This window comes from Podarcis melisellensis, assembly GCF_964234715.1.
Source record: "Podarcis melisellensis genome assembly, chromosome: 13".
Lineage (NCBI taxonomy): Eukaryota > Metazoa > Chordata > Lepidosauria > Squamata > Lacertidae > Podarcis > Podarcis melisellensis.
Window position 1 is genome coordinate 21,075,329 of NC_138545.1, and position 121,056 is coordinate 21,196,384.

Genomic DNA, 121,056 nt, shown 5'->3' on the forward strand with positions numbered 1-121,056 from the left:
CTGCGCCTGCCCCTGCTCAAAAACGGACTCCATTTCCTCCATGTAGCGTGGGCTGCAGCGATCGAGCTCTTGCAGGGCCTTCTCATAGCGCTCGCGCACCTGTTGTAAGGGGTCAAGGGTCAAAAAGAGGCATGTGCCTAACAGTCCCTCCCCCCCCCTCTGGGATATGAGCTGCCTCCCCCCTCCCCCCGCTTCCAAGAAGCATGGAGGCAGAAAATACATGCTAAAGGCCTGTCCTTCAAAGACAAATGCCCATCTAATGCAACATCTGCTTCTCAGAGAAGCCAGTATAGGATGCTGGGTGTAACACGCTCCCCACTTGGGCATACCAACAATCAGAGTCCCACACTGGCTCCAACAGTGAAAGTAGAGCATAGCTTTTGTGGTTAGTAGTATACAGACATAGATAATCACCATGCTCAAGGAAAACAGTGAGGCAAAAAGGTGGTGGACTTTCATCAGAGCTAATGGAGGGGCCTGGCAGCCCCATCTCTCCCTCTGTTATAGCCTAGTGGACTGGCTCTTAGCATCCCTTCCCAAATAATCCCTCTGTGGCTGATGGCAGTCCCGTGCTAGGTGACACATTTTTCAAAGGCACTACTCATGTCAATAAAAAGCATCATCTAAGAAAAACACAACACAAAGAATCACATTCCTGTGGGTGTTGACACACTGGCTTCTATGTGCTTTCCTTTTTTCTTTTTGAAAAATGCAAGTACACAGTAGTATCATAAGGAAATAAGGTTGCCAACTTCTTCCCTTTTTTACCAGCTTCTGTGTGTCTTACAGCAGCTTGTTCTGCAGATATTAGCATGCGATCATGATCACCTCCGTACACTGAAAAACATTCACCTAATAGTTTATGCAGAGTTTCTTCTATCAAAGGCAGAAGAACAGGGTAGGCTGATTATTATTTTTTCTGGTCAAATGGCAATTGTATGAGATAATAAGATGGCTAGACCCAGGGAAACAGGAGCTGCTAGGACTAACAGGTAGATACAACACGGGGGGGGGGGGGATGCAGCAACCATGGGTGCCAGTGTGCCAGCCAGCACCTCTTATGGCACCCACAAACAGGTCTCAGTAAATAGCCCCTCAAAAATTCACAATGCATGACAGAACCTTTGCTCTTCCTGCTCAGTTCCTGTTTGCACTGACCAATCCTACGTTGAACACATAAAGATGCACCCATTTCATTAGATGTCAGGACTGGACACTCACCATCCTTTCTGTTCTGAATAGAGGAGAGGGGCAAAGAGAAGGCAGGTCTGTATCATTTTGTGGTCCCGTCTCTCTTTCTGTTCTTTTAGATATGGCCACCATTTTGTGCTATGCCACGGCAGCCATTTTGTGACTGATGCCTACAAACACTCCAAACGTCAGAAAGACTCACGACTCTGCTTATAACCAAGCCCCAGGCAACGTATCAGCAAGTGTGTCCAGTGTGCCTGGCAGTTCCACTGACCCATATTTATTAGCCTTTGGGCCCATAAAGAAAGTGGTGAAGATTCCCACCTTGTTGGCCTCTTGGCTGCAACGCTGGTGTTCCTCCCTCAAGGCCCGCTGTCGTTCTTGGGGCACCTCAGAACCCGGTGTGGCTTTGACTGCATTCTCCCGTAGGGCTGCAATGTGTTCTTTGCGACAGGCCTTGTGGTATAAAGACTTGGTCTTCTCGACCTGGATGGGCCAGTCAAGGGTAGGCAGGAGAGAGGAGAGAAAAATAATAGTGAGTGGACTGTCAAAGTGTGTCAAGATATATCAGCATTCCCCAAGCTGGTGCTCTTTCCACATGTTGTTGGACTACAACTCTCATCAGTCCTAACCAGCATGGCCTATATATAGTCAGGCATGATGGGAGTTGTAGTCCAACAACTTGTGGAAAGCACTGGGTGGGGAAGGCCAGGGCACCCCATTCCTTCCCTAGAAAACCCAATTGCCTTGGTTCCCAATCCCCCTATACCCTAGGTTCTCAAAATATGGGCTGGGCACCCTAGGTAGGGGATATGACCCAAATATGCCCCAAACTCTCCATGTAAGCAGGTGGTGCTAATCTCTCATCTTCTATATTTGGTACTCCCGGGGCCTCTTCTCCTTTTGGGGAACCCAGAAGCCCCAGCTCCTTTCCCTTAACTCCTTCACCCCATTAGGGTCCTCTTTTTCTCCTCTTTTTCCATGTCACAGAGTGAGCCAGCCAGTAAATAACACAGTTAAAGTTAGAGTGAACTCTTTTTTATCAAAATACTCTCTTCACAGACTTGGCTGAGCATCAGGCCTAATGAGCAAAGCAGCTCATTCCCTGTAGGTCTTACTCCATGAAATCAGTTGTCGAGACAAAAGCTGTCTATGTCTCCTCCTCCCCAGCACAACGCAATCAGAGACTGCATCTGCATGCGGCCAATTTCTCTTCCACCCCCTTCATGCCTCTTCTGGTTCTGGGAGACAAGCGGGGAAGGGAGCTGGTCACAGCAGGAGGGGGAGACACCTTGGCTTCTTCACCAGCCTTCACTCATCTCTGCCTTTTGGTCACCCTCCTCCTACTCGCCAACTTCAGCTTCCACCTCTAATTTGGGGCTTCTCTCTGCCACAGACTCTCCCAGCTCACTAAGTCCTGTTCCTCTTCAGCTTCCAACACCTCCTCTTCCCCCTCATCATCTCACCACCACTCCCTGGGCTCTGAGCCTTCTTCTCTTGGTGGTTCCCCAACTGGTTCCTCCCACCATTCCTCTGCGCCCAACCAGTCCATGACATCCAGGGGGCCAAGTCTCCCCTACCTTCTTGAGCTTCTTGGTCCAGGGTTTCTGTGCCCGCTGGAAGCCGCTTTCCAGCTCACAGGCCTCCTTGAAGCCCCCAAAAAGCTTGCGGTGATAGGAGTCGTGTTGCCAACCCCGGATGCGCCCGGCATCCTCAGAGACCAGAGCCCTTTGCATATCCATGTGCAAGCGGCTCAGCCGCTCCGAAGCCCCCAGGAAGGCTTGCCAGGCCCGGAGCAAGGAGCCGTACACTGGACCTGCAGGGAGGGAGAGGTGATGCCCAGATGTCATAGTTTGCCCCTGAGGATAGCCAGCCCACAAAACCAGCAGATCCCTATCAATCCTGAGCATCTAAAAATCATGCAACTGTCCTGTTTCTTTTGGGAGTGCAAGTAGAACCATAGAATTGTAGAATTGGAAGGGATTCTGAAGGTCATCTGATGCAGGAACCTCAAACTAGAAATTTGGTATGGTTTGCATTAATTCTTGTTGCCCAAAACAATACACAAAGAAAAACACAGCTGTCCTTTGAAAGTTGCACTGCTTTGAATTTTGCAACACAGTTCTCCTCTTAAATAATGTGTAATGCCTAACAACTCACTTGCATCCACAAGGGGGCGCCACTTGCGAGTCCACTCCTCCATCTGCAAGGCATAGCTGCGCTCAATCTTTGCCCGATCCTGGAAACAGGCCACAATCTGGTCGCAGACGCGATAGCCATCATCCAAGCGCTTTACTGTGCTGTGATAGTGATTGGGCTGCAGGAGAGCAGAAGGGAGAGAGACTGATAGGGAGGGAGCAATCACAGCATGAATTGGGTATGGTGCATCCTCAAACCTACACATTTATCAGAGTCACAAGGACTTCTGTACCTAAGGACTTGGGGAAGGGCCATGATTCAGTGACACTTTCCATGCCAAAAATCCCATGTTCAATCCCAGCAGCGGTTAGGTCTGGGAAAAGCTCTTGCTTGAATTCCTAAAGAACTGCTGCCAGTCAATGTATCAGTGTAGACAATACTGAATTGTTGTTGTTTATTAAATTTGTATACTGCCCTATAACTGTAGATCTCAGGGCAGTTCGCAACATAAAATTACAATATAAAAAACAAAAAATAGATACTAACATAAAAACAAAGACAACCCAATAATCCCCAGATGGACCAAAGGCTTGGCACTGTCTAAGGCAGCTTCTTACTTTCCTAATTTAGCTAACCAAACCTTATCTCTTGTCCTTAAAAAAAAAGTGAGCCTTAATTCTGCTCTAGACCACTAGACTAGGAATAGACAGACAGTGGCCCACCCAGTCTAAGGTAGAGCTGGTTTCGGGTAACAGAAAATCCTTGGGCCAAGCAAGTATATATAAATGAAACCAATGAATCATACAACCCATACAATCTTGACTCTGTTGACTTAGTCCAAATGAACCTCTTTGAGAAATCTGCCTCCATTATGCCCATGAGATCTCCTTCCTCTCCCAACTATGTGACCCTACCCCCTGTTTTCATCCACTCACCATCCAGAAGCTGCTAGTTGTAGGCTCATCAGCAGCCACCTCACTGTATATCACAGACATGGTGTCACCTGTAGAGGATAAAGGAGTCATAGGTCAAGGTGTACAGCCAAAAGCATCAAATAAATAACATCATATGGATGAAACCCCACTTCCTGGCTTCTGTCTCTTTGTCACATTTGAGTGTGACCAAGAACAGCAATCAGGGTGGGACATGCTCAGTTTTCAGTATCTGTCAGGGAATTTTATGGAACAGGCTGCAACTATGACATAGGCTGTGTACATACTGTACATACCATACATTTAAAGCGCATTCCCCCAAGAATCCTGGGAACTGTAATTGGTTAAGGGTGCTGAGAACTGTAGCACTGTGAGGGGTAAACTACACTTCCCAGAATTCTTGGGGTGGGTGGGCTTTAAATGTATGGTGCATATGCAACCATAGTTGGGGGAGATCCTTAGACTATGGATCCCACTGACTGAAATATGATCCTTTCCACTGGTGATTCTGAGGATTGAGGCACTGAGGTAGCTGGGAAATATTAGACCCTGGACTTAATACCCTGCTTTAGACAGCCATCTGTGTTACTTCATTTGCAAAGCACTCAATTAACACCACCATCACATGCTTTATGACTGCTTATGTATTACTGATAAGCACTTTGCCCACCTTGGTTTTTTTTACTCTGTGCATGTGCAGTTTCACATTTTAAATCACAGCAGCATCATAACTACAGGAATAAAATGGAGTTTGCACCTGCTGCCCTGAGGCTAGGCACATTTACTTGGGAATTTCTAAACTGCACCCTGCTTCCTTCACTTCATTCAGGTATAAAACAAGGTGGAAGTACCAGCAATAAGGAAAACTATTGCGAATGGAACATAATCCTTTCCCTGAGGAGGACAGCTACACCCATTTTTGCCAAGGGCAGGTGTGGTTAACCTGTGACCCCACAATGTTTTTGGAATCCCAACTTCCATCAACTCCAGCCAACATGGACAATGATCAGGGATGGTGAGAGTTGCAGTCCTAGAAACATCTGCAGGGGCCACTGGTTCCCCACTCTTTACCTCGGTCAATGATACACCGTAGGACTTGTAGCCAGGGTGTTGCCAGTGGGGTGCAGTAACTCACTCGAAGAGGGTTCTGTGAATCATATTTATGGGTCTGGACAATTTTTATTCCAAGAGAAGTCAATTTTTATTCACCCTATTGCTTCAAGCTGTGCAGTATTGGTACCTGTAATAGAAGAGCACAGCATAAGCGCCGCTTGCAGCAGGTCCCAGGTTCAATCTCCAGGTAAAAAGAACAGGTGGCAGGAAAAGGCAACTATCTGTGATCCTGGGCAGCCAGTGGCCTGACTCAGTATAAGGCAGCTTCATGTGATGTGTTAAAAACACATTTAAATCAGCAGCAGATGGTTGCCACCACCTCCACCCTGCCAGTGGTAATAGTCCAAATTCCACCCACATGACCTGCCCACCTATGATTCCCTGTCCTGACTCAGGATGTGTTATTCCAGAAGATCACAACCATCATTTCCAAGCTTTTGCCATGGGGGGTGGGGTGGAGATTCCCTTTAGCTATTATGACTGTGCTCGTGGCAGGGGATATGGGATCCCTTAAGGAAAATACTATTAAGGAAAGCACAGCGTTCATCATAAAGGCTTTGGGACGTAAACATTACCCTCCCCCTTCTTTTTTGCAGTTTAGCTGATGCTAAGAATTTGACGATGTTAAGAAGCAGGCAAACTCTACAGCTTGGCACGGGGATTGTAGAAGTTCATGTTGCTTAGGAAGGAATTACTGATTGATTTTCCATTCATGTCTTTGAGGCCCCTTCCAAGAAATGTGGCAGCCCCACCTAGCGGGGAAGGGTGACTACAGCCTTGCCTTAAATAAGAACGGCTGATTTGGTTTCTTCCAAAACCAAACTAGTTCTAATCCAAGCAATGAAAATCACATACATGGCCACAACAAAAAACAACTCCTCAGTCTTCTGTAACCCCTTTTCAACATCATCCCTCCGCAAGAATTTGCCCGTTAAATATATTAGCATCCTAATCCCAGTATTTGTGTATAGGCATAGCAGAGCACCTCCAGTTTCTGCCTTTCTGAGCAGTATTGAGTTGCTGAATTAGCATGTATCAAATAGGAAATTAACAATGCAGTGAACTTAAGTCATGGCCAGCACACTGCCCTCTTCCCACTTTGTTGCTCACAGGGCAGATGAGCCTACAGCAAAGCACAGGACTGTCAGCTTACCTCCATCTTTCGGTTGCGTGCACACAATATGGTTATTCAAGAATCACAATATTTTTTTCTAGAATCAGTGGGAAACAAGTACTTGTTTTTTTCTGCACAGTAAATGCACAGTCAAGATCTATTGTGGGGGGTTTTGTTTTGGTCCTGAAAAGTAGCACTTTTTGAGGAACCGGCTTCATTCTGAAAACAAATGCTCACAGCAGCTTGATTCTGCATTGCCCTGCAGTGTGTCCATATGAAAACAGATGTAAGTGGTCCTGGCAATGAGACCCAATGATGTTGTGGGTGGAATTATACAGAGATTGCATCCACCACATCCTTCACCATTCGCCTGAGGCATGTGCAGGGAGGAAAAGGCATGGGTAACCTAATCAAGAAAAGGAATTTCAAATGTGGGTCAAGCAAGCAGACTCACCCTTGTAGACAACAAGTTCTAGAATCAATCTAGACTGAAAGCAGCATGTTGAGGATGAGCATGCATGATTCAAGATAGTTTGTTGTTGTTTTAAAAGACGTTTTCTTGCTTCAGATGGGTTACTGTGTATGCAGCCTTAATGAGCGAATCTGCACTTATACATACATAAATATACACTTATACATATAGAGCATGTTCAAATCTGATGCAAATTTGTGTAATTTGCCTGTGCCAAGTCTTTTAAGTGCCATCTATTTGGGGGGGGGAGAGGAAACAGACCTTCTTGACTTATTGGTAGAGGGGAGGAAGCTGTTTGCACAGAAAGCTCCTTTGGGCTCTCTTGATCTGTTTGAATACGGTGGCAGTGTGCACAGGCGCCTGACTCAAATTTGCATCACATTTGCACATGCTAATGTAGAAGGGCAGATTCGCTGGTGGGTGGCGAGTGGCCTTGTGCTTTGCTGCATGCACAGCTGCCCGGTAAGCAACAAAGTGGGAAGGGGCAGCAGATCTACGGGTTGAGTGTGAGGGGAGCTCAGCACAAAAAGCTCCTAACTGCACCCTTTTGGACAATTTAAAGGGAAAACCAAGGGCCTTCATTTTCTCTCTGTAAAATGAGAGGCAAAATGCTAGCTGAGGAGTAGCAGCTAACCTTGCTGCTACAATTCCCATTTCCCTATTGTTCCCAAAGGACACTGTTGGGTTTTGTGTGTGTGGCTTTGCTTGGCTGCCTGTTGTGTGTCCCTCCCTCCCTCTACACACACACACACAGTTCCCAAATAGCCTGCCAAGGGATTTTGGAATGCATCCCTTGAAGAAGAAGGGGGGAAGGACTGATTCGCTGACGGCACTTTTGTCTTTAACTGCGAATGGAAAAGCAATTTCAAAGGAGGGGGGTGTAGGATGGAGAGGCTGCAGATGGTTGAGGGGGGAACGGACAGACATGTGTTTGCAGTTAGCTGGGACCGCAGGCAGGAGAATAAATGGCAGATTGCAGAGGAAGGCAGCCCGGGCGCCACATTGTTTGAGGCATAGATTTGTAAGGGAGAGGCGGCCTCAGAGGAGCAAATCCATGAGGTGCTATGTTTAGAGAACTGCACCCTCCCCCAAAAAGTTTGAAAGTGATCTTGCCTGCCCTCCAATCACAAACATTGGCTTTTAATATTGAGGCTTATCACAAATACTAATCAGGGGTGCAAGACCTGGCAAAACTTAGGAGCTGCTGAGATTTTCTAGGAGACAGATGGGAGTACTGAAACCTGCTCTCTGACCCAAGGCGCCATCTCATTTTTTGACACTAGACACAACTAGGTGTGTCACACAATACCAGAGGGCAGATCTGGAGCAATGTTCTGCTAATTTTTTTGTGCTCTCCACTGCCGCCTTTAGCTGCTTTGAAGAAGAAGAAAACGAGTACTTTGCTGAAACAGCCCATCTCTAAAACACACATGGGAACTTAAGCCCATGGCAAGCATCGCCCTGCCTAGAAACCAAGCAGGTACCTGTCACATGGGACATCAGCTGACCTCTCTGTGGGGCTCTAAGGAGCTGGACAGGGAACTTGCTGGACTTCTGACCCTCCACTCTTGGCTCACTTGGGCTCCTTGGCCACGGTGGGGCAGGCCTCTCAGGGTGCACAAGTGGGATAGGTGTATGAGGCCATCAGTCGACAGCAAGGGAGGCCCAGTGATGAGGGAAGGATGAGGAGTCCAACTCAGATGCTCCCCAGCAGGGTTGGGCTAACAGTAGCAGGGTGGGTTGGTGGGTGGTTTGTTCACATGAGTTGTTGGGAGAAGGGGTGGGCCAAAAGAGCTGGTAGGCCCGTTCAAGAACCGAGCAATAGGTCTGAGCTATGCTCTTCTTGACTTGTTCAGTTGTACCTTGGGTTCAAACTGGGGACCCAGTGCTTGTAAAGTGTGAGTTGCTCCACCCAGCTAAAGCTCCTCTTGCAGCCCTCCTAGTATCTATGATCCTGAGGTTGACATGTCTGATTCCTGTGCTGCTGTAGCTGAGTGGTCTAAAGAACTGCTCTGTGGCAACTGCAGCATTGGTTTCAACCAGAAGGCTCTTTTTCCCCCAATATGACTTTAAAAAAAGAGGTATGGAAAAGTTGAGAGAGGCTATCATAGACTGCCTCCTTTCCCCCTCACTCCAAGTGCAGCTGAACCTGCTTCCCAGTCCCCTGCACTGTGCATAAGGGCGTAAGAGCCCTGCTGGATTGGACCCACAGGCAGATCTCACTCCCACAAGCAGGCCAGGAGCACAGCAGCACTGTCCTGTTGTTGTTCTCCAGCAACTGGCATTCATTCAGAGATCCACTGTATATTCATTCAGAGGCACATGCTCTGCCTCCACAGTCATAGGCAGTAATGCTTCTGAATCTCAGTTGCTGGAAACGACAGGAGGAGGGGAGAGGGCTCTTGTGGTCGGGTCCTGTTTGATGTTTTCCCACAGGCATCTGGGTGGGCACTGTGAGAACAGGATGCTGGACTAGATGGGCCACTGGCCTGATCCCACAGGCTCTAATGTTCTTATGGCCATTATGTTGAGTAGCCATTAATAGTCTAATCCTCCACGAGCTTCTCTAATTGCTTTAAAAAGGTGGTCATCACCAAATCTTGTAATAACAAATCCCTCCGTCCAGCCTTGCACTGGGTGTGAATAAATCCTTCATTTTGTCTCTCCTGAATCTCCCACCATTCAGCCATTGGATGATCCTGCGTTATAGTATTACAAAAGAAAAACTTATACGCAATTTTATAACTCAGTAACGTCTACCATGCTCCTCTTTACTTGCCTATTTTGTAAACTAAAGAAGAGCAAATGTTCTCACCCCTCCTAACAGGGGAGTTTTGCTGGCCTCTTTGCGACGCTTTCTAAATTGCTCAATATCCTTTTCAATGGGCAGCAATCGGAACTGTATGCAGTGGGCACTTACGGACTGCTGCAATTTTCAAGTGGGATTTCAATCACATACTGGCAAATTCAGATTGCGTAATTATAGTTGACTGGTGGGAAGCCTTGTGCAAGAAACATGCTTCCCCGGCCCCACACAAAGGGTGGGGTGATGCTTGCTTCGACACAACGTTGTCTAGCCTCCCTGCAAACAAATCTGAGTGAATTCTCAACAAACAGGTTGATGTGGAAGCACCCAGTATTTAAAGTGTGGCTGTTCTATAGACTTGTATAGAGGCATTACGATATAGGCAGTATTCAATCCCTTTTTAATTATTTCCCAGCATGAAAGATGCCTTTTTCACAGCTGCCTGCTGCACCTTGGTACAAGCTGTTTTCAGATTATGTTTACTGGACATTCATCCTAATTTTGGCTATTTATTGAACATTCATTCTGATTGGTTTGGAGGGAGCTGGTGTCAAGCAACTGTTGTCCCCGCCCCCCATTCTCAATAAATTTTCTCATCACTTTCCATATTGCAAAAAGTCCATTGTTCTTGGGAAGCAGGTTTGTTGCACGAGGTCCCCCAACTAAGTTGTTGTTGTTACACAACCTGAATTTGGCAGTATTGGACCAACTCATACCGAAAAAAAGTGACAATCTGGAAGCACCCAACATTTTTTCATTGAATTATTCTCTATGACCCTAAGAAACTTGTCCTGATCCATGACTTCCAACTCTGATCCCAGCAGTGTATATATGGATTCCCAGCCCCCAGCCCAGTGCACCTCACTTTACACTTACTGAACTGCACATGCCACTGAATTTCCCATTCATCCATTTTAGAGACATCCTTTCTGTTTTTACCACCCTAAATGATTGAGTGTTGTCAGCAGGTGCAGGCTTCCCCCATCAATGCATTTCCATGCCAAGAAAGTCTGCATCTGTTGAACTGCTACCATGCTGCAATGCAGCTGTTCAAGGTGCAGGGTGGAATTGGCATATTTGTAAGTACTAGACACTACTGGATATTCTCCATCTTAAGCACAACAGCTCTGAAGAATCCTTTCTCTTCAGAGTTTTGTCTTGCTGAACCTATTCCTACCTCAGGCCCCCTTATCGAGCTTGTGGGACGGCAGGTGGGGGGGGGAATACACTTCCTCCGTCCTCCCTTCCCCATGGCCTCTAATACACTAAAGTTTTCTTCCCCTCCCAGCACTGGGATCCAGCTCTGCGATTTCATTTCATCTTGGCTCCAGCTGGTTTTTCCACATGCCGAAAGAAAGCCCAGGAAAAATATAGAGGATAGGAGGAAGGCCCAGCTGGAGTTGGCGGGAGCGGGCCTGAGGAGGATGGCTTGGGGTATGTTGTAAGGAAACAGGCCCTCCTCCGCTGGCTTCGCTGGCTTGTGTTTCCATCCAAGAAAGAGAAGAATGGGAAAGAAAGACGAAAAATGGGCAAAATTGCCAGATTGTGGCTGTCTCGTTCCTTCCCCACAGGAGGGTTGGGGTGGGCGGGCAGTCTGCAGGGGCCGCCATATCAGTCCAGGCCAGGTTTCCTAAATCAGTGTCCACCCACCCATTTTCCCCCAGATTGTTCCGAACGCCTGAATGATCAAACTGGGGGATAGCTGGCATCCCAACAGGGACGACCGAACGGTCCAGGATGCTTTTCATGTGCCTGATCCAGTCCAGCTCAAGTTAGTCACAGCTAACTCGTTCCATTGGTTTTGATGGGCCTGAGTCACATAACTAATGTTCAGTTGTTCCCCTTGCAAACCCCCTGCCAAAAAAATTAACAGCTTTCCAAATAGCTGCCTTCCAGGCACCTGCTACATCTCAAACGTTCTCCACAGCCACTGTCCCCGCCCCCCGCCCCCCAAAAAACAAGCATCCAGCTCCTCCAATGTTATACTCTCTGTGTTGTGAACATCCCTGTGATCTTTGGATAAAGGGCAGTATACAGATTTAATAAATAGTAAATAAATAAATAAGCCCCCACTAAGCCAAACTGCATAGGGCTATTAAACAATGACCAACACTCCACAGATTTGAGTTTCTCCAAACCACCACAAACATTTTATAGCTGTCTTCTTGAAAACTACACATTTTGTGCAAAGAAGTCCCAAACACCTTTTTAGTTCTTTTTTTTTTTGTACCTTACATGGTCCTTGAGAACCCCAGAGATTATCTCTCGTGGCTCCCTCACACTTGGCCCCACCAGGACCTCCCTCCACAAATGGATCCAACAAATTATCTAGGCCTCATTTATATCCCCAAATGTCAACTTTTGCAAAAGGACCGAGGTGTATGTGTGTGTTAATGAAATCCACAAGCCTCACCCTGCTACCAGAACTATAGCTCATAGTATCACAAGCGCCAGATCCCACCTGCACAATATCCGCCACAAGCATCTATGCTGTGCTATCTCTCGGCCTAACCTACCTCACGGGGTGCTGTGAGGATGAAATGGGGAGGGGAGAGAACCATGTACCTGAGCTCCCTGGAAGAAAGGGCTGGAGATAAAACGTTCAATAAATACAATGTAATAAATGCTATAATCCTACAGCTGCCCATTGGGTCTGCAGCTGCAGATACTCAGTTTTTATATACTCTTTAAACGAGGTCTACTGTCCCGTCCCCCCCCAAAAACCCCAGTTGGTTCTCTCCTGCAAAACAGGCCTGTTTTTGACAGACTGGGAACAATTCCTAGGGAGCTGATTGCATACGTATCTTAGGGATGTATATGAATTCTCATGGGACCCTCACCTATGGCATTCCCATAACGCCATTTCTCTCCCGCTTGGAATAATCTCTAGAACACCCGCTGCCTTTCCTTGCAGTTCTGCTCACCCTATGGCACCCGCCAACTTAATTTTTATGTCCCCTCCCCTCTTCATTTTTCCTCCCCAAACACCCACGGAGCAATCCTGCTTCCTATTGGGAATAAAGGGAACTTACCCTGGGGAGGGGCCCCCATCCTGCCTCTCTCCCTGTCCACTCTCTCTGTCCCAAAGCAACAGATGGTGTCCAGGCAGCTCGGCAGCGAGTGGGATGGTGGAGGGGAGAGGAGAGTAAATTGGGGAGTGTGCCAGGGGAGGACTTAGCTGTGCCACTCTCCCCTCTGTTGCTGTCTCTCTCACATTCCCTTGCTTACTAGTTCTCCATCCGTGCCTGCCACACTCACTAATTCATAGCACCTCCCTCTAGCTAACACTCTCTGTCTCAGCCACCTCATCTTACTGTTTATTCATCCATCTCCAAACACTCTTATTCCCTACTAATATCTAACCTAATCTCCATTCTTCTTCCTTCCTTTTGATCTATCCATCCTCCCATGCCCAAAGACATATTTTCTTATTTCCTTATCATCCCCATGCCTCAGTTCTGTGTGCGCTTACTCAGAAGTAAGTGCAACCGAGTTCAGTGGGAATGTACCACCAAATAAGTACAAACAAAATACCCTCGTGGTGCCTTACAGGCTAACCAATTTAATTGCGGCTTATGCCGCAATAATAAATCTGTCAGTCTTCAAAGTGCCACGAGGCTCTTTTTTTGTTTCAACTGCAGCAGTGCTCACATAGCTACCGCTCTGGGATTTGTCTCAAAAAGTATGCATGAACCAGTAAAGACACACGTCCACAATTGCTCCAGATAAACTAGCGTGTGCCACGTTCTCCCAGCTTGTGAAAATATGATTTAAATCATAAACAATTGTATAATGCCTATTAACTCTTCATCCAGTGTTTTAATCCTGCATAAGGTTAGCCATTCCTTTCTTTCAAACACTCAGGGGATCTTCCTAAGTATCAGTCACAGCTGCTGTACCTTTCAAAACCAAATTTATTCTTTTTCTCATAGTATATTATGGCTGCACGGTCAAATGGTTGTGCTCATGGTAGATCTGAGGTCCAAGCAAGCTTGCCTTCTTTACCTCATTAATCCTAACAAAAAAATGCCATGAGGCTGATTTGTGACTATTCCTATATTTCCCAGTGACAAAAACGGACACTGAGAACTAGTGCCTTGGTGACAAGGAAGGATTTGAACCCAGTGCACTATCTAGCAGCCTGCATCAGTTCTCTTCACGTAACACACATATCATTTTACGCTCATTCACTCCTTCCAGATTCCCCTCAGCCTTTCTCCCACTTTCTTCTCTCCATCAAGTTAATTCCCCATTTTCCCATTTCGCACTCGGTTCTTTCTTTCACTTGCATCCATCCCACCTCAATGGCTGCTCCCTTGCCATTCGCACACACCAGTTTGATTAACTCACCCTTTCCCCCTTTCTCCTTCTCTCCTGCTTTTTCTTTCATGCCGCCGTCTCCAGTCCGCCAGAACCCAGATCTGGAAAGGGGGTCGTTGCTGGTGGAAGATGGATTTAGGCCTGGAAAAATTCCTGGCTGGGGAATGTCAAACTTCAGAGGGGAAGAGGGGGAGAACCTCTGAGGCACATGTTCAGGTTAACCCTTTGCTGCTAAGCCATCGCTTCTAACTCAAACGTATCTCATAGTCCCACAGCGTTGGGGGTACTGCCGTAGGTAAGCTCATAGAGCAGTCTTCCCCGCACAGTAGTGTCCCGGGCAGGCAGAAAGTTGTTTCCTACGTGCTGTCCCAGCACATTCCTGGCAACTCCACGCCCCGACAGCTGCCACAGCTGCACCCCTGGGTCTTTTCCAAAACCTAAGGGGAGAGTGGCATTCTAATCCAGGAGGACGACATAGCATACATATGGGCAGCAGATTCTAAATGTTTTACTAAGGTGGTGGTTGTGGGGGGATGTTTCTCATCAACAGACCTTTGCCAAAGGATCTCAGAAGTTAAGATCTTTGTACGGTACATGCTACATTTTCAGGTAGCAAATGAATCAAAAGTTCTATGGCCCCAAATACTGTAAGGCAGGAAAAACCTACAAATTCTACAACTAGGAATGGCAGGGGGGTTTGTCTAGGTTTGCTGAATTCACAAAATGCAAACCATCCTTCAAAATCTGCACTTCTCCAAATTTTGCAATGTAGTTCTCCAGTCATTTGCACAAAAATGTATATACCTGGGTATAAATACACACATTAGTGAAAATAATGTGCAAGGGCACATTATCTGAGGGGAAACTGCTGTGCAAAAGTGTCTATATCAGAGGAAAATTGCATACAAGCATGTGTATATTAAGATAAAACTTGTACTAACATGCTGATGAATTTTCCATAGGACTTTTCACCCAGAAAAGAATCACAGAGAGTTGTGGAAATGTAGAGAACTGAATTTAAGATTGGAAGAATGAGAAACAGAGAGAAACCAAAATGGGCATGTTCACCCATCCCTGCCTACAATCCAAATCACTGATTGGTGCAACGGGAATAAATTAAGGCGGTAAGCAAAAGTAGCAAAAAAATATTTTCTTTGCAAACATAATCCCGGTTGTAGTATCTGAAGTGTGTGTGTGCATGTGTGTGTTGGACTTCAGAATGTTTTCTCTCTGTGGGGGGGGGGGTGGGGTACACTCAGGGCTTTTGGGTAGAAGCCCCACTTAGCAGAACGATTAGCAGACCTGGCTTACTCATTTTGAAGTAATACCCACCACCAGCTTAAGTGGGGGAAGGGGAGGGGGAGGGCATAGCACCATGCCAAGTCTGGAACCTAAAATTACCTAACTGCAACTGAAGGAGGAAAATGGGGACATCTGGAACATTAGGAGCAGAGAGCAAGAGGTGTATAAAAAACACGGGGGAACAGGAGCAGCCAGTTCCAATGTCTTTGGGTGTTTCATCAACTTACCACAGGCTGTCATTAATATAAAACAACTTACCCTTTTTTTCTCCACAGTCATAAGGACTAGGCACTTACTGTTTTTGTACAAATGAAAGCTTAGCTTCCCGAGATTCCAAATGCTGTATAAGTTGTTGTATTCTGTGCATTGGCAAGATAGCCTCACAGAAGTCTAGCCCTCCCTGTGCATTGTTGTCACCTGACCGCTGTAGATAAAACAGTGTGACTATCACAAGAACCCACTCCGGCTGTTGGAGGTCACTACAACGAATCAAACAGAAGTGAGGGGGGTAGCCCCACTCTGTCCTTCCGGAGAAAAACTGGGGAAGAGTAGGATGCCACTTTGCCTTCGTTCTGCTTCTTCTCTTAGACGCATCCTATAAATATCGCCCCCCATCCGACTCCCACACCCATCTCTTGGCTCAGCCTCTGAGGGCAGGAATTAACAAACTGTCTATTTCGGGGCCATATCTGGTTTCAGCTGCGATTTTGAGGGCATGAACCACCCAGAGGATGGGCTTGCTCAAAGACTACGAAGAAAATGACTGGAACTTTCTTTTTTTGGATGCTATACCAGAAATTCTCAGGAAGTGGACAACATTAAAAGGGCCATGAGTTTTCCAGTGACCCAGATATAGCAGAGAGAAGGGAGTCAAAGGGTTGTGACAGGTAAAACACATTTGTTTTACTTCCAGCTAAGATAAAATGGGGTCATACAGACCTCATGGCACTAGACGTTCTGGAACCTGGATATATCTGGTGGAAGGGGTCACGTTGTGGTTGTTATCCTCCAAGATTTATAGAAAGCAGTATCATTTTCCCGTACACGGCTCTATGATGAGCTGGCAGTCTGCGGCTGGGCACGTTCTACTTGGTACTGTGGTTGGCATTCAAGATGGAAACTGAGAGTTTCTCTCAAGCCACCTGCCAAATGTTTGCAGCCGCAATGGGAAGCCTCCTCCAACACATTGCTAAAGATGTGCAAATTCATACATTCCTCCCTGGAACAAAAGAGGAACCAGCACCATTACACCTCAGCAATTCCTACAAGAAGTGCTAAATGCTAGTAACATTTGGTTGTAGTAGAGTTGCCACATGTCCGGACATATCTGGAAAATTAGCAAAAAAAAAAAAAATGTCCTGGAAAATCCAGACGTATGGCAGCCCATGTCCTCAGAAATAGCTCAAAAATATATTTCACTTTTTGAAATATGGCAACCCTAGGTTGTAGTTAACACTAGTCCTACTCAGAGTAGACCCAGTGGCACGAATTAAGATGGTTTAGTTAAGTTTAGGGACGCGGGTGGTGCTGGGATCTAAACCACTGAGCCTAGGGCTTGCCGACTAGAATCCCCGCGACAGGGTGAGCTCCCGTTGTTCAGTCCCAGCTCCTGCCAACCTAGCAGTTCGAAAGCACGTCAAAGTGCAAGTAGATAAATAGGTACTGCGTCGGTGGGAAAGTAAACGGCGTCTCCGTGCGCTACTCTGGTTTTGCCAGAAGTGGCTTAGTCATGCTGGCCACATGACCTGTAAAACTGTCTGCGGACAAACGTCGGCTCCCTTGGCCAGTAAAGCGAGATGAGTGCCGCAACCCCAGAGTCGTTCGCGACTGGACTTAACTGTCAGGGGTCCTTTACCTTTTTTAGTTAAGTTTACTCACCTCATTGCATCTACTCTGAGTGGAACTAAGGCAGTGCTGGATTTATGTATAGGCTGAGTAGGCTGAAGCCTAGGGCCTCCCGCTCCCCACACAGTGGAGGGATTCCTTCTTGTGATCTGGACACTATGTTCATATTGCACTAGCTTAGTTTTCAGCGTCAAGCCAACTAAGTGAATAGTCATCTCCACTTTGTGCCATCAAATTCCATATATCACTGTTGTTACTGTAGTTTTAACTAATACAGTTATGTATCATCTTTCCAATACTGTAATTCCCATCTCGCCCCAGGGTGGTTCCATAGATAATAAAGAGCATTTCTATTTGCAAATTGAATGGTGTAAATAAAAGTTCTTTCTGTTGTTGCTTGTCTTGTTATACAGCTAATCCAAATCATACATCCCTCTCCCCTTAGCATGTGCCCAAGACAACTTATTTTGGGGTGCATAGATGTTCAGTTCCAACCCATTTACAATAATCTTGCCTGCATCTTCCAGAATTGCAAATATGGAACCGAAAGAAACCAGGAACCATCTTCACTTCCATTGTAGAAGATTAAGAAGACGTCAAAGATGCAGTAGTGGTGAGAGAGAATATGGCATAAATTTACAGGAAATAATGTTACATTCAGGAGGAAGGAGAGGGAGCAAAACCTGAAAAAAGGGCAAGGGAAGACCCAATTCTGGTACTGCAGATGGAGATTTCAACTTGGGTCTTGATTTGAGTCTCACCTCTTCCACAGGCTCCCCGTGTCACCAGGGCTCAATAAATCTGAACATAAGGAGAGCCTGCTGGGTGAGGTCAGTGGTCCATCTAGCCCCACATCCTGTTCTCAGAGTGGCCAGTGAGATGCATATGGAAAGCCCACCAGCAGGACCTGAGCACAAGAGCACTCTTCCCTCCTACCTTTCCAGGAACTGGTTTTCAGAATACTGTAGCAACAGAAGTGGCTATGGTAGTCAGGACAGTGCTATGCTTTAAGAAAAGGTACAGTCTGAAATTGCACATGTTCAGAGTATCACTTTTTAAAACTCTTTGTATTTTGCTATAACGTAGCAATGCAAAAGTCTTGCAAAACATGGAATGGTGGCAAGAGAGATCTTAGAATCAGAGTTGGGAGGGATCACGAAGGTCATCTAGTCCAACCCCCTGCAATGCAGGAATCTTTTGCCCAAGGTGTGGCTCAAACCCAGGATCCTGAGATTAAGAGTCTCACACTCTACAGACTGAGCTATCCCAAAATTGCATGCTTCGCAATGCATATGGCCATGTAAAAGGGTGGGGGTGTTCATATTAATACCATTAAATCCAGGGTTTAAAACTACTGAGATTACCCACTGCTCTTTCAGCAGCAGCAGCAGCACTTATTTATTTTCGCATTTTTATCTCACCTATTTTCTGGAGCTCAAGGTGGAGTGCACTGTTTTCATTTACTAAAACGTATATATACCGCTTGCATGGGCGTAGCCAGGATTGGTTTTTCTGGGGAGGGGGGAGCAGAATCGACGTGACTGATCAGTTAGATAAGTATTTCTATTGTTTTACATGATCTGGGGTGGGTAGGGCAGCTGCCCCACGCCCATGACCGCTTGGTTGTATTAAAGAAAATAAAACCTCAAAGCGGATCTCCTCCCCATTTTATAGTCACAACAACCCTGCGAGGAAGGTGAGACACTTTGACAGGCCGAAGGGAGCTCGCTGGGCTTCAGGGCCAAACAAACATTTGAACCCTCGACTCCTTGGCTACCAGCCAAAATTGCTTCTCTATGCAGAATCTCCCGCCACTAAACAATCCCGCAAATACCGCCAGCAGAACCCCACGCCGCCTTCCTCTGCCTCCCCTCCCTTGCGCACGCGCGCCCAGTTACGAGAGGGGAGGGGCAAGGCCTGCGTTCCATTTCATCAGCTATGCGCACGCGCAGGACGGCGGCCGCGCGCGAAAGTTGACGAGTTCGGACTCTGAAGGTGTGGGCGGGGCGAAGCGGGAGTATAAAAGGGCCACGTGCGGCCAACCTTCTTCCTGTTTCAAATGGCGGCGTGCAGGAGATCGCAGGTACTGTGCGATACAAAGGCGGGCGGGCCGGCCGAATAACTGGGTTGCTTATTCCTTATTGCTTTCTCTGTACCCCCGCCCGCTTCTGCTGCTAGGCTCTCTGTTGCGGGGGAGAGGAATAGGTTTAGAATCAGAGCTGGGTGGTGGAGTTGCAGAGGCGGCGTTAGGGTGCAGATAGGTAGAGAGAGACCCATAGCGGAAAGGGCATGTAGGGCTTGTGTGGGGAATAAACTGGAATGTAGCAGTAAAGAGGGAAGGGGTTGCGGTAATGCTAAAGACTTGTATAAAGATGCTGACTGTTTAAAGTCAAAGGAGGGTTGATGAGGCTCAGCAGCGTAAGGGAGAATAGCTTTGTAAAAGGGTTTAGCTAAGGGCCGTAGTGCAGTTGGCATGGGCGTAGCTGAGGGGGGCTGGAAGGGGCAGCTGCCTCCCCCAAATCAATAAAAATACATGGCTAACTGAGGTTCTGCCCCACCCCGACAAAAATCCTGGCTATACCTGTGGTAGTTAACGGGGGAATTTGTGGGGGGTAAAAAAGGGATTTTGACTGAAACTGGCAGACAAGGGTGTATATAGGGACTGGTATAAGAGGAATGTAGTGTGCTGTCAGGCAGGATTCTGGAAGAGTGCCTCTAGTGGCTTATTTTACTAACCAGCTTTCCCTTCCTACAGCAATACTTCTTTTTGTCTATCTCCTGCTTAAAATGGAGCATCCATCTTGGGCCTCCAGTGACCCGATGAACTTGTGGTGCTGGGTAAGTGTTGCCCTGCCGAATTTCAGACTGTTGCCCTGGGAAATCCTGAGCTACTGTAGAAGGTTTTCTGGGCACTTCAGTTAGATAGTAAAGAGTGAAACACCATCTTCGTTGGGGGTTCCATGCAAGGTCTGGCAAGTCCTATATTTATATGGGCCAAATTTCCTTCCATTGGAGAGTGGGGTGCATGGTAAACCAGGAGAGCATTTCTCTGTATAGGTGGGAGTGCTGTGGCCACAGGGTTCCTCCAATGATGTTAGCACTGGGCGCGGATTGCAATGACGATGACAGTGCCCCCCATGCCTTTGACATCATGGGGGACTGAGGAGCAGAATCCCTGTTGATCCCGAGAGGTTGAGGTTGTGGGGAGAAGGCTCTGGTGGGATTAGGTCTGTGTGTTGAACTTTGAGACACGTGTGTGCAGTTGTGGCAGCTGGGACTTCCTGCAGAAGAGACAATGGCAAAACACTGGGGAATGAAAGCCTCCCCTTGCCCTCGGCGGCACTAGTTGAATTTTGTGAAGATCTTTTGGAATGCTGTTTTTCTCTGCTCTCATCTTCTCATCCAGGTGTACAGCATAGCTTTGGGTAGGTGTGGGGTGGATTGATATAGGGAATAGTCCCATGCATTCCCAGCTCCTAACTATGATACCTTTATTGTTAGGTGAACCTGATGATGTACCCAAGATGAATATCTGCCTCGCAAGTTGAATCTAGGTGCTTCAGTGGCAGCCAAGGCTGGTGAGCATTCACTTAATGACAAGTCGAAAGAGGCGTATTGGAACAGAGTTAGTGCAGTTCCTAGAAGTGGGACATGAGATACCCCAATGATGTCAGCACTGGGCTCCGATTGCTGTGACGATTTGGGTGCCTTCTGGGGACTTGACACTCCAGAAGACTGAGGGGTTCTGGATCTGAGAGTCCCTACTTGGCTGTGCATTTAGTGTGTCTGCAGAGGAACAACGATGGTCTCCTAGTATTAATGCTCTCACTCCATCAGCTTGTAAAGCATGAATGGCTTAGGAATGACACAATGCAGCAGTTGAGCTTTGCCTATTGTTTAGAGCTAAAGTTTGTGCGTGTTACAGCTTTTTGAAGTATGGGACTATGTTTCTGTTAAGCTGGAGAAATTAAAAATTTTAATGGTAAGGGGCCAGTGTATCATGCTGTCCAGATTGCCCCACCACCACCACCCCGTTTTAAAGCTGCTTAGAGAATTGGGAATTTGGAGTGGAGAAGCAATACCCATGACTTGCCAAAACTTTTTAGATATTGAAGTTTGTGTTGGGGGTCACCAGCATGGTGTCCTCCAAATGTTGGGCTCCTGTTAGCCCTCACCAGCATAGCAAATGGCCAGGGAGGGTGGAAACTGCAGTCCCAGCAATAGTGTGGAGTATCATGTTGACTACTCCTGAAATTGTGATGCACCTAATTTCTTTACATATTCTCTCTTTTTAAAAAAAGAACTGAGTGGCAGGAAGGGAAAATGTGCTTGCAGGCATGAAATCCAATATGTGTAGTGAGTGATCTGTGAAACTGAAACTAGGCTACACCTTGTGGATAGTGTGCAAAAAAAGTCTTGCCAACATGGTTTGTTTGCTTGCTTTCTCCAGATATGGGAACACCTGAGTTCTGCTCTTGCAGGCAGGAAGATGCAACTGGTTCCGTGCCCTGATGGCTCACAGGTAGAACGGGGCAGGAAAGGCAGAGGAAAGATTATCTGGGCATTGAAAAACACAGTGGTTGATCCTTAAGGGTTATGCCAAGGTTGTGTTGAAGGGGGCCTCTTTTGCAAGACAGGGGTCAGTCCTCCCATTTCTTTTGAGAGGCAGGAAAGTTGTACTTCACTGTATGTGCTTTGTAGCGCTGAGGCATGTATCAGGGAGCGTCTTTTTAAAAATTAACAGCCTTTAAATTTGGAAGTAAATGCTCTCTTACTGGATTTGTATTCCATGGGGCCAAAAGGCTTAGTCTGCTGGGGCTGGGCTGAGGGAATAACTAAAGTTCCTGAATAAACTTGTACAGGGATAGTCCCATTATTCCAGAAGAACATTACACTATCTCTGACCGAGGTACAGGGCCCTTCAAGATTCAGTCAGCAGCCTTTTAAAAGCACCATCATATCCTGTTTGGGCTTTCCCTAGGCACTGCGTTGCTAATTCATGTAGCATATTTCTTCCCACCCAGCCTCAGCCAAGCTGGATGCCTGCAGCAAAAACCGAAATGGATGGGTTTCTTCCACAATATTGAAAGAATCTCCTGGACTATCAGCAAGTCACTAATACATTTTTTTTTAATCCACTGATCCCCCCCCCCCATTGCCTTCCAACATTTAAACAGCCTTTGCACACACACCTTTTCCCCCCAACTCTGCTTGATCACCAGCCTCCTACTCTTTCAAGCAAATTTCTTGGTTTCAGAACCAAGTAGCTTGGCTCTTTGCTGCAGCTTTCTATTAAGACAGTTGAGTTGAGCTTCCATCAGAAGCAGGGATTATTCCATCAGCTTTGCCAAAAGATTGGCAGTATCAGGCACCTTCTGCCCCTGAACTGTGCCAGTTGGTCATTAAAAGAAAAACTGTTTAAGGATTGGTACCCGAGTTTGATTTCTTTCCTCTTCCCTCCTTGTCCGTTTCCCCTTCTGTGTTGTGTTTTTAAGATTGTAAGCCTGCAGACAGGAACTGCCTTGCTTTTATTGATTGCATATAAGCCATGCTGGTAACCTCCTTGGTTAAAGAGCAGGGTACAAATGCTCTAAATAAATTGTTGATCATAAGCCATACACACCCTCCAAAGCAAGGCTGTTTGTTTCACCTTTGGATTCTGAAGCAGCATGAATATCTCTGGGGATATTTGCCAAGAATGCTGCATTTTGCACAACCTTGCCATGTACTCCTTTCAACTTGGGGAAAACAAAACTTGAATTGTATGCCTCCAGGGAGAGGCAGTGTTATTCTGTGCAGCATTTACTTTTTTCAATAAAATGTAGAAATGATAAGTGGTTTTGCATTGTTGTTGTTTAGTCGTGTCCGACTCTTCGTGACCCCATGGACCAGAGCACGCCAGGCACTTTTGTCTTCCACTGCCTCCCGCAGTTTGGTCAAACTCACGTTGGTAGCTTCAAGAACACTGTACAACCATCTCGTCCTCTGTCGTCCCCTTCTCCTTGTGCCCTCCATCTTTCCCAACATAAGGGTCTTTTCCAGGGAGTCTTCTCTTCTCATGAGGTGGCCAAAGTATTGGAGCCTCAGCTTCAGGATCTGTCCTTCCAGTGAGCACTCAGGGCTGATTTCCTTCAGAATGGATAGGTTTGATCTTTTATTCTTTGCATAGTTGTACTTAAATGTTTTTCACATGCAGGCATCTTTTTGGGAAGGTACAGAAAATCTGGCCATCCAGATGTTGATCTACCACAGAAGTCTTTTGTGGGGAACCCAAGGCATTAAGCATAGCTTAGGTGGTTAGAGCGTGGTGCTGATAACACCAAGGTCGCAGGTTCGATCCCCATATGGGACAGCTGCATATTCCTGCATTGCAGGGGGTTGGACTAAATGATCCTCAGGGTCCCTTCCAACTCTGATTTTAAAAATTCGTGGTTTATGTCTGTCAAGAGCAGATTACATACTAAAATGAAAAGCACGGGGCCCTCTATAAACAATGGAAGCATAAGAATTTCCTTGCCATGTCTGACAGAAAGGTACACACAGTGTAGTACTCACAAGCATTGCACCACTTGCTTTATTTTTAAGTCTCCTAATAATTCCCTACAGTAAATGTGCCTCTTGCCGGTGCTGCTTGGACCATCAGCTTCTGAGGATGGAGTCTGAGTTTGCCCCCCTTGGCTTCAGCCACTGGACCACACTTCACAGCATGTAGAGGCTGTTCTCTCTTCCCATGAGGGCGATTGGTGGTTGCCATGAGCCCATCTTCCCATCACCTCCTCCAATACATTATGCCTGCTCCTATTAATGCCGTGCTCAGCAGGCCTACTGCCACAGCCAGCGCTGTTACGGTGCGCCCTGCAAAAGGAATTGAGCGGGTGTGAGTGGGAGAGTCAGTGCGAACCTCTGCCCAGGGGGAGGGAAAAGACCTTGCATTACCTGTGCCTGCCTGAGGGTTTTGGCATTCGGCATCCCAGTCCAGCGGGATGACTGCCTTCGTAAGATGAATGAAGAGAGGCAGTGGGCAAGGTGTGGGGCAGTCAGGCAGGGCTAATGTGTGGGGCTGGTGGCTGCTTTCGTTCCGATAAAACATGGATACACTGAAGGAGCTGGAAAGATGGAAAACACAGGAGCCTAGTAAAGGTTGCACTCTTCACCTCTCCCCATAACCCCACACTCCCAAACGTTGGCTCTGATAATTTGGTGCTTTCCTTCCTGCAGTGTCTCTCAAAATGTTCCGGTACTGTCTTAGCCTCTTAACTATGCTGTGCTTTGTGTCAATGCGTCAGCAACTGCAAATGTGCTGACAAGTCGCTGGGAGGCAGCTGTTAATACTGCAAGGGATACTAGGAGCTGGCAAAGAGAGAGAGAGTCCCTCCGAATAGTGTACTCCTTGGTTTGGAGAGGACAACTTTTAAGAAAGGGTAGTAATAATAATGTTTCCTTATATCAAAGTCAGAACTAAAAATAAAATTAAAAAAACTGGACAGAGAAGACTTACCGTACTCCAAAAGGTGGCTTTTAATTTTAAAAAACAAGGGAAAACATGCCATGGTTTCAAACAGGGAGCCTTTCCCCAGCCCTGCCTGGAGAATACTGGGGATTGAATCTGTGTGATCCTTTGCATGTGAAGTGATGTGCCTACCATTGAGTTGTGGGAGGATAGCGGAGCCACAAAAGGAACGGGGGGGGGGGCATGTATAAGCTGCTTTTTCAACAAGTAAACATTTCAGTTCTTCATGCAAAAGCAATTGTACATAATTTGTTCTATTGGGCACAGAGTTACAGAGGAAGCTGAAAGCCTGAGCACATTCTGTTCCCTGGGATATTGCTGCAAGTTATAAGCCTTTTAAGCTCACCCTCACAAGCCTTGAAGGCTGGACATTTTTTTGCTTCTTAAAATACTGCCAGCGAGCGTTTTATTTCACTAGGATGATAAACCATCAGTAGTTCATCAGCACCTGTACAGTTTTTACATGCACAGCAAACCTTTCTCTGTGATGGAGAGCAAATTCAACACCCAGCAAAAGAAGAGAAACTTCCTGCCCCACAGATGGAACCAGACTTACTTATTGCTTTCCTGGTAGAACTCGAACCCATGACAGGCAGCATAGGGTGGAGGGGGACCTTCATAAACGCCCAGGGCTCCTTGAAGAGCGATTAAGGTGCTGTCATGCTAAAAAGTAGGTGAACAGGAAAAATGTAGCCAACATGTTTTTTTGCTTTGCATATCACAATATATTGCTATGCCCCCCACTCCCTAAAACATGCCATTTTTTCATGTGCAGACTAGAAGATATTACTTTGCTTCCCCCTCATCTTCATAGAGGGTGCTATCCAGGAACTTCCTGTTTCCCCTTCATGTGTTAAGTTTGTTCCATAGTTTGCAGGCTAAGTTTTATGGTTGTAGTTTTAGAGAGACTATTTTTAGTGCTTTCAAAAAGAACTGCTTGCAGTGAAGCCACTAAATAGCCCCGAGATACTTCTAAACAGACTGCTATACACACTTAAACCACACACCCCATCTTTCCACATGGTCCCTCTGAAGTCTTAAGATGGGGAAAGACTTACAGCAGAATACATGATCATCTTCAGGGGCAGATCTCGGCACACTACTTTGGAGAAGTTGCTCAGGATAGCGCCAAGTAATATCCCTGCAAGGTGGGAGAGAGACTGTTGACTGAGGGGTGTCCTATGGTATGTCAAAGAATAACTGACCAACAGGCACAAAACCAGCAGCTCTGCAAATAATTGGGGGTCAAGGGGGTGCCGTGTTGCATATGAAAATGAGTCACGCAAGCACACACATGTGCTGAGCACTGGGGCATGCGCCATCAATAACAGTTGAAGGGTTCAGTGGAAGAAAAACCATAGTAACAAAAAAAGAAAAGCACAGAAATGTCATTGCCCCCCCCCCCCACAAATTGGTTCGGTATGGATCTGTGGAGGACAACGGGGAACACATTGAACTGGAAAATAGTGAATTTTCAGGTGCCGTGTGAACGGATCCTCAATTTTTCCCCCAGTACTGTGTTTTGTCAAAGCAGCGTTAGAATGTTTATCCTCTAAAATTGATTAAAATTTACCTCCAGTGAATCGGGCCTTCTCCTGGCTTGCATGCATTCCCACATGGGCTTCGACATTGAATGCTTCCATCTCTGAAAGGGTGGCCAGGACCTGTGGCGTGGCCCAGCTGGGCAAGGTCAGGTTGTGTGTTTTCTGCAAGGAAAGAAAAAACACTAGAGAAAGTTATGTTTGGAGGCAAACTGGTAAGGCTGTTATGCGGTGCAGTATGCCTACCTGGCAGAAGAGGGAGTCGTGGACCCTCCAAAGGCCCCTCAGGGTCAGCTGTTCCTGTTTAAGCCCTGTATGGTTTGCCATCTCTCTCATAAAGCCCTGGGAAGGGAGGGAAGGGGGAAGAAGAATTAGCTAACGGATTGGAACTTCAATGGGCTTCGCCTGGAGGAAGCTAGTTCCACTATCCTACATGATCTTACTAACATCAGTCTATGTAAACCGACATAGGCCAGAATGTTGTAAGTGGTGTGGCTTCCGAAAACCCACTTCCATGTAGGGTTGCACCACAATTAGACCCATTATGGATGGTTTTCAGTGTTCATTTCACTCAAGACTAGACCCATCAGAGTTAATAAACATGACTAAGTTAGGCCTAAGGGCCCCTGCCTTTCTCAAATTTGTATATATTTTTAAACTGTATGTGTGCCTTTTTTGTTTATTTTGGGCTGTGTAGAGTTTTTTGGTCCCGAACATCAGTTTTTTCTTCTGTGAAATGGGTGGCTCCCATGACAGTTTCTTAGATTTCTTGAATGTGCCCTCAGGCCCAACAAGGTGCTATCTGGGGCTGGTGGGAGTTGTAGTCCGAACCAGCTGAAGGGCACTAGGGTTGGCAAAGGTTGTTACAAGTGCTTACCTAGGAGTAATTTATTTTTGAATAAACATGCTTGCTTTATATCACTGGGCACTTTTTTAAAGTATTGCTTTTTTACCTTGTATCTGTTGTTGTTACTAATGTTTTTTATTACATTCAAAAGCTTTAGCTTTAATTTTTGGGAAACTACCCTGGATTCTTGCCCCACAAAGTGGTATATGAATATTTTAAATGAATAATAAAAACACTCAGATTGGGTGCTAGACTGGCCATCACAGTTTTCCAAAAGTAAACAAAGGGCTGCCTTAAGCAAAAGAAGGCAGTCAGTTTTCTTGTCGATGGCAACACAAGACAAGATGAGAACTGGTTTAATGTAATTCACTATGCAGGGAATCCTGGGAATCGTGGTTCTCAGTTGTGTGTGTGCGCGCGCTTTGGAACCCTATAGTATCCCTGCTGAGCTACATTTCCCAAGATTTTTTTGGGTAAAAGCCAGGTCAATTAAAGTGGTATAAAACCTGCTTTAAGTTTGTAGTACATATATATCGTCTGAGTGATCAAGGCAGAGAACAAGACTCCCCCTCCAGATGGTGCATTCCTCTTACAATGGGTGCAAAGAGTTGGATTGATGAATTGGATGAAGAAGAAATCCTGGCTTTGGAATCCATTCCTCCCTCCCTCCCTCCTAGCCAACCCCACCTTTCCCTGATACCTTCCAGGTCTCCATTTTCGCCTGATAGCTTGGCAAATTAATTGTCTCTCCCATCAGCTGTTGGTATCGTAGGCAGTTCCGGGTTGGCGGCTTCAGCAGCTGTGAGGTGTGGAGTAGGAAAAGACAGACAAATCTGATTCTTGGGGAAAGCTGACCCCTCTTTTCTTTCCCATATGTAAACTATGGGGCTACACTTCAGAAGCAGGAACACTGATTGAATCTCACTTTCACATCCGTAAGCTCCTGCTTTGCTCAAAAAAGGCTGCCGTGTAGAGCTGCCTTCAGCAACCTGGAGTCAGGCAGATATTTTGGCCGACCATTCCCATCAGCCTCTGACAGCAGGTCCTTGATGGGAATTATAGGTCAAAATATCTGCCAGATTACCAGGCTGGTGTAGTGGATTGAATGCTAGACTTCACGACATCGGTCTAAATGGTAAATATACTTACTGAGTCTCTGTCCCAATTTTTAAGCTTGACCAGAATGAAAATGGAGGGCCTAGACGGAACTCATACAGAAATGTGGCAAGACATCAAAATAAAAGAGCCAGAAAGAAATTCATTCTTGGATTTCGTGAAGTGGCATTCCCCTTTTCAGGAAACACTTCCCTTAGCTTCTCTGTCAAAAAATACATTTGTTTCATGCATAGACCACCTTGCAATGGAAGACTCTTAGGATGGTGTTCAATAAAAGCAATATAAGAAAATGCCACGTAAACTCAATACAAAGCAGAGAAGCAGCTGATAAGAACCAGTAAAATCTGGGCAAGTTACGAAGGATTACCTTATCATACTTAGTAGGCACAGTGTGGATGGGAACAGGTCTCCAGCTGATCTCTGGATCTGAGCTTGGATAAAGCCCCATCAGGTTGGCTTGGGCGCTCATTAAGGTGCGGTCGTAATCTGTGCTGCGGATATAGATCTAGAAAAAGGCATAATGGTTGGTTGGCCTCAAGGCGGGTGAAAACCTTGGCTGTCCCCAAGTGCTGATGGGGCTATTTATCCTGTCCTTGGGACTCTCCAAGCCCACACATCTCACTGACCTCCACTACACCTTCTCGAGCTGCTCTGGCCTGGCTGGAATGTGTCTTTGACCTGTGAAGCTAATGTTGCTTGCTTGCCTGAAGGGACAATAGAGTTGTGTTGGTGGGAATATAGAAGCTTTGGGCATTTGTGTGGCTGGAACACAAGCCAGTGTTGTGTATTGGAGTAGGACATGGGAGACCAGGGTTCAAATTCCTACTCAGCCATGAAACTTACTGGGTGACCCTGGGCCAGTCACCATCTCTCAGTCTAAACTACTTTACAGGGTTGTTGTGAGAATAACATGGAGAGGGGAAGAGCTGTGTGTGCCTCATTGAGTTCCTTGGAGGAAAGGTGGGATGTAAAAATCAAACGCCTCCATTGTGCACTTGGGCCTCTAGAGCAACCCAGTTTCCCCTTCTTGCTTCACCCCCACCCATTAGCTTTTTAAAAGGTGGGTGGAGCTGGTGTTATGGGTTTGGATACATTTTGGGGGTGCTGCTGCTGCTTATTTTTGCATGTCAGCTAATACTTAAATTGTTGCATGCTTTAGATATATTTATTACTGTATTCATATTTGCTGCCTTGTGAATTCTTGGGTGCTGGTGTGGAATATATATATTGCCTTTATTAAATAAGCAAACGGATATTTACCTCCTGTGGTTTGTAGGATGCACTCAGGAAGCCAGCATATCTCTCTCTGAGGAATCGTCCCAGTGCCTTCTGTTGCAAAATACCTACCTGCAGCAGACAAAAGGAAAAAGGCAAGTTGGGGGGGGGGGGGAGAGAGATCTGAAGCGTCCTCCAAAACAGGGCTGTCCCATTGCTCCAGTGCAAAGCGAAGGCTGAGATCAATCGCCTTCACTCACACAAAAATTCCAGTCATGGAAATTCTGGCAAGTGCCTTTCTCCCCCTTCCCCAGGTTGTGGCTGGAGGTGACCATGGGGATCGGCAGGGCAGAAGACAGGTGGAGCTTGAGCCAATGGCAGGGAGAGCCAGCCCCTGACTGGTTGTAAAGCAAAAAGGCAGCCAGACAGGGGCAGGGCCCCATTTGCCTCCAGTGCTCATCCCACCCCTCTACACACACACACCCCAAACCCCCACCTCAGTGAGTTGCTGGAAGCCTTGTGGCCAGGGTGCCGCTTTGTGGGGATCCGTGGGGTAGGTGCCCAGAGGGGATCGGTCACCATGGCGATACACCTAAGAAGGAAGAAGAGGGTCAGAACAGCAACATACAGCAAACCGAGTGATAGTTTTGCCCTCAAATTTCTAACCTACAGGACCAGGAATCTTTTTGGACTTTTAAAATATCTTCAGGGCTGTCACATGGAAGAGGAAGCATCCTTTTTCTCTCTCCTGCTCTTGAGGGTAAGACTCGAACCAATGGCTTCAAGTTACAGGAAAGGAGATTCCGAGTAAACGTTCGGAAAAACTTTCTGACAGTAAGAGCTGTCGGCGGTGGAACAGTCTCCCACGAGAAGTGCTGGACTCTCCATCCATGGAGGTTTTCTAAGCAGAGGTTGGATGGGCGTCTGCAATGGATGCTTTCGCTGAGATTCCTGCATTGCAGAGGGTTGGTCTAGATGACCCTTTGGTCCCTTCCAACTCTTAAGATTCTATGATTCTGTGATCCTGGCCTGCAAAATGGGACCTACTGTGATTTACCTTTAATATTATTCCACCTCCCCACCCCCCTTTGCTATCTAGTTCTCTCACACACATGCACAGAAACAGACACATGTTTTCCCTTTCTTTAATAGATGGCATTGGTGGAGGGTCAGTCTGTAAACCAGAAACAAGATGCCTGCACCAATTCATTTATAGGTGAGGGGCAAAGAAAAGCGACCACAGCCACTTTAAAATTTTTACTTTTGAGTTTACGTGACATGCACCAAGTGTATTGCAAAATAAACAAATATGTACTTATACGGGTATTATTATAAATTATGCATCCCAAATATAAAACAACAACTCTGTTTTATAGCATCTAGTGCTATAAAAACTACCCCTTTAAAGAAATTAAAAATACAAATTTCTAATTTCTCCTCTTCAGATCTGATTCATTCAAGAGAACCATCCTATGTGTGTGAGTATATATATATTTCATAATAGGCCTAATACTTATTTTTCACACTATCCCTTTAAAAAGCTCCCCTCTCATCCCTTAAGGGTGTATTCCTAATACCAAGCCTGCAGTCTTTCGGGCACTTCTGTGGAATACATTTTCATTCACAGTGGCCAGGGATTGGGTGAGTCAGGGTAAAGTAATTAGTATGTTATTACCCTTCTTGAGGCTAAACAAGCTATTAGTCCGATCAGTTAAAAAAAAAAAAGGGTGTGTGTGCCAGCATCAGGTATTTGACAAAGTGGTCTTAAGTGCATGGAAACTTATGCCACAGTAAGTGTTAGTTTCTAAGGTGCTACAAGTCTCTGGGTGTGTGATGTGTCTCTGTGCCCAGCGCAGACCCAGATCTGTGGTGCCCTTCTGGTACAGAACTGTCCCACCCACCATAATAGGGTTGTAACCATGGTTAGACAGACTCTGACTGGATCCATTGACATGAATGGGCACGACTAACTTAGGGTCCATTAATTTCAGTAGCGTTTGACCAACACTGAAAAAAACACAAAGTTTTGGCGATTTTCAATAGCCAGTCTCCTTAATGTTTTTCTGTGTTTTTAGTGTTTAAAAACACAGTGTTTCCCCCCCGTTTTAACAATGTACACCACCTTGATATTTTATGATACCGGGTACTGACATACTTTTATAATTAATTAAATATCAAAGTCATTCATACACACACATACACACACACACACAGAGAGAGAGAGAGAGAGTGGTACCCTTGGGTTACAAACACTTTGGGTTACAGTACCTCAGGTTAAGAACTTTACCTCAGGATGAGAACAGAAATCACGCAGCAGCGGCACAGGGGCAGCGGGAGGCTAAAGTGGTACCTCAGGTTAAGAAGGGTTTTAGGTTAAGAATGGACCTCCAGACAAATTAAGTTCCTAACCCGAGATACCGCTGTGTGTGTGTGTGTGTGTGTGTGTGTGTGTGTGTAAGTAATTGAATGTCAGTTCTAAACCACCTCAGTAGGATTTATATCTTGAAAGTTGGGATATAGCAATATATGAAATGAAAGAGAGGCAACTCACTGCTTGGAGCAGAATGCACCCCCTTCATTCCCGACTCAAGGAATCCAGAAGCTCTGCTTCCCATCTCTGACCCCGTAGACCTCACACCATAGCTGTCAACCGTCCCTTATTTGGCGGGAAACTCCCTTATCCCAGCACCGTGTCCTGCTGCTGTCCCTTATTGATGATGCAAAAGCAGCATGGCTTCATCAGTGCCAGATTCATGCATAAGCGAAGCAAAATCCCTTATTTTGGCTGCTGATCCCTTATTTTCGAGGCTGCTGGTCCCTTATTTTCAAATCTGTAAGTTGACAGCTATGCCTCACACTCCTCCCAAAGTACTCTGGCTCCTTTCCCTCTTGCCGTGCAGCACTAGACCCCTGCTCCTTCCCGGAGAACCCAGGCACCCTAGTTCCTGCCACCCACCCTCCTGTGTACCAGCGTGACGAAGCGCAGAGTCCTCTCTTGGGCCGACGTGAGAGGCAGAATATCCTGGATGAGGAGGAAAATCCAAGGTGCCAGGGTTACAGAGAGCCTCATGGTCTCCGCCACCTGGAAAAAGAACTGTTGGAGGGAGGGAGGGCAAACTCTTCTGTTATATAGGCCCATCCTCAGACCCTGTAATTATCTCTCGTTTTCCTTTGCTGACAGGTCAGATCTAACAGGCGGCACCACAGAGCTTGTGTGTGTGTTAGTGTGTGAGAAGAGGGTCAGTTCCCCCTCCCCCTGTTTTACACTTGCCAGTCCCCTTAAAACTGCCTGTTTGTTAAATGGGGGGAGGAGATTCACTTGCCATGATGATTACAACTCCCAACCAAGACATTACGTCTTGCCTTCTCCACCTGCAGAGAAAACATCTGAGCCTGTGATAACCAGTTCCCGGGCTTGTTTCTGGCCGGGGTCCTGTGTGTTTAGCTGCTGGGTGTCTGGCAAAAATTCAGCAGGTAAACCCTTTTGCTCGCACAGAGATGTGCCGGAGGAGCTTCTCCTGATGGATTTCTGCCTGTCCCGCAAGCATTATAAGTTGAGGAGCTTCGCCCAGGGGGTCAGGAGTCAAATCATGTCAGGTCGTCGTTACCTGACAACAAGAATTCAGTTTGCGGACTCCAACCACCTGAAGGATGTGGGACCATATAGTCACCCCCAGACATTAATGAGTCCAGTTTTGCATGGCTGATGCCAGCCTCCCTGTTGGTAGATCAACAAACAAGTTCACCTTGACACCATCTCACCAGACAACTAGCCTAAGTGTCTTGTTGATTTACACCTGGTCTCCAGAATTTGACGTTTCGCAGGAGATGGCCTCAGCAGAGGTGGAGGTATATGTGACAGAAATCTGTCTGACTTCGGCTCGCAGTTCACAAGTAAAACCTCCAGTGACAAAACGTTCTAGTGGGGAGTTCTCCTGTTCCAGTCAGTCATCACAACATTGCCACAGTGTGTCAGCATTCTGGGCTGCATCCAACCAAATTAGAGTACAATCATGGACATTTATAGATATAAATTTGTCGTGTCCATCAATTTCAATGGGTATACTCTGATTAGAAGTTACTTGGCCGCAACCCAGAATGTGGACTGACTGGAGGTGAATGGAATGGAGTGTCCTTGTGGAGGGTGTTGCACACCGACCGGAGCAGTGAACAGGAGCACCTGTGCTACAAGATTTTGTTGCAGGTTTGACTTGTGAACTCTAGAGTTTCACCCTGTGTGGTCATTGAATGCAGTGTCTTTTTCTATAATTCTTGGCTGTGGACAGTTCTGTTTGGGCATCAGCACTGAACATCAGAATAGAGAGAATGTTTTGAAGCCTTTGGTGGCAAAGGAGGTGCCATTTCCCCTTGTTCTTCAGTTCAATAATGGCAGGACCAGGCATGAATTATTTGTATAATTTGTACCGGACCCAGGATTTGACTTTTGTAAATGCAGAATGTGGAATTAGGTGGGTGAAGGTTTGTTTGTTTTTGTAAGGTACATTTGATGCTAGCCGTTCACTGTGGTTGTTAGAAGAAGAGCCTTTGAAATACTGGATCTTTCTGCTTCCTTATTTCATCTTATAAAGGAACATCAAGGAAGGAACTCTGGGCCGCATCAAAATATTGGTTCCCCCACAGCTTGTAAAAGCTGCAGTCCAGATGGAGAAAGCTCTTGCCAAGGGAATGACGGGGCAGCCTTCCTGCATGGTGGCTGTTGCTACAAACTGAAAGAGAAGGGTTTGGGTATGAAAAAGAGCAGCATGGGGAAAGTGTGTTCCTACTTTTTAATTGCTAGTTTGGAATCCTGGTTGGGGAAAACTGAGTCATAAGTTGTTCTGCGTCCATAGCTGCTGCTTCAGTGCCAAGTGCTGAAAGCAAATGTTGGAAATGAGTACCAAAGCTACTAGTCCACAAGAATGTTCAGTAGCTGTTCCACACATATGTATATGAGAGGCTGCTACTAGCCATACTGTATACGGGTGTGTGGAGGAAGTATTCCAGAGCTTCCAGTACAGTGGTACCTTGGTTTGAGAACAGCTTAGTTTATGAACAACTTGGATTAAGAATGCTGCAAACCCAGAAGTAGGTGTTTTGGTTTGTGAACTTTGCCTTGGAATAAGAACATGTTCCGCTTCCTGTTGAGTGTGTTCCATTTGTAAATTGAGTCCCCCGCTGCTATGGGCAAGCACGCCTTGGTTTAAGAATGCTTTGGTTTAAGAACGGACTTCCGGAACGGATTACGTTCGTAAACCAAGGCACCACTGTAATTAGGCTCCAACCCCTCCTGCACCACCAGCACTTTAAAAACTCGGTAGGCCAGGAGGAGAAAGCTAAACCCTGAAAAATCTCAGTGCTGCAAACCCTAACAAACCCTACAGCAATAGGGTCAGTTATTTTTACCAGGGAAAGGTAAGAAAGAGAGAGAGAGAAAGAAAGAAAGAAAGAAAGAAAGAAAGAAAGAAAGAAAGAAAGAAAGAAAGAAAGAAAGAAAGAAACTTCCTGGCAAATCAGTTGGAGTGTATGATTATGATGATGCCAGAAAATATTTCAATCTGTGTTCATTTAATTTTATAAACAAACATACATAATGGAGCAATAGCAAAATATAGGTCAATTAACAACAGAGTTGGTGCAAGGCCAAAAACCTAATACAAAACCACCATTGGAAACAGCAACTGAACAAAGGAGAAATGCAGCCCCATGGAAGGAATACCATTATCCAAGTTCAGTTACCGTGAGTTTGAGCTGGGATAACATTGTCTTCTCTTTTTATTTATTAAATACAGCAATTCCACATTTCTTTAAATTTGTCAGGCCCCTTTGTTTTCCTTAATGCTTTCATCTTGTGTGTTATTTTTTCTGCTGAAGCGATTGACCACGTTTCTGGATACCAAACTTCCAATGAATTCAGCCTTTTGCTGCTTTCGCAGTGGTTGGCTGTAAGATTACCAAGTTTTTCAGCATAACTTTCCTCTTTGAGTCATCAAACGTATATTTTCGTTATGGTGCTACAGGGACACTTGCTATTTTCACTAAAACCAACTAACTTGGCTACCACTCAGGAGTTCAAAAGGGCTGCAAATATTTGCACATCGAAAAGAGGCTGCAGCTGCCTGGAAAGTGTGGTTGCTGCTTTCTCCTCTCCCACCCCGATAGATGGCCTTTCCTGGTCAGTGCCCTTCCGACTTCCGGCCTACGTTCAGGAGAAGCCTTTGCCCCATTGCACCAGTTGCGGCTCTCCGATAGTGAAAAGGCTGAAAACTGACGGGCAGAGATCAGAGACAAGACATGGGAGCTTTGGGGTTCTCCATCATCATCATCATCACCCTCTTTTTCCTGGGAGCAGCAGGTCAGTTCCAGCTATCCAGGACTTAGGGCTGTCTCTACCATTAGGTAGAGCCAGGCGACTGCCTCAGGCAACAGAATGTTGGGGGCCGGGAATGGCAGCAAGGTGTGGAAGGGCAGAGCTGTGTGTGCCACATCCTACGACCTGCTCTAGGTTGTCCTCAGTTAATGAGGTGTGGTGGAGGACAGTGTCCTATGGCCAGCACAGAAGTAACGCTCAACTGCCATTTTGGTTGTATTTTGGTTGTCGAAAATCTTGTCCTTTGCCCCAGGCAGGAAAAGTCTTGTTCAGGCCTTGGTCACTCCTTACTGGCAATAATCTCTTTTTTGGTTGGCTGTTTCTGATAAATCCCTGTCCTTTAGGATTGCCATATTTCAAAAAGTAAAAACCAGGACACCCTAAAAGTTGTTATTGTTGTTTGGTTTTATATGTACCCTGCCCATCTGACTGCATTGCCCTAGCTACACTGGGCAACCTCCGACAAATTTGAAACCACAGTAAAACATCAAACATTAAAAATATCCCTGTACAGGGCTGCCTTCAGATGTCTTCTAAAGGTCACATAGTTGCTTATTTGCTTGACATCTGACGGGAGGGTGTTCCACAGGGTGGGTGTCACTACCGAGAAGGCCCTGTAACCTCACTTCTTGCAATGAGGGAACTGCCAGAAGGCCCTCGGAGCTGGATCTCAGTGTCCGGGCTGAATGGTCAAGAAACTAGCTGTCATGTCTACTGCACTAGCTATTGTTTCTGAACAGTCTTCAAGGTAGCCCTACACATAGCACATTGCTGTAGTCTAACAGACTAGTCCAACTAGACTTAAGACTTCAGCTCTCTTTCCAAGATCTCTAGTCATTTCCAAGTGATGATGGGATGCATCTAGTCTCTAGCACACTTTCACATGCACAAACACCAGAGGCCCAATGCAGCCTACCATTTCAGATGTTGCAGCTCCGGAAATGTATTTTGACAAGTTGAGATTGTTTTGTAAAAGGAGGAGGTTCAGTGAGGTGTGGGGCAAGGGCAGCTGGCAGAGAGATAAGCAGGGCTGGCAAGCAAAGCGAGCAGGGGTGGCAGCACCTAGTGAATTGTATAGTCAAAGGGTCAAATAAGTAAAAAAAACATGTATTTTGCAGACAGGGAATACAGCAATAACTTGATCAAAGGGGATTATTTCATTTTCACAGATGTGCAGCAGCAGCAACAAACACACCTCTCTACCCCACCATGTCTCTATCTCACACACATGGTCCCCATTTTCTCTTGATTGTCTTGGTATTGGCTCACCTCCTTTCCCCCTTTCTCACAGGGTCTGCTGGCGATAGTTTTGATCTCACAGATGCCTTGGCTGACCCAGAAACCCCCCAGAGCAACCAGCAATTAGGACGTGAGTAGGGACTGTGCAGAAGAATGTCAGTTGTTGTTTCCTCGAAAGAGAAGATTTTGCTGCTTTTAACAGCTGTGGGCTCCCCCAACAAATAAACCTGGAAACTGTAGTTCCCCATCTTTTACTCAATAGACTCAAGATATTAACACCCTGGCCACTTTAAATTACTTTTGATAAACATCAGTTTCAATTGGATACCTACTGGGGACATTTGGATAGCACCTATCAATTTGTATGTGTAAATTAAGATGGATGTAGTGGTGCTTTTTGTACAGTTAATGTGAGCTGACAGTGGTGTTTTATTTTTCCCTCCCCCCCCCATTTCTATTCCCCCCTCCCCACTTTTTTATAAATTTGCAACAAACAGATAAAATAAATAAATACCATACCCTATGGAACTAGCAGAAATTGAAGAGGTCATGGCTCTTCTAACATGGAGTATAACTATCATGTAGCTGTGATTAAATGCATGGGACCTGTAAGAGGTGGGGGTGGGAAAGAAAGGTGGCAACTTTATGCAGAAAATTAAACTGCCGCTGAGTTGAGGACTATTCGGAATGAAAAGGAATGTTTTTGACTTGGGATGAGTCTTTCTGGCTTGCTTTCGCCCTACCCAGAGTGTCAGAATGAGGCCCGGGACATTGTCTTCCTGATGGATGGTTCATCCAGCATGCGGGCATCAGAATTTGTGCAACTGAAGGCGTTCATTAAACTCATAATGAAAAGCATTCCCCATAATGCGCAGGTCAGTAGGGGAGATGGGCAAGAGGGCATGGTGTCAGCTCCCAGAGTTGGTTTCAATGTTGGAAGATTCAAGACAAACGCTAGGATTCTTGCAATTTTCATGTGCCTTGCTGCCGGGCACATTCCGCTGGGGTAAAAGAGTAGGATTTTGTGGGGGGAAAGAGCAGGCTGCACTGAACCTCAGCATGACCCCTTCTTCCTGATCAATTGAGTGGGGTTTGGCTGAGAAGCACAAGGGCTCAATGCCTCCAAGTCCCTTGGGAAGCCATTGCTCTGACCTTGCACACTTCACTCCACTTGGAGGGTGTAGGAGTTAATAATAAAGGATGTGGTGGCTGCATTACTGGATACTTTGGGGTTACTGTTCAAGGGCAGCAAATTGTCAAATATTCAGTTAATTATTATACACGTATCACCATAAGGGGTTTCTATTTGGGTTTTCGGCCTGAGGCAGCAAAGTGCCTGTCTCTGTTTAACACGAACAGTAACCAGAACTGAACTGGGGAAAACGATGAATGTAATCCAAAATGGGAAGAAGGCAGCTGGGTAGCCACTGGCCCCCAAACAAATTGATCCTGGCAGCTGTTAGCTGATTTAAGAATCAGGCTGCTCCCCCTGTCTGGCTCACCTGCTTAAATACAAATATCACAGAGGTTAAGAAGAGCCCTGCCTGGTCAGGCTAATGGCCCGTCAAATTTCTCGCATTCAGAGGCATACTGCCTCCGACAGTGGACAGTATAGCATAGCCATTGTGGCTAGTCACCATGCCCTCATTAATCTCTCTCTGTTCTCAGTTTGCCCTCCTGCAGTTCTCTAACCGCTTTGAAGAGCATTTTGACTTCAGACGCTTCAGCAGAGATCGGGATGCCGACCTCTTGATCAGTGGAATCAAACAGCTGGGAGGTGGCTCCCATACGGCCTCCGGGATCAGAAAAGTGGTGTGGGTATCTTTGCTCCCGTTCTCTCCCCCTCCTTCCCTGCCTCCTCTTTTTTCCCCCTTCTGGTGCAGAAATTCAAACAGTGCTTTTCCTACCATGGAGGTGCAGCAATAGTGAAACGCAGAATGCCTGTCAAGCCTGGGAAAGTGGGAACTTGGGCCTTTGTAGCTGTTACTTGCCACACTCACCGCCAGCCTTTCTCTCCCCTCCCGCTTTTAGGAAAGAACTATTCACCACACAAAAAGGAGCTCGCCCCACAGCCAAGAAGTTCCTTGTGATAGTGACAGACGGGGAGAAAACGGGGGACCCTCTGGAGTATGCAGACATTGTTGAAGAGGCCAACAGAGCTGGAATCACACGCATTGCGGTTGGGGTGAGAGCAAACATACCTGCCTATGTTACTTATTTAAGTTGCATGTTTCAAGGGCCAACCCTTCAGCTAAACTGGAACTGTGGGGGGCAGCTTACAGTGACAGTACAAATGCAACAAAACCTCAGCCTGGTGTACAAAACTAAACCCAGCAGCAGACTAAATGGGCAACCAGAGCAAATCAGCAACCATTAATACTAAAAGCTGCATGTTCCCCACCTCTTGCTTTACCTCATGTGTAAAATGGGAATAACTGTGGACCTAATGCCGTGCGCCTTCTGGGCTAGTTTGTCCACCTTTGGTCCCCAACCTGCACTCAGCTCTCACCTGTGGCTCCTAGAAGCTGTCAGCATGAGGCAGCAGCCACACCCCGGGAAACGGCTTTGACTGGCCAGATATCTCTGGGAGAAGAAAAAGCTAAGGAATTAACCCTACACAAATTCAGAGTGGAATCCCCAAGATGGTTAAATTCGCCTTGTACGCCTCCCTCCAGCAACTCCTGCAGCCAAGCTGGTGCCAAACGTATTGCTCTGCTTTCCTTTGGCCACGTCAGCGAGGCCGAGAGGGAGGCCTTGTTGTCTGGGCAGCCCAGGACCTCCAGACACACCGCCCAGGCTTGCACCCCAGGGAGGTCACTTCAGTACTGCTATTACTGCAGTTTGACCCCCAGAGGTGTGCTCCATTGTTTCTCGAGGTAGATGGATGCCAGCAGGAATGGAGTAAAACATACCCCAAAACCATAAAGCATTTTTGCCAGATTTCAGAGTGATCAAGCTAACCTATCCACCCCTGTATTGTATATGAGAAAAGGCTTATACATGGTCCTTGGAGAGAGTTGGGGCTTCACCTTCCTCCAGCACAGACCTCTCAAGGTGTGCCCAGGTTGCAGGTGTATATTAATCACTAACTCACCCCAAACCCACAGAGCCTCTGTCTGGGAGAGGCTGATACGCAACTGGTAGTTTTTGCAAACTGGGCAGGTCCCAATGGCCACCACAATTGTTTTCCAGGTGGCTTTGTGGTCGGCAACACACCTATTACCTGAGTCCACTGTGTGGCAGTTCCCCTCAGCTCTCTTCTCCCTGTTTACTTGAGGCTGTCCCCATTTTCTGAGACCTCTCTTTGGTATAAAAGAGCCCACGAGCTCCCCAGGCAGAAGGCCACAGGAAACACACTCTCTCTGGGGCCTTGCTTGTAAGCAGCCATCCCTGAACCCTAAAGGGCACCATGCAGTGAGCACCCCACCCTTTTGGAAGTGCAGGGTCATATTTTGAACATGACAGCATACGGATAGACAATTATGGTTTTCTAGTGCATCTTTATGCGAAACCACAAACACCGTCTTAGCTTTTAAGTCAGCAGAGTAAATGAATGTGGCAGATTAAATGACTACAGCACCCAGCAGGCATGGCAGAGCCTTCTGCAGGGGTCCAGGGAGGGAGAGCGACACAGGAAGTGATGCACATTGGGGCATTACAACCACCTGCCTCTTTCCATCTGTGGAAGGTTGGAGGTGATGTGTTCTGGGCCATGCTGTCCACTCCTTGCCGTGTCACTGGGGGAAAGGCCTGAGCTTTGGTGAACCCCGCTGTTCCTGTCTCGTCTGCCTCACACCACATCCAAAGTACAGCACAAACTGCCTCTTGGTGACTTTTGTTTCTCCTGGAAGGTTGGCCTGGGATTCACAAGTACAACTGCCCAGCGCGAGCTCCATGCCATGGCCTCCCACCCGCCCACAGAGCATGTCATTGTCGTGAGACACTTCTCAGGCCTCCAGAATTCCCAGGCGGAGCTGAAAGAAAAGATTTGCACCAGCCACGGTACTAGGATTAGGGGACTGGGGGGTAAGGGGAAGGGGGGAAGCAGCAACCTGTGAATTTGGGAGGGAGGTCTGGAAAAGACCTTGTATATTCTGCATTACTGTGGATATTGATATTTATTTTTTAAAAGTACACAACGCCATGTAAATAATTTTGTGTTTCTACATTCCATAACAAATCTGTGGAACTCGCTGCCACAAGATGGGGGTGAGGGCCACACTTAAGCACCTTCAAAATGGAACTGAGTAAATGCAAAGAGGATTGAGGATGAATCGGTGCCAATCAGCTGTGGAAAATGTTGGTTTTTTTATGTTTTATGGTGTTTTTATATCTTGCCAGCAGCCGCCCAGAGTGGCGGGAGCAACCCAGTCAGATGGGTGGCATATAAACAATAGAATTATTATTATAATAAATTATTATGGAAGCTAAACGGAGTCTCCATCAGCGGAGGCTGATCCTGGTCCATTAGGGCAAATGGGGCACTGTCCCAGAAACCTCTGCCTGCCGTCAGCCAGCCTCCAGTTGCCTGCTTGCTTACTTCCACCCAGTCCACTGCTTCCTCCTTAGTCTCAGTGTTGCACCTTGTAAGGAGGCAGGAGGAAGAGGAGGCAGGGACAGAACTAGAATTAGTTGGCTCTGACTCTTAGTGGCTCTGGCTCCACTTACTGTTGGCCTCTCTGCCTTCCGTCCTGCCAGTTCCAATGGGTACCACTCACCATCCATCTCCATATTGTATGGGCAAAACACCACCAGGAGGAGGTGTGGGGTTGTTAGAAGAGAGATTGCCTTCACATCTTGCTTGGAAGTTTGCTGGAGGCATGTGCTTGGCCACTGAGAGGAAGAAGGTGCTGGACTAAATGGACCTTGGCCTAATCTGTAATATGTGTGTTATAATCTGACCCCCACAAGATTTCTAACCATGCTAACTATGCAATGAAACCCCATACAAAGGAGAAAAGGGGCTATATCAAACAGCACAAACTTATAAGTGGTCATTTTTTGTTTTTAAGCAGCCTTTCATAGCTGCTAATTATAATTATAGAATTAGAATGATACCCTGCCCATCTGGCTGTGTTGCCCCAGCCACGCTGGGCGGGTTCCAACACATATAAAAACATACTGAAACATCAAACTTTAAAAACTTTCCGATACTGCACTACCTTCAGATGTCTTCTAAAAGTTGTATGGTTATTTATCTCCTTGACATCTGATGGGAGGGCATTCCCATGTAAGAAAGGCAGAAATTCAGCCATATTGCATCGCCTGCCCCAAACAGGGATTGGGATTTTGAAAGCTGGTTACTTTTTGCTGTTGCTCCACTGCTAAAAGACACAGCGGCCCTGACTTCTGAAGACAGTGGGTGAATCGGCCCTTAGTAGCCATATCTGGGATTGTGAGGCTTCTGGGTTCCGTGGAGGTGGGGCAGAAGAGGCTTCAACCCCAACGCTTCTGAATTTATGTATTAAGCACTAGAAGACGGCAGTCGACCAAGGATGCGGCAACAACCACGTAATGGGAAATGGTGCTGTGTTTCTCTCTAGGTGCAGCTGCTCCACGGCCTACGGTGGTGCCCCAGCCCTTGAACACCTGCTCAGATCCCCAGGTGCTGCAGAAACTGGAGCGAGTGCTGAGTGGCCTCGATCAGGTGAACACCAAACTGAATGCGCTGGCTGCCAAGCAGGGGAAATGTGGCTAGGGTTCTCAGCGCCTTAGATGGGCAGTGGATGGAGGCAATGTGGTTCGGGAAGGAAGGGGAGAGAAGGACAAAGAAGACCAAAGGGGGAGAACGTCAGATCCTGGCACATGGAGGTCCTTCCTCAGGCGCATAGCTTTTTAATCTGGTTTCTTATAAGGTGCAGAAGTCAATAAAGCTGCCTGCTCACCAGTTGGGTCCCTGCTGTTTCTTACTTAAATTGACTCCACATCAGTGCCCAATAGGCTGCGAGAGCTCTTGTCATTTCTACTAGAGTAATTTATTAACTTACGAGCTGCCTTTTCCTTGCGTGTCAAGGCAATTTACAGGCCTGCAATAAAAGCAGCTAAAAACAGCTTTCTTTAAAAAAATGTAATAATAACTGGAGATAGGTTTAAGAACGATACACAGTGAATACCCAAGGAAGAGATCTTTTCATCCAGCTTGTTGAAACAAAAATTGTCTTCAATTGTTTCTGGAAATATACCAGTGGGTGCCTGTCGTATCTCGGCAGGAATGCAGCTGCACAGACTGCCCTGCTCTGAGTTCCTATGGAGAGGGCATCTGATATTTTGGAGACTTGAAGGGGAAACTCTGCTGCAGAACACAGTGACATACTCACTGCATACGTGTGTAGCTATTTAAAAGGCTGCCTTCTCCAATAAGATTGAGAGTTATTTTGATTTATATCCCGCACCCAACCCAAAAGCTCAAAGTGATAAATACAAAAGAAGCTCAGCAAAATGAAGATGCTGGCAATGCTTTCTCACAAGTAAGTCCCACCATGTTCAGTGGGGCTTACACCCAGGGAGATGTGTACCTAGGGGGTTACTGAAACCAGCTCCCACTGGGGGAGCACAAAAATCACCTATCAAGACTATGGAGTGTATGACGTATGTGCGTTTCTAGTGTTGTGACACTGCTGTCACTGCAAGATCAAAAATGGGAGAATATCTTTCTCACATTGCTGCACAAAGGTGTGTGAATCTTTTCACCCTTCCTCCTCACTTCTCTTCTCCCTCCCTCTGGACGTTTTGAGTACTTGGGTTGCATAAAGTGTAAGTGATTCCTGATGTGGCTACCGCACTAAAGTGATTCCCCCCCTCCCCAGGAGTGAGTGCCAATGCATCTCCTTGCCAAGGGTGTACAGAATCCTAGATATGCCTCTGCTTCTGGGCTGTGTATATAGGAGGAAATGTTACATAGCTGGGGTATATCTTTCTCCCTATATGTTTATTGGCACTCAGGGCAAAAGTGGACATTCAATTGTTTGTTGGTTAAATTTATTAGTCACTTGTCACTTGAAGGTCCCCAAGCAACTTACAATAAAGAAAAATATATACTAATACATAATACCATGGTGGGAAAGGGGAATCATATAATGCATTATTATTTTGTATAAAATACTGTAACACTAATGGAAAAACAAAAACAACACACCAGCCGTATAAATAGTAAGAAACAACATTAACAGTGTTCAAGTAGTAATCAAAGCATTACTCCCACCCAATAATTAGCAAATAAAATCTCAGACCATAGCAGTTAGCCTGTTTTTGTGCAGTTTTTGGACAAATTTTCAGCACAGGATCCTGATCTAGATCTTGGGGAGCTTTAAAACATCTGTGGTCCTAACCTGGATCCTAACCTCCATGCTGGCAAATGTGTGTAAAAAGACTCTGCATTTGAAAGACACAGCTACACATCACTGTTGTGTAGTTCAGAATGTCATTTGAAGAAATGAAACTGGCAGGAGAGTCTGGATAGGCATGAAAGAACCGCTTCATACATCACCCAAGTTCTCAAGTTCACGGCCACCATAATGTGGTGACAGCCACTAATTTAGATATCTTTAAAAGGCAGATTAGTAAATTTAGTAGAGAATAAGGCTATCCCTTGGGACGCAGGTGGCGCTGTGGGTTAAAGCCTCAGTGCCTAGGACTTGCCGATCGAAAGGTCGGTGGTTCGAATCCCTGCTGCGGGGTGCGCTCCCGCTGCTCGGTCCCAGCGCCTGCCAACCTAGCAGTTTGAAAGCACCTCCGGGTGCAAGTAGATAAATAGGGACCGCTTACCAGCGGGAAGGTAAACGGCGTTTCCGTGTGCGGCTCTGGCTCGCCAGAGCAGCGATGTCACGCTGGCCACGTGACCCGGAAGTGTCTTCGGACAGCGCTGGCCCCCGGCCTCTTAAGTGAGATGGGCACACAACCCCAGAGTCTGTCAAGACTGGCCCGTACGGGCAGGGGTACCTTTACCTTTAAGGCTATCCCTTGCTGCTATTCATGAGGGCTATATACTACACCCAATGTTTGCATTGAGGTTTTCCCACAACTGCTTTGAGATATATATTTTTTTAACAATCAAGCGGTATATAACTTGTATGGGATGAATGGTATCAGAAGGAACATGCCCATGATTACTGGGGAAGATGAGGAGAGTGCCCTTGCCTTCATGTCCTGCTTGAACAGGATGCTCAGAGGGTCTGTGGTCTGACCCAACCAAGCTTTTCTTTTAAGTGGCAGTGGCAAGATTCCAATCCAAGCACATTCAATCCTAAATAACAACAATACGGCTTTTGAGCATGGACGGAGTGACACTTTCCCATTGAGGAAGCACAGGCTGTGCACATACACCCCTCTACACTTGCACTGCTGGTTTGGGAAGTAGCGTACACACCATGTTATCCACAGTCCACATCTATCCTGTAGTTTCTTGTGAAATAATGTTTTGATGCATTCCCCAGCAAACCAGCTTTGAGTCAAATGGAGAAAAAGAGCAATCCAGCTTTGTTTTAAGCTAGTAATGCGTTCGCAGTGGCAGGCAACCTCACTTTCTATCCAAATCAGCAAGTAGGGTCGAAACCCCACATTTTATCTAACAAGGCTGAATGGTTTCCCACCAGTTTTTTCTTTATACACTTAGATCCCCATTTGATCCAGACAGGGAAAGGCTGTAGACCACAGCACATGCTTCACATGCAAAAGATGCATCTCTTAAACCCTGAAGAGCAGCTGCCAATCGGCTTACACAGCAGCATGCTAGATGGACCCAGGGGTCTTGGTTTGGGACAAGACAGATCCCTATGCCGCTGATGCTGTATTCTGAATAAACTGCTGGGCTTAGAACCCAAATACAACTCCTCAGCCAGCATGGCGCAGTGGTTGAACTAGAACCTTTGGAGACCAGGGTTTGAATCCCCACCCAGCCATGAAGCTCACTGGGTCATCTGAGGATGAAATGGGGAGGTGGTGTGCACTACACCAGCACCTTAAGTTTCTTGGAGCATAGGTGAGATATAAATGCAACAAACAATGCACACCTGCTGCCTGCACGAAAGTTACAATGCCTAAAGCTTGGTTTTGCCAGACGTAGTATCATAGAATTTTAAAGAGTTGGAAGTCAAAATTTATGTTTGTATGTTTATGTATGTATGTATAGTTTGTACAGTACGTTTGATTTCTTTTTTTGTAATCTAAGTTGAGAGGGGTATGTATCTATGTATAATAAGTTTGTTTAGTGTTCTGGCTTGTGTTTGTAAGTATTGCATTTATCAATAAAAATAAAGAGTTGGAAGGCAGCCTCCCTGCCTATCCGGCCCAGGAGCCGGGCAGAGTCCCAAGCTGGCGCGCTCCTGCTCCTCCTTCCCCGCCCCTTAAAACTTGCTTTTCTTTAAACGCCCTCCTAATGATGACTGCGGGGGGGGGGGGGCGTGGAGGAGGCAGCAAGCAAAAGCCGAGAGGGCAGGCGGACTTGGCGGGAAGCTACACCCACTTTCCCCCAGCGCCGGCTTCTCCCTTTCCTGTTGTTCCCGCAGCGAGCCTCTTCCCCGCGTCTGATCCAGGCGGGGAAGGAGGAGGAGCAGGAGCGGCCGGCCGGCCAGAGCGCGCGCCAGCTTGGGACTCTGCCCGGCTCCTGGGCCGGATAGGCAGGGAGGGATGCGAGACTCTTCCGGGGGAGGCGGAGCCCGGCCGCCTTCCTGCTTCCTGCCCCGCGTCTCTCTCGGCTGCTGCCTGCGCTGGGAGAAAGGCGACTTCTCCGAAAGAAGGAAGCGCCAAGAGGCTCAGGCTGCTGCGCTCAGGCAGGGGGATCCTCCGGAGCCAAGCCGGATCCGCCACCAGCTTCCCCCCCCAAAAAAGCCTCCGGTCTGCAGGGAACCCCAAAAGGTAAGTAGAAAAAAGAGGGGGCGCAGGGGTCAGGATCCCCCAACTCTCCATCCTACCCTCCCTCCGGCACCCCCAGCTACCCAAGCAGGAGTCCGATGGCAGGAGCACCCCGCTGCACCACCCTCGCCGCCCTGCTGGACACTTGGTGCCCAGGCCGCCTTGCCAAAGGGGCGCAGCAGAAGCTTCAGCCAGAAGCTGCATTCCCGAGGTCCCAGCACCCCGAGGGGGGGGGGGAGAAGGGCTCGCTCACCCTCCACCACCCGCAGCAGCAGAGCCAGGAAAGAGGCACAGACCCGATGGGCTTCCCTAATACGCACCTGTAAGGATCTCTTGGGTCAGGGAGCCGGGGTGGGAGAGAGAGATAGCCACCCCAGGGCACCCCCCCCCAAAAAAGCTGCTAGGAAAGATCGTAGGAAGCTGCAGATTAGAAGGTGCTCTGAGGCACAGCGGGTCCCAGATACAGCTAAGGGGGAGGATTTAGTGGGCTCCCCTGCAAAGTTCCCCTCTACCTCAAGGATCTCATCAGAAAAGAAGGGGAGACAGCGGTGAAGCCCAGGTCTCTGCTGCTGAGAGTGAATGTATCGCCCACAAGGTGATTTCAGCAGGGGCCTGGCCACCGCCCCAAGCTGGACTCACCTGTGGGAAGCAGGCTTTACCTCAGAGGTTAATCTTTCTTTGGAGGGCAAGGACTGGCTGACGGACCAGCATGATGGAATAGCAGGGCCTCCTAGAGCAAAAACTCTTCTGCCCGGCAACAGCAGTCGTTGGGCTTCCATGAAGTCCGCACCCAACAGGACCCTCAGGCTACCAACATTCTTGGGTGGGTGGGGGCGGCTTGCGAGCTTCTCAAGGGCCTGGGTGTCCTCTTATCTCAGGCCACTGGATTCTGGACACAGTTCAAAGCAGATAAGCGAGTTCCACAAGGCACCCAGGGGCGTCTTCTTCCCAGTTCCAATCTCCCAAGGAGCCCTCCAGCATTTCCTCACAATGCAGGCTATCAAACACATCCCAGTCCCTGAGAGGGCGGGGTCTTCCCAGCCTTCTTCAGGGTCCCAAAGCAGACTGGAGACACATGGACCATCCTGAATCTCCCAAGTTCCACGTGGAGATTTTGCACAGCATCCTGGCGAGCCTCAGGAAGGGTGACTTCCTCACCTCTATCAACGTGACAGAACCATACGTGACAGAACTTCCATCAGGCAGGACCACCGCAGGTTACTATGGCAACAACTAGTTCCAGTTCCAGGCTCTGCCTTTTGGGTAGCACACATGCTCTCAGGTCAGTCAGGACCAGAACCCACAGACAGTGTAGCACACTCTTCTTGCCCTTCAAACCCTCCTGACGGGTCAAGAAGTTCTCCAAGGGATCTCTGGCTAAGAAGATGCATTTCCCTAGCATACACATCAGCCAATCTCCATGTCCCAGAGGCCTCAGTTGCACACTCAGTGAGGCAGGGGGCCATAGCCTCCAGAGCTTCCTGGGAGATGGCACTTCTAGAGGAGATCTGTAGGGTAGCTTTCTCCTCGGTCCATCACTACCAAATCAACACCTTTGCATCAGAAGGCACCCTTGGGTAATGTGTCCTGCAAGAGAGTTCAGCACTCCTAGGGAGACACAGTGCAGGATGTTGGAGAACAGGGACCCACCCAGAGATGCATTGATTTTCAGCATCCCAAGCCCACATTGGCTCCCAGTACATTTCCGAGCACAATTCAAAGTGTTGATGCTGATCTTTAAAGCCCTAAACGGCCTTGGCCCAGTATACCTGAAGGAGCATCTCCACCCCCATCGTTCAGCGCAGATGCTGAGGTTCAGCTCCCAGAGTCTTCATTGCGAGAAGTGAAGTTTCAGGGAACCAGGCAGGGGTAGTGGCACCCACCCTGTGGAAAGCCCTCCCGTCAGATGTCAAGGAAATAAACAACTACAGTTGTACCTTGGTTCTCGAATGCCTTGGTACGCGTACGTTTTGGCTCCCAAACGCCGCAAACCTGGAAGTAAGTGTTCTGGTTTGCAAATGTTCTTTGGAAGCGAAAGCTGCTGCAGCCAATCGGAAGCCGTGCCTTGGTCTTTGAACGTTTTCGGAAGTCAATCGGACTTCCAGACAGATTCTGTTCGAGAACCACCGTACGACTGTATGTGACTTTTAGAAGACATCCGAAGGCAGCCCCATACAGGGATGTTTTAATGTTTGATATTTTACTGTGTTTAAAATATTTTGCTGGAAGCTGCTGGAAGAGTGGGTGGGGCAGCACAGTCAGATGGGTGGCATATAAATAGTAGTATTGTTGTTGTTGTTGGCATATAAATAGTGTTGTCGTTGTTGTTGTCGTTGTCAGGCCTCCTCCTCCTTGATCAGAGAAATTGAGATTCTTGATTTACCATGAATTTCTGTTTTTCTCTACTGGAGGAGCCATTACCTCTCTTTCCCCCCTCGTTTCGTCCACAGTAGGCAAACAGCCAACAACAGAACAGACGTTGCGGATTCCTGGAACGTGGGTTTTCCCACTTTGGCGAGCTGACAACTAGGGATCCAAGGGGGGAGGCTCTGCCTTCCATGGAAGAGCCTCTGATCCCTGCCTATCTGGCGCCTGCAGCCGGGCAAATCCCCAGCCAACTGGCCTCCACCACTCAAGAAGAACAGGAATTCTCAGTAAGTGAAGAATTTCCATACCTCTAAACTCCAAGCCACCCAGCCTGACTATCAGCAAGAAACAAATGACAAAAGGAGGGGATGGGGGGTTTTGTTGGGGGGGGGGGCAAGCTGAATGGAGAAGAGCCTCTCCAGTCCTCCTGCAGCAGTAACTAGCAGCACTGTATTTTGGGGCAGGGGGCGGGAAGGCACAGTCCGAGCTTGTCCACTGCTGTATCCAGTTCTGCGCAGTGCATTTCCCAGGCTTCATTTAAAGTTAGGATTTGTAGCAAGATTCCAGTCAGAGGCTACCTGGCAGTAAATAATAAAGACAAGACAACCTCTGCGTATGGGCAAAGTGTGTGTGTTGAAACTAGAGCGCTCAATCCACAAACAGGTCTTTCCTGAATCAAACCAAGGAGCTTGGAGGCTGGCTCACGACCACTCACCTTTTGTTTTTGTTTTTTTAAATAATTTTTATTCATTTTTCAAACACATAATAAAAAACAAACAAAACACAAAACAAAAACATACAAAACATTTAAACATGTATAATTTCATAATCTTATTTTCATACACCTTCTTTCCTCCGACTTCCCCATACCTCCCTTTCGCTGCATCCTTATTTTGCAATTCTTTAGCAACCCTTTAGTCAATTTGTCTATTAGTTCCCTTTCATTAAGTTTCCTTAAATTTATTAGTTACAGCTGTAATTCTCTACTTCTTACCCCTTGACATCTTAACACTCCTCAATTTTACAACAATTTTTAAGATATATTTTAAATTTCTTCCAATCTTCTTCCACTGTCTCTTTCCCCTGGTCGCGGATTCTGCCGGTCATCTCTGCCAGTCCCATAAAGTCCATCACCTTTGTCTGCCATTCTTCCAGAGTAGGTAGTTCTTGACGACCACTCACCTTTTGTTTCGCAGGCACGCCTAAGGCCTTGCCAGGAGCAGTGAAAGCACCAGTTCGGCAGCTGCTGTGCCGCCTTCACTTCAAGTCTCTTCAGAATCCTTCAGGAAATGTCCAGCAGAGAGTGAAGATGAATAAGTAGCCATCTCCGTTGGCTCCACTGGGATATTTTTGCCCATGTCCAGCAGCATACAATAGATTTTGAGCAATCCCGTGTTTTTACTCGGCTGTTTCTGGGCTCCGCTCAGCCTTCAGGGAACCCGAAGCAGCAACAGCAGCAGCAGCCAGGATGGAAGGTACACACAAATGTGCCTCCGCTCTAAATGGCAGGCAGGGAGAGTGGGCGGGAAGATGGGAAGCCACGCCCTCATGGCTTCACCCTAGAATGGAGCTCTGGGTTGCGTAACATGGGGAGGGGGAGTCATAGATCACAGTTAAGAGTTAGGGTGCTTGGGTTAAGAGTCAAGGGTTAGAAGGTTAACAGTGTCAGGTCAGAGTTCACAGGGCAGTGGGGACTTAACAAGTCCTGGCTTTAAGTTAACTTCAGTTCTGTATCCATATATATATATTTTTTCCTGCTCTTCCCAAGAACCTCAGCAGGTGAAGGATGTGGGTGCCCCTCCAGGCCTGAACCTCACCCAAGATCCAGACCCCCAAAAGACCATCCAGATACTGCAAGCCCAGCTGTCGGCTGCGTTGGCCGAAGTGGAGACCGTCCGAGCTGTGGCTGCCGTGAGCGAAGGCACGAAACATGAGGCCGTGGACGCTGTCCGGCGCCGGTGCCAGGAGGAAGTGGCTTCCCTGCAGGCCATCTTGAAAGGTGAAGGGCCTCAAGGCCTAGGCGCAGCAGGGAAGGAACAGCAGGGACCTTCATTTGTTCTTATTTATTTTTTCTAACCTGCCCTCAATCCCAGCAGATTTCAGGACAGGGTACAATGATGAGAAATATTACATGTATATAATAAAAAGGCAGCAGGTTTCCAAACCTCCCTCCCAGGAACCAAACATAAGAAATGTCCTACTGGATCAAGTCAGTGGTCCATGTATCCCAGCATCCAGTTCTCACGGTGGCTAACCAGTTGCCTGTGGGAAAACCAGAAGCAGGACACTGGTACTGCAGCCATTCTCCTCACTTAGGCTTTCCAGCAACTGGCATTCAAAGGCCTTGGGCAGTGAAGGAGAGTGGCCATGAATTGCCACAAATTTGCTGAATCCTCACTGCCTTTTGTGAGAATCAGTTCCGTAGGGCTGGAGCCAATGTTAGCCCTACTCAGAGTAGACCTATGGAAACTAATGAATCTAAGTTAGTTGGGCCCATTAAATTTGATGGGCCTGCTTTGAGTATGAACATTGGGTGCAGCCCATAGGTTAACTCTGCACCATGTGGAGAAGTACTTTCTATTATAGTGGTACCTCGGGTTAAGAACTTAATTCGTTCCGGAGGTCCGTTCTTAACCTGAAACTGTTCTTAACCTGAAGCAACACTTTAACTAATGGGCCTTCTGCTGCTGCGCCGCTGCACGATTTCTGTTCTTATCCTGAAGCAAAGTTCTTAACCCAAGGTACTATTTCTGGGTTAGTGGAGTCTGTAACCTGAAGCGTATGTAACCCGAGGTACCACTGTATTATTTATTTTTATTATTTATTAGTTTTATATATACCACCCTTCATTCTAAAATCTTAGGGCGGTTCAACATAATTAAATACAGGATTAAAAACAAGTAGATAAGGAAAACAAAGCAGTTCTAGTATAATATAGGAGAGGGAGGCAGCGTCCGGGATTCCTGGCTTGCCTGCTGAGATGCCTGCTCGCTTTCTACAGACACCATCTCCAGCTACGAGGCTCGTCTCTCAGCTTTGGAGCGCGACGGCCGGGAAAATACCTGGAGCCGCTTGCTGCCAAGGCCCAACCCCCTGGACTCGCTGGAGAAGCAGATGGAAAAGGTACGTGGTGGCCAGACAGGGCGTAACCTGAGGGTAGAGGAAGAGGGCTTCAAATGCTTCCTTTCTCTCTCCCCGCACAGGCGCAAGAGGACACTCTGCGGCTCCGGGCGATTGTTCTCCCCATGGAGCAGGAAATTGCCGAGCTGAAAGCAAAGCTGGCACATGCCGAGGGTCTGGTTCAAGAGCTGCAGGGTGAGCAGGTGAGTTGGATGAGGGGAGTGGCAAGGAGGCCACAGAGGAACAGGAAGGAGCCTGAGCGGGAGGGCGGCTTCAAAGCAGCTCAGAATAGGGTGAGGATGCCGTTCGGGTAACAGCTGAGTAAAGAGGGGAAAGGGCAGTGCTCGCCTGAGGGTGATTCCTTGCTCCAGAATAAGTTGACGGACAACCTTTATGTACGTGGCCCTTGCAGTCTACATCACTAGCAATCTGCATCTGCAGGTGTTTCCCTCAGCCAGTGCAAATTAGCACACAAGCTGAGCGATGGCAGGACAAACTCGCTCTTCCTGGCTGGCTACAAGTCTGGGGAAGTCAAGGTGTGAGTCATGAATGGAAACTAGAAATGCCAACTAGAAACCCTCTGTTTCAATTAAGGCAACAGTGGTTCCCTCCTTAAGCTTCCCGGTTTCCTGGCTGTTAGAATTTGGTCTTTTCAGAACCCACACTGGGCAGCCTGTCTCTGGGGAGGCCTCCTTGCTCATTCCTTTTCCTTTTCCTTCAGCGTTCTTTATGTAGCTCCTCTGAATCCCTCCTCGCTGACTCTGAGGCCGTGCCCTCCGATGCCCCTGGAGACGACCCTGGCACTTTGGCAGAAGGAGGAGGAGTGGCGGAAAAATTTGCCCGCAGCCTGGACAGCGTTTCCATCGCCTCTTTCTCGTCATTGGCACCGAGTCCGGGGCCTGCCGTCCGGCGCAGGCGTCCCCCTAGCCCAGAGACGGCCTCCATTGCTTCCTCCACGGGGACCCTGGTGCCTGAGACCATCTACTTACCGCCAGCCGGGTACCAGCTGGTGCCTGACTCAGAGTGGACGCAGCTCCACACACAGGTGTGTAGGCAGGGCAGAGTGGTGTTCAGCTCCAGAGGGGTCAGCAGTTTTCTGTCCAAAGCAGGGCTGTTGAGGACGTGTAACAAGGCCCTCTCAGTTGGAGTGCCACACCTGTTGAATTCCCCCCTGAGGGAATTCCCCTCCTGGCTCTGTTCCTGCTGTCTTTCTGCCGACTACAGTGGTACCTCGGGTTACATACGCTTCAGGTTACAGACTCCGCTAACCCAGAAATAGTGCTTCAGGTTAAGAACTTTGCTTCAGGATGAGAACAGAAATCATGCTCCAGCGGCACGGCAGCAGCAGGAGGCCCCATTAGCTAAAGTGGTGCTTTAGGTTATGAACGGACCTCCGGAACGAATTAAGTACTTAACCCGAGGTACCACTGTAGTAAGAGCGAGGTCCACTGCGTCAGGCCTGTGTCTGGATTCGTCCTCGCTAATGGTTTTGAGGAGTTTGCTCTGCTTTCCTTGTTTTGGTTTTGTTTTAAAGTTGATTTTTAGCTGCCTTGGTGGGCCTTCCAAAGGCAGAAAGGAAGTTATTTTTTTGTCATCATGCTTATGAATCCCATGGCGAGCCTCTACTAAATAGAGGGCTCCTCTGTTGTGTTGTGATCCTAGAGGGAGATGTGGGAATGGTGAAGACGGGAGGAGGAGGTGTGCCGGAGTTCTCCCTGCCCTCATTTTGTCCCCGACTTCTTCCATTCAGGTGCGGCAACAGTGCGAAGCCCTGGAAGAGGGGGCACGGGAAAAGGCCGGCCTGCAGGAGGCTCTGAGGCGCAGCAATGAGGAATGCAGTAAGCAGGTGTGTGGGAAGGGGGGGGAGCCCTGCCCTCGGGGCCTGAAGCCAAACCCACCTCTGTGAGCCCCCGTTCTTTCTGCTACTACTTTGGTGTTAGATTTCAGTCATGCTCTTCCCCTAAGGTTCCCAATTAGCTAAGTGCTGGGGACCCCCTGTTTTTCAAAAGCCGAGCCATGGACCTCCTACTTTTGAAAATGGCGATATCTCTGTGGTAGTTTTTGTTATGCGAATGGTGCTGCCATAGGCACCAACTCTAAGGCATATAGACCCTTTGGACACACACACCCCAATTGGACCATATGGAACCGCCTCAGCCTCCTTCTCTGCACAGGTAAGGTGCTTGATTGCCCACCCACCTTTCCTGGGGTACCTTCCTTCCTCTCCCCTTCACCCCTTCAGTGTCTTGCGAGCCCTCCACCGCAGAGGGGACTTGGCCACTGCCTGCTGGAGTCAGGGTGGAGAGAGGAGGAGGCAGCGGGTGGGGTGGGCCTGCCATTGTCCCCCAGGGAGTCTCCAGCTCATCTGGCCATGTAGCACCACCTCCCATGCCCAGAGCCTGGCTGCCTAGGCCTCAGAAGCACCAGGAGAAGGAGGAAGGTGGTGGGGCATCCATCAGGCCAGGGGGTCTCACCCTGGACTGCACTCACTTGGTTCTGGCCTCCCTCCATTTGTCCTTCCGGCAAGGGCCAAGCCTGTGCCCCCCACCAATTCCCCCCCCCAAACTCGTGCCACCAGATGCCATGGACCCACTGGGGTCCGCCAGCCACCCATTGTGAACCCTTAGCTTCCACCAGGAGCTCTGGGCGATGTGCAAGATTATCTCCTTTCCCCCCTTCCACTCCATTTAATCCTCCCTACAACCCTGTGAGGTAGGCTAGATGAAGAGATAGAGACTGACCCGTGATTCAAGGCTGAGTGGGGAGTTGAACTTGGGTCTCCCTAGTCCTAGCCTAACACCTTAATCACAACACTGCGTCAGCTCTAGAAGAAAACTGCAACTTCCCCTTCCACGAATTGATTCCCCCTTCCTCTCTCACTTTCTGATCAGGTCCAGGTTCTCCTGACTCAGGTGCAGACTTCAGAGCGCCTCCTCCAAGGCCTCCAAGCTACAGTGAGCGAAACTCAGCGCCAAACTCAGGAGCAAATGGTATGGGGGGGGGGCTTCTGGAGGACAGCATTGGTGGGGAGCCCCTGTCTGGGGGGGGGCAAGGCTGGCCAGGGGCAGGCTCTGATTTCAAGTGGCAAGCTTGGGGTGTGCATGGGATTCTGGTTTAGGAAGGCCCTAGGTATTGACCAAGGGCTGGTTCTTAATGTTGTAGCCCCTCTGTGGCCACTGGGGAGGAGGGAATAATAATAATATTTTTTTATTTATTCTCCACCCTTCCCGGTTTAGAAAACCGGGCTCAGGGCAGCTAACAACAAATTTAAAACACTTAATTGTAGAAGCAGCATAAAATACAGTATAAAAACATGAATAACAATAAAGTTCAGAAATCAATTTGGGGAAAATCCATCTAATAAGTATTAGATAGTCACCAGGGCTAGCTGGCTGAATTAGTCCTAGTTGGGCCAGCGAGGAGGCCAGGGGAGAATTAGCTGTGGGGTCTCAGAGCTCAAGCGCTATTGTGAAAAAACCCTCTTAATGCAGCACACTGGCCCAAATGCAGGCAGCTTATCTGTGCCAGCACTGCAGCACACGATGGGTGACTGCGGGCCTTGGGTGTGGGGGAAGAAACTGCACATTGTGCTGCTTTTATAGGCAATGTGTGGGGTTTGGAACGCCGCTGACCGCTGGCTTTGCAGTATCCGCATGCCAGCAGTGTGCAATGCTGGCAGGAAGGCCGTCCAAATGCAGATGGACTGACGCACAGGATGAAGGGCTTGTGATTTCTTCACTTTTTTATATTTACATCCTGCGTTTTGGCTGAGAATGTAGAAAGCTGCCGCATATTGAGCCTGTGATGTATATATAAATTAAAATTTGATGATATGATACTGCTTTATTGGTCCTTTGCTGTCTTCTTGTATATTTCTAAGAGATTTTTCAGTATTAAGTGGTTTAGAAAAATAAGTAAATAAACAACAACAAGAAGAAATAAAGCCACACTGTGCCTGGTGCTACAAGGGCTTTTCTGAGTCATTCCTCTCATGTGCAGCGGGGAGGTGTGCACCTTTTAAATCGTTCCTCTGGAAACCCAGGTCCAAGTTGAAGTTGTTCCTTTTCCTTCTGCCCCCTTCCTTCCGCTAGGCTGACCTGGCTGCTTCCCACAAGCGCCTGAGCTACGAAGTGCAGCGCCTCAGTGCTGAGAACGAAGGGCTGCGGGGGGCCAGTTCCCAGGATTCCCGCCCAGAGGAATCTGATGAGAGCATGAGCTTGCCTAGCACTGTCCCGGTAATTCTGACCCACCTCTTCCTTGTATTGGGCTGCGGACTTGGGATACTGGCGTGGGATGGCTGGAAATGGCAGCATTGTATATATTATATATGGCGGGTTTCTCCCTCCCCTGCCTCCCTAGGAGCTGCAGGCCTTGGTGCACCAGCTGAGGCAAGAGTCTGCCTCTCAGCTCCGGGCTGCTGAGCACCAGGCTGAGCGCCTACGGATCGAGATTGTGTCCCTGAGGGAGCGGCTGGACCAGGAGACGGCGTCTCGGTCAGGACTGCAGGGGGCGCTGGAGAGAGAGCAAGAAGAACGTGGTGAGTGGGGGGGGGAGGAAGGTGGGCCAAGAACTAGGTGAGGGAGGGGGTCTTCTGGGATTAGCATCTGTTGGCTTTCTAGGAATCTGAAATCACTTTGTAGTGTTGTGGATGTGATTAATGATTCTCTCTTTATTTTTGTCCTCTCTTCCCTTCTGGCTTCTGACTGGCAGAACTTTTGCAGGGTGAGTTCTTGGGTGTGTGTGTGTGTGTGTGTTATATGTGAGTGTGTGTTTGTGTGTGCACATTTCCACAGCTGAAGGCTTGGACACTGGTCACCAACTGACCTTCTTCTCCTTCTCAATCCCCAGCCTCCCTGAACAGTATCCGGACTGAGATGGAGAGGATGCAGCAAGGGCAAGAAGAGATTAGCAGAGCCCAGGGATGTGTGAGTCTTTGTGCTTCTTTTCTCTCCTGCCGCCCAGAGATAATTGCCAATAACTATTTCACTTCCCCAAATCATACGCATTACCCCGAATCCCCCCCCCCACCCTCTGGATGGAGGATAGAGATTTGAGGGGGTGGGAGGAAGGATCATGGTAGAATAGAAATGACAAGGTCCTACTTAAGTTAAGGAAGAGGAGAGTAGGATCCTGCTTGGAGATCCATGAGATCTCTTCCGCACCTCCAAAGGCCATCCTGTAAGTGTCCATGGGGATAAGGTCCCTTGCCTACACAGGAGAGATGCAGTGTGCAAACTCTTTTTGGTGAGCAGCCACACCTGTTCCCTTTGTCACTTCCTTTCTCTGCTAACACGACACTCTTGTCTCTCCTGCTGACCTTTCCGTAATGACTTTTTCGTATGCTGCAATTATCGGCTGTTGTCAGGTTTGAGTTTAATCTACCATTGGCACTGAGCAGGCAGATTTCAGCACTCTGAGAATCTCATCTTTCAGTTTTGGAAGAAAAAACCCTGTTTAGGCCTTAAGCATAAGAAAGAAACGCTAGAAAGGACCTGTGCAGTGTCTGGTGAGATCTTGGGAGTCCAAGGAAGGAGGACTGAGCCCTGAGCTCCGATCTTTTATGGCTCTTTGTCCTTCCTTGCGTTGCCTCAGTCCAAAGGTGGAAGTCCTGTGTGCCTCACTCAGCTGGGAGATGTGCATGTTTCTTGCATCCCAAATGTCTTGGTACTCGGGTGTTTTGGCTCCTGAACGCCGCAAATCCGGAAGTGAGTGTTCCGGTTTGCCAACGTTCTTTGGAACCTGAACGTCCGACGGGGCTTCCACGGCTTCCGATTGGCTGCAGCCAATCGGAAGCCGCGCTTTGAAAGTCGAATGGACTTCCGGAACAGATTCCAAGGTACGAGTGTAATGAGTGTCAATTAAGCATCCATATTTGGGTTGTGGTAGAAGCATAGAAATGTTTGTGCTAGTCACTTTGGTCAATACTGCGGTGCAATGCCTTTAATTCACTTCAGAGAAGGGGTGGGGTGAGCTTTGAGTGGGTGGGATCTTATGCTGTGGTTGTGAGGCTGCCCAGTGGCGTAGTGTGGGGGTGCAGGGGGGGCTGGCCGCACCGGGCGCAACATCTGGGGATTAGGGGGCGCAAATCCACGGGTTAGGGGGCGCAAATTACTTGCCTTGCCCCGGGTGCTGACAACCCACGCTACGCCACTGAGGCTGGCCCCTGCTTTTCTTTCCAGATGTGTGTGAGGCTGTTTCTGGTGAGAGGCAGAACACTGGCAGAGGCTGGGAGAGAGAGAGGAAAGCTCTGTGGGCTTATCCTCTTTTCTTTTTATTCTACAGGTGCAATCTGATGCTCCCTCTCTGGGAGAAGCCAGCGGCCTTCAGGATAGGAGGTCAGAGCCTTAGAAGGAGGATAGGGGAGGTCACCTCTGCCCTTCCTCACCTTCTTGGCACAATGGGAACCTCAGGGAAACCTGCCAGGCACCAAAGGGGTCATCTCTGTCCTCCGGAGCTCTTCCAGGTCTCCTCTACATGGGCAGGAGAGCAAGAACTCTGGAGGGAGGGTGGCTGGAACCTCCCATTCTTACTCCCCTTCCCACTGAATGACACTGGAGCTTCCAGAACACAATAAAGGAAATTTTTGTACCTTCCTCCATCTGTGTGTCTCCTTTCCTTGGGCAGCTGAGCGGACTGTAATGGTGGGTGGTAGCAGTAACACAAATCTTCATTTTGCTTGAGAGGAAGCCTCCAAAAGGGATCACGGGAATCGATTTTCTGCTTTCCATCTTTGAGCATAGAGACACAGCCTAAAAGTGGGCCAGAGCGATGCAGTCATAAAAATATGTATAGAGCCATTAGCCATTGTAACATAGTTTGTATTCATTTTCATCTTTAAACTGTTGTGTAACATACGTATTGCAGATATGAAATGATGTACAGTAGGGGAGTTTTCTTTCTTTTTGCCATAAGTTCAGGCCTTGTGTCATTGTAGTGTTTTCTATATGAAAAAGAAAGTTGCTTGGCTGAGAAGAGGTTGGATGTCCGTGTGCTATATCTAGTTAAGATTCCTGCATTGCAGGGGGTTGGACCAGATGACCCTCAGTGTACCTTCCAATGCTACAATTCTGTGATTCTACAACACTTTCTGGGTGCCAGCTCATTTTGATCTATTTCTTAGGAACCTAGGAAGCCACCTTTATACTGAGTCAAACATCTGCCTCCGTCTAGTGAGAGTTATTATTTAATTATCTTTAATAAAGAGTGGGCTAAAAATGCGCTAAATAAATAAAATACACTGGCTGACTGGGACATTCCCAACCTTGCCACTGAGCTAGTGCCTGTTTCCCCATATCTAAGGTAAAAACCCTTATATACTTTGCATTGGAAGTAAGAGGTGGAAATGCTTAAAAAAGACACACACACAATCACCAAGTCTTGGAATGAAACTTCTTTTGGTTTCCCATGGGTGAGCAGAGACTTCCTGGTGCCATTTTTAATACCTTTAAAAAAAAAACTTCTCTTCCTCTCCTGGGACAGGGGAGAGAGAGAGAGAACCATTTAATGCATGGGTGATTGGGATTCGTTTTAGATCACAAGTGTCACCAAGGACTGTGAGGGTGTTGTGACCACAATCTCTCTACCTTTTGGGGATTTTGACCTTTGGGTGGGATTAAGGTAATACACACACTGCTCTCCTGGGCCTGTAGTCAAAGAACCTGCTTTGCCCTTTCAGAATGGGGTGGGGGGGTACCAGTTCCACAAAAATAAGCTCTTTGTCACTATGGAGAGGTGAAGATATAGAGTGGTGTCAGTCTTGTGACCACTGAGAATCCATGACCAGTCCAGAGCCCATAGGCTCAGCCCAGAGTTCCTATATGGAGTACTCAAGAGCACTGGCCGAAATGGCTCAGTTGGGAGAACATTAGACTGAAGGTAAAATGGAAAATGTAATGCTGGTGGTCATCAAAAGAGGTTTAAAGAGTGTCTCAAGGCAAATCTTAAAAAATGTAGTATCAACACTGACAACTGGGAAACACTAGCCTGTGAGCGCTCCAATTAGAGAACCTTTACCAAAGGTGTCATGGGCTTTGAAGACACTTTAACTCAGGATGCAAGGGAGAAATGTGCTAAGAGGAAGGCACACTTGGCAAATCCACACCGTAATCAACTCCCGCTCGGAAACCAATGTCCCCACTGTGGAAGGATGTGTGGGTCCAGAATTGGCCTCCACAGTCACTTACGGACTCATTGTTAAAACCGTGTCTATGGAAGAGAATCTTACTCGATCACCAAAGAAAGATGAAGAAGGTAGTACTCAAGAGTAGTTCCATTGACATTAATGAATACGTACTGCATGGCAAAGTTAAGTTCTTTGCTTTCAGTGGCTTTGCTCTGAGTAGAATTTATCCTCTTGCATTCTGTTCAGTGAAAAGAGCCACGCACATGGATACTGAGAGTTATCAAGCCGACAGGTGATAAAACACGCAGTGTGGTCGTAAATGCCACTTTGCTTATTTGCAGACATTCTAGTGCTATCTGAATCGTTTGCATTTCTTGCCTTTCATTTCCTCCTGCCCTTGCTGGGCACAATTCCCACTCAGCCACTCATATCTGCATTTGATGGTTACACCTCAGGTTTCTGATGGAAGAGGGATTTAGTCTATGGGAGGATGGATCAGGCTTGCAAGATCAACACTATGGTTTTGTTATGTTTTTTTCCAGGCAAAAGAAAGGCAAGAAGTTTATGCCACAATAAATTGGTTCGTTTTTAAGGTGCCACAAGACTATTTGTTTATGGACATGGAAAGCTCCCATATCTCCCAATGTCTTTTTGCCTGACTTCCAGGCTGCGGATATCATTAAGTTTTCACATATTATTTTTACATTTTACAAGACATAAGACCTTCGTTAAAAAGAACAGGAATCTTCGTCGTTATTAGTGTCTTTCGGGGCTCAGGAGAAGCAGAATTCCACAAAGTCCTGGTTTTCTCTCTTTTTTCCTCTAGGCAGCTGCCTCTTCAGCTTTGCAGAAGAAGGAGGGCAAAAAACCCGCCACAGAATTAACAAATAATACAGTGGTACCTCGGGTTAAGTACTTAATTCGTTCCGGAGGTCCGTTCTTAACCTGAACCTGTTCTTAACCTGAAGCAGCACTTTAGCTAATGGGACCTCCTGCTGCTGCTGCGCCGCCGGAGCACAATTTCTGTTCTCATTCTGAAGCAAAGTTCTTAACCCGAGGTACTATTTCTGGGTTAGCGGAGTCTGTAACCTGAAGCGTCTGTAACCTGAAGCGTATGTAGCCAGAGGTACCACTGTAATCAAAAGTATCCCGGAAGTCAACCTCCCATACTGAGAGAATGCAATTGTTAACTCTGCACTAACTCTATAGAGCATTCGTCGCCCGTGGCCGACGTTTCTCCAGTTACCGGAAGTTCTCCCTCTCCATGCTTCTTCTCTAACCTTTCCTATCTCTAGGTAGATGGGAGGGGGGCGGGCGGGTGTGATATTCCTTCCGGGAGGAGCTAAGATGGCGAGCCGCGCGCTGGTGGTGGCGCGAGGAGGGCTCGGCGGCCGTGTTATCGGTTGGTTAAAGGGCTGCGGGGGAGAAGGGCGGGGGGCGGCGGCGTGTCGGCTGGCAGAAAAGGAGGCGGGGAGGGAGAGCGAAGAGGCAAGAAGTCTCTCCTTAAGGAACTCGTGCAGGAGAGACCCGTGACCTTTTGTGCTTGGCGGGCTGCTACTCGGTTCATTACGGCCTCTGCCTTAATGCCCGTCTTGGGATCTGAGGCAGCGGCGGAGCAGCCCATCACGTCGAAGCGGGGGGAGGCGGCGTGTGGCAGGAGGAGGGCCCGGCCCTTCCTTTCCCCTGAGTGTGTGAGGCCGGCCCCTCGGTGCATCCCTCCAGGCTTCTTTCCGCGGATGCTGCTCCTCCCCCCCCCCCTGCGGCAAAGAAAGAGGCGGTTTCTCCCGTCCCCGGCGAGGTGGTTCCGCCCCTTCGCCCGCAGGGAGCTCTGCTTCTCAGCACGTGCCTATCAATGGTTTAGCGTCAGGGATGAGCAGGGAGGTAGCAAAGTGTGCGGGTAGCAAACCGTTCAAGGTGGTTGAAACAAAAGAGATGGTGAGCCTCTCCAATCTGAGCGGAAAAGGGCAATAAAAGAAGCAGTGTGGTGCAATGGTTAGAGTTTTGTTCTGTGGCCTGATGAGTGAACAGGGTTCGAATCCCCACTGGGTGAGTTTGGGCCTGTCACTGTCTCTCAGCCTGACCTACCTTACAGGATCATTGTGAGGATAAAATTGGGGGAGGGGAACTAGGTACACCACTTTGAGCTCTTTGGAAGGGAAGGTGGTATATAAATGCAGCAAATTAATACATATGTTGAGTGTAAGCAAGTGTAAAGTGATGCACAATAGGGTGATAAATAAATAAACCTGAATTTCACATATACACACATTCTTGTTTTCAGTGTGTTGTATGAGCAAGGTTGTTTCACGGAATATAGAGATCCTGCTCCCTGCCGTACAAGTCAGCATATCAGATGCTATTATTCATAATGTTTATTTTAACAGTGCTTAAGCTCACATAAAATTACTTTTTTGCAGCTGTTGTCTCTTGAAGGTTATGGGCATAGGCAGAAGAAGGAAAATTGGGGGAGACAGGGACATCAGGATGTGCAAAGATAATGTATTTGTTATAAAGTGCTGTCTTTTGAAAGTGATCACCCATTTTGCTTGTGTTTTGCAGGCCTCCGTGGCTGCCTGCCTCGTTATCTGCAAGGTTTTATAGCTACGGTAAGAATTCTGGGCAGTGGTGGGCAAATTGTTTTGATTTGTTGCAAGCCACCCAGAATGGCTGGGGCAACCCAGTCAGATGGTTGATGATGATTGCTGTGATATTATAGGCAGAGAGGGCTAAAATTCCGACACTCTTCTTCTGCAGCCGTCCTTGACCTGCCCAGCCTTCCATGGGCATACGTTCCTTGTTCGAAGTTTTGCAGTTGAAGCGAAGAAAGTATTTGTACGAGACAAACCGCACGTCAATGTTGGAACAATTGGGCATGTGGACCATGGCAAAACTACATTAACAGCAGCCATCACAAAAAGTGAGTGTTAGGGGTGGGGGAATGGCTATTATTATGGAAGACGAAATAGGTAGGGTGAGAACAGGCCTAGACCTGATCAAAACAGCTAGTTAAAGGAAAGTCAGCTGGCAGCCAGGGAGCCAAATCAAGCCAGCAAGGAATGACCACCCAGCCTCCAAAATAGACTCCATCCCAAAACTGCACATCATTGTGATACACCTCAACTGCTTTCTCTTGAACTGAGATGCAGGCAGAGGCAATGTGAACAGCGAGACCTGTGCCTTAGTTGCTCATTCCAGATGCTCACTCCCTTGCACATGTCAGGGTGTGAGAAAATGGGCACCTTTGGTGTGCAAAGGAAGGGGCCAAAGCCTCAGTTGCTGTTCAGACTAGAGAAGGGAGTTCAAGAGCCCTTTAGCTCTGCCTGCTGACCTGCTCCCATACCAGCTAAGACATAGATAGTCCTTGCTGGCCTTTCAGATTTGATCAGTTGAAAATATTGCTTCTTTTTCCCACTTCTTCAAAAAATGCTACTGAGTAAGACTAGACCAATCTTTTTTTTGGGAGAAACTCAAGAACCTTGTTCACCCCTTCTGCGGTTATTTCCAGTTTTGGCAGATACTGGAAGTGCCAAGTTCAAGAAATATGAAGAAATTGATAATGCACCCGAAGAGAAGGCACGTGGGATCACCATCAATGCCTCCCATGTTGAATATTCAACAGCTAACCGCCATTATGCCCACACAGACTGCCCTGGGCATGCCGATTATGTTAAGGTATGTGTGAGGAACTGGGAATCCATGAAAGCCCTGAACACACTCATGATCCTCATCCAGAATTCCTGTTGATGGCACATGCCATTTTTAAAAAAGAATTCTTGGAGGATTGCCAAGATCTAGAAAACTTCCAAGCCATATCAAACATAGGAGCCTGGTTTTTCAAAGTAGTTCACCTTCTAGAAGATACCACAGCCTGACATGTCTCCCATGTCTTCTCTGTAGAATATGATCACAGGAACAGCACCGCTAGATGGCTGCATCCTCGTCGTAGCTGCAACAGATGGACAAATGCCACAGACAAGGGAGCATCTTTTGCTTGCCAAACAGGTGAGTTTGTGGTCTTGGAATGGAATAGGCTAGAGATGGTTTGGGTGACCTAGTACATACTTCTGAGAATATGATGGGTGCTTCTGTCAAGCAGGGCTGGAAGTCTTGGGAAGGGAGCAATGTATATGTGGGTCACCCTAGTTTTCTTCCCTACCACCTCAGATAGGAGTGAAGCATGTTGTAGTGTACATCAACAAAGCTGATGCAGTCGATGATGCAGAGATGTTGGAGCTGGTAGAGCTTGAGATCCGCGAGCTGCTCACAGAATTTGGCTACAATGGGGAAGAAACGCCTGTTATTTCAGGCTCCGCTCTGTGCGCCTTGGAGGTCAGTGGTGCACACAACACATTTCGTCTTGAGTGTCATTCCTTAGCAGGAATTCTTCCATTGCTTAATCATTTATATCACTACCTCCCATTCCTGTTCCTTGCAGCACCGAAATCCAGAGCTGGGCTTGAACTCCATCATGAAACTGCTGGATGCAGTGGATACACACATTCCTGTGCCACAGCGGGAGCTTGATAAGCCCTTCCTGCTTCCCATAGAGCATGTTCACTCCATACCAGGTACTAAGCTTCATAGGTTGCCCCCATTTGCTTTAAGGGAGTTGCAGCTAGGGAGGATCCTGTAGGGCTGTCTGGCTGTCCTGTACCCCCATTGCCTATGCTAGCTTCATTTGACTGCTTTATTCCAGGCCGAGGCACTGTGGTAACTGGTACCCTTGAGCGTGGCATTATCAAGAAAGGAGATGATTGCGAATTTGTAGGGCACAACCGGGACTTGCGCTCAGTGGTAACCGGTAAGTCCTTCAGATTTTCTGCAAGACTCGTCAACTTCCTGGTCTCCCCCTGCCTTCCAAGTTTGGTAGAACAGGGATAAAACACCTTATGTGAAAATGGCAGTCATGGCAAAGGACAGTTATGGTTGGGTGGGGGAACTCCCCAGAAAGTTTGCAAATGGTAATGGCACTCCTTTTGACTTCAGGTATTGAGATGTTCCACAAACAATTGGAACGGGCAGAGGCTGGTGATAATTTGGGCGCTTTGGTGCGGGGGCTGAAGAGAGAGGATATACGGCGGGGGATGGTTATGTGCAAGCCCGGCTCCATCAAGCCGCACCAGAAGGTCGAGGCTCAGGTAAGCAGGCAGGACAGATTTGCAAATAATTTATAAGACCTAACCTAAGGAACCTCGTCACCCACTATATCCCTGCCTGGTAACCGTGCTCCTCATACGGGGCCCTGCTGAGAGTACTGCATGCCTCAAAGGTGCACTTAACCTGCACTAGGAACTGGGCTTTTAGTTTTGCAGCTACATGACTTGGGAATCAATTAACCACCAAAATCAGGCAGGCACCTAGCAGGGTGTTTAGGCGCTTAATGAAAGTCATTTTTTGTTCAGGAAGGCTTTCCCTGAGGATGTAATCCAGTCATTTATGGAAGATCAGTGTTGTCTAATGGAAGTGGGTTTCTTTTGTTTGCATGGGTGTTTTTGTTGTTAGTGAGTTTATGTTATTGCTTTTAAAGATCTTGTTTGATTCTGTTTTTATCATGATCACTGCTTCAGTGGCTTCAAGCTATGAAGCAGTCTATAAATTTGTGTAATTATGATGGGACACTTTCATATTCTGTAAAACAATGGAGGTTTAATTTGGAGCTCACATTGATTGTCCAGACAAGGCAAAAAAGTCACTTCTCCTTCCCAGGTTTACATCCTGAGCAAAGAAGAAGGTGGTCGTCACAAGCCCTTTGTTTCTAACTACACACCTGTTATGTTTTCTCTGACCTGGGACATGGCCTGCCGTGTAGAATTGCCTGCATCAAAGGTTTGTCTGACTCTTCCTGCCCTCCTCCCTCCTTTCCAGCAGCCCGTTGCGTCCTATAAGCATTGCTGAAGTGACTTACAGAATCCACATTAGAGAATAGCTCTTGATCTGCTTCGCTTCTGATGCTTATAACTGAAAACAGGTACAACTACTGGATATCTTACAGGCCTTATTTCCTCTTCCTTAGGAAATGGTGATGCCAGGTGAAGACACCTCCATTATTTTGACATTGCGGCAGCCCATGGTTTTGGAAGAGGGGCAGAGATTTACGCTACGGGATGGACACAGAACCATTGGCACTGGAGTTGTCACAAAAACACTGTCAGTAACTGCAGAAGATAAGGCGAAGTGGGAAACTTAAGTATATCCCTCAGAAGGATGCTTGTGAGGCATTTCAGGCCACTGAACATGCAGAACACATGAAACCAGGAGTTAAGCGCATTGCAGAAAGAGGAAGGATGTATGTTGAAAGCTTCACAAGCTATGAGCGGTTTCTTGGAATAAAGCCCCTTGCTGCTGAAATTATACCCTAACTAAAGTAAGCGGTTAGCCTTATCACCTTGGCTGAGGCAAGAAAAGCCTAATGTGTTCTGCTCATTTCAAGGGTGGGTGGGGAGGGCAAGTTGGTTAAATAAAAGACGTGAAAGCTAATCTTGAGTGCTATTCTGTTAAGTAGTGTAATTTTTTCATGATATCCTTTGAGAGACACACTGTTGTACTACTAAAACAAATTTATTAGGTAAAACTAATCTTATGGTGCTGGAGGAGACTCTTGAGAGTCCCATGGACTGCAAGATCAAACGCATCCATTCTTAAGGAAATTATCCCTGAGTGCTCACTGGAAGGACAGATTGTGAAGCTGAGGCTCCAGTACTTTGGCCACCTCATGAGAAGAGAAGACTCCCTGGAAAAGACCCTGATGTTGGGAAAGATGGAGGGCACAAGGAGAAGGGGACGACAGAGGACGAGATGGTTGGACAGTGTGCTTGACAGGAGTGCCTGGCGTGCTCTGGTCCATGGGGTCACTAAGATTTGGACACGACTAAACAACAAAAAAATCTTATACAGTGGTGCCTCGCAAGACTAAATTAATCCGTTCCGTGAGGCTCTTCGTATAGCGGTTTTTTCGTCTTGCGAAGCAAGCCCATTGACAGCTTAGCGGATTAGCGCTACAGCTGTCAAGCGGCTTCCAGCGATCAGCTGTTAAGCGGCTTATCAGCAGAACAGCTGATAAGCGGCTTAGCGGCTTAAGAAAAGGGCAAAAACGAAAAAACCCGCGGGGGGATGCAAGATTTTTTTCATCTTGCGAAGCAACCCCATAGGGGAATTCGTTTTGCGAAGCGCCTCCAAAACGGAAAACCCTTTCATCTAGCGGGTTTTTCGTCTTGCGAGGCGTTCGTCTTGCGGGGCACCACAGTATGTAGTTAATGGGTACAGGTATCAGTTTGCAGGGGCACTGGTACTTGTTAGTTGATCTCAGTTAAGAATTTGGAGCCCAGAAATGCCTATTGAGCTACCCACAGGTGACTGCACAGCTTGAATCCACAGACAGGCTTCCTGTTTCTTGTGCCCTCAAAGCCTGAATAGTCAGGCATAGGAGGCCTTATTTGTGTGAACTCCTTTAAATAACACATGGACCCTAAAGCAGAAGTGGCTCTGTTCATATTGCACTCCAGCAAGTGTGGACAGCATTACCAGGCAGGGGTGGCTTAAGGGCTTCTATACAGATTATACAACACTACCTAGCTCAAATACATTTTCAAATTTAGTAATATTAGTAAAAAGTAGATACATTCCACCACATATGAAATGTACTTCCTCTCCCCCTACCAGCCCTTTTTGAATATTAAAAGGTAAAGGTACCCCTGCCCATACAGGCCAGTCTTGACAGACTCTAGGGTTGTGCGCTCATCTCATTCTAGAGGCTGGAAGCCAGCGCTGTCCGCAGACACTTCCGGGTTCACGTGGCCAGCGTGACGGAAGCTGCTCTGGCGAAAAGGGACGCGGGTGGCGCTGTGGGTAAAACCTCAGCGCCTAGGACTTGCCGATCGCATGGTCGGCGGTTCGAATCCCCATGGCGGGGTGAGCTCCCATCGTTCGGTCCCAGCTCCTGCCCACCTAGCAGTTCGAAAGCACCCTTAAGTGCAAGTAGATAAATAGGTACCACTTTATAGCGGGAAGGTAAACGGCGAATTTTGAATATTGAAGAGGACTAAATCATCCTTGTGATATGAAAATTATTACCATCACATACCCTTTGATTTCCTGCAGTGATAGCAAGATCAGGTGGAACACATGCCATTCTCTCCTTCACAAACATGCATTTCCTTACTAGAGAAATCTTCAGCCCCCAAAGGGAAATAGAAATCCAGCAGTGCTTCTAACTTGAAAAAAACCTTTTTTTTTTTTTGTCAAGTATCTCATGAAGATGGAAAGCCACCATCAGTACTCAAGTGCTGCTCTTAAAAAAATGGATAGCAGGAGAGTAACTATTTGGAGTAACAACCTTAAGAACAGTACATGCATACTGCGATTTGTCTTTCTAGATAGAGCTCACTGAAAGCAGCAGGGTGGGATAGTGAACTGCTGCACTATCAAACTCTTTTCCACCCCATTTCTTCTACAGCAGCCTTCAAAGATTTCAAGATGCATTGACTCTCTTTGCTTTCACGTTTATATGTAGTGTTTTGCCAACAGCATAAACCATTAATTGGACACCACTAGATTTATAGAGAGGTAAGCAAGGTGGTAACTTGTAGAAGTTGTTGGGACCCCCAACTACCATCAGCCCCAGCCATGCCCCCTTTTGTTTCACAAACATGGTTGGTAGAGATAAAATGGTCAGAGAAGAAATCGCTAGATTTTTATTTCATTTGTCCAAATCAGTGTATATCTTAATGCTGAGGTTGGTATTTTCGCCCTGGGTAGAGCATTCTGGCCTAGACCACAGGCTGGGGGTTGTGTGCCTGTGATTATCCCAATGCTGCTGGATTGCAATTCCCACCATTCCTTGTGCTGGCCAGAGCAGATGAAAATTAGTGTCCATTATCTGTATGGGCACCCCTAACTGCTCTAAATCTACAGGCTCTCACATTCCAGTTATGGCTACCACCTAGAGCTTCCATGTGTCAACAATCCATGGGCAAGGTACAGCTGCTCTCACCTGGGTGAGGAAAGAGGAGGAACTAGAGCAGAACATACTGCTGGTATGTAAGCTGTATTACAGCCTGCCTGAACCTGGGGAGACAACCCATCTGCATGCCTTGCTCCCACCAGACTTTGACACTCATTAAACAAGCAGCCCAGGCTCTCATTTCTCATCGATCATGACACAGCTCAAATCAGACTCTTGACATTTAAGCAGACTCCCAGATAATAGTAAGAGTCCACTCCAAGGCAAAGTCCTGGAGCAGCTCAAGAAAGACCATGGCCCAGCTCATGAAATTTAACAGTCCCAGGCACTGAATGGCTGAAGTATAAAGCCTGGCATTTAGCTGCTTATGGTCTCCGTAGCTTGTTTAAAAAATAGCCACACATACTTCATTTCTGCAACTCTTCTCAAAAAAAGTCACCCACCAAGCCGGGGGGGGGGGGGAGTAGCAACCCAATCTCGTATAACATTTTCTGCTAAGGGCCCACAACACTACTGTCCAGCCTCCCGTTCTTTCAGACTTTATGTGCTAATTTCAATAAAAGCAGTAATTAAAATTTTATTATTCAGATAAAAAACACTGCTAGACCATGATGTATAGTCTTTTACATTAGTGGTCCTTCCACTAAGAACCACTGCTTTAGGCTCTGCATTACACTGCCACCCCAATTACTTGTCACTGCTGATTAGTCATTTCAGCAGCAGGGAATGAGCAGAGCACTGGAGCCTCTGAACTGGATGAAGGAGTCTCAATCGCTCCTCCTTGCTAGAGAAGTTAAAACTCTGGTCTGCAACCACCCCAATTCTGTAGAACCATGAACAAGGGTTACTTGTTAGAAATTGGCCCTCCCCACACAGTCAACCCCAAAGCCCAACATTAGTTAGTTTAAAATTTTATTGGTTTTTTTTTTACTTTTTAAATATTTTTACTTAATAAAAAGTCAAGGTTTGTCCATCTGGTCATGTCCTTGTCAAGTTAATGTGGGAAAGTGGCATTTGCTCTAAGAGCCCGAATGGAGTCATAAATAACAGAAAAGAAACCCTGCCCTTCTCCAGGCAAGGGGAAGGGGCCGTTCTCCGTCCCGCTGGCTGACAGCGCCCCATGTGGGCTTCACTAAACCAACGGAAAGGAAGGTGCTTGGCGAGGGGGGGCTGGACTGGGCCAGACTGCGCCCCTCCAGGGGCCTCTGCCATGGGCATGAGGGCTGGCCCAGGCTTGGGGCCAGCAACAGAGCCAAGGCTGGCTAGGGTCTCAGGTCACAGGGAGAAGCGTGGACATCAGTTCCCAGGGGGGTGGAATGGAAGCTGCTGGGAGGGATGAGATTGAACTGGAAAGAAAAGAAAGAGGAAGTGAGGATCACAAAGATACAAAGTCCAGAACTACCAACCCTCAACCCCACCCGTATCGAAAATGACACAACCTATAAAACCCTAGAAATCATATGTCCCTAAGTTCTTTCATACCCAGGAAGTCAGTATAGATGACAGCCTGTTCTATTCAGTTCCCTCCCTCCTTTCCTCAGCTTCCTAGTTTGACTTACCTTGGTGGTGCCCTATATAAGTGTAGTGGGAGGGTGTGGAGGCTGAGAGGGTGGGCACACCACTCTGGGGCACACCTCCCTGTGGAGGCCCACCGTGGGTCTGCGACGGGTGCAGCAGCATGACCTGTGGAGCTCCAGGATGAGGTGGTGGGGCAGCTGCAATTCCAGTCTGGACATGAGCCTGTGGAGAAAGCAGAAGTGATTTCAATCCACACCCCAGTACCTTAATAAGCAGTGGATAACTTCACACTTTACCAACAAAATTAGCAGAGAAGCCCAAATCCATAAAGTGCAAGATCATATCTATTTGGCAACTCATTTTAACTGATATAGCTGAAGTACTATTGGCATCCCTGTCTCAAGAGACAATGGAGTGTGTTTCTGGGAGCCATCCAACTGTCTTTGGGACTCCACTGCGGATTTGTGTAGGCCTAGAGTTTACTCCTGAGCCTTTTCTTCTTACAATAATATCCCACAAGGCAGCAGTGCTTTAGGACCAGAATTTTCCTTCTCCTAGGTGGCTACCTTCCCAGGGGGGTGGGCCATACCTGTGCCTCACTTCTCTCTACAGCACATGCAGAAACTGCCTTCTTGACCATCGGACCCACTATTGGTCTCATCCACTAAATATGCCAGAGCCTGTCTTTTCATGAAGGGGAAGTCCCTAACTCAGCAAGAGTTTGAGGCTCATCGGCTACCCTCAACCAAAGAAGCTGTTCCCACAATATAGCCACTGTTGCATGCTGACAGCTTCTAGGAGCCACAGGTGAGAACTGAGTGGAGGATGGCGACCAAAGTTGGACAAACTACTCCAGAAGGTGTACAACATGCTCCCCACCAGAGGCACCACCTCTCCCCGTTAACACTCCATACACTCTTAGGTATTATAGAGTGTTCATCAGTGCTTTTTCTAAAATAGAGGCACAGGTGGCCGTTTTATGTTTGATATAAATCCTTAAGTTGTGATTCTGCATCAGATGAGTAGGAACAAGTGTGGTAGTTTCACATGACATAGCCACACTAGATTGTGTGCTGCATTCTGGATGGAAGCTAGAAGCATGTAGAGATGTGTAGTGGTCAATAGGTTTCAAAGATAAGGTGGCGCTTTTATGTCCCTTGTGTAAGTTGCACAGTGGTGTTCAGAGAGCAAGCTTATTTCTTGGAGTGGTCTAGCCTCAGGCTGATGGAAGTTTGGGAGTCCCTGACACAACCAAGGCTAGACTCACCCTTCCCGGGGCAAGCACACTCACCTGGGTGACGTGGGCCATGTTGGCGTAGCTGTGCTGCAGCTGCTGGTGGGCATGGATGGCGTAGACTGCTTGCTGGGGGAAACTGCTCTGTGGAGACTGAGCACTGGGCCCGGGCGTTATAGAGGGTGGCGTAGCTGTCAGTGTGGCTGTGTGGTACAGGTTCTGCTGCTGCTGGGCACTGGCCAAATGAGGTGGCTGTCCAGCCTGGTGCTATGGCAAGAGAATACAAAAGCCACAGTTCAAGTACCAGGGGTAATGCATCACACCTACCTTCAAAATATTTTCTTCTCCCCTCTTTGCTACTGCCATGTTATGCATTCTGTGGAGATAGGGAGTGCCTTAGGGAGTGCCTAAGAATATGTGTGGAACAGTGGGTGCTGGGTTGCTTTCTGCTTTCCCTTGCTATTCTATTTGCCCTTGCTATTCTATTTTCTCTTCCCACAATAAAACCTTGAGCATGTGATAAAAGATTCTACATTTGCTAATTCTTTTCTTAACTGATTCGCCGCTTAAGGCAAGACCAGATAAGTCAATATTCCAAACATTAAAGCAGACTCTCTGGTAAAAATCAATTTTACTAATTCCCCCTCCCCTAAAGCTTACTAATTCTGATTAAATGGAGGGGTGTTAGAAAGAAAGATAGCCAAGGCTGTTTGGCAAAGTCTCAAGACAGTTATGGGTCCCCGCCATGCTGTTCATCCTCAAGCTGCTGAATACTGTCCCTAAAACATGCGGGTGCTTTTACAGAAACCACACTGTGCTAGAAGACTTGGGCCCCTCAAAGGTATAAATTAGCAAGTAAAGATGCGATAGTCTATTCCTGGGACTCCACACACACAGCAGCTCTAAGACTTCAGCTGAGACAAGAAATGGTGACAACTTCACTCCTAATGTAGGACTACTCCTTTCTGAGCTAGCCTAGAATTTCCGGACTGGAACTTGAAGGGTCACCCCAGCACTAATCTCTAACACAAGATCAAACTGTGCAAGTCGCAAGAGCAAACAAGCACCAAGTGCCTCCCACACTAGTACCTGCACAGGGCTGGGGGCGGCATGTTGCGCTTGCTGTTGGTTGCCCGTGGGTGTGGTAGCTGGTTGAGGCTGATGCGGATGCAGCTGTGTGGCATGGTGGGGATACGACTGGTGCACTGTGGCTGGGGAGAGAAGCAGCAAGCAGTGGTCAACAATGCAAGGGGGGAGGGAGGAAGAGAAGCTCAGAACAGACATGTCGTCAGGCTCTGCACAAACTCACCATAAAGAGCCTGGGGCGTAGGTTGCTCTGCCTGGGGATACTGGGGAGTAGACGATGAAACAATGGCCTGGGGATGGTTGCCAGAAGTCATCATACGTGGGTTGCTCTGCAGCATGGGGGCAAATACAGGCTGGAGAGAAGAACATGAATTAGATAGTGTGGGGCACAAAGGTCAGCACAGTTAGCTTCTCTACTGAAGTACACATTATACCCACCTGCGAGGGGTAGTGTGCCATGGGCTGCATCATAGTTGGCTGTCCTGTGAACTGCTGGGGGTTGTAGGAGATATATGAGGAATACGGAGTGGCAGCCATCAGAGGGGGCCCTGCGGCTGCCGCTGCCTGCATAATGGGAGGTGCTGAGGTGGGCTGATGCTGGTCTGAACGCTGCGGGGGCAGAGAGCCTGTGCAGAAAGAAAATTCATGTAGGGAAGCCAGTTCAAATCTGCACACCCCACCAAAGCTGCACAGCAGGTATACATTCCAGCCAACATTCACCACGGCTCCTTAATCTTTAACCCTCTTACCTTTAGCTCCTCTATATTTGCTCTGCTGTCCAGGCACAGAGTTAGAAACAGGGTAAGGGTACATCTGGGGTGCCTGCAAAAGACACGGGACACGCCAATTAATTCTAACACTAGCCTCCGCAATAATTTCAAAAGGAACCAATGATTATGCAGCTCACCCTTCTATCCAAAGGCAGGACCATCCACACATCATTCCACCCCCTTCTCACCTGCACAGCTGGGCCCATATGGATCTGTGGGATGTAAGAGATGTATTGTGGGCTGTACATGCCACTTTGCCCTGTAATCACTGGGATGGAGGGTGTAGAGTGGGTGCGTGGTCCTGGCGATGTGGGTGTGCTCGTTGACTTGTTCTGTACAGATAGGAGGAAGTAATCAGAGATTAAATAAGCACCTATGAACACAGAGAAACTAACAGAATGTAGAGCAAGGGTGTGAAGACTTCAGAAACAAGTCACTTTTGAGGAGGTAAAGAACTCATCTAATATCCTCTAACCAGAGCCTAGTGCGGAAGCCATACACTTGGAATTCTGAACTTGGAAATTGGTTTTGTGGTCCAGAAGTCAATGGAGCTCCAAGTTCTCTTTCATTTCAGAGCTATAATGGAGGGACCATTTTGCTGCTGCTGCTGCTGCTATTGTTAAACAACTGGGAGTAAAAAAGCCTTACCCATCTACTGACAATCATCTCCTGGTAGCTGCTGGAGCCTATAGGATATTGACCTAAGCTGACACAGTATGACCATTTCTACTGCAGCACACGGATACACACCCTCCCCCCTCCCATGCAAGCACACTAATCACAGAGCTAGTTCCCCAGATTACACACCACAGACAGGAGAGTCTTTGAAGGGTTGAACTCCTTTGCATTTGGGTTCAGGGTAGACTTCTTCACCTGCCTGGAGAAAAGTACAACAGAAATTACAAAAGTCCACAAGAAACGTAGAGCAAAAACGCATCTGCTGTGGTTACCAGCACTAACTCACTCTGAGACAGGACCATCCTCCTTGTCATCTGCGTCACCTTTGCCTAGAGGACTAGCAGTCTGGGTCTGGCGCTCCATGCCTTCACAGGGCCCCTTTTCCTCCTTGTTGCTGCTTTCAGACAGCTCTAAGTTGGGCTTGGGGGATTCATCAGGTACCTCACATGTGCCCCCTGCTCCAACCAAGGCCTCCGGGGGCTTGTCCTTCACCTTTCCTTCAAGAGGTTCCTTGGTCCGGAAATCCAGTGTGGCCTCTGGGGAGGGGCTGGGCTGCAGCTTGGAGAAAGTAGACATGGAGTAAGCAACGGTGCCAGAAACACATGAATGCTCTGCCCCACAAAGTACATTTGATGGGAGAAAAGGAGAACATTCTCACCTTAAACTGGGCCCCAAATTTCCGTAGCTCCTCTAGCTGATTTCTCTTCTGCTCATTTTGGAGACCTAAAGCAGGGTAAGTGTCAAAGCAATTACGTAACAAAGGATTTAGAACTCCAATCCCAAAACCTTGAAAAGTATTTGTGGAATTAGCCACTGTTCAGGAACTGTTGCATGAATGCCAGATATTTTCTTACTAATATTTGTAGTTTTTTAATATTAAAAGTAGAAAATATAAATCACCTGCAGAATCCACTCAACAGAACCCAAGGTTTCAAAAGAGAAGTGAGCAGAGAACTCAAAAAGTTCAGAAGACACAAACCTTTGCTTGCCTGTTTGACCAGATCTGAGGGGCCCATAACCTCCAAGGTCCTGCTGGGTTCTTTGGTGGCAGAGTTAGGCACCTCTTTAACTAGGAATGGAACAGAGAATCCAGAAGTGAGCCTTAAAGTGAGAAGTGTCTTCTATGTAAGAATCTTCAGCATCTACTCCTGCTCATTTTCTTAAGGCTTCATCTTTTGTCTTAAGCTCCTTCAGTTGATCAAATTCTCGAGAGATTTGATAAACTATCTAATTCATTAGGAGAAAAGATGCCTAGGTCCATTCTGTGCTAGGAATGGACCAGACTAGCTTCACCTCTAGTGTGATTCCTTACCCTCAACAGCAGCTACAGGGGCAGATACTGGAACCTTGGGTGAAGGCGGGGTTGGGGAAGCACTAGACTCCATAGTAGGCCTCAATTCAGAGGGCGATGCAGGAGCAGCAGGAACTGTTGATCCCACTGGGGGATCCTGGGAAGAGACTGGCACAGTTGAGGCGGACTTAGGAGAACGTGGAGCATAGAGGCGACCCACTGTGTAAGAAAAGCAAAGTTATTAGATGCAAGCAACATCACACCCAGCACAGGTGTTTACTGAGGGTCATGGGGAAATTCCACTTTAATTCCACTGCCCGCTCTACCTGAAGAAGTTGCAGGTGAGACTTCCATGGGTCGACTGGAAGGGGAAGACATGCTCTTAGCTCCTCGGATGGGTCGCTGAGACTTTGGAGACATTCTGGATGGACCTAAAAGAAGGGAACCACAGAAGCAGATGAAGAGGCCACGCAGACACACCAAGTGGTCCTTTGCTATCTTCAGTTTTCTACTGCTGGAAAGTGGGAGAAATTCCAGTATTTATCGCAACCTAACACCATCATGGGTGTCTCAAAGGGAAAGTCATGCCCAAAAATTAAAAGAACACTGAATATAATTCCCTCCCCCCGCCCCGAAAACCAACATAGGAGGGGAGGAAATTCCACAGCCACCTGTGGAAGCTTAATCAACTAATTCATCAGACATTTAAGTCCTCTAGAATCTATTCAAATTTCCACATTCTATGCTTGGGAAAGTAAGCCTCACCTCCATTGATGCCTCGCTGCTCTGGAATGGAGCCAGTGTTGCCTTCTGAGTGGTGTGCACTTCCACGGGGTGGTAAAGACCCCATACCTGGCCTCCCACCCCGAGAACTGCTGCAGCGTACACCTCCTCTTGAGCCTTCTCTGACACGCTGGGGAAGGGGTATGTACTTGCCCTCTCTACAAGGAAAGAAAATATTGTGGTAGCATAATTCCTGGTACCTTGCTTGGAGTGAAAACAAGAAGGGAAAATGGACAAGAAGGCTGGCTGCCCCCATGTTTATGAGATGAGCAAGTTCTCAGGTACCAACCTTTAAAAGTGGATGTCAACATTGTTCTTTCCTCCCAAGTGATGCAGTGGAAACCCAACTTGCCTTATGTCAATTAAGGGATTTTGCTGCTGGGTCAAATCCAGCCTATAATTCTCACACTTCTCACCTGGATGCCAGACTGGGGCTGTCCCTTCCCGACACTTGTCTTTGCACAGAGCTGTGCTTCTCCTCTTCTGTGCGTCCATCATCATTTTCCATAGCAATGCGCAGTCGATACTGCGGGCTCGATTCAATCTCCCGAGCCAGCTGGGCAGCCCTTGCTTCTCGCTGCCGGAATTCCTCTGAGTTATCCTTTTCAAGAGGGACACTACCATGCACAGATGGTACAGTGAAGAAGAATAAGCAAGGAGACAAAACAAACACGCTCTACCAATCACACATAGACACAAGCCTGTTGCCCTCAAAGGAACAGAACCACCCAACACTTTTCCCAAGCTCCACTTTGGAGAAGTATATACCAGCAGTTCAAGTCCTTTGTCTGGCCTATGAAGGAATTGAGAGCTAAAAATGAAAACGTAGCAGCATAAGCAAGAAAGATTAACTTTGCAAACTTTAAACATTTAAGAATTTTAGAGGTCAGGGCGGCAAAGTTCCAAGCAACACGTTACATTTTTAGAACACACTAGCAGACTGTGGATTGATGGAAAAATAAAAGCCAACCACAAACTGGGGGGTTTTTTTTGGGTGGGGGAGATGTGAGCATCAGGAGAGCCTGGAACATCTGTACAGTAGATTTTAGGGCAGGAGAACCCTGGACATCTGGTATGCTTGGTATTCAAGCTACATGCCCATGCAAATGCAGGTGCAGATATCCCAAAGTAATTAAACCTTACATACAAGCCCTGGCTTCATTTGTATCATGGTACTCTACCCTCACAAGACCAAACGTTCTACAGCTTCTAAGCAATAAATACAGTAAATTCCAGCCCGCTCCATCACTCCAGGGTGGGTTAACAACATTTGCCACATTTAAGCTTGAGATCATCTCCTGAGAGTTTAACCCTGCCTAGCAAAATAAAACAAAAAACCCAACCTCATTAATCCATCATTGCTTTTGACTGATGCTCAGGTTTCTTGGTATCTCTAGAAAGCCACCAATAACTATTGATGAGTAAGGTGTAGGGGTGTGAGTGTGAATGAGAAAGACAAACACAGGTCTGTTTCAGGTTTCAAAAAGGTCAGCACTCAGTCCACTGCTCTTTTGCCTGTTACTTTTCACCAGTTGGTCAATGACTTGCAGGGGCTGACAATAATTGCTCGCTCTTGGGGGTTAAATAGACAACTGACTAACCCACGACCCCCCACTGCACTGGAGCTCCACTCTTTAGTCTAGGGCCTCCAGAATGATTTATCCTAAATAGCCATACCGTCTACATCATGTCCTGCAGGGGTAGCCTTTGTGCACCCTGTAGATGTTGCTTGACTCTGGCTCCTATCAGCCTCAGGCAGCATGACTAATAGTTAGGAATGCTGGAAGCTGTAATCCAGCATCTGGAGAATACACTGACAACCCTGATATATTGCTTCAAATCCTTCCTCCCTTGTACCACTCAGTACAGAAATGACTGAAAAGTGTTAACTCACGTATAAGAGGAGAGGCTGCTATCATAGGTGGTTTTTATACCATAATTTTCTTCGTTGAACTTGAACATCTCATTTGGGTCCCAGCCATTAGACTAAAATGAAAGACAAAGCAATAATTTAAACAGCGAGGTACCTTTGTCAAAAGAACAGCTTAGCAAGGCATCAGACCCACAGCACCAGCCCCAAGCATTCGTCTTTTGCTGCTTCACCCAGATCAGAACACTTGCCATGTCAGAATCCAAGTCATAATCATCACTGTTGCTGTCTCCTCCTTCCCAGCGCTGTAGCACCTTCTCTTTATGCTCCCCATTCACCTTGGAATTCATGGCGATGGCAGAATCTGTGAACTTATCTAGGACACACACAGAGCAGAGGGAAAGGTCATAATGGAAAAGATCCAAGCTCTCCCACCCCCTGCCAAGTCCAGGTCACACACCAGACCTCAACCCTGCTGTCTTGAGGCTGTATTACCTTTGGTGGCATAGTTGAAGTCAACATTGTGGAAGTGAACCAACATGACATCGGCAGGTTTGAAAACCATGGTGTCCACAATATCCTCTCTCCTGGGCCCTACTGCCTGGTCAGGTACCATCCTGTGCACAGCATCCACAGCAAGCTCGAACTGCAAACACAATCCCTGTTAACATATATTATCACACATCCCTACCCACACAGAGCTAGCTGAAACTGGAAGAATATCCGTATTTCATGACATCAAGTGGCCCACTGAGAACTATCTAATATCAGGCTCCATCCTTGCATTCTCAAACAAGCAAGGTGCTAGGCCTTTTTGTGAGGGGTGACACACATAGGATTCTATCCTATATTCTATTTCTGATCTTTAGATGAGTGTCCATACTTATGTAGCCAAAACAGTAACACTCAAGCGGGAGGTGTCTGCAGACTTAGGGGAACTTTAAAAATTCAATAATTTTAAAAGACTTCAGAAAAATTCCTACAGGGGAACTGCAAACAGCCCAGAGAGGGCTGCTCAGGAAGCCAGCTGGGAAAAAGAAATGAGGTAGCTGGAAAATGAGAAAGGAACAGCACAAGCAGAAAATGGGTAGAGCGTGCTTCTCATTGTCTGCATACGTAATGCCATTTCTTTTACCGATGAATTTTTATACTACTTTTCAGCACAATCACAAGTGATGTACATAAAATACAAAATATAATCAATTAAAACCAATTCTTATAAAAGACTTAAAAATGACTTCATCCATTGTAACTCTAAAAGATTATGAAAGAGATACACCTTCACTTGCTGCCAAAACAAATGTACTGTAGAGAAAAGGCACATCTCGTTTCACACCATGTTTATATTTTGAAATGTCCCCAGGAACAGAAGAGCTGTCCACAAAAATCAACAGAAAAACCAATGATTTTAATGCAGCTAGCATCTGGCACCAATGTGTCCACACATGGCACACTCAAAAAAGATAGCAGCAAAAAGAAAAAAACCCCTTCTCTTTCTAGATCAGCTCTTATTTAGTGTGTGTGTTTTTAAAAAACCAAAACCCTGCTAAAAAAAATCTTAAAGCAAATAAGCTTCATGATCCATTGACTTGCTTGGAGTGGTTGCATTTTCCCCCCAAAATAAAAGAACGTAAGAAAAGTCTGCTGGATCTAGGTCACTTGCCCATCTAACCGAGCATCCAGTGGCCAACCAGATGCCTCTCAGAAAGCCACAACCTAGACATCAGCACAACACTCAGTCCACCTGCCATTCCCAGCAACTGGTATTGAGAGACATGATGCCTCAACAATGGAGGCAGTACATAGCCTTATCCTCCATGAATCTGTCTAATCATGCTTTAAGGCCTCTCAAGTTAGATGGGTGCCTGTGAGATCTCGTGTTAGGAGTAGGAGAAAAACTTTTCTCTATCCACTTTCTCTGTCCCATGCATAATTCTGTAAACTTCTCTCACATCACTGCTTACTCTAAACTAAACTCCCTAACTCTGTAACCTTGCCTCATAGCTGCTCCATCCCCTTACCATCTTCTGAACCTGTCCCAACTCTACAAGACCCTTTCAGAGGGGAGGCAACCAGAATGATACACAGTATCGCAAATGCAGAACAATGTGGCCAAAAGTGAAAAAAGTGTCATGCTATCGCTAGTGAAGTAACAACCATGTTACACGTAAGAAAAATTAAAGCAGGGACCTCGTCTTTAATGCTAACTTGCTGAAATGTGCATACCACAGATGCATTGAAACCATTGGTGGTGAGGCCCTACTTGTTCTAATACAAAGAAGGCAGAGAAAAATCCTTTTAATACTCAAACCTACTTTCAAACACTCTAGGAAAGCCAAACCAAGCACTCACCTTGGAGCTCAGTGTTTTAAAAATCCCCTCAAATGTGTTTCCATTTTTCACCTTCACATCACATGTGGACCCCTGTCAAGAGAAAAAGAAGGCAGAAATAACACTAAGAAAGAGTGGATGACATTTCAAGTTATAAACTGAAGCCCCTCTAACTCAATCCAATCAACAACTTTTCCCAAGAACTATGCCACCAAAAGGAAGAGGAAGAAAATATATCTATTAGCATTCCTTTTTCTTTTCTTTTTTTTGCAGGGGGAATGGTACTAGAACCAATAATTTGGACTGTATCACCAATATCGATCATATCAGGGCTAACAGCAATCACCACAACCTGCATGTGGCTTCAGGTAAAAGATCATAGAATTGCAGTGCTGGAAGGGACCCCCCAGGGTCATCTAGTCCAACCCTTGCAATTCAGGAATCTTCTGCCCAATGTGGGGCTCAAATCCACGACCCTGAAATTAAGAGACTCATTCTCTTCTCTAGCGCCCTGTTCTTACAGTGACCATGTCTCATATTCACAAAACCACCTGGAAACAAACCTAAGTAAAACCCACTGGGAAAGGAATGAATAGGTAGCACACAATGTGAACAGTAAGGTGCAACAAACAGTAAGTAAGGTGCTTATCCTGCAAGGCTCACCAAACCAAGTGATGGGACTGGGGGGAAATGCCACAAGAATCACCCCTTACTGCAGAACCATCCACCTGCATATTGACACTTCAAATCCCACACCATCCTAGCTTCTCTCTTGGAGACTCACCACAACTGCTGTGAGGAAGTGCAGCATTCGGGAATTGTTATAGACACCCTCAAAAACCTGGTGACAGATAGAGAGGAAAGACAGACAAGGTTTATTAGAAAGTTTATAATGCTATATTGCCTTCTGTCACTGCCAAGTATTAGGTATGCAGCTTCAGGAATGACAAATGGTTAATTTAACAATACTAACCTTAGGGTTAAATAACTATTGAATCACCTGCTTCCTTCATAAGCTCGAGCTAGTTTTAGGACTTTAAGCCGGGAACTGGGGAATAGTAAGATAATGGTGCCCCACATCCACTTTGGTGAGAGAGCATGAAGTAGAAAAGACCAATTGTATCAGAAATTTCCTGCCAGGTAGGGAGTGCTCAAATACTGCTGTGGGCCCCAGACACAAACCACATAGTTTATTTGGTGTCACTTTTCAGTTTTTGTGCCTCCCACTGACATAACTGTAGTGTCCCTAGTGAACTTGAAAACTCAGAAAACAGCAGAGATCTGTAGTAACCAGTTATGATTTGGCCTCCTTTGCACCTAGATGCAAAATAATAGTGCTCTAAAATACTACAGGAAACCCAGCCCGAAATATGCCAACTGACCTCAAGTTCTCACTACATGAAATTGTTCTTATCTGTGAAAGTTTAAGACTCTTAGAAAAAAGTATCATGCAGAAGAAGCTATAACTAATGGAAGAGGTCCACCCCCTTTTTGGCCATATAGGAAGACTCTCAAATCTTGTTTTTGGGATGCCTTTTTAGTTACAGAAATTTCGGCCTGGAGAAACATTCATTCAGACATCCCAACAACTAATACGGCACAGCTACTTAGGGCTCAGATGTCATCTAGTAGTTACCCAAATCACATAAATCAGGAATCCCAAAGTACAACAATTGTCTTATGGCCCTGGAAGGCTTAGCTCCTAGTACTTACGGGAGACTGCGGAGGTCCTTTGCCTGTGCTCTGGCCCCTGAAAATGAATCAGGCACAAGGGTAACTCACAGGAAAGTGATGTGAACCCCACCAAATATAAACAGTGTTCAGATCAACAGGCCACCTTTGATGCATCGGATCATTATAAAATTCTTTTATGATACACTAGTAAGAAACCAATATTTTGATAAAGAGAAGGAAATAAGGACTTTCGCATTAGCTAACAAAATCTCTTCAGAAAAAACGGTGGTGTATATATTATAAGAAATATTACTCTCAGCTGACAAGTAAAACATTACACACCAATGGGATGGAAGTATATACTGCCCCATAAATCCTTCCCCTGCCTATATAGTCAAGAAGCCTGACACAATCCTTGTGCGGAAAGGGTTCCCTGCAGATCTACCTCATGCAGCCAAACTTTTTTAGCCCAAATATTTCATGGTAGTTGAAATAATAGCAACAGTGATAACTATATGGTAAAGAGAATCTGTGCTGTATGATGCCCTGCTCTTGAGATAAGAACCAAAATATGAAAAGCAGGAAAACATCCATATAACTTGTTCAGTTTTTCAAAAATGATGTTATGACCAACAGTTTGTGGTTTTCTAGTCCTCATCTTCCTCATACCAAAGGTACTCCTCTGTTTGTTATTACTGCAAATATGGACACTGTCTTGAATAACATGATTGAACATAAAGAAGGAAAAAACCAGCCTGATGACTATCTCAACAAAGCCTTTTTACTTCACTATTCTACTATACTGGAACCATTTTTTTTTTGCCAAAGTCCATTACTCATCCATAGAAGTGGTTTACGGCTAATAAAAAAGAAATGACCTAACTAAAAAGGGTGTAAAGTAAGTGCAAACCACCATAGCACACTTAATAAGGAGCCTGTTGCATTGAGATCAGGGGCCTTACTCTAGAGTGCACATGGTTTGCATGCGGTGCTTCAACCAAAACCCACCCATACCTACTCATAAATTAAATCCCACCAAATCAATTCCCAACCCCTAAGAAAGTGCTCCAACTCAAGAGTATGAAGGCCCTCACACCTCATCTTCCCTCGTCCATCCCCACCAGGAAAAATACCTAGAGCGTCATCCCCAAGAAACTATTACGATCCTTTTTTTAAAACCACACAGGTCAACTGGAATGATGCGCCCCCGCATCATTTTAGCAAAGGGCGTACATTGGACAATGCAACGTCGAATCGGTGGCTCGGGACTTAGGCGTCGCTTATCGGAGCCACACACGCTACCCACGCCGGGCCAAGTCCTCCTTTCAGCCCTTGGGAGCGGGAGCGCGCGGACGGGAGCGCGCGCAGTTCCTTATTTCTCTCCCCTCCGCCCCGTCTCTCCCCCCCACCCCCCAGGATGTAAAGTTGGTTTTCGTTTCTCGGTCAACGTACCTTGTGCCGCTTCCTCCCGGGGGGCCTCCCCCTCCGCTACCGGGGGGCGCCACCGTCGCTGCTCTGGCTCCTCCCGTAGCCCCGGGGCTGAGGCTGCCGTTGGGGCTGGCGGGGGTCGGGTTGGCCTTGCGCGAGGCGGCGGCTGCAGCGGCTACCGCGGTGGCCGGGGGAGGCGGCGTCGGCGTGGTGGGCGGCGGGGGAGCCGAGGCGGGAGAGCCAGGTTGAGGAGAGGGCGGCGGGAGCGGCTGCTTCAACATGGCGGTGGCGCTTGGCGGCGGCGAAAAAGGGCCGGACGCCGCAGGCTCAACCCCCCTGTCAGAGCACGCGCTCGCGCGAGGCCGTTGGGCGAGAGAGGAGGAGGCGGCGGCGGAGAGGAAGCCGAGAGTCAAAGGACCCCCTCCCTCCACGGCAAGCGCGCACGCGCTTCTCAGGGCGCCGCTTTGGCGCAGCCTGAAAGGGGGGAAAGATTGGGGCGGGTGAAGAAAAGGGACACAAACCGGTCCACCGGCTGAGGCGAGGGAGGGAGGGCCTACGGCCGCCTCAGAACTAAGCCGCCTCCGCCGCGCGCTCCTGTTGCTGGCCCGGAAGGGGAAACGGGCAGGCAGGGAGGCCTGCGGTCGCGGCAAGGGGGAGGGGGGAGAAAGAGAGACACACACAAACGGCAGCGAGGGAGAGGGGCAGAATAAAATCCGCCTTGTGCGTGTGGCCGGCCTGCCCGCTTGCCCTGCGCGCGCCGCAGCGAACAAAATGGGGCGGAGAGAGGTCCTTCCTCGCCGTGGCCGAAACGAGTCCCTCAGGAGGCGCGCGCTCTTATTGGCTGCCTAGCCCTTTCGCGGTCTCGCGCATCCAACGGGAAGGGGCGGGGGGCGAGGAGGAGGAAGAGGACGAGGCGGCGAAGGAAAGAAGTTAAAAGTCCCGAGCGCTCGAGCCAATCGAGAGGCAGCGCTTCGGAGCGTAAAGGCCGCGAGGCGAATCTCCCCGCCTAGCGGAGTGGGAAGAGCGGGGCTGGGGGGGAAGGAAGGAGCCTGGAAGAAAAGTGAGCGCGCGCAGAGAGAGAGAGAGAGAGAGAGGAGGCGGCGGGGGGTGGGGAAGTGGTGATGTTGGCGCTGAGGGCCCCGACACGAGCGGTCTCAAACCCCACTCCGCCGGCCGCAGTTTTCTGTTTCGTATCGGGAGCGCACTTGCTTGTGAGGTTTGGGTGGGGGGGGCAGGGAAGTACGGATCCCGCTGGCCCGCGCGGACGAGAAGGAGTCAATCCGGTTGCTGCACAATGAGTCCCTGGTGGAGGGCGGGGTTTCGCTCTGCGCATGCGCCAGGCGCGCTCCCTCCTGCCGCGCACGTTCCGTGCCTGCCGTACAGGTGCTCTCGAGTGACCAGCGGCGCGCTCACGCACTCCCCCCCGCGTCACAGTCAATCGGGAAACAGAGAGAGTGGGTGCTTGGGTTCCCGGCGGATCCTTCGAGGGAGGCGGGGAGGCGTCCGGTAATGGTTTAGGGCTCACTGCACATGCGTAAGAGGAAACAAAGACTTGTGCCTGCCTTGCTTCCAAAAGTTCGTTATGCGCATGTGCCGAAGGAAGAGAAGCCGTTGCGCATGTTCGCTGCTTACGTACAAGAGCAAAAGGCTCTTCCGCCGCGCGCCCGACGAAGCGCATGGGCAATGGGCGGGGCCTCCTGCTGAGACAGAAAGTCCCGGATTCGTTGACGGGTGACCCCAAATGACCCCCGATCCCTCAATGTCACGTGGGTTCCAGTATGGCCTTGGCCTCCGTGACCTCCCAGGCATCGTCACCCCCAAGCTGTCAAACGTGGCTGAGAGATGCTTCTGCAGAAAGCTTATTCTTTTCTCCTTTTCTCGTTATGATTTTAAGCGATTTTTCAATAAACACAGAAACAGGAGAATACAACAACAATAGAGAAAATAAATAACAACAACAATAATAAATATTTTTACCCTGCCTTTTTTCCTGACGGGCTCAATGCGGCTTACAGATATAGTGACATATGATTAAATATGCACTCCATGGGGCTATAGGATATGGTTCAAAATCAGAAGTGGACAGCCTTTTTTTTCCTGGTAGGGGACACATTCCCTCATGGGAAATATGTCTGGAAGAAAGTGTTGTAAACAAAAATTGCCCTTTTCCCTTATGGGGTATCCAAGGGTCCATATAGAGTCCTTACATAGGTTCCCTATTGGTAGGAGAGAATAACAGAGGCCAACCGGAGAATATTGAGAAGCAAAGCAGCTAGTAAGCTTGATCTTTATTGATCCGTTGCAACAGGGTGCTCCCCTTACCAGCAGGAGAGAAGGAACCCAGAAAAAATGGCGCACAAGGCCTTATAAAGACTTTTGAAATTGCCACCCTGTAAATCAAGACCACCCCCAGAAACATCATACATACATCACAGAAGCAGTGTAACCCCAGAAACATCATACCTACATCACAGAAAAGGCAGTCTTAAAACAGAAATTTGAATGTTGTTTTTCTCCTGTCCTTTATCTCCTGTCTGGCAGGTTACTTGATTGGATTGCCTGGGTAGCCTGGCCAGTCTTTTGTAATGATAAATACTTAGTTCCTGGGCCAGGTCACAGGCTCACACCCTACTCATATCTTAAATGTGCCCTTAAGACAGGATTTGTGAGGAAAGAGACAATGGGGAGGTTTCCCACTTTGACCTTGCAGAGAAAACATTTGCTCAATTTAGGAATCAAAATGGTTCCAGGTCGGTCTTCCTGTGCTGATCTATGTACGTGCTTGGTTAGTACACTTATGAATGTTGTTGTTTAGTCGTTTAGTCATGTCCGACTCTTCGTGACCCCATGAACCAGAGCACGCCAGGCACTTCTGTCTTCCACTGCCTCCCACAGTTTGGTCAAACTCATGCTGGTAGCTTCAAAGACACCATCCAACCATCTCGTCCTCTGTCGTCCCCTTCTCCTTGTGCCCTCCATCTTTCCCAACATCAGGGTCCATAAGCGTTCCCATGCTTCCATTTCTATGTTATGACCAATATCTATTGCCCAATGTATCATTCATTTGACTTGTTTGTCCTTTGTCTCCCATTCCAATAACATCTTATACATTTTAGACATCACTTTAACATTACAGTTTAACAGGTCTCTCTTTAATTGTGATAGTTGTTCCCCAAACCCCCGCTTCATATCCTTTTTAAATACATTCAAATTATATTGTAACCATATTGTTAATATCTCTGATAAATCCTTAAACACTTAATTTAAATTCTCTACCCTCCTCACTTAGCAAATTTCTATAAGTTGCCCATCTTTCCATCATATTTTCCTTTTTCACCGCTATGGTTTCCAAAGGTGAAAGCCGAAGTGATGCTTTAGTCTCCAATAAGTTTTTATATTTATCCTACATTCTATACAATTTTTTCCTAATTATATGGTTTGTGAAACCTTTATGTACTTTTGCCTTTTCATACCACAAAAAAGCGTGTATAAGGCTACTGGCAGCAGTGCCCAAAGAATCCTTCAACACGCCAGTTCTCAGCCCCTGCATGAATGGGCAAGATTTGGGATGGGAGAGAAATTTGGTTTGGTTTGCATTTTAATATGAACGTGCCCAATTTCCAAAACAAATCGAAATGTGGCTATCTTTGAAATTCACTCTTCTCCAAATTTTAAAATGAAATGTATTAAGGGAAAGTGTGCATGTCGATGCACATATATGTAAAATAAAAATAAAAATGCACCATATTAGAAAACGATGATTACAAAAACCTGCATATTTGCCAAAATTGTGTACAAAAGTGTATAGTAGAAGAAATGCACACAAATACTACCAACATTTCATGAGGACTTTCTACCCCCCCCAAAAAAGCAAGCATGAATTATAGCAAACAAAACTTAGTGAATAAATTTTTTATTTCTTTTTCAAACACATAATAAAAACAAACAGAGCACAAAACAAAAACATACAAACATTTAAACATGTATAATTTCATAATCTTATTTTCATGCACCTTCTTTCCCCTGACTTCCCCATACCTCCCATTCACTGCATCCTTGTTTTGCATTTCTTTAGCAACTCCTCCAGTCAATTAACTATTTAAATCCCTTTCGTTAAATTTTCTTTAACTTATTAGTTACAGCTGTAATTCTCTATTTCTTACTCCTTGACATCTTAACACTCCTCAACTTTACAACAATTTTTAAGATATATTTTAAATTTCTTCCAATCCTCTTCCACTGTCTCTTTCCCCTGGTCACGGATTCTGCCAGTCATCTCTGCCAGTCCCATGAAGTCAATCACCTTTGTCTGCCATTCTTCCAGAGTAGGTAGTTCTTGCGTCTTCCAATACTTTGCCAAAAGAATTCTTGCTGCTGTGGTGGCGTACATAAAAAGGGTCCTGTCCTTCTTTGGCACCAATTGGCCAACCATGCCCAGGAGAAAAGCCTCAGGTTTCTTAGGAAAGGTCCACTTAAGGACTTTCTTAATTTCATTATAGATCATTTCCCAAATGAAGTTCAGTTCAAACTGAACTTAGTGACTAGAAAAATGAAGAAAAAAAAAGTCGAAACCGACAGATACATCTCTAGTTGTTATTCAGTAACAGTCAGTGGGCTATAAACTAGTCACCCCAGGCTATAGCCTGGTTCAGAATAAATGCATGAGTGAAGTCCAACTCATGAAGAGGTTGTGGAAGGAAGGTCCTAGAAGGGTGTGTAAGGTGCTACTTACATCATAGGCACCAAGTCCCTGGGTGCCCTGGCTCCTACAACATTTAAAGTAAGGGGGCTGGGCACCCACAAAGTGCGGTTTGGCCGCACATGCACACCACAGAGCGTGTGCGTGCTACGTCATCATGCCCTCTGCCATGTGCACATTATGTCACCATGCCCCGCTATGTGCGTAGCTATAGGCAGTAACACACATTTATGCAGAGGACCTGTAACAAAATTATCCCACTTTTTCCTCACCACAAGCAGGATTGCTCCTGTTCTGAGTTCCTGTCACCTAGCTGTGCTCAACTCCAGCATATGCATTTATTTATAAATAACATTTTTATACCGCTCAATATAATAACATCTCGTTAAGTGGTTTAAATAAAACCACCACCACATTTTTTTCAAAAATGAGATACAAACACAACTGTACATAGCAGATAAAATCGAGCTATGTACAAAAAATTAAAAATTAACCAGAGTCAGAGTCCAGGAAAGCTTGGGTAAACATACCAGTTTTTAAGAGATGTTTAAAAGCCATTACTGTCTCTGTCTCCCAGTTCACAAGAGGGGAGGGTATTCCAGAAGGTGGGTGCTGCCACCGAGAAGGCCTGCTTCTGTGTTGTCACCAAGTGACAATTCACTGCTGAGAGAGAGACCAGCAGGGTCTCCTCAGAAGAGCTTAAAATATCAGTTTAGTCTGTACCACAGGAGGCTGCCTGCTGTACTATAAGCCAGAGGGGGAAGCCACAGACCCAGGAATGATTTGATCATCATGACTCTCTGCAGTCCACATCCTTTACCAAGTCACACCCCTCACTGGCCTTGCTTCACACCACCATCCATGCGTGTGCTTGGCTGGCATGGAATGTGTCCTTGAACTCTGGCCATGCTTCTTTCTTGCCTGTATGGAAGAGGGGGTGGTGTGAGAGCGTGCACAAAGTAGCCTAACAAACAAAGGTAACAGTATTGTTTGTTGCTCTGCCTACTTTGCCTCTGGGCTCACCAAACACCACCGTAAGGTCCAGACCTGGTTCTTAAAATATTGTAAGCTATTAGAGCATAAGTAGGGAAGCTTTTTGGCCCGGTGGGTCAGATATTTTATTCCCCTGCCCCCTCAAAGCAGGCCAACTTTGACAAATGGGTGGGAGTCAATCACCTGATATCATACAGATGTCAGGTGATTGACAGGTGAGTAGCCACACCCGCCTGCCAAGGTTGGCCCATTATGAAGGTGGGAAGATACAGCACAAAGTAGGATTTAATTCCTTGCATATCAGTTGCACATTTGCAGCAACAAATTATCATTTTTCTCCTATAAATTAGTTATATAATCGATAGCAAGACTAAAATGTTGGTGTGGGCAATATCACATTGTTTCACACAGGCTTTCATGATTCATCGCATGCTTCAATTTCTAGTCTTCACAAATCCCTTGAACTGATGTCGCTTGACCTCATGTTGTTTAGAAACCAGTATCCATTTTCTGCTATATTCTAGATTTGTGTGTGTGCATTTTGTGCTGTTTTTTATGCTGTTGCTGCTTGTCTTTATAACCATGAGACAGATGTGCTGTTTGTTCTATATAACAGGCTCGGTAGTTGTGTGAGTTAATACTCCTGGGTTTTCCCTTTGCAGAACTGCTCCAGTCCAGTATGGTTAATAGGATGTGGGCTCCAGTAGTTCCCCCCTGCTCTCCTAAACTTCTATTTTTGAACCATCAGTGATCTCATACGGTGCATTTCCACATCCCAGGTTCTTTGTGACTGACTGACACTGGCATTTTCTGGTTGTGCCTGCTTGTGAGCATCGTATACAATCCTAGCTGATGTGCAGCGACTTTGGCTTAAGCCATGCCCCTAATCTCAACATGTGATTTGGACAAGTTTGTAGGCAAGTCTAGCATCTCCCCTCCTTTGATAGTTCAATAGGGATTGTATTACAAAATAGATTTTTCTCTGAAATCCCTGGGAATACCAAAAGTCGCTAAGAATTGACACTACCCTAATTGCCTTTAGAGGCATTCTTCCTACCCACAGGTGGAAGGGGAAGTACAGCATCAGGGCTCATGCCTCTCAGTCAAACTGTATCTATATCTTAAGTTCAGGAGCTTTTGCACTCTATCCTAGCATTCATCCACACCTGGGTATCTTCCTCAGAGAAGCTCCCAGTTTAGCTCCAGGACTATTTGGGATGCCCTCTTGTCTTGCTTTAGAGGTTATGGTAGCTGGATTCAGATATTTAGAAGTGGATCATAAGGATTTTGTTGGCGATTGGAACCTGCATGGATATATAAGCGCCAGCACTCAACCTCATTCATGCTTCCAGCAAACTCATAGAGTGCCAGCAAGGTTCCAAAGACCTGATGAAGGACACTTGCAGCAAAGGGATTTCAGGCTGGTTTCCTTGACTTTTTCAACGCCTGGGCAGATAAACTTACACTGAAATATAATCCATTTGAATGCAGCTACCGTACCTTTGTCCAGCACAAATTAATCGCTTCAGTGGATTCGAGAGAGAAGTGGGAAATCACAATCCCTGAATAAAAAGGCCGATGATTATGGCGAAGCTACAAATGTGCGGCTGCTTATGGATTTTTTAAAAGCGAAAGAACTCTGCACTTGCTCAGAGGCCGTGCACTAACGCTGCAATTCTGTGCACACCTACATGGGAAGGAGCCCCCACCGAGCGCGGGGGGACTTACTTCCACGTAAATGCGCATTGAGTTCCGGAGGATGATGTTGCTGCGCCGTTGCCCCAGCAACGGGACAGAGACATATTACGCCGAAAAAGCGCCCCCCCCTTTCCCCCCTACAACGGTCCGGGAGCCCCTGGTAGCTCTACGTCACTGGTTGCCGTGGTAACAACTTGAACACCTGCACCAACGAGGAGATGGCCAGCTACGTCAACTGACGCTCCGCGCATCTTACGCGGCCCCTCCAGCGCCAAGCATACGTTCCTCTCTATGGTAACTTGAAGCTTAGAACAACAACAACCCTCGCCCCCTTCTTCCTCTCAGCGGATGACGAAGACGGATATTAAAGGAAGAAAATAAAGTCACCTGACCGAAAGGGAACCCGGAGGCGGAAGTGACGTGCGGTGGACTGGGAGAAAGACGGGGACAGACAAACCCTTCCTCCTGGAAGGGATCCGAGGCCGAGATGGTAAGTGACAGGCGCGCGGAGCCAAGCGGAGCCCCCCCCCCAGCGCCCCCCATCCACGAAGAGCCTCGCCCCCCATCCGCAGCCCCGCCTCCGCCCTCTGAGGAAGGACCGCTCGCTCCCGCGCACCCGCTTCCCAGGGAGGGGGCTGCCAGGTCCAGACCCTGACGGGGCTCCGTGCCTTCATTAGGCTGCGCGCCCTGGCCCGCTCGTTGGGGAGCCGGGGCCCGCCGGACTGGCCGGGGCCTGCCTCCGAGGGCGAAGCGGGCATCGGATCGCCCTGCATGACTCCCCACAACCCTCGGCAGTCTTGCCAGGTTGTGCCTCTTCCCTTCGGGGAAGAGTGAAGCTGCCTCGCGCAGAGCAGCCAGCTTTGCGGGATGCTGAAAAAGCACGAAAGAGCTCTGAGAGGTAGGCTGGTCGGCTTAGAGAGGCATGAGGAGGTGCCCCCCACCTTCCCTTCCCTAATTCGGTGCACGTGTGTATGGGAGGGAAATGTGCTCTTTGCACTCAGCTCTGGGTGGCCAGCTCCGTGCCTTCAGTAAGTAGTAGCGTCCACTCTTCTTCTCGCCACCAATCCCTTAGTTAGGGAATGGTCCGTTAGTGGTAGAGTAGGCAGTTGTCATTCCGAAGGTCTCCCGTCCAATTCCCTGCAGCTCTAAAAGTTCCCCAGGCTGCCAAGACTAAAAGTTCTGTCCCTCAGAGAAGTATTTGCTGTGCTGGACTGTTTCTTTCCATCCTTTTCCCGAGTCCCCATGTGACATCCTGCTCCTGAGAAACGGCCATTTCCAATTCTGAGGTTTAAGAGGTTTTCCACAGAGGACTTCCCTGAAGCTTGCACCCTGTTTTTCACGTGATGCTATCCTTTCTCCATTTTCAGTGCCTTGCATTCATGGAATTTCACATTCAGAGGAATCAGCATATTGGAATAGGCAAACTGAATAGCATTTACCCTCAGTTTAAATATCAGATGCAGCTGCAGGGAAGAGCAATTGGAAAAAATAACAGGTACTGGAAATGGTACTAAAGTCACTTGAACTTTTCCAACATGGTAAGAAGTGGAGCTTTGGGATGGTTTCTTCCCAGTTGAGGGCTGGGAAGATTACGCTTCACTGTCCTCTGTAAGGTGGGACGTTGCTATTTGTAGCAAAGCAATTTGCTTCTCAGCAGGGACGGGTTTAACTTTTGAGAGTTAGTCCTACTATAGACAGGGCTCAACTCATGAAATCTTACAGTAGATAGGTGCAGGTGTATGACTTTGACCATGAGCTTACTGAAACTTGCAGATACGTGTATGTGATATTATCCTATTGGAATGCAGGTGAGACCTCTTGTTACACCCTTAGGTCTCTGAAAGTGCACTCTCAGGTTGAAAGCACCTTCCATGTAGAAAGGTTGAAGGTTTTTCATGCTGAGGTGTTTTCAATCAAGCAGTTTCCCCCACAAGCATTCTGTAGTAGTTCAGCAAGAGGTATTTACCGTGTAAGCACAGTTGGTCTGATTTTCAGTAGAAGGTATCCTTCAGTCACTTATTCCAGAGGTGATCCAATTTCAGTCTTGCATGATCCATCAATTCTTTAAAAAAAAAAAAAAAGAATCCCCATGGTCCACAAATGCATGTAAAATTCCAACGTTAGAGTGAATATTCACAATGTTTTTGCAGTGATCCTGAGTAGGCACTCTTGAACTTTTCAGGCATAAGTAGTGCCCTGCAAATTTAGACCAAGTTCCGTCCAGCATTCTTTCTAAGCATTCCAGTAATCAGTAGATGTAACTTATCCTCCAGAAGTTTGCCAGTAGCCCGTAAGTGGGCTGCAGTCTACTTTATGCCCACCCATGCATTCTTCACTGTCAGAACTGAGCTGTAGCGGAATTTGGCCAAAATCATGTTGTTGATTCTTGCTAGTCATGAGATTCACCAAACTGTCACAACCTTATTATTCATTCCTGTATTGAATAATTGTTGAATGCCACTTTAGGGATAGAGATCTAATTCTGTCTATGAATTAGAGATTCGCCCTGAGATCTAATTCTGTCCCTGAAAAAAGGTGATCTGCTCTCTGTCTTCAGAGGGGTTAGATGCTTAATTCAGAGCTTAACATTGAATCTTCAGGAAAGCATTGGTTTGTAATTTACCTAAAGACAAGAACCAAGCACTCAGCTCCAGATTTGGCACCTCCAATAGTTTCCATTGTTTTCTAATTATATTTGCTGGACTGCATCTTGGCTGCCTCTGTAATGCCACGAATCCCCCTTCTTTAATTCCAAAGCAGTCTTGTGCATTTAGAGTTAGGGTTGCCTTCTTTGTGAGAGTCTTCTGTTATGTGACTTGAGATGTTACCTATAAAGTTGCATCTTACCGCTTGGGTAAGTTACTCAGGTCTTTAACAGTGTTATTGAGCTCTTACTCATTCCTCCTTGTGAGTGGCTGTATTCTCCCCCAAAGCCCCCTTTTTTTCTTCCCTGCATCCGGAACAACAGTAGTAACCCCGCGAGGTTGTTTGTTCCTCGTATTTCCATAACGGTCTCTCCGTTTCTCCTTCTGCAGGTCACAATGCCACTAGTTCCAACAGCGGCCCAGTCCTGGCGCTGGGTTTGTTGTTACCCGGCCCCACCCGGGCAGTCATGAACGGGAGCGCAGTGCCCCTGTCGCCAACCGGGGGAGGGATGGTGGGGGAACCCGCCTCTCTTCCCTCTCCGGGTTGGCGGGAATTCTGCGAGGCGCACGCTCGCGCTGCCGCGGTGGACTTTGCCCGCCGCTTTCGGGCCTTCCTGGGTGAGAACCCCCAGTTTGCCACGCCAGGAGCTGAAGCTGCCTTCTCTCGCCGCTTTGCCGAGCACTTCCTGGAACACTTTGAGGCGGAGGTGAGCCGGGCCTATGCCAGCGACTCGCCGCCCCGGTGCGACATCGCCCCCTTCACCGGCTGCTCCTCCGCGCGTGACCTCTCTGAGACGTGCAGCGACTCCTCCGTGGCCTCCCCTGTGGAGCCTCCCCTGGGGCCGCCCTCTGGCCTCTCCAGCAGCCAGTCCCGTAGCTCCGAAGACGTTTCCACCGCAACAGCCGTGACGGCCACCAAACCAAAGCTGAAGAAGCGCTTCTCCCTGCGCAACGTGAGCCGCAGTGTACGGGGAAGCGTCCGGGGCATCCTGCAGTGGAAGACCTCGACCGAGTCGCCCCCTGGCAACGCGGACGGGGCGACCACCGGCGCCAACAGCAATTCCAACTCTTCAGGGGGTGGCGACTCCGAGCGCTGGACTCACCGCTTCGAACGCCTGCGGCTCAACAAAGCCTCCCCAGCCACCCTCCGCGTAGAACTGGCCAGCGTGCGGCGCGAGGGCCTGCTGAACTACATTGTGGCCGACGACGGGGCAGGCGGGGGCAGCCGGACGCGCTGGCAGAAATGCCGCCTTCTCCTGCGCAAAGCGGGGAAGGGGGAGGGGGAGGGTTACCTGTTGGAGTTCTACATCCCACCAAAGGTGAGCCATGGGTCGCTGCATCAGGGCGGGGGGAAGAAATCCCGGGCGGGGAGAGCCAAAGGATTACCCCACGCCAAGATTCCCAGCGCTGAGGGGCATCGGCGTAACTGTGGCTCTCCCTAACTTAACCCCTAGGCATCCAAGCCGCGGGTCAGCATCGCCTGCTCTTGCGTAGTGGACGTGCGGACAACAACCCCCTTGGAAATGCCAGACAAAGAGAACACCTTTGTGCTCAAGGTGAGGAGAAGAAAAAGGTTGCATAGGGGCAGAAAGTTAGTGGCTTCGTTTTGTGAGCCTGTTTTTTTAAAAAAAGTTATTCAAGTAAGTACCAAAAAACAACAACCCTAAACCTTAAATGTATTCCGTGATAATTGGAGCCATAACGCTTACGTGCCTTTGAGTTAATTTGCATATTTGCTTATAATAATAATAACACTTTTCAGTGAGAGGATGTGTCCCCATTCTCTGCCTGGGCTACCTTCCCAGAGGAAGTCCCTCCCACCAGCAGCTAATACAGCAGCAAGGGTGGGGAACCTCAGGCCCAAGGTCCAGGTGCAGCCCTCTGTCTGGTCCCTGGGACTCTCCCCTGCAGGCTGGAAGGTAGCCTCCTGACTAAAGCAAGGAGCTGTATCCGTTGCCCACCCAGTTTTTGTCTGTCTGGTGTCTCTAATCTCTGACATGCAGTCCCCAAAGCTGCCCATGTGGTAGTGCAGCCCCTGGGCTTGAATAGTTCCCCCACTTCTGCAAGGCAGACTGGCTGCAGTGTGCATTCTGCCGTTGCCTACTTTCCTCCTTGCTTCTCACTTCTGGTGGGATCTGCAGCTGCTTGGTCCCTCTCTAGCAGGACCTCACTAGCTTTGGCAGGAGCTGCTGCTCCTGAGCAGACTCATGGCAATTCCCCAACCTTCTTTTTCTCTTGGTTTGATCTCATATGCTTTGTCATATGCTTGGTTTGCTTTCATATGCCTGGAGGCCGACCATGACATCTGTGTGCTTTGAGAGCGAGAAGGGTATGTGGGTGCTTTGTGATTTCTTTTTCTTTTTTCTTTTTGCATGGTAAAAAAAGGGGGGGGGTTCAGTCAGTATGGTGTAGAGGGGCAGCTAAGGCAGCTGATAAAGAACATGGGACAAAGGTCTCCTTAAACACCTTGCCAGCCGTTGCTGCCTGAACTGACTTGTTTCTATTGAGGGCCAAAACATGCAGAGGGGAGGCTTCATTCTCTTATTACTGTCCGTGTAGACAATGCTGAGTTACATATACCAAGTGTCTGATTCAGTATAAGAATGCTTTCTATCTTCTCAGCTCTTGCAGAAGGTTTTTAACTTGAGCATCATTTGGCTTCAGCAGCTCTTGTCATTCTTGCACAAAAGGGTTGGAAGCAGTTTACTGAATTTCTCATGGTGACATGTTTCCTTTTTTCCCTTGGCTTTTTGGAGGCACCGGAGGGGAGGGGGCATGTTCTAGGAATAATGAGCCCCTCCACCCCCCCCCCCCCAAAGCATAATGTGTCTATGGCTGTTCCCTTCCCACTCTACTTCACAGCTGTCAAGCTCCTTGGAGTACATCCTTGAGACGGTTGACTCGCTGCAGATGCGCTCCTGGTTGGCTGACATTCAGGAATGCATGGGTCTCGGGTAAGTTGCGCCAGGCTGTGGGAGAGGGCCAGAGCTCAGTGGCAGAGCACTTGCTGGGCCTGCGAAAGGTAGCATCCTTAGCAGTTAAAGGGATCCCAGGTAGCAAGGCTAAGAAAAGCCTTGCTTGCTTCCTTTCCCTGAAAATCTGGAAGAACTGCTGCTTCTCAAAGAAGGCAATCCTGGGCTATGTGGACCTGTGGTCTGAGATAGATTGACAGATAGGACAGCTTCATACTTTACACGAGAGCCTTTAGGCAGACGAGAATGGGAAAGGTCAGCTAGGCATGCCTTGCAATCTTTGCCCACACTAAAAGCATAAACCAGGGATTGGGGAACTTTTGGTCCATCAGATGTTGTTGAACTGCATCTCCCATATTGGCCACAGCCAGCAAGGCCCAATGGTCAGGGCTGGTGGGAGCTGTTGGCATCCATCTGTCTCAAGAGACAATGGAGTGTGCCTCCGGTTTGGTGTTAGTGGCACCAAAGAGACCTCTCTGGGGGGGTGGGACGAGCCTAGGCAGTGTGTAAGGCAGTCCTGAACTGCCCTGAGACAAGACCCCCAATCTTAGCCTGATCTGATGTGGCCCAAAGGAAAACAGAGCAATATGTTTGGCCCCAGCTTGACTGCAGGAGCTGCTGGGAGTAGGCGTACAAGGCACCACCCAGCTGCCTTAGGGACTCCACTCCAGATTTGTGTAGGGTTTACCACTTAGCTGTAGTCTAGCAACATCTGGAGGACAATGCACAGGTTCCCCCCTCCCTGAAGCAAGCAGCCAGACCAAAGCTCTAGCATGTCCAGTGTTTCTGTTTCCAGTAGGAGCCCAGCATGAGTGTGATAACCTTCCCTGCTTGCCCCCCTGTATCTGATACTGGGGAGTATATTGGCCTCGGACACAGATGTTTGGTTTTGGCTAATGGCACTTGTCTCCACAGAGAGAGCACTGACAGCCTGGAACAGCCGTGTATGAACCACTCGGAGAGCATGCCCAGCCGTGAGCTTCCCCTGGTGCCGAGTGAGAGCAGCGATCAGCTCAGCCAAGGTCTGTGGCATTCTCTCCCTCCCCCAGCAGAGCCCCAGCTTCACTCCCTTGGCAAAATGATCTGCTGCCACGTTGGGGAAGGGCTGTAGCTCAGTTAGCCGAGCACATGCTTTGTATGCAAAAGGTCCCAGGTAGGGCTGGCAAGGCCCCTCCATCCAGCGCTGCCAGGGAAATGGTTCTTCCTAAACCTAAGCAGATGTAGTAGTACAGTGGTACCTCTGGTTGCAAACGGGATCCGTTCCAGAGGCCTGTTCGCAACACGAGCAGAATTCAACCTGCACGAGTGCGGGTCGTGATTCGCCGCTTCTGCACATGCGCGTGGTGTCATTTTGCATGTCTGCGCATGCGCGAGCGGCGAAACCCGGAAGTAACCCTTTCCAGTACTTCCGGGTCACCGCGGGACGCAACCTGAAAACGCGCAACCTGAAGCAAACGTAACATGAGGTATGACTGTAGTCAAGCAGCATTCTGCCTTACCCTTCTGGTAAAATGCAAAGCCATCTATTGCAGCAAGATGATAAAATTCTGTCTTTGCATTAATGTTTGATCCCGGGATGGGGAGCCTGTGGCCCTGTGGGGGTCATTTCACCACAACTCCCATCATCCCTGACTATTCGCCATATTGGGTGTTGGAGCCTAACCATCAAGAGCACTGCAGGTTTTTGTTTTTTATTAGATTTATTGGATTTATGTGCTGCCCTTCATCACAAGATCTCAGGGCGGTTAACAAGACAAAATTCCCCATGTGTGGTCTAGTCTTAGAGGAGAAAGCTGTAGTGCCACCTTTCTATGCTTTCCAACCTGAGGTATTTTCTTCAGAGGGGCCGAGTTCGAAACAGGAATGCACACTAACGCCGTATGCTATTGCAAGCTCCTTGAGAGAAGGAATGGGGTGAAGATGTAATAAATGAAATGAATAACTTTATTATAGAATAATAAAAACTTTATAGAACAAAGATTTCTACATACTAATCAGAACTGGCTTTGTCTCTTAAATAATGACACTCTGCAGTATACAATGACATATCATCACTGTTTTATTAATTTTTGTTAGTCTTTCGTTTTTAGTTGCTTTAGGAAATCTTGTATACAGTTACATGGCATTTAAAATGTATTTCACTTTTCTGTGGAGCTTAAATGTATTTTATTTTGTTCTTTTTTTTTAATATGGTCTGTGATCTGTAACTGTTTGATTCTGTTCCTAGAGATAGAGGTTTGGGAGAGTGCCCAACCATATTCTCTCTCAATCTAGTCACCTATTGGTTGCTTAATTATATGTTAAAACAACATACACAGCATCAGCCATAAAGCTGTTGCTCTACTGTTGGAAGGAAAGGCCAGTTTTAATACTTCAGATTTTTAAAAATCAAAATTTTGAGAGGCAGGAACTATGCTTTCTACGCTGTATATATAGTGGACAAAATGTAGCCTTGACAAGGAATCGCACAATATTTTTTCGGTGTTGAGACACAGAAAATAAGCAGGAAGAAGAAAATAGAGAGAAAGAAGAAAAAGAAAAGAGAGAGAAAGATGGAAAAGAAATAATAAATAAAAATAAAAAGGGCTTCCAATTTTCCATTTGCTGCTTACATAAGAAAAGGCTATTTAAGACATTCAGTCCATGATAACCTCGGGAATTGCACAATGTTTTTTGAAGCTGCCTTAGTGTGCTGCTTGTGACCTGGCCTGTTTGTCCATCCCCTCCCCAGGTGCCTATGGCGGACTGATGGATCGCCCCTCCGCCTCCATGTCCCCCAGCTCCGTCTCCATTGCTGCCTCCCACTTTGACTCAATGGAGCTGCTGCCTCCCGAGCTGCCACCTCGAGTGCCGATTGACGAAGGGCCGTTCCCCATGGGGCTCCTCCACACGACCTTCCCTGAAACCCCGGACACCACAGGTAATGCCTTGGAGTGGAGTTCTCTCTCTCCATTCTGAGAGAATGGGGGTGGGTCTGACGGGCTCAAGAGTGAAATCTGTGAGAGAGACTTCAGAATTCTCTGAACAGGCTTTGGCAGATGGCTCTCACCTCTCTCCCTGCTCCAGGTTCCTTTCTTTTCCAAGGGGAGCCCGACCCAGGCGGGGGAAGCCTTGGCGACACAGAGCACCCTCTTTCCGAGTACCCCTGGTTCCACGGCACCCTGTCCCGCCTCAAAGCGGCCCAGCTGGTGTTGGCGGGGGGAGCCAGCAGCCACGGCGTTTTCTTAGTGCGGCAGAGCGAGACGCGGCGCGGGGAATACGTCCTGACCTTTAACTTTCAGGGGAAGGCGAAGGTGAGCGCACGTGCGCGGGTATCTGGGCAAGCCAGCGTGGTGCAGTGGGTCAGTGTTTGGGACTAGGACCCTGCTGACGAGGGTACTAGCCCCCACTTAGCCGTGCAGCTCATTGAGTGACCTTCGGCCAGACCTCCTCAGCCTTGTTTTTAGGCTGTAATTCGGCAGAGGAGAGCCACATACAACGCCTTGAGTTCCTTGGGAGGGAAAGGTGGGGTGTGAATGCAATTACCGTAGATTCCGGCGTATTAGGCGACTGGCCGTATTAGACGACCCACCAAATTGGCAGCTGCAATTTGGGGGTTCGTCTTATAAGCCCAGTCTCCTAATACGCTGGGCAGCTCCGTGCCTTGAGAAAGCCGGCCCCGGGGGGGGGGGGGAGGAACGGGCTCTGCTCCGTGCCACCCATACCCGGAGTATAAGATGACCCCTGACTTTTTAACCTCTTTTCCGGGGTGAAAAAGCCGTCTTATACGCCGGAATCTACAGTAAGAAAAAGAAAGATGGTGCCAGTTGAGAGACAGGGTGGGAGAGGATCAGGCCCTTGACGGGACCTCTCTCCAGGCCTCCTTATCTCGCCACCAGCACCTGCGCCTCTCCCTTAACGAAGACGGGCAATGCCGGGTTCAGCACCTCTGGTTCCAGACCATCTTTGACATGCTGGAGCACTTCCGGGTCCACCCCATCCCCCTTGAGTCGGGCGGCTCCAGCGACGTGACGCTCGTCAGCTACGTGGTTGCTTCGCAGAGGCTGCACGGTGAGCGTAGCCAGAGCCCCGGGGAGCCCTGGGCTAGGAAGACCATTGACACCGTTGCCAATCCATACCATGCTCCATCTCCCACCCATCTCCTCCCATTGTGGCTCCAGACACATTTCCCCCTCCCCCAGATTCCCCGCCCCGAGTCTTCTGCTCCACACCGCGCAGGGGCGATGACACCCCACCCCCTTCATGTCCACCGCTCTCCCTCTCTTACCCCACCCCCAATCCCTATTTCTGATGTGGGCATCTCTGTCACAGGCCGGGACCGGGCTGGGAGCCGAGCGCCGGTGTCTGGGTTCAGTGGGGACCCCGACTCGCCCCCCAACCTCATCTCCATCCTTGCTGCCGCCTCTGCGGGTGACTGCGTGTAAGTGTGCCATAGCTACCACGGGAGGAAGGCAGAGAGTTGCGAGCGTGTGTGTGTGTCACAGCCCCCACGCCATAGCCCATCGCTATCCACGGGTCATGCAGATGTGCGATGCCCATAACCATCCACTGTGTCTGTGACACCAGGTAGGGGGGAGATTTCAGAGGGAAGAGGCTCCTCCTGGCATCTCCAGGTAGAGCCGGGGGGGGGGGCGGGGAGATTTCTGCCTGAAGCCCTGCTGCTAGTTTTTGTAGCAACGCTGAGGGAGATGGACCAATCGCCTGCCTTGTAAAAATCAGCTTCTTACATTCCCTCTCTGTAGATGGGCTTTAGCCGTGGTGACCATGTGGAGCTTCAAATGTTACAGGATGTGCTGCCAACCTCGTCTTTCCGGCAGCTTGTCCTGTAACATACAGAGCTTCTCTGTGATCCCTTACAAGCCCTAGTTTGCAACTAAGCTTATGGTATCCCCTGTGCAATCTTGATTGTGTTGGATACAGCAGTGCTTTGCCAAATAGCCCAATTTGTTATTTAACATAACGACAGCAAACAGTTAATAATAAGGCCCTGGTAGGACATAGTATTGCTTTCTGTTCTGCTGCTCATCCCCCCCCGCAACTTTCTCAGCAACCAGATGTGGCTGCTAGGATTCTGAATTCAATGTCCTCCATGTCATGTGCCATTAGGAAAATTTAGGGCTAAGGAAATGCAGCCTTAATTCTGTCTGGCGCAGTTAAAAAGAGCCTACAGAATTGAGAAGGTGTCTGCCTACATAGCATGAGAATTTTATTTTATTTTTTTAAAAAGGTCGCTATGCTGGCAATTCAGCCAAATCCATTGTTAGTTTTTGTGGAGGAGAAAGAGGAAGCCATCACACACTTTTCTCTCTCTCTCTTTTTGAAATTCCTAATGAAGCCAAATCAGTTTCAGCTAAGCGATATTATATAACACTGGCAGCTCAGCAGAATGCTCTAGCGAAGCCAGCTGTCAGGCCTCTAGTTCTGTGTCACGACCAGGTAAAGCCTGAAGTAGGTCTAAGGCAGGGATGGGGAGCCAGCTTGGCTCCAGATGTGGCGGGACTGCAGCTCTCATTGTTCCTGAGCAATTGGTCAAGTTGATGGGAGCTGGAATCCAAGTACATCTGGGTGGCCACAAGTTCCCCATGCCTGGGCTAAGGGAAAGAAGGAGAAAAAGGCTTAGACACATGGGATATTCAGAATTCAACACACACACACATACACACAGGTCTCATTGCAAAGCTTCTGCAAATACTGTCTCTGAGTAATGCCAGAATGAATTTCTGCTCACAAGCAGGCTTTGGCATTGGTTGCAGAAACAGGGATCTTGGAAGGCATGATTCTCAATTTTTTAAAGAAAGTTTTATGGCATTCTGGGTGTGAAGATGAGAATGAATGTGTGGGCCGTGCTTGGTGAAAATAGCACAGAGGAGCTGGTAGGAGTCATTGGCCAGGATGTAGAACAGCTTTTGCCAACCTTGGTAGTCTCCAAGTGTTTGGCACCACAGCCCAGGACTTGCAAGCAGGTGCCTCAGGGGCCGAATGCAACCCCTTGGCTGAGGTGGGCAGATAGATGCCTATTCTAATCAATTAACATTCACAAGTATTGCCTGAGATTTCTTGAATGGATCAAAACCTTAGCTACCGTTATTACGAATACTAAGGAATAGACATAACCACAATAAACATTTTGCACTGAGTATTTTGTAGAAGTAGAATAAGTTACAGAAAATAAACAAATGAATGCCACTGTGTAATTTTGGACAACTTTTGGCAGCCCTGTGAATTGGCTTTCTAGGTGCAGGGCAGTGTTTGGATATTACTGTTTTTTAATGCAAAGAGTATGCACAGCACCAAGTCATGCCAGCCTGCCTCATCCCCACACAGCTGCCCAGCAGTTGTCCCTGTGTGATTTCATCAGGCCACTACTACTGTGCATGTAACAGAAGGCAATTTCCCTAAGTCGCAGTTTCCCCGCAATGTGGCATCCTCCAGATGGGGTTGGATTCCCAGCTCCCAGCCAGCATGTCGAGTAGACAGCGGTAATGAGATCTGCACCAGGTTAGCAAGGGCTGCTCTAAGCCACATCCAATGCAGCGGTGCCATCTAAGTTCTGGTGTGTGTTGCCACCCTTTCCCAAGCATCGCCCAGAAGATTGTGCACAAAGTGCTCTAGCTGCTGGATGTAGACAACACAGGAGTTGCTCGGCTTTTAGAAAAACCTTGTTGGGGTGGGAGCCCCTTGCTCTGGACTGGACATTGGGGGGGGGGGCGGGCAGAGGTCTCAGATAAATCTCTGTGTCCGCCATCCCACATTTTGTCTTAACCCCGGGCCCTCTTGTTTCTCTTTGTCTGTCTGTCTGTCTCTTTTCTCTTCTCTCCGCAGAACCGAACACCTCTCGTAACCTGCCGCCGCCTCCGCTGCCCCCAGCTCGGCCGCCTCTCGCTCCCCCTGACCGTGGATTGCCAGAGTCTGAGGGGCAGGCGGAGGAGGAGGGCCGGATGGTGGAGCCAGAGGTGGACGAGGCAGCAACAAGAGGAGGAGGATCCCTTCCCCTCCCGGAGGAATCGGAAGGACGAGCCCGGGCTGTGAACAACCAGTACTCGTTTGTCTGAGCCCCGTGAATATGAGCCAGAGAAAGACGCGAGCCCTTCTGGTGTCCATCGCCAGGGGCAGACCTGGCCTTGGCCCACGGGTGCGAGATGGGCTTGAATACCCAAAAGACTTCTATGCTTCCCTGCGTAACCTTTGGGGAGGGTGAGGACTGGCCTTGCCCCCACAGTCCCATTCTCCCCCACCCCACCGCTCCATTCCCTTGGGTATGGAGCAAACCCCACTTCCGCTTGCCCCAAAAACATAGGTACGAGACCCTCCTCCTGGTTTCGTGATCCCAGCTTGCGACAGATTGGTACGCACTACTTCTAGCCCCGCCTTGGGTACTAAGGAAACGGGCCTGCTCTTCCTCCTCTTCCCTTCCTCTTCCTCCTCCTCCCGCCCCTGTGCCCAAATCTCTGCAGTTGGGCAGGAGTAATAGCTCACTGTAAACACTACATGGAGCAGTGGGTGGGAGCGGGGTGGTCTGCCCTTCTGACTCCAGACACAGTCTTTTGCACCCCTGCCCTTCTTTGCTGAATGTATGGAGTCTCCGAATGTAACGTCTTCCCCCTCCCCATCTCCTCTTTTGGGGCGATGGGGAGGGGGAGGCCAGCTCCCTCTTCCCTGGTTGGAAATATATTTATATTCTTTCGTCTCTCTCCTTCTTCTTCCCCCTCGCCCCACCCACCCCGGCTTGGGGACTGGCCACGCATTATAAAGCCTACACTACGCCAGGTAAAATTTTAAAATGTTATGAATATACACCTTTCACAGGTACTGTCCCCTCCTCTTGTTCCTGCTGCACCCCTCCCCACCCCTCCTTAAGATTTATTTTTCTACTGTGGACTAGGTGGACTGCTCAGGCCCTCTCTGTCTCTTCAATTCTCTCTTTTCTTAAAATTTGCGCTGAGGTACCGTTTGTTCATCTGTGTCTTTTGTGTCTTTTTTTTTTGATTAAATTTTTTTTTTGGGGGGGAGAGTTTGTATGAAAATAAAGGAAATGTCATTTTACCTTTTAGAAGAAAAAAATGATTTGAAACAAACACACAATAATCCTCCCCATACACTACACACTGGACCTTAAAAAGGAAAAAGTGGGGCAGGAGGAGAATCTCTTTCCTTCTGGATGATCCCTGTAGAACTTTCTTAATAGGAACCAAGAGGAAATGTTGCCACTTCCCTGTCCCTATCCAGCACATGTGACCCATCTAGTGATGCTTAGCAACGTTCATATAGTGCTTGGGTGCGCTCAGAGCGCTTCGCAGACATTGCGCACGTGTGGCAGCATGAAGCGGTAGAACAGGCATAGGCCCTCCAGATGTTTTGGGACTACAACTCCCATCATCCCTAGCTAACAGGACCAGTGGTCAGGGATGATGGGAACTGTAGTCTCAAAACATCTGGAGAGCCTAGTTTGCCTATGCCTGTGGTAGAACCACTTCAGGCTGCAAATTAAGGACACAGTTTTCCAATCCTCTCTGGGATTGTTGTTTAAAAAACAGAAGCAAAGAAACAGCAGGTAGAAAGTTAGCACAACAAGAAATCAGAGGAGCTGAAACTCTCTCAAGATGCTTGGGTTTGTTATGCTGCCTTGGGGTGGGGGGTTGTGGAAGCATTCAACAATGGCAACAACCACCTGCAGTCAGAAGTGGTGTGGTGTCATTAGCTGTCTGTGTAGACCAGGCTTCAAAGAGACCATAAGGTAGGTCATATTGCAGCTGGAAGCGGAGGTGGTGGGACTGAGATGGTGCTGACTTAAACAGAGGGTGCTCAGTGAGGTTGTGACACCAAAGGCCAGCTTATTAAAAAAGCGTCTTCTGGCTGCTGGGCCTCCAGTAGCTCCCTACGCAAATGAAATGATGGGAAAGATTAGTCAGAGAATAAAAAAGCAAGAAGCTGAGGGGGTTTTTTTTGTGTAGTTAAAAGTTACCTACGAGGTTGAATAGCTAGGAGGCTGATTCTTGAAAGCTGTAGCTCAGGGCAGAGGGTGACTATGGGGGTGGAGGTAAGAGGTGGACCACCCCATCTGCTTGATTCTGCACCCACTACCACATTCAGCAGTCCTGTATGGTGGCAGCATTAGTCTAGATCAGTGTTTCCCAACTTTTGGCCTCTAGCTGTTTTTGGACTACAACTCCCATCATCCCTAGCTAGCAAGACCCAGTGGTCAGGGATGATGGGAATTGTAGTCCATAAACAGCTGGAGACCAAAGGTTGGGAAACACTGGTCTAGACCAGCATTTCCCAACCTTGGGCCTCCAGCTGTTTTTGGACTACAACTCCCATAATCCTCAGCTAGCAAGACCAGTGGTCAGGGATGATGGGAATTGTAGTTCGAAAACAGCCGGATGCCCAAGGTTGGGAAACACTGGTCTAGATCACAGCTGTGCTAATTACAAGGGCCTGTGATTGATTGATTGATTGATTGATTGATTGATTGATGGTTGTCTGGCAAGAAAACCCAAGACAAATTTAATGTGTTAAGTGGCCAATGACAAACAGTGGCCAAAGGTGAATTGGGAGCCACTCTTGCCAGAAATGGCCTTTCTGAACCCAGAGAAATGTATACAACCCTTTGGGGCTAAACCCTTTCCCACAGTCAAATGGAAGTCTAGGGCAGCTGTAGGGAACTTTTAGCCTGCCAAATGTCCCCATCATCCATGGCCATTGGCTATGCTTTCTAGGGCTGATGGATGTTGCAGTTTAGCAGCATCTGGAGGGCCAGAGATTCCCCACTGCTGGTCTAGGATATGTTGTTTACACATGCACACCCACCCACACACCCTATATCAAATGCAGTGTGTTGGGTTCTGGTTTTTGGTGGTGCATTGTAACTGAGTGTTACCCACAAGCTTTTGTAGATAGAAGGGAGCTTCTTTAAACCCGTAGCCCAGGAGAGACAGGCGGAGGGGGATCATCGGGGTGGAGGTTTTCACTTTGTATCAATGCTCTGCATCACGAGAGGATGCAGGCATGGCTGGGCCAGACAACCAGCAGCCCACGGCTGCTGCCTGTCTTGTTGATTTTATGCAAAGCTTTTAAGTATTTTGTTAGAATTTCATAGTGCAAATGATGGGTGATATCCAACCCTACTTTGAAAACAAACCAGTTGATTTAAGCAACTTATGTACAGTGACTTCAATGGGTCTGAGTGGGAATAATGTTGGATATCACTCTCCCCCTCCTCTTCTTTTGTTTTGTTTTTGCATGTTGGTCCCAAAAGCTAGGAACATGTTTTAAAACAATAGAGTGGTACCTCAGGTTAAGAACTTAATTCATTCCGGAGGTCTTTTCTTAACCTGAAACTATTCTTAACCTGAGGTACCACTTTAGCTAATGGAACCTCCCACAGCTGCCGCGCCTCCACCACGCGATTTCTGTTCTCATCCTGAAGCAAAGTTCTTAACCTGAGGTACTATTTCTGGGTTAGCGGAGTCTGTAACCTAGAATCATAGAATCATAGAGTTGGAAGAGACCACAAGGGCCATCGAGTCCAACCCCCTGCCAAGCAGGAAACACCATCAGAGCACTCCTGACATATGGTTGTCAAGCCTCTGCTTAAAGACCTCCAAAGAAGGAGACTCCACCACACTCCTTGGCAGCAAATTCCACTGTCGAACAACTCTTACTGTCAGGAAGTTCTTCCTAATGTTTAGGTGGAATCTTCTTTCTTGTAGTTTGGATCCATTGCTCCGTGTCCGCTTCTCTGGAGCAGCAGAAAACAACCTTTCTCCCTCCTCTATGTGACATCCTTTTATATATTTGAACATGGCTATCATATCACCCCTTAACCTCCTCTTCTCCAGGCTAAACATGCCCAGCTCCCTTAGCCGTTCCTCATGAGGCATTGTTTCCAGGCCTTTGACCATTTTGGTTGCCCTCCTGGACATGTTCCAGTTTGTCAGTGTCCTTCTTGAACTGTGGTGCCCAGAACTGGACACAGTACTCCAGGTGAGGTCTGACCAGAGCAGAATACAGTGGCACTATTACTTCCCTTGATCTAGATGCTATACTCCTATTGATGCAGCCCAGAATTGCATTAGCTTTTTTAGCTGCCCCGTCACACTGTTGGCTCATGTCAAGTTTGTGGTCAACAAAGACTCCTAGATCCTTTTCACATGTACTGCTCTCAAGCCAGGTGTCACCCATCTTGTATTTGTGCCTCTCCTTTTTTTTGCCCAAGTGCAATACTTTACATTTCTCCCTGTTAAAATTCATCTTGTTTGTTTTGGCCCAGTTCTCTAATCTGTCAAGGTCGTTTTGAAGTGTGATCCTGTCCTCTGGGGTGTTAGCCACCCCTCCCAGTTTGGTGTCATCTGAAAATTTGATCAGGATGCCCTTGAGTCCATCATCCAAGTCATTGATAAAGATGTTGAATAAGACCAGGCCCAAGACAGAACCCTGTGGCACCCCACTAGTCACTCTTCTCCAGGATGAAGAGGAACCATTAATGAGCACCCTTTGGGTTCTGTCAGTCAGCCAGTTACAAATCCACTGAGTGGTAGCATAGTCAAGACCGCATTTTACCAGCTTCTTTACAAGAATATCATGGGGCACCTTGTCAAATGCCTTGCTGAAATCAAGGTAGGTTACATCCACTGTGTTCCCTTCATCTACCAGGGTTGTAATTCTGTCAAAAAACGAGATCAGGTTAGTCTGACATGACTTATTTTTCAGAAATCCATGCTGACTATTGGTGATCACAGCATTCCTTTCTAGGTGCTCACAGACTGTTTGCTTAATGATCTGCTCCAGAATCTTCCCTGGTATTGATGTCAGACTGACTGGACGGTAATTATTTGGGTCCTCTCTTTTCCCCTTTTTGAAAATAGGGACAACATTTGCCCTCCTCCAGTCTACCGGGACTTCGCCTGTTCTCCAGGAATTCTCAAAGATGACTGCCAGTGGTTCTGAGATCACATCTGCCAGTTCTTTTAATACTCTTGGAAGCAGTTCATCTGGCCCTGGAGACTTGAATACATCTAGACTAGCCAAGTATTCTTGTACTATCTCCTTAGTTATTCTGGGCTGTGTTTCCTCTGCTGAATCATTTGCTCTAAATTCTTCAGGTCGGGTATTGTTTTCTTTATCGGAGAAGACTGAGGCAAAGAAGGCATTGAGGAGTTCAGCCCTTTCTCTGTCCCCTGTTTGCATTTCACCATCTTCTCCTCTGAGTGACCCCACTGTTTCTTTGTTCTTCCTTTTGCTACCAACATACCCATAAAAGCCTTTTTTGTTGCTTTTAACCTCTCTAGCAAGCCTGAATTCATTCTGTGCTTTAGCTTTTCTGACTTTGTGTCTACACGTGCTGGCTATTTGTTTGAATTCCTCTTTGGTGGTTTCCCCCCTTTTCCAAGCGCCTGTAACCCGAGGTACCACTGTACATTTCAAAATTTTGAAAATAAGCAATTGCACCAAATGTATGTATTAGTATCCATGTTATTTGCTCTATAAGCAGTTGGATGGTGATATTTCCTATGAAAAAATGGTATAATTCTGCACCTGAGGGCAGAGCAGCGTGTGGCAACCTTCCTATTGCCTTGGAAACTGACTGGCCTGGCCCTCATTGACAGAGCTTTCTCAGGATGCCACAGTGTCAATGCCTCAAGAGATGCACTTCACGCCCCAGGAATCTTTGCAGTGTATTGACTCTCCTCCAGATATATCACACCTCCTGTTATGATGGGGGACAAGTGGGATCTGCAACAAAATGTTGCAGTGCATTCTTCCTCCTAAAACATGTATTCTGGTACAGCTGAGTATCGAGCCCACTGCAGTTGTTGCGGGGATTTTGTTTTCCTGTTGCTGGTGTGCCATTTTTGCAACTTAACACAAACGTCTCCCTCTTCTTTCTCACTGGCCCCATTTTGGCTCGAATCCTGGTGGCACTCACCACATGAGCTTGCTATTAGGAGGAGTGATAACATCACAGAGGGACAGCACTCTACACAGTTTAGTTTCCTTTGGATATGAGAGCCTTGGAGACAGGTGGCAGCAGGACTGTCCTTTACAAAAACATACAAGCAGAGCATGAGTCAAAATAGATACTGCACTATAGAGCAGAAAACCTTGTCTGAGAGCAGTTTGGGCAGCCTGCAATGCAACGCTCCTTGTTCCCGTCTTGTTATCCCCCAACCCCCTCCCCAAAGAAATCTGCTGAGCGCTGTACCACTGCTTTAGGGCCATAAGGGAAAAAAATTATTTTGTCAAAGCCCTGATGTCTAATCTGGCATTAATGCCAAAGCCATAATAATAGACCCATATCTTCTGCTACTAGATATCAACTCACACTATTAATCACAAGGTCTCCCATTACTTGCTTGTGCTGGCTAGGCTTCATACCTCAGGTATTAGTTTGAAGTTTGCAGGAGGAGGACGACTGGAGGGTATTGTTTTTTAATTGCTTCGGTGGGAGGGGTTGAAGATGACTTTAGCAGGCTGGAAGGTGAGGGCGTTGAGCCTTATTTCTGCCAGAAGGGGGCGCCACTGGTCTTGATTGGTAGGAGTTCAGCCGCAGCCCAGTCCTGCTTTAACGATTCAGATCTCCCTTCCGCTACCCCTCCTGCCTCCATCGCCTCTGTGCCTGCTTTCCTTCAGTTAAAGTTGGGAAAGTGTATACGGCAAGCTCAAGTAGGCAAGCGCAAAGACAAAGTCCAAATGCTGTAATGAAAACTTGCATTATAGTACTAGCTTCTGAGGTTTGTTGGAATGCACTTCTCTGGTTTCCTATGCGGAATTTGAGCTTTAGATCAGACTCTTGTCAATGCTACCACTGCTGATTTTTTGCTGCCACTCGAATTGCATTGGAACTGAGGCAACCTGACTTTTTGAGTTTGTTTCCTCTTCCCAACCCAATTTCTGCACCACACTTGGTTCTTCTGTGAGAGATTCATGCTGTTTGAGCCCCATGGCCCATCCATTCCGGTACCCATTTGGTGAGAGATGCAGTAACCCAGGTGATTTTGTGGAGCATCTTGGGCATTGTGATTTCCTGATACTTTGTGGGAAACACATTCTCCTAAGATGCTTTTTTGGGGTGGGTGTGTTTAAAAAAACAACCACATTTATTTGGCATGTGCCAAAAATGGAGTTCTTCTATTCTCCTCACCATCACCCCTGTAACAATCACCGTGCAGGACAGATCAAAAGAAGGTGACATGCCAAAGGTGAGCCAGGGAGTGGCATAGCTCAGAAGGGATTTGAACACAAGACTCCCAGCTTCATAGAATTGTAGAGTTGGAAGGGACCACGAGAGTAATCTAGTCCTACCCCCTGGAATGCAGGAATCTTTCACCCAACGTGAGGCTTGAACCACAACCCTAACATTAAGAGTCTCACGCTCTACTGACTGAACTAGAATTCAGTACCGGCATCCCAATGTGACCACGCTGCTCCTACTGTTGTTGCAAAATGAACTACAGTGTTTGAATTACTTCTATCTCTCTTTTTGTCATTAACCATACGGTTTATTGTTGTATTAGTTTTGAATATAAATAAAACTAAAAAAAGAAAAAGAAGATTGGTGCTCAATCCGCTACCCCTGCGCTAGCTCGCAGTAGGTCAATTGCTTAGTTTTCTATGTGGGTTCTCCTGCCGCTACCACTCCAGTTGACTCCATGAAGTTGCACCTCCATCCTGCTTGGTGCCTTTCTGGTCCTGATGCCCGGGGAATGTGGGGACAGCATGTGGCAGCGCTGGTGCCTTTGTCCTAGGAATGCCCTGAGTTATTTTTATGAGTATTTTTTATAGCACCCACCTAAATAGATCTGCCAGCACAGGGGTTTTCACTCTCACGATGACCCTTCCTCTCCCCTCTCCTCTACCTGCGTGTGTCCCCCCCCCCAATTCTGGGGGTCGGAGGAATCCCCAGAAGAGATTAACAAAGGCTGGCTAGCTGGTTGGGTGCAGGGAAAGGATTGGAAGGGAAGTTCACCTGCACATTCAAAAGTCCTTGCAATGGTAGATCCGCCCTTGGGACTGTATCCCACACTGTGCATGCAGACTTTCACTCACGCAAGGGGGCTTCCCCTTCTTCCTCCCCCCCCTCCCTGCACACCTCCAGAGTGTGGTCTGCAGAGTCCGCCAACCCCTCCCCCCCCAAGAGCAGACTTTGAGGATGTACAAAGGTGTTATGTACTGAGTTGAATAAGATATAAAATGCAGGAGTCTGATTGGTCCTAGAACAATAGGATCCAAAATACAGCAGTGTGATTGGTCCTAGAACAATGCAGCAGTATGATTGGTCCGCAGGAGCCACCCAATCCAGCTCCAGGTGGAAGTGAATCCGCAACCTGATTGGCCTACAGGAGAATCCCGGAATTAGCCAATCACCTGGGGCCCATTGTGTGAATAATGTATATAAAGCAGGTATTTTGGGGGAACTTTCATTCCTTGCTACTATGAGCTGAATAAAGAGCATGAAATCCACACTTGACTCCGAGTATATTTCAAAAGGACTGCCTCCCTCGGACTGAGAAAGGTTCCCCACCTCTCTGCCCTATCAGTGTCTGAAGCAGCTAGGGAGGGAAATGGGCTGCTAAAAGAAGAGAACTCTGAAGCCTGAATGCCATGATGGCAGCCAGGCTGTCCTGCACGATCACCTTCCATAACTCTGGCAGCCAGGGAAGATGAAGCAAGCAGGGCATCAGATGACACCTTGAGCAAGCAGGGACATTCGTACCCGTTGCAGAAGGGGGCAGCATTTCTGTTTCCCAAAGGGTTGGACTCTGATTCCATAGGAATACAAAATACACAGGTCACATCCAGACCATATGTCCAAAGCATTCTTACACCACTTTAACAGTCATGGCTTCCCCCAAGGAAACTGTAGTTTGTTAAGGGCGCTGGAAACGGTAGCTCTGTGAGGAGGAACGATGCTTCAAGGCACATTTGCACATTGTTGTTTGCATCAGAGAGGAGGTGGGGGGAGGGGGGATGTTTTTACCTGACACACATGACCTTTTTGGTTTCCCCATCCCTGCAACAATGCCAGTGGTAGACTTTGGGCTTTCGGATTTCAGCAGCACCCTGTGACCCGTTAAATTGGCTTCTTGCCTCTTGCGCTCTGTTCTACACCATTGTTGTGGTGCCACTTTGCAGCACCAACGCCCAATGTGGCCAAACCGGTCACGCTAACCTAAAGTTGCCTCTGCCAATGGCCTCCCACCCCGCTGGATCTCCTATACATGAAGTTGCGCATGTGCACTCCTCTGCTCATGTGTGACAGCTGTCTCAAATGTACACCCCACTCTAAAGTACGAAATGAACGCACCTTAAGTTTCTAGTCGGATTGATAGTGGCTCGAGGGGAAAAAACATAACACAAACACACAAGTATTTGTCAAACTACAGGATCAATGTGGATTTTGGCTAATGTAGTGTGAAAGGGGTCTCAAAACTAGCATTGAGAATTCACTGCAGAATAAACGGCCATGTTAACATACCCCGAGCTTCTGAGATTTTACCAAACTTTTTTAAAAGAGAAGAAAGGGGACCCGAGATTCTCAGGGCAATTATTTTTATGCCCAATAAAACATGATGTGCTTGCAAATTACAATTCTCATCAAATTGAACTCCTTGAACTGCTGATATTTGGCTTTTCTATCTATGCCAGTGTTCTTCTGCTTCGGGACCCAAGATGCTGTTGTCCTATAACTTCCATTATTCCTGATCATGGCTTTCACAAAGAATCCTGCAAATTGCAATAGCGTCAATTTTTCACCACATTCCCAACCCTTCACTCATCAAGTACTACAATTCTCAAGGGAGAGGGAATGACTTTAGGAACATAGGATATTGCCTTATTTCAGACCAGACAATTTTTCCATCTAGCTAAAGACAGACTACTCTGACTGGCAGCAGCTGTCCAGAGTTACAGGCATAGGTATTGTCCACCACTGGCTGAAGCTGGGTGGGTGTGCTGTGACTCAGCAACGTATGCCATTGGACATGTCACTACCCTTTATCCACATGTCTGCTTCTGTTCTTTCCCCCTTGTCTTCTCCAAGATCTGCCGTATTTAGGCACTTCAACTCACCAGATACTTCAAACCCATAGCAACATATTTCTTTTTTTTTTTAATATAATTTTTATTAAGTTTATAATATACAAAATTCAAATTCCAAATACATGTTTCCATAAATCTAGTGGACTCCCCCCCTCTTCCGGGCTCTGCATTCTCTGTAAAACCAAAACCTCAGCAATTTGTTGACTTATTTTAAACATAATATATATCTTCCATTTTATCGTGTTATCTGGTCTCTAAACATTTCAATCCGAACCCATTAATTTTTAGTTTCAACACAATAAAATTATTTCATTACACCACTTCTGTCTTGTTGTGCCTTATTTACCAATTCAAAGATTTACCGATACTGAAGCTATAATTTCCTAGAGAGAAGCATTTTTTTAACATTCATACAACTTATAATGCTTTTTCAAATAGTCCTTAAATTTTTCCCAAACTTCCTCCGTTTCTTCTTCTCCCGAGTCTCGAATTCTGCCAGTCATTTCAGCCAGTTCCATATAATCCATCAGCTGCGTCTGCCATTCTTCCAGTGTGGGTAGATTTTGTGTCTTCCAGTGCTTTGCCATCAAGATCCTTGCTGCTGTAGTAGCGTACATAAAGAAAGTTCTATCTTTCTTAGCCACCCTCTGGTCTACCATGCCCAGGAGGAAGGCCTCCGGTTTCTTGGGTAAGGTGAATCTAAGCACCTTTTTTAGTTCATTATGTATCATCTCCCAGAAGGCCTTCACCTTCGGGCAGGTCCACCAGAGGTGTAGAAATGTCCCTTCCTCCTCTTTACATTTCCAACATTTATTATCAGACAGGTGATATATCTTTGCAAGCTTGACTGGGGTCATGTACCACCGGTATGTCATTTTCATAATATTTTCCTTCAAGGCACTACATGCCGTGAATTTCATTCCGGTGTTCCATAACCTTTCCCAGTCTTCAAACATAATGTTGTGCCCCAAGTCCTGCGCCCACTTTATCATGGAGGATTTAACAATCTCATCCTGTGTATTCCATTTAAGCAGCAAGTTGTACATTCTCGAAATTAACTTAAATTTTGGCTCAAGCAACTCTGTCTCTAGTTTCGATTTTTCCTCCTGGAAACCCACTTTTTTGTCCGCTTTAAAAACTTCCTGGATTTGAGCATAATGCAACCAATCTCACACCTTGTTTTTTAACTTTTCCATACTCTGCAACCTCCATTTATCTCCAATTTTTTCAATTATTTCCCAATATTTAGGCCAATGGGCCTCCATATTGAGTCTTTTACATGCTTTGGCCTCCATCGGTGAGAGCCACCTCGGAGTTTTACTCTCCAATAAGTCTTTATATTTTGACCAGACCATAAAAATTGCCCTTCTGACAATATGGTTTTTGAACGATTTATGAACTTTAACCTTGTCGTACCACAAATATGCATGCCACCCAAAAGCATTATCAAATCCCTCCGGGTCGAGGACATCGGTGTTCTCCAACAAAATCCAATCCTTCAACCAGCAGAGGGCTGCAGATTCATAATATAACTTCAAGTCCGGCAGGGCAAACCCCCCTCTTTCTTTCGCATCTGTTAGTATTTTAAACTTTATTCGGGGCTTTTTGCCCTGCCAGACAAATTTAGATATATCCCTCTGCCATTTTCCAAAACATTCCACCTTATCCACGATCTGGAGGGCCTGAAACAAAAATAGCATTTTCGGCAAAACATTCATCTTTATAGCAGCTATTCTGCCCAACAAGGAAAGTTTCAGTCTTGACCATGTTTCCAAGTCTCTTGGAACATATTTCAAATGATAAGAGATCCCCTCCCTGTGGAAATAAAATAAAATAAAATACATTTTTTAAATAGTGCATATATTCTCTAAAACAAAGAGGACTAGAAACTTATTCCGTGTTTAGCTTAGATCTGTGGCGGCTGTCAGATTGTGTACTAAACCAGTAGCAGGCAGAAGCTATGTACATTGGGATCTGGGTGATTTGCAATAGATGAGCAAGCATTTCTGACTCCCAGTTGTTTAACCAAGGAACTAATTTCTGGTACTGTTCTGAAAACGAAATCTAAACATGAAAATGGACTCAGAATCAACCTATATTTTCATTTCAAGTGTTTCCCTCCCTCCCTTCCCTATGCAATACCTGGCCCTGGCTGGTGGACCTTGAGCTTCTTGTAAAACACAAAGTAGACCCCATAAGCCTGAAGCCTGCCCACTCCTGTACTTAGACTGTAGTTCTTTACACAATGACCTGGGAATAATTCAGAGGGACTTGCTTCTGATCGGAGTAAACAGGTATAAGATTGTGCTGTAAATGATACACCCCCCTGTGGTTCAGAGGCTGAAAATTACATATTGTCTAATGGCCTAAAGTAATCCTACGTGTGTACTCTGTGCTCAACACACAACCGTATGCTAAAGTAAGCAAAATCCAGTGCCTTCTATAATGAAGCCTATTTATATGTATTTCCTTATTTTGCACCATTTATTCCACTTCTTCTGTTTGAAGGCAGAGGGCAAATAACTAGGCAGCTTACTGAAGCCAAACTGGTGGCAGGACAATGGAAGTCTTATCAGCCTCTTTGCTCAGCCTCTTACCAGCTTCTGAGACCTTGTCAGTCATTGCCTGCACATGTTGAAGCCTAACTTTGCAGCCACAGGGGCTAGAAACTTGTTTATTAAAAGAAGTAGAAAACAAAACGATGGCGTTACCTTCTGCGCTTGCAACCAAATTTGCATAGTGTGATTGTGGAATGCGCACAATTCTGACTAAGCTCTGCTGGCTTGCTTTTCTTTTGGCTTAGGAGCTGCTGGACACCCACGGTTTTAGGTCAGCAGGCAAAGGGCCCTCCTGCGGCAGAGATGGCCATTCCAGACACAAGTTTAGGTTGTTAGTGTTTCATGTAGTAAAAATGGCTGAACAGGAGAGATGTCCCTTCCTTTGGCCCATTCACACTGTATGTCTCGATCTGGACCCAATCCAATCAGCCCACCGATATCAGCCTATCTGTTCTATAATCTCCCTCACCCCCCCGCCCCCCTTCCCATCTTAGTTTCCCTTTCCCTCTGAAAGTCTTCTCTTGAGCTCTCTAATCCAGAGGCGGCAGCTGCATCTATTTTCAGCCCAAGGAGCTTGCAGCTGCTCCCCTTATAGGGTAAAAGCCGGTGCCCCAGCAGGGGACAGACACGGACACCACCTCCTTCAAGACGGATCTTGTGGCCGGGGAAGGTGTAGGGGGAGGAAAGAGGACCTGTCATTCAGGCCGGCCGGGAGAGTGAAGGGGGGTGGGGTAGAGAGGAGAGTGATGCTGGGGTGAGGGACCTCAGCGAACCCTTGTCCCTCCCGGCGTATGCATGTGTGATGGTGGCACCACAACCCTGGCGGGTGTGCACATTTCTGAAAAAGCAGGGCAGGGAAATATAGAGTTGCTTTGAATGGCCAAGCCAGCATGGGTGGGGAGGTGACATGGAGCCAATGCCCCAACCCCAAAGTTGGGTCTTTGAACCAAGCACCCAAGGTGAAAGAAAAAGAGGCATGTTGCACTAGCAGGAAGGCAAAGAGTCTGGTGGATCACACCAAAGGCCCATTTTGTCCAGCGGCATCCCATTTCCCATAGTGGCCAGCCGGCTAAGCCCACAAGCATATCAACAGCAGAAAGGGCCACTGCCCTCTCCTGGGAATACATCTCTTTAGCTTACACAGGGATGGAGAGCCTGCAGCCTTCCAGATGGACTCCCATCAAGCCCTAGCCAGTATGGCCAATGGTCAAGGATGATGGGAGCTGGAGTCCAGTTGGAGGTCCACGGGTTCCACAGGTGGGTTGTTATTACACTCAGGGCACCGTCCTATGCATTGCCTTCTCAGAAACAAGTCCAGTTATGTTCAATGGGGGCCTACAAGTTCCACTGAACTCAGCGGCCCTGACTTCACAGGATTGCACTGGCAATGTATACATTAGTGGGATATTTAAATAGCTCCAAGTGGCATGCCTAGGCTTTCGCCTCAATTTCTCCTCACAATAACCCCACGCGGTAGGCTAAGCTGAGAAAGACAATGGTTCATGTCCAGGAGGAAGCTAGCCACAGTAAGGCTGTGTGTAAATGCAGCTAGGTCATTCCCCCCTCAATTTGGATCAAAGCTGGCTTGTGGGGTCAACAGATAGAAACACACTCTTTCACAAGAAACAACAGGACAGATACCTATTGGAGCCAATGCTGTGGGTACACCATTTCCCAAACCAGCGATGGGTGCACACAGAATGCAGAGAAAACAAGAGAGTCTACACAGCCTAAAATTTGTGGATTAAAAGAGATGTGACTCTCCTCAGTACATCTTCAGTACATTAGCCAGTTCTTCCTAACAGGCTCTCATAACGGGTATATAAGGCAGAATTGACTTGTGAGCTGTTCACAAAAATAAACAACCAAATTGGGTTTTTGTTTCTTAAAGCAGGCTTTCAGACCAGGTGTCAGAAAATCCTCCCCCTTCTTTCTCACAGTACTCAAGTTATTCTGCCATCTGAAACGGACCATCCCCCAAGTGCTTCCCTCCTACCCTGGCAATAAAAAATACTGTTGTGAGTTTGAGGGGTCAGTCTGTATGATGCCAGAGTCCTGTCTTAATTCCTTAGGTCCTGGATCCAGCAAGAATTAAAATCTAATGGAGGATTCCATTGTTGAACTAGTAAGGAAAATTTATTTACCGTATTTTCCTGTGTATAAGACGCCCCTATGTATAAGACGCCCCCTATTTTGGAGGACTAAAATTAATAAAATGAGGGGAGATGACCCAAAGTTGTTGAGCTTTTTTAAGGGGGAATTGTTGCACGCGCGCCATCAGCCCTGCTGGGGGTTGGCAAAGTGGGCAGCTGCTCCTCCCTCCACGCCACTGTGGGTGGGAAACGTTCCCTAGAGCACAGGCTGCCAACCAGCACACAGCACACAGCCCCCCCCCCGCCACTATCTGTGTATAGGATGACCCCAGTTTTTTTTTTACATGATATTTGAGTTTAAAAACCTCATCTAATACACAGGAAAATACGGTATGCAGGAATCCAAGGCTGTGACTATGGGAGAAGCAACACCTTTTGGGGTTTTAATGCTGTGAGCTCCTCCACCTTAGGCTCAGGTTGTATATATGTGCCCCTTATTCCAAGGAAACTGGACCCTGGCTAGCACCGGGTACCCCTGGAATCTCTCACCACTTGGAGCATTATGTAGCAATACAATACCAACAAAATCAAAAATAACTAACCATTTCCTGCCTTTTCATGACACACAAAATCAGCCACCTCCCTCCCCCAGCCCATTCCACAGGCAAATAAGCAGCTTTTGAACAAGCCCTTGTACTGCCAAGCTCTGCCTTTGTACCCACCAAAAAGTTTTTCTCTGCCCACTTGGCTTCACCACCCTGCTTGCTCTTTGCTCAATCCCTTGACCCAGAAGGCTTCACTCCAGCCATGCCCCAGTTCAAAAATGTTTGGTTTTGAGTTTTGGTGGATGAACAGCTGGTGTGAAAGAAGGGAGAGAGGGGTTTTGTACACTGGTTCCCCACAAGAAGAAAAGAGAGGGAAAGCACTCTCATAAAAGTTCACATGAACTGTAACACTGAAAACCTGCAACCATTTAATTTCTACCAGGTAAATAGGTGATGGTTTAACCTGTTGCTTTCAGCTGCCACCACCTACTGCCTAGTCTGTGCCCTTAAGCTGTTGCATCATGCGCTCTTGATGCACAGACTAATGGATAGACTTGAAGGGCCTGGTATGGCCTATGAGCCGACTATTGAGGAAAAGCATTATAAATCCTCTTGTCTTTTGATAAGGTTGATAGAGATACAAGAGACTACAAGAGACCTAGCTCATCAAACCCAGAGCCCTGGAACCTGTGGCCTCAGTTTTACAGATGAAAATATCTCTGAGCATGGGCAGAATCTATTCTTTGGTCCCAATAAGTACTCACACAGCCCATCTGGGATGAACCCTACAAGGTAGGAAGTAGGCCTGGCGGCCTGGCCTGAGCCCTGGAGCTCATGTCATCTTGGGAAAAAAGTACTGGGTTGAATTATTTCAAGGGCTTTGGGATCCTGTAGCAAGAGAACCTGGGGACTTTCTTATCATGTGAATGGAAATGAGCCAGTTGGCTCAATGGCCTCTTTGAAAAGAAGATGTGTTGCAGTTATTCTTGTATCTATGTGAGCGTGTGATCATTGAAGGTTTTCATTGCTGGGTCTCTGGACCAGAGGTTCACGAGCCACTTCCTATGAGCAAAATTTTCAGTGTTGGAAAAAGCACATGTTTCTGAATGGTGTATATACAGGTTTCGATGAAAGAGAGAGAGAGAGAGAGAGAGAGAGAGAGAGAGAGAGAGAGAGAGAGAGAGAGAAATTTCTATTTCTCTCTATGTGAGCGAAATAGATATTTGTAACCCACTCTTCTAAGGAACTCAGGGAAGGTTATCCCATTTTTATCCCCCTCCAAGTAAACTGTGAGGTTGTTTAGGCTGAGAGGTCACGACTGGCCCAAGATCACACAGTGCACTTCAAAGCAGAGCATGGCTGTGACTCCAGGGCTCCCTGGGCCCAGTCCAAGTCTCTATCCATTACGCACACTGAATGGGCTCTCATGAGATTCTCCTCCCGTCTCAAGGACCTCAAAGCTGTTTAGGTGATGGGATGGCTTTGTGAAGTGCTAGACAGCTGGTGGATATTTGGGTGCAAAGGAGCTTCTTAATCCAGGAAAAGGAGGCAGCTCATAGCTGATGGCATCGATCATATTCCTAGCTGGGCCCAGAAAGACTGGCTACGGGGCAGGGCAGAGGGCATGAAAGGTCCCATGTCTGACAAACAGAGAGGTGGTTCAGTGG

At 47.5% G+C, this 121,056-nt stretch overlaps 7 protein-coding genes and 1 long non-coding RNA gene across 16 annotated transcripts in view; 5 read left to right on the forward strand and 3 right to left on the reverse strand.

Moving 5' to 3' along the window:
- LOC309355287 (protein kinase C and casein kinase II substrate protein 3-like) overlaps positions 1-14,451 on the reverse strand; it is a 24,476-nt gene extending 10,025 nt beyond the window's left edge. The window contains exons 1-6 of one of the 2 annotated variants that reach the window (XM_081886027.1): positions 14,118-14,451; positions 4,266-4,333; positions 3,352-3,508; positions 2,772-3,007; positions 1,516-1,677; positions 1-99 (exon numbers count right to left, since the gene is read on the reverse strand). The exon at positions 1-99 is cut by the window's left edge and continues 77 nt beyond it. In XM_081886027.1, coding sequence (XP_081742153.1) covers positions 1-99; positions 1,516-1,677; positions 2,772-3,007; positions 3,352-3,508; positions 4,266-4,333; positions 14,118-14,157 — 762 coding nt within the window. In that variant the 5' untranslated portion in view covers positions 14,158-14,451. Of the gene's footprint in view, positions 100-1,515; positions 1,678-2,771; positions 3,008-3,351; positions 3,509-4,265; positions 4,334-12,799; positions 12,961-14,117 lie in introns of those variants that run through there. The other variant, XM_081886028.1, reaches the window with a different exon arrangement.
- A 5,339-nt stretch (positions 14,452-19,790) lies between these two features.
- On the forward strand, positions 19,791-23,068 carry LOC309355330. The gene is made up of 3 exons (XR_014162480.1): positions 19,791-20,072; positions 20,736-20,812; positions 21,685-23,068. It is a non-coding gene; the product is annotated as an uncharacterized lncRNA (long non-coding RNA).
- A 141-nt stretch (positions 23,069-23,209) lies between these two features.
- ACP4 (acid phosphatase 4) lies at positions 23,210-32,613 on the reverse strand. Of its 3 annotated transcripts, XM_081886017.1 has the most exons (11): positions 32,432-32,613; positions 29,960-30,055; positions 29,509-29,595; positions 28,616-28,753; positions 27,833-27,931; positions 26,532-26,627; positions 26,318-26,450; positions 25,803-25,885; positions 25,301-25,407; positions 24,171-24,340; positions 23,210-24,089 (listed from the first exon to the last, which is right to left on the reverse strand). In XM_081886017.1, the coding sequence occupies exons 1-11, from the start codon at positions 32,600-32,602 to the stop codon at positions 24,004-24,006; spliced, it is 1,266 nt and encodes a 421-aa protein (XP_081742143.1). In that variant the 5' UTR covers positions 32,603-32,613; the 3' UTR covers positions 23,210-24,003. The 3 variants fall into 3 exon arrangements, with proteins under 3 accessions (XP_081742143.1, XP_081742144.1, XP_081742142.1); XM_081886018.1 differs by lacking the exon at positions 27,833-27,931; XM_081886016.1 differs by having other exon boundaries at positions 23,210-24,340.
- Positions 32,614-35,610: 2,997 nt separating this feature from the next.
- Positions 35,611-42,956, forward strand: LOC309355305 (integrin alpha-M-like). The gene is made up of 7 exons (XM_081886067.1): positions 35,611-35,815; positions 37,122-37,199; positions 37,817-37,944; positions 38,738-38,883; positions 39,101-39,254; positions 40,921-41,071; positions 42,613-42,956. The coding sequence occupies exons 1-7, from the start codon at positions 35,755-35,757 to the stop codon at positions 42,765-42,767; spliced, it is 873 nt and encodes a 290-aa protein (XP_081742193.1). The 5' UTR covers positions 35,611-35,754; the 3' UTR covers positions 42,768-42,956.
- A 3,774-nt stretch (positions 42,957-46,730) lies between these two features.
- Positions 46,731-58,998, forward strand: RABEP2 (rabaptin, RAB GTPase binding effector protein 2). 2 transcript variants are annotated; one of them, XM_081886189.1, is made up of 13 exons: positions 46,731-46,921; positions 49,369-49,572; positions 50,482-50,760; positions 51,054-51,284; positions 52,287-52,408; positions 52,489-52,608; positions 53,127-53,450; positions 54,156-54,251; positions 55,297-55,395; positions 56,497-56,640; positions 56,765-56,942; positions 57,254-57,330; positions 58,688-58,998. In XM_081886189.1, the coding sequence occupies exons 3-13, from the start codon at positions 50,754-50,756 to the stop codon at positions 58,751-58,753; spliced, it is 1,464 nt and encodes a 487-aa protein (XP_081742315.1). In that variant the 5' UTR covers positions 46,731-46,921; positions 49,369-49,572; positions 50,482-50,753; the 3' UTR covers positions 58,754-58,998. The 2 variants fall into 2 exon arrangements, with proteins under 2 accessions (XP_081742315.1, XP_081742316.1); XM_081886190.1 differs by having other exon boundaries at positions 49,372-49,572.
- A 2,825-nt stretch (positions 58,999-61,823) lies between these two features.
- TUFM (Tu translation elongation factor, mitochondrial) lies at positions 61,824-67,010 on the forward strand. The gene is made up of 11 exons (XM_081886191.1): positions 61,824-61,929; positions 63,087-63,133; positions 63,282-63,444; positions 64,033-64,199; positions 64,425-64,529; positions 64,692-64,856; positions 64,963-65,095; positions 65,224-65,328; positions 65,514-65,665; positions 66,234-66,353; positions 66,541-67,010. Exons 1-11 carry the CDS (start codon positions 61,827-61,829, stop codon positions 66,712-66,714), a joined length of 1,434 nt encoding a protein of 477 aa, XP_081742317.1. The 5' UTR covers positions 61,824-61,826; the 3' UTR covers positions 66,715-67,010.
- A 2,186-nt stretch (positions 67,011-69,196) lies between these two features.
- On the reverse strand, positions 69,197-84,862 carry ATXN2L (ataxin 2 like). Of its 3 annotated transcripts, none has more exons than XM_081886182.1 (23): positions 84,174-84,862; positions 82,761-82,797; positions 81,832-81,888; positions 81,069-81,140; positions 79,212-79,362; positions 78,968-79,092; positions 78,741-78,832; positions 77,263-77,463; positions 76,829-77,004; positions 76,390-76,494; positions 76,085-76,282; positions 75,752-75,841; positions 75,431-75,495; positions 75,059-75,324; positions 74,902-74,971; positions 74,232-74,426; positions 74,074-74,146; positions 73,763-73,950; positions 73,548-73,677; positions 73,328-73,449; positions 72,296-72,505; positions 71,046-71,226; positions 69,197-70,832 (listed from the first exon to the last, which is right to left on the reverse strand). In XM_081886182.1, exons 1-23 carry the CDS (start codon positions 84,428-84,430, stop codon positions 70,783-70,785), a joined length of 3,111 nt encoding a protein of 1,036 aa, XP_081742308.1. In that variant the 5' UTR covers positions 84,431-84,862; the 3' UTR covers positions 69,197-70,782. The 3 variants fall into 3 exon arrangements, with proteins under 3 accessions (XP_081742308.1, XP_081742307.1, XP_081742309.1); XM_081886181.1 differs by having other exon boundaries at positions 75,059-75,330; positions 84,174-84,861; XM_081886183.1 differs by having other exon boundaries at positions 74,283-74,426; positions 75,059-75,330; positions 84,174-84,860.
- A 6,894-nt stretch (positions 84,863-91,756) lies between these two features.
- On the forward strand, positions 91,757-105,199 carry SH2B1 (SH2B adaptor protein 1). 3 transcript variants are annotated; one of them, XM_081886186.1, is made up of 11 exons: positions 91,770-92,029; positions 92,907-93,034; positions 94,575-95,503; positions 95,639-95,740; positions 97,047-97,138; positions 98,072-98,178; positions 99,888-100,076; positions 100,223-100,449; positions 101,035-101,206; positions 101,468-101,576; positions 103,979-104,133. In XM_081886186.1, the coding sequence occupies exons 3-11, from the start codon at positions 94,652-94,654 to the stop codon at positions 103,995-103,997; spliced, it is 1,869 nt and encodes a 622-aa protein (XP_081742312.1). In that variant the 5' UTR covers positions 91,770-92,029; positions 92,907-93,034; positions 94,575-94,651; the 3' UTR covers positions 103,998-104,133. The 3 variants fall into 3 exon arrangements, with proteins under 3 accessions (XP_081742310.1, XP_081742311.1, XP_081742312.1); XM_081886184.1 differs by lacking the exon at positions 101,468-101,576 and having other exon boundaries at positions 91,757-92,029; positions 103,979-105,199; XM_081886185.1 differs by lacking the exons at positions 92,907-93,034; positions 101,468-101,576 and having other exon boundaries at positions 91,758-92,029; positions 103,979-105,199.
- The last annotated feature ends 15,857 nt before the right edge of the window (positions 105,200-121,056 follow it).

Excerpts from the sequence above, each read along its gene's own strand:
- SH2B1 (XM_081886184.1), top strand. The coding sequence starts at position 94,652 with ATGAACGGGAGCGCAGTGCCCCTGTCGCCAACCGGGGGAGGGATGGTG. Across the intron at positions 98,179-99,887 it reads CAGCGATCAGCTCAGCCAAG|GTGCCTATGGCGGACTGATG; the intron begins GTCTGTGGCATT and ends TCCCCTCCCCAG. Across the intron at positions 100,450-101,034 it reads ACTTTCAGGGGAAGGCGAAG|CACCTGCGCCTCTCCCTTAA; the intron begins GTGAGCGCACGT and ends TCTCGCCACCAG.
- ACP4 (XM_081886016.1), bottom strand. The coding sequence starts at position 32,602 with ATGGGCCTATATAACAGAAGAGTTTGCCCTCCCTCCCTCCAACAGTTC. Across the intron at positions 26,451-26,531 it reads ACGACTCCCTCTTCTGCCAG|AAAACACACAACCTGACCTT; the intron begins GTAGGCATACTG and ends CTTTCCTTGCAG. Across the intron at positions 24,341-25,300 it reads TTCTACCAGGAAAGCAATAA|CTCCTTCAGTGTATCCATGT; the intron begins GTAAGTCTGGTT and ends CCATCTTTCCAG.
- TUFM (XM_081886191.1), top strand. The coding sequence starts at position 61,827 with ATGGGAGGGGGGCGGGCGGGTGTGATATTCCTTCCGGGAGGAGCTAAG. Across the intron at positions 63,445-64,032 it reads AACAGCAGCCATCACAAAAA|TTTTGGCAGATACTGGAAGT; the intron begins GTGAGTGTTAGG and ends GGTTATTTCCAG. Across the intron at positions 64,530-64,691 it reads ATCTTTTGCTTGCCAAACAG|ATAGGAGTGAAGCATGTTGT; the intron begins GTGAGTTTGTGG and ends CTACCACCTCAG.
- LOC309355305 (XM_081886067.1), top strand. The coding sequence starts at position 35,755 with ATGGGAGCTTTGGGGTTCTCCATCATCATCATCATCACCCTCTTTTTC. Across the intron at positions 35,816-37,121 it reads CTTTTTCCTGGGAGCAGCAG|GGTCTGCTGGCGATAGTTTT; the intron begins GTCAGTTCCAGC and ends CCTTTCTCACAG. Across the intron at positions 38,884-39,100 it reads TCCGGGATCAGAAAAGTGGT|GAAAGAACTATTCACCACAC; the intron begins GTGGGTATCTTT and ends TCCCGCTTTTAG.
- ATXN2L (XM_081886181.1), bottom strand. The coding sequence starts at position 84,430 with ATGTTGAAGCAGCCGCTCCCGCCGCCCTCTCCTCAACCTGGCTCTCCC. Across the intron at positions 82,798-84,173 it reads CCGGGAGGAAGCGGCACAAG|GGGCCAGAGCACAGGCAAAG; the intron begins GTACGTTGACCG and ends ATTCATTTTCAG. Across the intron at positions 74,972-75,058 it reads GAGGATGGTCCTGTCTCAGA|GCAGGTGAAGAAGTCTACCC; the intron begins GTGAGTTAGTGC and ends ACTTTTCTCCAG.
- RABEP2 (XM_081886189.1), top strand. Across the intron at positions 52,409-52,488 it reads TGGAGAAGCAGATGGAAAAG|GCGCAAGAGGACACTCTGCG; the intron begins GTACGTGGTGGC and ends CTCCCCGCACAG. Across the intron at positions 55,396-56,496 it reads GCCAAACTCAGGAGCAAATG|GCTGACCTGGCTGCTTCCCA; the intron begins GTATGGGGGGGG and ends TCCTTCCGCTAG.